Below are 119,036 nucleotides of genomic sequence, written 5' to 3'. Positions count from 1 at the left end.
CTCCTAATAGTTGGATATGTGAAATTTAACAATGTCTACAGCTTCACAGAAGGGATCTTTGAAAACATCCCACCAAATTATTATTGGACACTTCATAATGCTTGGAAGGAGAGATACCCCCCCCCCCCCCTTTTTCTTTCTCTCTCTTTCTTGAATTACCTTATTTATTTTTGCTATAGGCTATAGCTTTCACTCTATTTGGTTTCATTGTACCTTATTTATCTACATACTGTATGTTATATGTTGTACAGTTATTTACTTGGTTACTGTGACCATGTCTGACATGGGTCTTCGGGAGGGATATTGGGATTTACGTTGGTTTTGTTTCTGTTTCTTCTCTTTAAGGCAGATGCATTGACACACTGTACAACTGTTGCACTTCTTAGATCCTCTTCAAAATTCACTAAAAAAATGTGTTTAAAAAACCCGGTGCATTTATCCGTCTCAATGTTGTGCACCTTTAAATGTTTTGAGAGGCTGCTTGTGTCTCCTTACATGAAATAAAGCCTCACTTTAGACCGCTTAGTTCTCTCCGCCATCTCCATGTGAGAGAGTGACAGACAGGCAGTGAGTGAGTGACACCCCGGCCCGACCCTGCACAGGAGGACAGGCTCTGAGGCTCTAACAAAGAGTCTGTTCAGGAGGAATGCGAGGAGTGTTAAGCAGAAACAATAATATCAGAGCCTGTCGGTACTACGATTGGTATTTCAAAATCTTTCCCCGGGGGAAATTTAGAACCGGTTTTGGTACCCATCCCTAGTAACAAGGCTATTTTTAAAATGTAAGGAGTAGAAAGTAAAGATAATTGCGTGAAAATGTAATGAGTCATAAAAAGTCGTTTGAAATAGAACGTACTCCAGTAAAGTATAGACAGATACCGATACATAGATACCCAAAATGTCTACTTGTGTAAGGTAACAAAGTATTTGTACTTCATTACTTGACCCCCCCCCCCCTGATTAACACACAGGTCTTATTATTTGTATTAAGTAGATATAAATACAGTGGCGATCAAAATTAGAGAACAACTAATACATACTTGATTTATTCTGATTTTGCTTTGCCTTACAACTTTCCAGTGAAATCTTTTTTTTTCATCATTTCTGAAAATGAATAAAAAGATGAAAAACTAGAATAGCAGGGTTGGAAAATAAACAAGTCCCCAGATTGAATATTTTGTGGAGGCACCTTTTGCTTTAATTACAGCCATCAGTCTGTTTGGATTTGTCTCTACCGGCATCGTGCACCTAGACTGGGAAATATTTCCACATTCTTCCTGCAGAACTGTTTGAGTTCGGTCAAATCGTGTGGCGAGATGGACTCCACTCTTCAAGTCCATCCACAGATGTTCTGCAGGATTCAGGTAAGGGCTCCGACTGGCCCACTCTAGGACATACACCATCCTGTCCTTTAGCCACTGTGTTGTTTTTAAGGAGGTGTGTTTTGGGTCATTGTCATGCTGGAAGGTGAACCACCACCTTTTTAAGTGTCTAACCCGAGGAATTTGGGTGGACTGGCAGCATCCATTTTCCCTTAAATCGTGACCAACTGCCCAGTGTCTGCTGAAGAGAAACAAGCCCACAACATGATGCCACCACCAGGCTTCACTGTAGGGATGCTGTGTTTTGGGTGGTGTGCTGCGTTTGGTTTCCACCAAAGAAAGCTCTTGGAGTTCAGCCCAAAAAGGTAAATTTTAGTCTCATCTGAATGTGAGGCAAAATGCGTCAATCGGGCTGGAAAAATAGGTATTTTTTTATGTATTATCATTTCAGGCTGTATAATACAAAAAAGTGACTTTTTCAAAAGGGTATCGTGACTTTCTAAAGTATAGGCACTGTATTTAGATTAACTGGAACAGGCAGAAGCAGTCAATCACACTGAACCTGCCCATGAATTCAACTTATTGAACTCCTTTCTCATCGCTCTGTGCCAAAATATTTTGGCACTGAGCGATGAGAAAGAAGGTGCAATGGTTGTTATTCTCTCATTTATCTCTTCATGCCAGGCCATCAAGGCTTTTTGTCCTTCTTGTTTTGCCACATACCTCTGGTGCAGAGGAAAATACCTTCTGCAGAAAAATAATCAAACATGAGCATCAATGAAACCTCAATGATGTCGAACTGAAAAGTCATAAATAAAGAGTGTACAGTCTACTTCAAATATACAAGAAGCTGCAGCATATAGAGGGAAATAATGTATTTGGTGACTACACCAAAGTGGTTGTGCTTACATAAGACAAACTGCATGTTAAGTCTATAAAAACATGTCGCTTCAGTATTGACCCTGGATATGTGGGTCATGACCTTGATGTGTCATATTAAGTTGAGTGATGGTCGCTCATCTGGAGGTAGAGGCAGATTAATAGTCAGGGAGCCAAAGTCTCAAAAATGGGTTGAACCTGACATGGTCTGCCATACTTTGTGTTTTTTCTGATAACTTTGACCCTAAGAATTAATAATTGGAGGGTCTGCTCTGCTGGAATTGTGGCCATTTTATTGCATGCATCCTTTAATTTTTATCAGACAAATGTGAAAAAATAGCAAACAGGATTTCCATTGTTGAAATCTAAGCTAGACAAAACATTAATGTTCAATGTTACTCTCCTCTTAGGCATTACTGCTGCTGTCACTGCAGCCGTCTACCTACCTACCTCTCTATACCAGAGATGTAGCTTGGTAGGGGAGGCCTGAACATCACATTTGCCTGTAATGATAAAGCTTAACCTATTAGCCTCCATGCTCTACAGCTTATTCCACATGATACTGCTCCTATCCACGCTTCATCCTGCCTGAGTTGTTCTATTTACTTTGAGTCTCTGAGTTCTGCGCTATACCATTTTGATAGGCTTCTCCAGAACTGATGGTATTGGCTCTTGTTGACGTAGAACCTCAAAAAGGCCTTGATGGCCTGTCATGCAGAGACAAATGAGAGAATAACAACCATTGCACCCTCAGAGGAGTTCAAATGGTTGCATTCATGGGCAGGTTCAGTGTGATTGACTGCTTCCGCCTGTTCCAGTTCATCTAAAAGCAGTGCCTATACTGTGGAAAGTCATGATACCCTTTTGAAAAAGTCGCTTTTTTGTTTTACAGCCTGAAATGATAATACATAAAAAAATACATATTTTTCCAGCGTGATTGACACATTTTGCCTCACAACAGTCAAGATATTTATTTTTTTAAATTTCTGAAAATATGTAAAAAATGAAAAACTAGAATACCAGCGTTGGAAAAGTAATGAGTCCCTCTAGAATAACCATTATAAACATATAACCGTATAACCAATCACCTTCCAGATTACACACCAAGTTAATTGGCCTCCACCTGACATCAGTTGTGATGACTTTGATTGATTGATAACTTTCAGGTTTTGGTAAAGGGTTTTCCTTTAAGTTTCCAGGCAATGATATTTTCAGATTCAGCTATAACGTGACTTTAAAGGTCGCTAAACGTTCATTATGGCAGCTTGATTTTGAAATGGTGACCGGAATTTGTGTTTTTGTCATAACTTGTGGGAATAGTTAATTGCCAATGAAGTAAAGATGAAATATTGGAGAAAAAGTGAGGAGATGCCTAATTTTTTTTGCATTAAATTGATGGAAAATCATGTAGAAATGTGTTTTGTCAGTGAATGTTGTCAGCACATGTGTTCTCTGTATCTGGAGTGTGGTTATTGACAGCCTACCCAACCCACAGACGATTTCTTTCACATTTGTCTGAGACATTTTTGAGACTTTGGCTCCCCGACTATTAATCTACCTCTACCTCCAGATGAGCGACCATCACTCAACTTAATATGACACATCAAGGTCATGACCCACATATCCAGGGTCAATACTGAAGCGGCATGTTTTTATAGACTTAACATGCAGTTTGTCTTATGTAAGCACAACCACTTTGGTGTAGTCACCAAATACATTATTTCCCTCTATATGAGGCAGCTTCTTGTATATTTGAAGTAGACTGTACACTCTTTATTTATGACTTTTCAGTTCGACATCATTGAGGTTTCATTGATGCTCATGTTTGATTATTTTTCTGCAGAAGGTATTTTTCCTCTGCACCAGAGGTATGTGGCAAAACAAGAAGGACAAAAAGCCTTGATGGCCTGGCATTCAGAGATAAATGAGAGAATAACAACCATTGCACCCTCTTTCTCATCGCTCTGTGCCAAAATATTTTGGCAGAGCGATCAGAAAGGAGTTCAATAAGTTCAATCATGGGCAGGTTCAGTGTGATTGACTGCTTCTGCCTGTTCCAGTTCATTTAAATACAGTTCCTATACTGTAGAAAGTCATGATACCCTTTTGAAAAAGTCTCCACCTGACATCAGTTGTGGTGACTTTGATTTTACTTCAGAATAAAATCAGCTGTTCCTTGAGGATTTCCCTCCTAGTAGTGCATGGTAACACAAATAATTCACCATGGTTGGAAAGATGCTTTCAAAAGAGCTCTGGGATAAAGTTGTGGATAGGCACAAGTTAGGAGATGGATATAAAAAGATTTCAAAGGCTCCAAGTATCCCTCTGAGCACCGTTCAGAGTATTGTCCAGAAGTGGAAGGCATATGGCTCCACCCAAACCTCGCCTAGATCGGGCCGCCCCTCCAAACTGGATGACCGAGCCAGGAAAAGATTGATCAGGGAAGCTACCAAGAGGCCCATGGTGACCTTGAAGGAGTTACAAGTCTTAATGGCAGAGATTAGTCGATCTGTAACCAAACACAGCACACCACCCAAAACACACCATCCCTACAGTGAAGCCTGGTGGTGGCAGCATTGTGTTGTGGGCTTGTTTCTCTTCAGCAGGGACTGAGCAGTTGTTCAGGATTGAAGAGCAAATGGATGATGCAAAGTACACCACATTTTTGAGGAAAACCCTTGTCCCTCTGTTAGACACTTGAAAATGTGAAAAACACACCACCACAAAAGCAACACAGTGGCTAAAGGACAGAAAGGTGGATGTCCTAGAGTGGCCCAGTCAGAGCCCTGACCTGAATCCTGCAGAACATCTGTGGATGGACTTGAAGAGTGGAGTCCATCTCGCCACAGGAGGTGCACAAAACCGGTAGAGACAGATCACTTGAATGTTGTAAGGCAAAACATGTAAATTACGCTGGAAACATAAACATGTACTATCACTCCAGGCTGTAAACCACAAAAAGTGACTATTTCAAAAGGCAATCATGACTTTCTATAGGCACTGTCAGTCCTCCCTGCTGACCTGACATCAAGACATGCACCCACCACAGCTGTCATACGTTATATTAACGTACCCAAATCACAGGTGTTATATTAACACCCCCCCCCCCCCCCCCCCCCTTTTCACTGGACACTTTAACTTGCACACTACCACCTGCACTGGTCATACAAATACACTCACTTATATTTCAATTATATAATTCAATGCCATATGTTTAGTTTGCTTGTGTTCATGGTTATATTTATGTAGGCACTGTCAAATCAAGTCAAATTCCTTGCAATAAAAATTGCCTGGCAATAAACCTGATTCAGATTCTGTTACTTAAAATATTTAGGTTCATTTGCAACACTGTAGCACAGCAGCAGGCTTAATGTCCATTTATAAAAAGGAAACTGGTGGCAGCATGTTGTTTATTTCACTCAAATGCAGACTTTTATTTAACTTTTAAATTCACAAACACAAAGACCATTCATCATTTACCCTAGAACTATGTGTTTTGTTTGAACTGTTCCTTCACACTACTATATAAGTTTGATTTTGCATTAGCCCAGTCTAGTGTCAGAATATGCATACATGATATTTTCTGTATTTACAAGAACAGGATTCAGTTTGTGGGTTTCAGCAGTTTTGTTGAATATGAATGTATGAATGAATTTCTATTTTCGTGTCTGGTCATGTCACCATGACCCATCCCATACAGGATTATACACACACCTAAATATATACAACAAAAACAAAGTCTTCCGGTTCTAATATGTGTATTTTTTACCGTCCTGGATCATTTACAAAAAGATTTTTTTCAGTTCACGCTCACAGAAGGACTCATTTCCAGTCCATCAAAGATAATTCATCAAATATATAAACATAGAAATGCATCATATGGAAGCATTAACATGGTCCTTTTCCAGTGTCCGTGCCTACAGCGATGTTGCTTTAAAGTGAAAGAAATCACAACAAACACATTTAGATTGAGCAGAAGCCCTTTTCAAAAAAGTATCACAGCTGAACAGTATGTCCACACGTGTACTAACTAACACAAGCAAGCTTCACTCTGCGTCTGCCAGAGCCTGAAAACAGCCTGAAAAGTAAAAGAAGTAACTGTCTGCTTGAAGTTGCTCCTGAAACCTGATTCACAATATCAGAACAGACAGGTTTGTTGGTTCAGTATCACACTTCTTCACCAGTTGACTTCATTCTTCTTTACTTGTCTTTCTATAAGTGGAAAAGGGGGAGAGTTATTATTGAGAGGAAAGCAGCAAAGCACCCAGGAGCAGCTCCAGGGTTAAGTAAAGACCTCCTTAATTATACATTATAGTAGTATAGTAAAAAGTAACATTACCTTGTCTTGTTGGCGAGCCTCATCTGAGCCTGTGTGCAGCAAAAAGACGATTGAAAATGAAATATCTTTATGTAACCAGAGGCATTCAGCATTCATCCGTTACATTTGAAACCCTTTTTTGTCAAACATGTTATGAAATGTATCTAAGTATGTTTTTTATCTTATATCCAAATGGTGAGATAGTATCAATCATTCATGGAGTTTAAAATGATTAAATGGGTGCACACAATGATTAAATGTAATCATTATCAGCATTTAAGACATTTTCTTCTGGATTGTTTGTTACCTGAGCCGGTGAAGGTCCAAGAGACGAACTTAATAAGACCGTAGAGCACAAGCGCCACACCGACCATCGCCATTGAGTCCTCAAATGAGGGAGTACTGAACCCTGAAAAGACAAAGCACAGAATTTAAGTTTTCATTGATCTGACTTGCATCTTTGTTGTCAAGCTTGAAGAAAATAAATTATTTAACCTTTAACATTAAGACTGAAAAGGTCCCACATTGTAAAAAGTGAAATTCCTGGTCTTTTAATTATAAAGCTGGTCAAGGTGCTATATAAACTCTGTGAAAGTATCAAAACAATAAATCCACAGAGAAATACACACAACCCGTACTCAGAAACTCCAAAGGGTTATCTTATTATCTTACCTTATGGAAAAGTTCACACACACATAGTCGCCACGAGAGCTTACTGAATGTCTTAAACAATAAACTTCTTCCACATTACCAATGACATTGAGAGTTGCGCTGGCCCGTCGTGTGCCTCCAAGATGGACAGCCACGCAGGTGACCTCCCCTCCTCTGCCCAGGTCCATCTTAGTTGTGTCAAGCTCCAGCCGGGTGCTCTGGCTAAAGGTCCCATCCCAGGCCTGCTTGTGTCCCGTTACGCTGCCTGATCCCAGAGGCCTGGACTTCCCTTCGGCGTCTTTAAACTCCCAGCTCAGTTCCAGGGAGAGGGGTGCAAAGCCGGACGCCTCGCACTGGACGGTCAAAGTCTGTCCAGGAACAGCGAGGGGCAGAGAGGACGGGTGGATGGAGAGGGACGGAGGTTCTGGGAATATGAAGCAAAGAGTGGAGGAGCAAAGAAAAGACAGTTGGAGCAAGTTCATCATTTCTACCGGAAGAATTTTTTTGTTTCAGTGTCGTTTGACAGACTTAATGTAATGCTTCAGAGAGCAAACGTGAGTTCCAGGGTTAAAACAACATAATGCTTTCCCTCACCAACAATCTCAAGCTCCACTGCCACCTGAGCCACAAGGTACGGCAGATACACTGTACAAATGTACATCCCGGAGTGACGCACTTTAGCCTCCTGCAGGATCAGTGATGCATTTCCTTTCTCGTGCAAACCCTTAAAATCCAGCGTGGCACCTTCCTCTTGTGTATCGGCCAAGCGATCCGTCTTGCCGTCGTAGCCCAGAACTAGCCGTCCGTTGCCTCTGAACTGGTAGCGCCATTCTACGGCAAAACCTGATCCGGAGAGAGGCGAGGAGGGGTCAACCCAGAAGCCGCAATCCAGCAGCACAGGTTCCCCGAGTCTGGATTGCACTGAGACAGTTTTACTGGTCACACTGAGGATGACTGAGGAGACACACAGTGAGGAGGAGAGTCAATCTATCACGTGTGCTTAAGGAAAGTATAACTTAAACATCTTAAATATGGATTTGTGTGTATTTCTAAGAGGTGAACCTTAGTGACAGTCATCATTTGGTCACAATAAACCATTACCATTGTGCTCTTTGGTTGCCGTGGGGGCACGCATGATAGTGGAAATGGCAATCTCTCTGTTGAGGCCTTGATGGGCAGTTGAAAACCAATCAGCCTGCAGGTATATGGGGCTTAAGGCGGAGTCTGTGAGTGGAGCGACCCATTTGAGGGTGGAGGGCTGCGGCAGGAAGGGGTTAATCTCACACTGGGGCTTATTGACCGAGCCCCTGGGAGGGTTCAGAGAGCGGTGGCAGAGCGTGGCAGCTGGGTCTGAGAAAAGAGGGGAAACAGAAACACACACACAATAGCTATTTTAAGGGTATCCTCATCCTGGGATCAGCCCAAGAAGTTTGTGAATGCATTTAATTCAGAGACATGATGAAAGAGTGCAGGGGAGCTCAGGTTTAATAACACTTATAAATGTATTATAGGACTGCTGACTCTAATGTAATGCGGTTCCTAAACTGCTAACTACACATAATGAACAGCAGACAGTATGGACCAACACATGCACACAAAATGATACCTTACATAGAGAATGCACTCACTCCTACACCACACATCCTGTTCAGTGTTTCATTTTGAACTAACCAGTAATGAAGTAAACTCTGTCGGGGTTGATGTCGGGTGGAGCCTGTTGGATCTCTGCTCTGTGGGTGTGTGCATCTGTTATGATGTGAAGTAGGGACTTTTCCTGGCTCGTAGATGCAGTTAAACCTCCGCCTCGACCTGTTTTCTCCTGCACAAACCAGCACTCCAACACTGGACATCTGCCGCTGCAGGCTTTGGACAAATTCAACAAGGAATGAACCATTGAGCATTGAGCATAATAGCACAATTACACTATATTCTGATATTGTAGTCCATAGCTGTTTGTACACCTCATTGGCAACCTGCTAACATCCTTAATATTTACCCATGAATCCTAACTGTGTGTCTTCAAAACACCAAAACAAGATGAATCTACCATAGTTACATTAAACACAGCATGTTGCAGCACTAAATGCCATAGGGAATACAAAATATACAAGGAATGAAAAGCATTGAGTGTAACATTGTACACACTGTACAGCCTTGCAGGAATTAAACCCCCCTGACAGATAAAAAAAAAAAACAGAACAAAAGTAAAACTGTTATTGTCTTTAGGGAGCAAAAGGTGTTTCTTGCTTTCATTTTTAGTTTCCTGCTCTTTCATGTCAGTGTTTGACAAGAATTCTGACAAAATTGTAAATGATACCACGAGGGAGTTCTGTTCCCATTTAGTTCTCTCTATGTTTTGTCATGCGTATGTTTCTTAGTTGTGTTAATTTCATTTATTAACCGGTAATTAACTGAAGAAGAGAGAAGAAGACATGCTGCTGGTGTGATAGTTTGGGCCATGAGAGTGCGCTGCTGCACTGAACGGTCCAAACCAAACCCCCTCAAGAAAATAGGCAATTCATCACAATACATGTTAGAATTAAAAGTTTACGATGAATACGGAATAACTTTTGACATTAAATGACGTAACTGGGTATTCTGTTAAATTCGGCACGGGTTTCACATTACAATAGCCTTGAGAAAGTTAATGTTAGACTCGTTTTGTACACTGATCCTCTAAAGGAGAATTATGATGCAGACAGCTGTTTTCATTAATCACTCTAAAATAGGCTTCATACAAAGTGCATTCATGTATACTCTAAAATCTGAGGAGTTTGGGTTTACTACTTAATCAAAGGAGGAAAAGACACAGCATATAAGTAATTAACGCCAGCTTACATTTAATTAAGCAGAAGACAGCAACCAGGGACAGTTTGTAGATTGTAGAGAAGTCAGTCATCTTCGGGTTGCTGTCGGGTACAGGTGCGTTTTGCTGCTATATCACGAACAAACTAGAGTTTAGGTCGTTGGTTTTCCCCTTCGTCTCCGGGTTCATTTTACTTTCACTTTCACCACGAAGAGAAAAAAAACACAAATTCCGGTCACCGTTTCAAAATAAAGCTGCCATAATGAACGTTAAGCGACCTCTAAAGCCACGTTATAGCTAAATCTAAGGATATCATTGCCTGGAAACTTAAAGGAAATTCTTTACCAAAACCTGAAAGTTATCATGACCTGAAATATTTAAAGTCTACACACTGAGAAGTCCTGCAGCTCCACCGGTAGATGGCGCACACCGCGACTCAATCCCCCAGCAGGACTGGGTCTGACCGTGACCTTCGTGAATCATTTCCTTGCTTCTTTTTCGGGCACTATTCTGCAAAAACATGACCTGCAACTGAGATTTAGCAAACACTATTGAATCTGTGTGAATTTGTGACTTCAAAGGGTGGATTTGTGAGAAACAAGTGGACTGCAAACTTCCTGGAGTTGAACCCAGTCTGTGAGAACAGAGGGCAGATAATGACCAGAGAAACAGAAACAGTCTTGGAAACACTCACACATAAACACATGCAACCTTATAGTCGGGAGCCAATGTCTCAAAAGTTCGATAAAATGGGCTGAACCTGACATATTTCTAATTTGTGTTTTATTTTCTGATAACTTTGACCCTAGGAACCAATAGTTGGAGGGTCTGCTCTGACGGAAATGTTGCAAAACAAAAGAGTTTTAGTTTATGCATCCAGATACACAGAACACGTGCCGACAACATCACTGAAAAATGTTCTCTTAAAACACACTTCTACATGATTTTGCATCAATTTAATGCTAAACAAATCTGGCGTTTTCTCACTTTTTTCCAATATTTTCATCTTTACTAAACTGGCAGTCAACTATTCCCACAAGTTATGAATTCAGTCAATATGCCATTCGTTTCAGCAAACAGTAAACTCATTACACAGGAAAGAACATAAAAAGGGAAGGTGTGGTAAATGGACTTGTACTTATAAAGCGCCTTTCTAGTCTTCTGTCTACTCAATGCGCTTTCACAGTGTTTGTCACATTCACACAGACATTCACACTGATGGCAGTGGACATCTACAGACCATCTAATCTAACCATTCACACACCCATGCAGCACGAGGAGCAATTTGGTGTTCAGTGTCTTGCCCAAGGACACTTCGACATGTGGACCAGGGGAGCTGGGGATTGAACCGCCTATCTCGAATAAAATACTACACCAAACGAAATAATAATAATAATAATAATAATACATATAATAATATTAATGAGATTATTGTTACCATATTTGACTGAAATTGCTTTGTGGAGAACGATGATCTGGACAAATGAGAACATTCACAGGCTTATTATTTTCTTTATTAGTTTATACATTTACACAAATGCATAATTTATCAGCATTTATTTATGATTTTATTTGGGTATTTATTCTCTTCACATGTATACATTTAATTGAGATGTTTGAAATGTTTTTAGTCCTCCATATTTCCCAGGAAGTAGTTTTATGATCTACTGGTCAGAAATCCATGAAAACAGGCGGCCGCCACAGGAAACTCCATATTTTCTTATTGTTTAGAGACAAAGAGACTTGGGAACCAAACATATTACAGTCACTGTAATGTTTTAATGTCAGAAATCAGTTGATAAATACACAATTTACACACTTGTTGATAGTTGGCGAGCATAGACTGGCAAGGAGCAACGTAATCCAGTCTGTTCACTGCCCTCTGGTGGTCACAGTGCGGTACTACAGCACACATGGTGTAGTACCGCACTGTGACCACCGGGGGGCACTGTTTTACACGGGATTGTATTATATAGATTATATAAACGCTGCTTTAACCATAAACTCTACCAAGCGCCAACACAATAGCACATTAAGACTTTCTGTGAACACTTTTCTTTCATTATTCAGTTTATGTTGCATTTACAGTACATTAGTTTATTATAATATGAATAAAATAATAAATGCATAAATACATTAATAAATAAATATTTGAATAATACATTCAAATCAAATCAAACTTTATTTATACGGCGCTTTTCATACAGGAAAGTATCGCAAAGTGCCTCACAGAGATGTACAGAAAAAGAGAAACATCAAATAAAATCAGGAGAAGAAAGTTAAAAGAACCCAACCCTCCCACAGTCAAGCACAGAAACACACACAAATGTATACGTTCATACACACATTCACATAAACACACACAGCCATGCAGGCACACAGATACACAGACTCGCACCTACACCAACGCTAGCTGTCACTACAGAGACATGGCCGGGCAGCGAGACCTGAGGTAGACCTGAGAATAAAATAATAAATGCATAAATACATTAATAAATAAATATTTGAACAAATACATTGATAAATATATAATGAAATCATTTATTCATGGATTGGTTTATTTATGCATTTATGCATTTATCTATTATATTTATTGAGACTTAAGTTATGTTCAGTCATATATATATATATATATATATAAGAGTACTGTATTCACAAAGAAACACACATTGGTTGACAAACCTCACAGCCGTTTCCCCTTTGCTGCGGAGTGTTAGATTCCTGAAATCCTTAATATCCTATAAAAATATAATTTACAAAGTTCAAATGTGTTCACCGTAATTCTTAATATGCGTTTGCTTTAGCAGCTTTGGCGCTTGGTGGAGTTCCTGGTTAACGGCAGCGTTTATAACACTATGTGATTAAAAACCACGTGGAAACACCGCCCTCCGGTGGACATGGTGCGTAACTACATCTTGACAGCAGTGTTGTAGTAACGCGCTGTGACCACCAGAGGGCAGTGTACAGCCAGGATCACGTGATTACAGCAAAAAGACATATTCAAGATGATACAAATTATTATTTACAATATAAACAACCGAGCGAGTGACAACAGAAACAGATAAATAAAATAATAATAAATAAAATACTAGACAAAACGAAATAATAATAATAATACTTATAATAATAATAATAATAATAATAACGATAATAATAAAAAATAATAATGATAAATATAATAAAAAACAAGTACATTTAAATAAAAATACAGGAGGTCAGTCAGGTCAAATGTACTTTAATATTCATAAAAATTTGGGTTTTTGCAACATTTTACATATTTCTCATTCATAAATACATAACAATAGGAATAGGTTTTTAAGAAACGACATTTGTGTATAAAGTATTTTGCCAAAATAAGGAGATTATTGTTACCATGTTTCACTGAAATTGCTTTGGGGAGAACGATGACCTGGACAAATGAGAACATTCACAGGCTTATTCTTTTCTTTATTATTTTATACATCTATTCATGCGTTAACTAATTTATTTCAGCACTTATTCATTCATTTATTTGTGTATTTATTAATTTAACAATTATACATTTAATTGAGACGTTTGAAATGTTTTTAGTCCTCCATATTTCCCAGGAAGTAGTTTTATGATCTACTGGTCAGAAATCCATGAAAACAGGCGGACGCCACTGGAAACCCCATATTTTCTTATTGTTTAGAGACAAAGAGACTTGAGAACCAAACATATTACAATGACTGTAATGATTTAATGTCAGAAATCAGTTGATAAATACACAATTTACACACTTGTTGATAGTTGGCGAGCATAGACTGGCAAGGAGCAACGTAATCCTGTCTGTTCACTGCCCTCTGGTGGTCACAGTGCGGTACTACAGCACACCTGATGTAGTACCGCACTGTGACCACCGGGGGGCAGTGTTTTACACGGGATTGTATTATATAGGGTTATAAACGCTGCTTTAACCATAAACTCTACCAAGCGCTAACACAATAGCACATTAAGACTTTCGGTGAACACTTTTCTTTCATTATTCAGTTTATGATGCATTTACAGTACATTAGTTTATTATAATATGAATAAAATAATAAATGCATAAATACTGTAGTGAGGGAGTGGAATGGGGCGGAGGAACTCCCCAGAGAGGGGGGCAATCAAGGGCTGATGCAGTTCACCTGGGAGGGGGAGGAGGGACCGGGTTCAGCAGCTGGGAAGAAAACAGGCGGGGGAGAGAGCGAGGGTGGCAGAGACGGGAGAGCTGTCGGCCTGAGCTTTTTGGGAGCCAGTGGTACTGTGGGTGCTGTTCGCAGCTTATAGTGCTGCCGGCAGTGAAGACAGCTGAGTAGGAGAGTTCGTCGTGTTGATCAGCCCTGTATCAAGAGGGGAGGCCAGACACCTCCTTTAGGTAGCGAGGGACTGGGGAGTAGTCGTGCCTTACCTGTGCTCTCATGCAGCAGCCTCATCAGTGACGCCGACCACGCTGAACGACTCCACGCCTGCCAGCTGAGCAGCCTGTTCTCCGGTGCACAGCCCCGCCCCATTGCCTCGGCCCCACGGGGGGGTCTTGTCACCAGACCGGGGCAGGATAAGTCCTCTGTTTTAATGATTCTCATATAAACTTACTTGTAGTCTCGTCAGTTGAAGAAAGGTTTTTAATTAACTGACGTCAGTGTGCCAGGTGTGCCAGAGGCCCGTTAGGGGCGGCTCAGCGCTCATCTCTCCCTAGTGTTGGGAGTGGGTTTCGGCCCTGTGTGTTGTAGTGGTCCCTAAGGAGCCCGTGTGATTTTGAGCTCCCATTGTGGGTAGTGTGATACCGGTCTTAGTTGCTGTGAAGTTATTTGTGTGAGGTGTCCCTTTCTGGCTGTGTTCTCTCTCGTGTGCAGTGTTGGTGTCGCCGGACGGTGGAGTTACCTGCCTGACCTGCTGGAGCTGCCCTCATTGGCCTGCTGAGTGCAAAACGTCCCTAAATTAACTGGAAATAAAGATTTTCTATTTTAATACATATCTGTCTGTGGTGGGTGCTCTCTGACCTCTAAATACCGGACCAGACCGGGTTAACAAAGGTGGTGGCAGCTGGACGCTACTCTAAACATCCTAAACAACAAAATTCATTACAATACATTAATAAATAAATATTTGAATAAATACATTGATACATTGATACATTGAAACATATATAATTACATCATTTATTCATGGATTTATTTATGAATTTATTATATTATTAAGACTTAACTTATGTTCAGTCATATATATATATATATATAAGAGTGCTGTATTCACAATGAAACACACATTGGTTGATAAACCTCACAGCCGTTTCCCCTTTGCTGCGGAGTGTTAGATTCCTGAAATCCATAATATCCTATAAAAATATCATTTACAAAGTTCAAATGTGTTCACCGTAATTCTTAATATGCGTTTGCTTTAGCAGCTTAAGCAGCTTTGGCGCTTGGTGGAGTTCCTGGTTAAAGGCAGCGTTTATAACACTGTGATAAAAACCGCGTGGAAACACCGCCCTCCGGTGGACATGGTGCGTAACTACACCTTGACAGCAGTGTTGTAGTAACGCGCTGTGACCACCAGAGGGCAGTGTACAGCCAGGATCACGTGATTACAGCAAAAAGACATATTCAAGATGATACAAATTATTTACTATATAAACAACCGAGCGAGTGACAACAAAAACAGATGAATAAAATAAAAATAAATAAAATACTAGACAAAACGAAATAATTATAATAATAAATATAATAAAAACAAGTACATTTAAATAAAAATCAGTCAAAAATAAAAGAGGTCAGTCAGTTAAAATGAAATTTGATATTCTTAAAAATTTGTATGAAGTATTTTGCCAAAATAAGGAGATTATTGTTTCCATGTTTGACTGAAATTGCTTTGGGGAGAACGATGACCTGGACAAATGAGAACATTCACATTCTTATTCTATAAAGCGCCTTTCTAGTCTTCTGACTACTCAAGGCGCTTTCACAGTGTTTGTCACATTCACCCGTTCACACAGACATTCACACTGATGGCAGTGGACATCTACAGACCATCTAATCTAATCTAATCTAATCATTCACACCACATTCACACACCCATGCGCAGCACGAGGAGCAATTTGGGGTTCAGTGTCTTGCCCAAGGACACTTTGACATGTGGACCGGGGGAGCTGGGGGTCAAACCGCCTATCTCGAATGGAGGACAACCCTCCCCACCACTGAGCCACAGTCGCCCCTGTGTGTTTTGGTTGGTGTGCTGCGTTTGGTTTCCACCAAAGATAGCTCTTGGAGTTCAGCCCAAAAAGTTTAATTTTAGTCTCATCTGACCCCAGACATAATATTTTTTTTGCAGAATCACGCATTACGATACATTTTTATGCAAAATTATGTTTTTTAATCAAATAATCGATTGCAAAAAGATTCGATACTGCAGCCCTAAACTGCAGATAGAGGACTGTGATATCTCTAAACAGAATGAAAGATCACAGACAACAACTGGGGTTTGGGGGATTTACTACAAAAATATGAATACATACATACATAATAGGTTACGGGATGAAATGACACACGTGAAAGGTCAAAGGATCAATGGAGGGGGCCAGTTCGTAGCTGGGCCAAGGAGAGGGTGTAGTTAACTATTTAACTACATTGCTAATGTGGTAAATGACTATTCTAGATGCAAATGTCTGTTTTTTGGTGCAATATCTACATAGGTGTATAGAGGCCCATTTCCAGCAACTATCACTCCAGTGTTCTAATGGTACAATGTGTTTGCTCATTGGGTCAGAAGGCTAATGGATGATTAGAAAACCCTTGTGCAATTATGTTAGCACAGCTGAAAACAGTTTAGCTGGTTAGAGAAGCTATAAAACTGACCTTCCTTTGGGCTAGTTGAGTATCTGGAGCATCACATTTGTGGGGACGATTAAACGCTCAAAATGGCCAGAAAAAGAGAACTTTCATGTGAAACTCGACAATCTATTCTTGTTCTTAGAAATGAAGGCTATTCCATGCGAGAAATTGCCAAGAAACTGAAGATTTCCTACAACGGTGTGTACTACTCCCTTCAGAGAACCGCACAAACAGGCTCTAACCAGAGTAGAAAGAGAAGTGGGAGGCCCCGCTGCACAACTCAGCAAGAAGAAAAGTACATTAGAGTCTCTAGTTTGAGAAATAGACGCCTCACAGGTCCTCAACTGGCAGCTTCATTAAATAGTACCTGCAAAACGCCAGTGTCAACATCTACAGTGAAGAGGCGACTCCGGGATGCTGGCCTTCAGGGCAGAGTGGCAAAGAAAAAGCCATATCTGAGACTGGCAAATAAAAGAAAAAGATTAATATGGGCAAAAGAACACAGACATTGGACAGAGGAAGATTGGAAAAAAGTGTTATGGACGGACAAATCGAAGTTTGAGGTGTTTGGATCACACAGAAGAACATTTGTGAGACGCAGAACAACTGAAAAGATGCTGGAAGAGTGCCTGACGCCATCTGTCAAGCATGGTGAGGGTGACGTGATGGTCTGGGGTTGCTTTGGTGCTGGTAAGGTGGGAGATTTGTTCAGGGTTAAAGGGATTCTGAATTAGGAAGGCTATCACTCCATTTTGCAACGCCATGCCAAACTCTGTGGACAGCGCTTGATTGGAGCCAATTTCATCCTGCAACAGGACAATGACCCAAAGCACACCTCCAAGTTGTGCAAGAACTATTTAGAGAAGAAGCAGGCAGCTGGTATTCTATCTGTAATGGAGTGGCCAGCGCAGTCACCAGATCTAAACCCCATTGAGCTGTTGTGGGAGCAGCTTGACCGTATGGTACGCAAGAAGTGCCCATCCAGCCAATCCAGCTTGTGGGAGGGGCTTCTAGAAGCATGGGGTGAAATTTCTCCTGATTACCTCAACAAATGAACAGCGAGAATGCCCGAGGTCTGCAATGCTGTAATTGCTGCGAAAGCAAAGTTTGAAGGAAAAAAAAAATTATTTCAAATAAAAATCATTATTTCTAACCTTGTCAATGTCTTGACTATATTTTCTATTCATTTTACAACTAATGGTGGTAAATAAGTGTGACTTTTCATGGAAAACACAACATTTTCTGGGTGACCCCAAACTTTTGAACGGTAGTGTATATATATTTTTTTATTATTAACTATTTTATTTCTATATATTTTTGTATATTTTATTCCTTAATACCGTCCCGTATCCGTTTGTTTCTGATTGTTTGAACACTGATGCTCTGTACTTTCCAATTGTGGAATAAAGATTAAAAAAAAGAAATATAGGGTATTTGTATGGGGGGGTGGGGCAATTTATGTATTTCAGAAATAGGGGGGGGGGGGGGGTGTCCTTTCATCTGCGGACACAGTTGATGAAGCAGAATAAAGCCCCGCGTGTCTCCCCATCCTCTGACACAGGCTCAAATAACAGCAGTTAACTTTCACTTTTGGTTCATAACCTCAGTGGGTCACTTTGACCGAGTTACAGGTGACGTCAGAGCTCATTCTGAATTCCTATTGGCTGAGACAAGCAGCGCCACTTCTCCTCTCCTCCTCATTTCAGCCCTGGTGCTCGAGCTGGAAGGACGGTGTCCGAGTACCGGAGCTTCAGGTGCGACACATCACCATGGAGACGGTTCTGGTTCTGCTCCTGGGCCTACATGGCGCCACGGCAGGTGGGTTAACTCTGTGTTTGTTTGCTTTTAAAGTTGGTTAATTGTTGAATTAAAAAAATCCACTCGTCTTTATAAACTTTAATGAGGAGTTGAAGCTTCCTGTGATCGACTTTGATGAAGGACAGCTCACAGTGAGTTTGTGAAAATCGTGTAAGTGTGTTTCCCTGTAACTTTCCTGTCTTTTATTTGAGACATTCGTTCATAAAATCAGGAGCATGAACCGATACTGTCCGATCGATGTGGATGTTAAAATGGCAGCATGACTCCGCAGCTCACAACAGCCCAACACACACTCACACAACGACATTAAATATGAAATATTAACATAAGTCGTTAAATCAAAGCGATTCTTGTCCTAAACTTTATTTAGTGCTTTTTTTCAGTTGTGTGCATTGCTATTAATCATGAGTGAGAGTATGTAAATATTTCTATGAGTTGTTTTCATGCATTAGACATAATTAAGACATTTCCACAGTCTGTAAACATGTCACTATAGTTCATCTCAGCACCTACAGGCTGCTGTTTAGGTTTGACTGTTTTATTTTGAACCAACAAGTCAACAAGTGTCGTTGTTTTCCTGCTGAAGACAAACAACTTCCTGCTTTGTTGGAACAATATTTAATATTTTTAACTAAAGTATGTAAACTACATTACTGACAGGTTAACATGAAACATTATTCATTAATGATCTTCTCTGAAATAAAACACAAACTATAAACTGTAGTCTGTGACAAAGAAGCCTAATATTTAATGATATATTTTAAATTTAAATTCACAAATATAAATCTCATGATCGACTTCAAAAATCAACTCACATAAGTAAAGTATTTGATCTTTTAACAGGTAATTAGATTTGTGGTGTGACAGCTTCACACAGGAATATATTCACATTCAGACAGCAGAGACTTTTTACACACAATATATTTCATTATCAGAAATATCAGTTCAATATTAAATATTGTTCTTATGGGCCCAGACTTAACGCTTTTTGATTTGATTGCTTTTATGTTCTAGTTCATGTTTTTAGCCTCTGTGCTTTTATGCTTTTATGTTTTAGTCCCTCGTGTTTTAGGCCTCCGTATTTGAACTCTTTACTGTTTTAGGCAACAGTTTTTTGTCTCCAGTGTTTCCTCATGGGGCCTCCCAGTTTGGGAGTTGTCTCTGGTCTGGCCGCGGAGGGTGCTGTCCCGTGGACAGTTCCGGCCCGGGCGACCAGAGGGCTCTGCACCTTGGTGCGGAGCCTCCTGTCTGCCCGGGTTGGGGTGGTCTCTGTGGCGGTGCTCCCTGTGACCTTGGACTGGGACCTCTCCCAGTGTGGTTGGCCCCCCAAAGGTAGCTTCCTCTAGCCTCCTCTGTACCTCAGGTCTCGTTGCCCGGCCATGTCTCTGTAGTGAAAGTATGTGGGTGTGTGTGTCTGTGTGTCAGCGTGGCTGTGTGTGTTTGTGTGAATGTGTGTATGAACGCGCGACTGTGGGGATGGGGGATTGGGTTCTTTTAACTTTCTTCTCCTGATTTTATTTGATGTTTCTCTTTTTCTGTACATCTCTTTGAGGCACTTTGCGATACTTTTCTGAATGAAAAGCGGCATATCAATGAAGGTTGATTTGATTTGAATATAATTCTTCAGTTTATATAAATCAACATATATGAAAGTGAGGTACACGAGGAACTGGCTCGGATTATTTTTGTCTTGTTGGTTTTATTTTATTTTAAACATTTAAAATCCACAAACCGACAACAACATAAAACACGAAATCAATTATGACTCGAGTATGAAAAATGAAATGTTCAAATGTGTTTTTCTGCTCAGAGAGAAGAAACGTACGTCGTCACTGGTCACGATTTAGGCCGTGTGTGAAATAAAGACCATAAGAGAGTTTATATAATCAATATAAACAGTTTTAATGTGTTGAATATTGTAAATGCAAGTTTATATTTTGGTCAAACTCATCTGATTATGAGGAGTGTAAACTAAAATACATTATTCAAGACAAGATTCAAGATTCAAGAAGCTTTATTTATCCCGAGGGAAATTATTTTGCAACAGTTTCAATACAAAGGTGGAAAAGGGTCAGAGTAACAATAAGCATAAAAACATAAATCAAATCAAAACAAAGCTAACATCAGACAAATCAAGCAATGAACTAAGTGTGACAGAGTGCAACAGACATCGTGGTTAAGCGCAGGTATATACAATATACAACAGTACGCACTGTTCAGTTTAGCAGCAGATTGAAATGAAATAAGTACAAACTAGATAAGTGAGAAGGAGCGATAAGTTATAAGTGTTAAAAATGTTACAGTGTCTCCACTGTTCCTTACCTGACCAGGGGGAGATGAATTATAAAGTTTGATGGCCGCCGAAAGAAAAGACTTCCTCCGGCGTTCAGTATTACACCGTGGGAGAATGAGTCTGTGGCTGAAGGTGCTTCTGCTGGAGGTCAGCAGCTGGTGGAGAGGGTGAGAGTTGTTGTCCAGGATGCTGTGCAGTTTAGACAGCATCCGCCTCTCAGACACCGCCACCAAAGAGTCCAGTTTGACCCCCAGGACGGAGCCAGCCTTCCTGATGATCTTACTGATCCTCTTTGCGTCTGCTGCCCTTAGTCTGCTGCCCCAGCACACAACAGCAAAGAAGATGGCACTGGCTGCCACTGACTGATAGAACATCCTCAGCATGGTGTTACAAACATTGAATGACCGGAGCCTCCTCAGGAAATAGTGACGACTCTGGCCCTTCTTGTAGACAGCCTCAGTGTTCTTGGACCAGTCCAGTTTGTTGTCCAGGTATACTCCAAGATATTTGTAATCCTGGACAACATCCACAGTCACGCCGTTGATGGAGATGGGTGTGGGGGCAGATTTACTCCTGCGGAAATCCACCACTAGCTCCTTAGTCTTGGTGGCGTTTAGAATCAGGTGATTAGCTGCACACCAGTCGACAAAGAAGTCCACATGCCCCTGTATTCCTCCTCCTTCCCCTCACTGACACAGCCAACAATTGCAGAATCGTCAGCAAACTTCTGCAGGTGGCAGGACTCAGAGAGGAGCTGAAAGTCTGAGGTGTACAGGGTGAACAGAAATGGGGAAAGAACAGTACCCTGTGGAGCTCCAGTGCTGCTGACCACAGTGTCAGACACTCCGTCCTGCAGTCTGACATACTGTGGTCAACCCGTCAAGTAATCCGTAATCCAGGAAACCAGGGGAGGGTCCGTTGTCAGCTTCCGTCCCAGCAGAGCAGGCCGGGTGGTGTTGAACGCACTGGAGAAGTCCATGAACAAGATTCTCACTGTGGTCCCCACTCTGTCCAGGTGGGCGCAGGCACGGTTGAGCAGGAAGATGATAGCGTCCTCCACACCTAGTCTCGGCTGGTAGGCAAACTGTAGAGGGTCCTCTGATGAACTGACCAGGGGCCGAAGAAGTGAAAGAACCAGCCTCTCCAGTGACTTCATCAGGTGCGACGTCAGCGCCACCGGTCTGTAGTCCTCGGAGGTGCTGGGACGCACCTTCTTTGGTAATGGTACCAGGCAGGATGTCTTCCACAGCACAGGGACCTTCTCGAGACTCAGGCTGAGGTTATAGATGTACTGCAGGACTCCACACAGCTGGATCGCACATGTTTTGAGGACCCTCGGGCTGACACCGTCGGGACCTGCTGCCTTGCCTGGGCGGAGTCTGCACAGCTCCTTCCTCACCTGCTCTGCAGTGAAGGTCTGTCTGCTGTGTGTGTTGGTGGGGGTGGAGAGAGGTGATGGCGGGGGGGAGGGAACAGGTAGGGCAAAATCAGGAAGGAATTGAGGGGGAGGTGTCAGCAGGGTTGGAGGTTTGGAGGTGGGTGGTTGTGGAGGAGCCATGGGGGGGTGGTCCAGAGCCCTTTCATCAAATCTGTTGAAGAACAGATTTAGCTCATTGGCACGTTCAGTACCACCTCCTACTGTCTGGCTACCAGATGGTTTGTAGCCAGTGATGCTCCTCATGCCGCTCCACACGTCCTTTAAGTTGTTCTGCTGGAGTTTGTGCTCCAGCTTCCTCCTGTAGCTGTCTTTGCCCTGTTGGATCCTCTCCTTCAGCTCCCTCTGGACCTGCCTCATCTGCTCTCTGTCCCCTTCTCTGAAGGCCCTCTTCTTCTCATTCAGCAGGACCTTGATGTCTCTGGTGACCCACGGCTTGTTATTTAGGAAACAGCGTACAGTCACTGTAGGAACAACGCTGTCCACACAGAAATTGATGTATCCTGTTATGCAGTCCGTGAGATCATCAAGGTCCTCCCCATGTGAATTACAGAGCAAATCCCAGTCTGTGAGTTCAAAGCAGCCCTGTAGAGCTTCATCAGTCTCCTGTGACCATCTCCTTACAGTCCTGGTGGTCACAGGAAGCCGCTGGACTTGGGGCTTATACAGGGGCTGCAGGTGGATGAGGTTGTGGTCTGATATTCCAAGAGGAGGAAGGGCAGTGGAGCTGTAAGCCTCCTTAACATTAGCACACAGCAGGTCCAGTGTCTTGTTTTCCCTGGTGGGACAGTCCACAAACTGCTTGAAAGTGGGCAGTGTTGCAGCCAGAGTGATGTGGTTGAAGTCCCCAGATATTGCAACGAATTCGTCTGGGTGCCGTGTGCCGCGACGACGGTGTGGATGACGTCACTCGCGCGTGCCGCGTTTGCAGTCGGAGGAATGTAAACAACCTGCCTCATCTGCTCTCTGCATCAGCAACAAATGCATCAGAAATATTAAAGGTTACATTTTTCGGTATTATTGATCACACAACAGATGTTATTAGGATGTGTGTGTTTTTGATTCTGTGTGCAGTGATTTATAAAACTGTGAAATAAAAACTGAAGTTATTTCTTGTTTTTCTCACAGCGACTCACTCTCTGAAGTATTTCTACACTGCGTCTTCTGGAGTCCCAAACTTCCCAGAGTTTGTGTCTGTTGGTTTGGTTGATGACGTTCAGATAGATCACTACGACAGTAACACCAGGAGAGCAGAATCCAAACAGGACTGGATGAGCAAAGTCACAGCAGATGATCCTCAGTACTGGCAGTGGCAGACTGAGGTGTCTGTGGGTGAACAGCAGGACTTCAAAAACAACATTGAAATTGTAAAGCAGCGCTTCAACCAAACTGGAGGTTTGTTTATGTTTCACGTTCTACTGATGAAATGTTGTTTATATTTTCATCCTGTATTTTAGTAAACACATGTTCACACACACACACACACACACACACACACACACACACACACACACACACACACACACACAGGTGAAAGTGTTTCTTGTCTGAAACACAGTAAAGTCAACAGGAACATCAGTGAGACTGAGACGACTGGATGCTGCTCCGCTGACACAGTGTTCGTGTCCATCCCATAATAACCAGCAGAGGTTATTAACACTTTATCTGCACTAGATTAGATCAGAGTCACTCTACTGAACTGCCCTCAGTGAGTTGCTCCATAACAACTCTACTGCAGTTTCACAACACACAGGTGATAGAGGAACATTACTGCCTGGTTTCTCAAACTACGGAGCAGGACTGTGAACGGGACACAGGCTGCTTCTGCTGGGTCCCCATCTGAGAGGAGGAGCAGTGTGTTTTAATAAAGCTGCTGACAGGACGACACGCTGAATGTCTCCTTCAGATCACACGTTTCAAATGTTTTACAGCAGCGCTCCACTGACCCCAGTGTGGCCATCCCATAACAAACAGACTGGATATAGTGCTGAAACCATTAGTCACTTAATCCATCGACAGAAGATGAATTGACCGAATGTTGATAATCAAATAATTATGAGTCTTTTATTCAGCAGAAATATCAAACAGTTTCTGCTTCCAGATTCTCAAACATGAGGATTTTCTGTTTTATATCATTTTATATTAAATACAGTTCAGTGTTGGTCGGACAGAAGAAGCTGTTTGAAGATTTCACTTTAGCCTCTCACAACTTGTGATGGACATTTTTCTTTATTTGTTAATATTTTACAGTGTAAACAATAAATTGATGAATCAATAAATAATCATTAAATAAACAGTAAAGACAAGAAAAATTAGTTTAAAACCTAAATTTGTAAAACTACAGATTGGATTATTTTAACTTTACTTGACCCCAGTGTGTCTAAGCCATAATAAATATATAAAGTGCTGAAACAGTTAGTCACTTAATAGATTAGATGATCGACAGGAAATTAATTGACAACAATTTTGATTATTTAATAATCATTTAAATCTTTTATTATACAAAAATACCATGTAAATATGAGAATGTCCTGCTTTTCTTTGTTTAATATAATTTTAGATAGAGTAAAGAGTTCATTAATTAATAACTAAATATTAATAATAATAATAATAAGAAACTAAAGAATAATAAGTTCCAGCACTAAATATAGAGCAGAAGTTCAGATTGTATCAGATGAACTCTACTGTACTGACCGCAGTGTGTTGGCCCATCAGGCCAACATCTGCAGGGGAAACAGCTGTTGGTCGTATTGATTGATGCACGCACAGACTTCCTCCCAGTCTCCATAATGGTCCTGATGGTCTCTGCCTTAATGTGACCAGTTGTAGTAACACAGTGCTGAACAGGACACACTGTCCTGGCTGAGCAGGTGGAGTCTGGAGACGAATCGTGGACTGAAAGTCTCCTTCAGTGGAAGCTTCTAGAGCAGCCTCAGGACAGTTAATTCTGTAGTCTCTCACAGGAAGACTCTGTTGTTGGACTGGACCACTGGCTGCAGGGTCTCAGTGGGTGTCATGTTCAGTCCAGGATCAGCTCTGTGGAGGTTTAAAGAAAGAGGGGATGAAGTGTGTTGGGACGTCTCTCTGTTTCCCAGCAGTCTCTGTCTCTTTGTTTCCATCTGAGACGTCCACACCGTACAGATGATGATTGGCTGTAAGTGTCTTTCATCGAGCCAATGACAGCAGGAGCTGCAGATCCTCTGTTTATGTCTCTGTGGTTAACATGTGATATCAACTGTGATTTCTCTCTCTCTCTCTCTCTCTCTCTCTCTCTCTCTCTCTCTCTCTCTCTTTCTTTCTCTCTCTCTCCCTCTCTCTCTCTCTTTCTCTCTCTCTCTCTCAGGTGTCCACAAGTTCCAGAAGATGTACGGCTGTGAGTGGGATGATGAGACTGATGAGGTCAATGGATTTGATCAAGATGGTTATGATGGAGAAGACTTCATAGTGTTTGACCTGAAGACAGGGACATGGATCGCTCCAACACCACAGGCTGTCATCACCAAACACAAGTTGGATAATGACAAAGCTTTCATAGCACAGAAAAAACACTACCTCACCCAGGAGTGTCCTGAGTGGCTGAAGAAGTATGTGGCCTATGGGAGCAGCTCTCTGCAGAGAACAGGTAGAATCACATGACCTGGTGGAGTTTAATGGACACAACAATGTTAATTTACCTCCATGTGTTTCTAACCAACAGCAACATTACAATAAATATGAACCAACATACAGAGCCACTGTGTCTCAGTGTCCACACTTTTCTCTTTCTCTCATGTTCTCACCTGTATTCATCTCTCTACATCCCTCTGTTTTTTATTTCCTCTGTCACGCTCTCCCACATATTCATCTCTGCTCTTTCCCTCCATTTTCTCTTCCTTTCTGTCTCTTTTCTGTCTTTCTCACACTCACTGTCCTCCCTCCTTTTTAATATCTCCCACCTCCTTTTCTCTGCTTCACTTCAGTGAGAATTATTTACATTTCATAGATATAATAGTGTATTTAAAATCCATTACATCAAATGTGGATGCTAATATTAATCTATAAAACTGTAAACTGTCTCTCTCTCTCTCTGTCTGCAGTCCCTCCCTCAGTGTCTCTCCTCCAGAAGTCTCCCTCCTCTCCAGTCAGCTGCCACGCTACAGGTTTCTACCCTGACAGAGCCATGATGTTCTGGAGGAAAGATGGACAGGAGCTTCATGAGGACGTGGACCTCGGAGAGATCCTCCCCAACCACGATGGATCCTTCCAGATGACTGCTGACCTGAAACTTTCATCAGTCGCACCTGAAGACTGGAGGAGGTACGACTGTGTGTTTCAGCTCTCTGGGGTGAACAATCACATCGTCACCCGACTGGACAAAGATGTGATCAGGACCAATGAAAGTAAGTCTTCTGTCAGAAGTGATGAAGGTGGGAAACACACATTAAGTTTACTGTAACGTGTTGGATGGAACGTTCTGTTATTAGTTATTTTAAGTTTTATTTTAAGTCTTAAGTGTTTAAAACAATGTCCCCCACTGGACCCTGGCGAGGGTTTCAGGAAGTCTTCTCATCGTCACCTTTAATGTAAAGTCAAAGTTTCCTTTGAGGGAATGATCGTCCACTGCAGTGTTTTTGTGCTGCCTGTCTATCGTTCACTTCGCTCTGATTCAATGAAAAAGAAAATATGTCAATAATGAAAAATACAATTAAACACAATTTTAGTTAGTTTTATAGTTTTGAAATAACCTTTTTTCACCACCTGTGTGAATGTGTTTACATTTTTAAATTGTTAAATCACCTGCCAAATGACTGATGAAGGTTCACATTTCACCAGACACCAATAGATCACCATTGTTTGTTTTTTGTCTGATGAATGAAGCAAATCCACCACTTTCACATTTTACCTTTAGATAATCGAGAGGGTTCATTTTGTGCCCTGACTCTTCAGTTTTAGAAGACGAGAAGATGGATTCATTAAGTACCTGGATAAATGTATTTAAACATTAGTTAATCAGTCAGAAGAATCCACATTTATTGTCCAAGTATGCTGACGCTGTCATTGTGCCAAAGCCAACATTCAAAACAAAGACAACAAAGTTACCAAGTTACAGACATTCAAACAGTAATTATGTACAGACAAGGAGGGAGACGACTTAAAGTTATGATGTTCTTCTCTTCTAACCGGCTTCATCTGTTCATGTTGTCACCTTTTTGTTGTTTTCTGCTCAACAGAGAAGCCCATTGACGTGACCACCATCTTCATCGTTGCCATGGCCGTTCTCGCTCTCGCCCTCGCCGCTGCCGTTGGATTCATGGTTTACAAAAGGAAAAAATGTGAGATTTTCTAATTTGTTTCATTCAGTATTTAATTTGTTGCCCACTGAGAAGAAGGTGTTAGAAGATATTTGACAGTTTTGAGAACTTAAATGACTTGTCTTTACTTTGTCGTTCAGACAAATGCCCTCCATCTGAAAACAGCTCTGAACTGGAGCAGAAACTGAATCCACAGTCATAAACTCACCACCCTGCACACAGTGAGTTGCTTCAACTATTCACAGCTGCGATTGTTTCTTTATCCACTGTAAAACTTCTGTAAAACCTTTGAGCTGCACAGAAAATATTTGACTTTGAAGTGAGATTATTAAGAGAAGCACACAGATGCTTTCAGAAACATCAGCAGGTCAGAAAAGGTGTGATATTAAAAACTCACATTTATTATTATGTTTTCTATTTCATGTGATGTTCTTTTCTTTTCTGTCTCTTCAGGTTTATGGATACATTTTGCACTGGATCGAGGAGTCGTTCCACGTTCTCCTGTAAACTGGGAAACCATCGTTATTCATCATCACATCATAAACTGGTGAATCAGGGCTGGGAATCTGGTTGTAGATGCTCATTTATTGGAAAACAGAGAAAATAAATGTGGAAAATGAGTCTTTAGATATTTTACAAATCATCAGATCATTAAGTTTCAAATAAAAAAAAAGTGACTCTGAAGAAATATTTGTTTGAATGTTGGTAAATGAAATGAGGATTATTATTTTGTAAAAAAAACTAAATGTAAAACTATGAAAGCATCACAGCGCTCTTCACACAAACATAATAAAGGTGTTTGTGTTCATCTATAATAAACTCACCATAGTTACAGTTTAATTCTTCTGCTGTGGGGTTTTCTGGTTAAATCAATATTGTGACAACACAAATGTTCATGTACACACACACACACACACTCACACACTCCTAGGGTCCGGTGATACGATGATATAAACCTTGAGATAACACATTAGTTGAGAGAAGAAGAGGAAATGGACGGACTTTTGCACCGTGGTGGTGAATTATTTACACCACAACATGAAATTAAACAAACAATAATAGGTTGTATCAATGTCACCCGTCCCTATGCACACATACATAAAATATAAGCATTTTCTTCCAGTTGTGTAAATAATTTGTTGGTATTTTGCTTTAAAACAGACAAAAAATTAAAGAGCGTGTTTTGATTCCAGGCAGGAGTAAATAATGATTCATGTTTTGGGTTTTTTTCTTTATCACAAATATGTTGCTGTTTTTTTTTTAATATCTATTTTGAAACATATTTTATTGAGATTTAAAGGATTGTTGGATGTTTTCAGCTTCTCTGCACACTGATAGAAGTATTTTCTGCTATTGTTTAGGGTCAAGGGACGATTTCTCTTTAGTTTTGTAAACATTTAAATTGAACAGTGACTCTTAAAATCACTAAGGTTACCTTTCTATTTCATTAATTGGTGTTTTGCTTTTCAATAAAGTACCCTGTGTTCCAAATGTCTGTCTCTTTGTGATTTCATCTGCACATCTGTGACTGTAGCTGTAATTATGTGGATATTAACTACTGTCACAGCGACTTGATAAATGTGTCTCCAACCGGTAGATGTTAAATTAGAGAGCCAGAACGACAAAATGATTTGGGATTGTAATGATGGTTTTGTTAGTTTGAGATATTTCTTTGTGAAACTAATTAGCATTGTCTCGTACGTCTGTTTTCTCTAATAAGAAAGTTTTCCATAGGAGGCAAATGGGCTTAATCATGAAACATGGAGGAAAAAATAATGTTTGAAATTCCATATTCATGTTATTTCTCCCTCTCCGGTAACCTTCACCTTATCATGGTGGAGAGGTTTGTGTGTTCCTGTGAACCTGAGGGCTGTGTTGTCTGGAGCCTAGTGCTCCTGGTAGGGTCTCCCATGGCAAAGTGGTCTCAGGCGCCTCCCTCCTCTCCATCCTGTGGGCCCACCACTCGCAGGAGGAACCACTTGGGTCGGGTGCGTTGCTGCACGGGTGGCAGTGAAGATGAGGGGCCTCGACGGACCAGACACGGGCAGCAGAAGCTCTGGGGACGTGGAGCGTCTCCTCTCTGCTGAGGAAGGAGCCGAAGCTTGTGCGGGAGGTGGAGCGCTACCAGTTTGATCTGTTGGGGCTTACCTCCACACACAGTCTCGGTTCTGGAACCGTACTCCTGGATAGGGGTTGGATCCTATACTTCTCTGGAGTTGCCCAGGGTGTGAGGCGCCGTGCGGGTGTGGGGATACTCACAAACCCCGGATGAGCGCAGTGGTGTTGGAGTTCACCCCGGTGGACGAGAGGGTCGCCTCCTTACGCCTGCGGGTGGTAGGGGGGAAAACTCTGACTGTTGTTTGTGCATATGCACCGAACAGCAGTTCAGAGTATTTGGCCTTCTTGGAGACCCTGAATGGAGTCCTGCATGGGGCTCCAGTAGGGGACTCCATAGTTCTGCTGGGAGACTTCAACGCCCAGATGGGCAATGATGGAGACACCTGGAGTGGTCGCTAGGTATTAGACTTCTGTGCTAGTCACGGATTGTCTATAACTAACACCATGTTCGAACATAAGGATGCTCATGAGTGTACGTAGTACCAGAGCACCCTAGGCCAAAGGTCGATGATCGGTTTTGTGATCGTATCATCTGATCTGAGGCCGTATGTTTTAGAAACTCGAGTGAAGAGAGGGGCAGAGCTGTCAACTGAACACCATCTGGTGATGAGTTGGGTCAGAGGATGGGGGAAGATTCTGGACAGACCAGGTAAACCCAAACGAGTAGTGCGGGTGAACTGGGAACGTCTGTAGGAGGCCCCTGTCCGAGAGATCTTCAACTTCCAGGTGCTTCTGGAAAACCATTCGACATCTCAGGAGGGGGAAACGGGGAACCGTCCAAGCTGTTTACAGTAAGGACGGGACTCTGGTGACCCCAGCTGATGAGGTAGTCGGGCGGTGGAAGGAGCACTTTGAGGAACTCCGTAATCGGACTAACACGCCCCCTTTTGTAGAGGCAGAGCTGGAGGCTGATGGGGAATCCTTGTCAATATCCCTGACGGAAGTCACTGAGGTAGTCAAACAACTCCACAGTGGCAAAGCCCCAGGGGTTGATGAGATTCGTCCAGAAATGCTGAAAGCTTTGGGTTTGGAGGGGCTGTGTTGGTTGACACGTCTCTTCAACATTGCGTGGAAGTCTGGGACAGTGCCAAGGGAGTGGCAGACTGGGATGGTGGTTCCTCTGTTTAAAAAAGGGGACCACCACAACTTTATCCCGGAGTTCTTTTGAAAGCATCTTTCCAACCATGGTGAATTATTTGTGTTACTGTGCACTACTAGGAGGGGAATCATCAAGGAACAGATGATTTTATTCTGAAGTAAAATCAAAGGCACCACAACTGATGTCAGGTGGAGGCAATTAACTTGGTGTGTAATCTGGAAGGTTTTTGGTTATACCTGAGAATGTTTATAATGGTTATTATAAAGGGACTCATAATTTGTCCAACCCTGCTATTCTAGTTTTTAATTATTTTTAAATTATTTTCATAAATTTAGAAAAAATCACTTGAATGTTTTAGGGCAAAATGTGTAAATCACGCTGGAAAATATTTATTTTTTACGTATTATCATTTCAGGCTGCAAAACCAAAAAAGTGACTCTTTCAAAGGGGTATTATGACTTTCTTTAGGCACTGTAAGATAAGATAAGAAGATTTGTTGTCCAGTTGCATGGAAATTTGTCTTGCAACACAAGCTCCAACAAGTATACATGAAGACACGAGACAACATAAACAAAAAACATAAACAACTATGACTAATAAATATGATGTGGCTCAAGCCCTGCAAGAGTGGTCATAAATACACTGGGGGTCACTTCCTGTTTTGATTCAGGAGTGATATTGACAAATAAATGTTTGTATTTGTTTCTCAATAAAATCCTTCTAAAGGTTAAAAATGTTTCTGGTTTTGTGCATTTATTTTATTTGTTCAGTCCTTCATACAATTGGTGGCGGTAGTCGCCAATATAACATATGGTTGCACCCATAGACCGTATACCGCCATAAAAGTAAAATAACACGAAGCAGCTGCTCAGCCAATGGCGAACCACATTACTGCCCGTACACCAACCGTCGACCAATCAGAAGACGCGTTGGAGCTGATATGACTTTAGCGGGTTCACTTTCGACAAAGAGCTTTCGATGTGCGACAGGATAGCGAAGTTTACGAGCGTTGTTTTGGTAAACAGGTGTTGTTTTCAAATGTGTGAGATTAAGTAGCACCGCGGGTTCGTTTTGTTTAGTAAATAATGTCCTAAAAAAGACAAAATGCGGCGTTTTCTTCTGGCTCGTTGTTTTCTTACTTCCTTCACTTTTTTGGTCTCAGTGCTAACTAGCTAGCTAATGCTAACGTACGCTAACTAAACATTTTTAATGGTCCATCGCGGAGAAACATCCTGTTGTTTCGTCAAAGAGCTCATAAACAAGAGGTATGTATGTGTGTGATCGTGTCACCGTGCACATCTTTATTTCCTAACGATAGCTTTCGTCTCATTTATCAACATGTTTGTGATGTTACTGTGTTGTTCAGTTCCACTTATTGTTGCCCGGCTGTTGGTTTCATTTCTTAAACCCAGCTGGGGAAGAAGTGCTCTTTACTTAAGTAACATAAATAATATCACGCTGTAGGAAGACTGCTGCATTCAAAATGTGTGTCAAGTAAAAGTACAAAACTATCAGCAGCAGTGTTTGTAAAAGACCTCCTCAAAGATGTAAACAGTCTAAATGTAAGCTAGTTTATTTCCTGTTGCAGTGAATGCGAACTGCATCAACTGACAGGAAGCTAACAAGGACCAAGGCTGTTGCCTAGCAATGGAATTCCGTTGAAAAGGTCTATAGCGGTAATAATAATATGATGACATATAGTTATACCAGTGGTACTAATTTTTTACTTTTTGTACTTTAAGTACATATATTTTAGGGATCGACCGATTCCGATTGTTTTTGCAGCCTTAGCCGATGACCGATACAGACTGCCGATTTTCTTGAGCTGATAATACTTTTGCTCTGTCAATTTACATCATAAAAATTTCACAATGATGATAACAAATGTTACAAGTCTCAGTTTAAATAAAAGGAACATTTATTGAACTTAAAAAGGCGTCTCCAGCAACACGGAGCTGCCTGTGGACGCCTGTCTCTACATAGTGCCGGGGAAAATCGGCAGCCTGCATCAGCCAGTACGATGCACCTAAAAAATGCATATATCTGACCGATGTATCGGTCTATCACTACTATACGGTATAACATTTAGTTTAATATTAAACAAAATATACATCAGTCATCACAACTGTTACTAAACCCACCCTCAACCCTCGTGCTCCACCAGAACGTTTTTTTTTCTTATATATTTTCTTGAACATTGTAGTCCTTTGCTTTCTCTTTAACTTCCTCGTACTATGTTTGGAAATAATACCCATTCAGATTCGGAGCATTGCAAAATGTATTGTTTGCCCTTTAACTTCGTACTGTTTCTTTAACATCTTGTACTTTCAGTTTCCCTGATCAACATTCTCCCTGTTTGTATTTTCTGAAAGCAGAAATCCACAACATTTTGGATGGCGGTGGTTCCTGCCTGGATGACGGATAAGATCATAATCCTTGATGATGACGACGATGATGAAGAGGGGAGTTCTCAACCCTCCTGCTCTGCCTCCACTTTGTCCTCTCAGCGTAAAGCCAAATATGCCAGAGCTCAGTCGCCGGGACCTACTCACATAACAGAGTCTCCTTTTGCCTCAGCGAAGAAGCAAACGCACGTTCTGCAGGCAGAGAATCAGAAGTTGTTCACTGAGGTGAGCTCATAATGAGTGTTATCCAATGTGTCTGGTCATTTCTATCAGTGTTGTTGTGCTGTTCCACAAAAAGATGATTTCAAAATATGAAAAAATGATGGTTGCTTAAATAAGAGCAGTAAAACTCTAGACAAATGCACATGTCTAGTCCAACATATATCAGCCTTTGGATGGTAGCTGTGATCATTTCTCACCCCGATGACTATGTTGATATCGTATGTAATACAATGCTTTAAGTAAAAGCTCCCTTTGAGGAAGTCCTGAAGCCTATTTCAGTACGTTGAAAAGATAAGATCAACTTTTTTTTGATCCGACACAGCTTATCACAGCAGCTCAATGGAAATAAGTGATTAAAATGAAACAAGATACCTTTCGCTTTTCATTGCACTGATCTTTGAACACAGTACTTGACCCCATGATAGTCATAATACGACAGAGTCGTAAAGTGATTGAAGCTGCAACGACCAGCAGAAAATAATTACTATCTATTTTGATAATCTATTCATTGTGAAAATAAGTTTTTAATAATGTTTTCAGCCTCTCAGAGGGATCGCCGCCTTTTCACTGAGAAACTGTGATGGGCATTTCTACCAAACCATTAATCGAAAAAAAATAATCGTCAGGTTAATTAATGAAAATAACCGTCAGATTAATTAATTAATGAAAATAATCCTCGGTTGCAGTCCTTAAATGTGGTGTGAACTGGAAAAACCAGAATCACAATGTTTCATACTATTTTTTGTCTCTCCATGTCCCTCTTGTCACCTTCTCCTCCATGTCTCTTTTCTCTTTACTCCTAGTTTGTGGAGCACTGCTCAGCTCACACCCAGGATTGCCCCGAGGTCTTGACCTTCCTCCAAACCAAGCATGGCAAGGCCTCCCCCGACTATCTGTCATCCGTGGAGTTCAGGAACACTTTGGGACGATGTTTGACTCACGCTCAGGCCAGCAGCTCCAAAACCTTTGTCTACATCAGTGAACTGTGCACTGCACTCAAGCAGCATTCAGCCAAGAAGAGGCTGACCCTCACCAAGGTTGAACCTGGGCCTTCTACCTCAACATCAAGTTCTGACCCATTTACTTCAGTTATGCACAAAAGCAGACATAAGTCTAAAGAGGAGAAGGAAGTTTTGAAATCGACAGAAGAGGATAAACAACCTTCCACCTCAGGGCTGCAGGAGGGCACTAATGAGGAGGGGCAGGAAGCCGAGAAAAAGGCAAAGAGGGCATCCAGGAAACAGGTTAGTGTCGAACACTACCAGGTGTAATTAGTATTGTTTTTAGCTGATAACAACCTTTTAAACAATTCAGCTGTTAATTCTATTATTTATTAGGGCTGTCACAATTTCAATTCTTATTTAAAAAGTGATTGAAATTAAATTTACATGATCTAAATCTACAGCAGGATCGGCAATTTAAATAAATTATCTGTAATTGTTACTTGACTAGAAGCTGTCAACCAATCACGACTTATTCGGTTTCCTTTCATCCGAGACAAACAACTTTAGTCAGCAAACACAAACAACCAGCTTTACGTGCCTATAAGTATGACCAGAAGGTGTGTATGCAATCACGCCTGACCCTGTATATCTTTTCTCATTTTCTCTCAGATAGCGTACCTGGAGAACCTTCTGAAAGTGTACAACGATGAGATCTACCGCCTGCAGCAGGCCGACCTGAGTTTAGAGGAGATGGGAGCTGAGGACTCTTTGTACATCCAGGAACATAAGCTCAAACGCAAGGTCAGGATGGTTACAAACACCTCTGAAAGCTTTAAAAAGAGCCATCACACCAGGTTGTGTGACAGCTATTTGCATGTGTTTTTCTTCCCTTTCAGATGATGAAGATTTATGAAAAGCTGTGTGAACTAAAGAGCTGCAACACACTAACTGGCCGAGTCATTGAGCAGAGGATTCGCTACAGTGGCACTCGTTATCCTGAGATCAACAGGAAGGTGAGCTGGTTGTTGTTGGTTTAAGCGGCTCAACGCCAGTTTCACATATGAACCCCAGACAATGGTCTCTTGTTGTTCTTGGGCTTTGTCTTTTCATTTTGGTGGCAAAAATGACACCAGGCTGTCTGTACCATCTACCATGTTGGATCTTGAGCTAACCTTGATCTTACATGAACAGGATTATTAACATCAGCAGAATTGTATCACTATAAATCTTTTCAGAAACCTCTAGAGCACAACATAAAACTGATAATTACAGAATCTAAAAATGATTTTATATCAATTAGTACTATCAAGAAATGTTTAATTTTGATAGTTTTGAACCAGGACCTTCAGTATTTGGATCAATAGTGAGTGAATTAGCAGATGTCTGATATATACTGTGGTCATGTTATGCTTCATTTGGTATGACGGTCTTTATATGTGGGTGATTTGATACGGTCCTGATTCCTTACTTTACTCCCCTTCCTCTGGTCAGATCGAGCGTTTCATCAACAGTGCTGAGGCGCTGAGGAACCCTCCCGATTACCCTGACATCCTTCAGCAGGTTCTGCGCGCCAATGAACGCCACAACCTGAACCTCAGCCGAAAACATCTGAACCAGATGGCCCAGGAGGCTTTCAGAGATATCGCTAACCGCATCCAGGAGAGACGTCACCAGGACCTGGTATACAACTTCGGCTCTCGCCTCACTGACCCCTACAAGCCTGGTAAGGCTTCAGGCTGAGATATGAATTCTTCTGTCTGCTGTTGAGAATGACAATGGAAGGTTATCAACACAAATACATAGTTAATAACCAAAAAGGAAGCCTTTATTTTCTTGTTTGGACAAATAGGAACTAAGCTTTTTAAGGGCAGTTTCACATTCATCAGTGTGTCCCATGCAGTATGCAAGTATGAAAATAAATGTGTCTAAAAGTGTTCAGAAGTGTTCATAGTTGACACTTACTTTGGTCTGTCAGTAAATACTAAAACATAAATAAAATGCATTAAAATGGAAATTATTTCTGACAGTACAGCAGAAGACCATATAACAGAGAATCACAACAAAGAGTTTCTAAAAACAGAAATGACTTTGATAAGAAATGTAACCACCACTTTTCTCTCCTCTCTTTTCTCTACCACCCTCTGAAGCCAAAGACCCGGCTCTCTCAGACCCCTCGCTGCTGCGGAAGCTTCGGTCAAACAGAGAAGTGGCTCTGTCCCGTCTGGAAGATGTCATCTCCAAGTACGCTGTCAAACAAGAGGACACGGAGGAGCAGGAGAGGACCAAACGACTGGAGAAAGACAGCAAGGAGAAAGGGGTATGTGAGCATCTGGGGAAGGAGGGAAATCATCACAGGCATCTTCTGCTTTCAGTGATTCACATGCTTTTTTGTCTTGGTAAAGTCTTAGATGATAGATCTCCCTATTGACACATGAATGCACTGTAGTGGCAGAATGGGGGGAAAAATGAACAATTTCTGATATCGTGGCTGGTAATTATAGGCTTTTGTGGTTTTTGCACAGATAAGTGTCTTTAAATGTATAAGAAAAGTGCTTTACTACACAATTAACTTTATTAAATAATATTTCACATTATTATACATTCACAGTATGTATTATATTGTCATCCAATTATTGAATTGAATACTGAGAAAATAATATAATAAAATAACCATTATGTCTGTATCAATTGCTGTACACTATTAGTTATTATATTAGTTATATTGCTGGTTTCTTTAATGTATAAATTATACAAAAATTAACTGCAACATTATATTTGCCTGATGGCGGATGACCTACCTCACAGAAAGTCTGCCTTGAATTCTGGGTAATGTAACAACGACTTGTAGTAAATGGGATTAAACTCGATAACTTGATCTTAACTTACGGGACCAACGTCAGATCCTGCCTCTTCCACTTCCCTTTTCTTTCTTGTTTGAATAATCACACGGCCTTCCTCTTTATTCCAGTCTGACGATCACATGTCTTGTTTTCAGGCCCACAAATCAGAAAATGGAGAAGCAAATGAAGAGGTGAATGGAGTGGCAGGGGAGGAGGAAGAGGAAGAAGAAGAAGAAGAAGAAGAAGAAGAAGAGGATGATGATGATGACGAAGACGACGACGATGAATCATCAGACCCAGACATTGAGGAAGAGATCCAGGCCAGCACTCAGCAGGATGGAGCAGGTTAGAGAGGAGATTAGGAATGCTAATAATTAACTGTTAACCGACAATACAAATTTTTGAGTGATTAATAATTAATAAACTCTACGGGGGAATTGTTGGGTCTATGTAAATCATAAATAAGTTAAAGTGTGGTCTTTACCTAGTTTGTAAAGTGTCCTGAGATAACTTTTGTTATGATTTGGCACTATAAATAAAATTGAATTGAATTGAATTGAATTAGCACTATCAAACAGTTAAAACAGTTAAATTAAAATGGGCGATGCCAGCATGCACAAGCAATATCCATTTTAAGCTCCTAAGCTCTATGTGACACATGTCTCTATATCACCTGGCTGGGTAATTGGCCATTCTGAGCAGAGAGCAGCCAAGGCAGGCAGACCAGTTCCACGAGAATGTCAACGGTAATTCATGCAACATGGGCTGGGTGTCCTGTACAAGTCAGCAGGTGTCCGAGCCGCTATTAATCATTCTGTTCACAGTTAATTCAGTGTTGGTTTTCTGGCCTCTGGTAAACAATGTCAACATATTTCTAAAAACATATTTTGGTTTAAATAAGTAATTCTCTCTCAGATTGAATCCATTGCATTGCATTAATTTCCATTGCATCATTTCCAGATGATGAGAACGAGGAAGACAACGGTAACGAGGCGGAACCAGTACGTGACGATACCAACAAGGAGGATCAGACGGATCAGTTGTCAGGAAGCGTTTCTGCAGGGGAAGAAGGGAGCGTGAAAGATGAGGATGAAGAGCCAGTCACAAGTGGTCCTCTTTCCAATGAAAGCACGTCCCTAATCTCTCCGATGTCTGACCTCCCCTCCCCTAAGCAGAGCCCCAGTCAATCAGAGCCAGTGGAGACGGAGGACCAGCCGCTGTTATCTAACGGTAAAGTTGCAGAATTAGAGGAGCCTATGGATTCCTCCGATCACGTTTCAGTCACTCAGGACTCTGCAGCAGCCAATGGAGTGTCTCTGCCCCTGTCACCAACAATCATCGTAGAAAATTGCGTCACACAAACTACCAACGGCACGTCACCGCCGCCCAGCCCGAGAACCACGAGGAGCAGGAAGAGGAAGAGGGAGGATATTGCATCAGGGACCCCCCAAAATACAAAGCACACAGTCATCAATGACAGGTACTGTAAGGCTTTGTTGTTGATGGCTCAGGACATGGAAAATATGTGACGTACATTTATTAGTGTATTGGTTAATATTAGTAATGTAAGTAAATAAACTTACTTATTTATAAATCTATTTTAAAACACTTTACATGTATTTATCGTTGGCTAGGTTTGAAAATGTTTTAGTTTCATAGGTTTGATAAAACATACAAATCTGTAAACGGGAGTGGATGAATCACAGATTCTTTCAAGGACTGTTACAATGTAACGAATATATTATAGCAGCAAAATGTTTGATATCGCGAAACGGAGGAAATTTGGATGTGTTGCTGCTAAATGTCGTAAAAACAGTATTTACTCAGGACATAGTTTGAATTGATCTGAGGTTCAAACATCTTCAGGCTAAAACTAGCTGCTAACTTGCTGATTTAGGATTAACTCTTAAAATTTGCATGGTCAGTTCTAATTTTAGGGCTCCTAAGATTTTGGTCTCAGAGCGTTTCAGAAAGTGTTTCAGTGATAAAAGTAAGTCCTAAATTTTTGAAAAGATAGAAATACTCGAGGAAAAAGGTGACTGAAAGTTGTTTGATCGTTCTTTATATATTCTTTTTACATTGATTTTATATTCTCTCCCCAATTCTCTCTCCCTCCGTCCCACTCTACATCGCTCCATTGTTCCCTCCTCAGTGAGGTAGACATCCCTCTGGATATGGGCGTTTTCAGCTGCAGTTCTCCGCGGCGGGCAGAGTCCACCCGAGCAGACACTCCGACCCAGGAAATAGTCAGCAGCTCGCAGTCGACGCCGCCTCCCAAGAAGAACAAGGTGGGGCTACGTAGAGAGATGAGAATTGAGAGAAGATCTATGCTCGTGTTTGAAACCTAGACCCCAGTCTCATCTCAGGCGTTCACATCATTAAAATCTGACATCTCGGGTTGTTCATACAGTATGTTAAACAGGTGTTTCTCATCAACTACATAAGAATATGTTCATTGGATTTGATGTTCCCCTCAACCCCCAAATTGTAGACAAGGTAGATTTTGTTCAGCACAGTTTACAGCAAACAAAGTACTTTCCCATCCAGGACAGCTCAGAATATACTTCCAAAAATAAAAAGTTCAAACAAGAGAATAACAGACAAAATAGATGGGGAACAGACGTGCAACATACGTAGGCGGGTGTTGTTTTGCTACACAGACTCCTGTCAGTAGTGTGTAGCTGCTGCCGGCTTCACTGTTTGCATATTGAGTTTTGCAAAGTGATAATGGAGCTGGTTATGCAGGTTTGGAAGTGCTGCTTCACATTGCCCTCTGGTTCAACAATCTTAATCATACTTGTGTACTTGTTTTTACAGTTCAATGTAGTTTGTAAGAGTTGGAGGGCCCACAGACGCATGAAAACAAACAAAAGAGTTGAGGTCCACGTAGCAGCTTCAATTGGATGCAATGGGCATGCTGCGATAGCCATGTTGCTACACATACACCCCATGTATTTTGGCCATCAGACAGAAAATGTGCCCCAGATTGCCTCAAATTTAAATTTTAATAGTATGTTTCATAGATATGTTTGATGAATGTTAAAACAGATTTTTCTTTTTGAGAGATTTTTTTTATCCAGTGTTTGATATTCAAATGATATGGTGATAAATTCAGATTTTCTTGATACAATTAAATAATCCTGACTTTGTACTAACTGTGCATGTTTGTGTTTCCAGGTCAACGTGGCCACACAGTGTGACCCAGATGAGATCATCGTCCTGTCAGACTCAGAATGAACTTTGACCTCTCACAGTACAGCCAAGATTCTTCCACATCTCACCAGGATGCATTTCTACGGACCGTCTTGTCTGCTGGCTCATAAGAAGAGGAAAAAGCTCAGTTTTTCAGCCTTATTTTCCCCCCAAAGTTCTAAAAATTGTGAAATTTTTATTATAAATATGATCTGAACCATCACTATCAAGTTTTTTCAAGACACATAAAAGCCGTTTGTAGCTGTGGAAGGCATGGAAAACTATGAATTTAGTACTTCATGTCATTTGGTTACATATTACCAAAAGAAGACGTGTTTCTGTAAAAGACAAATATAATATTTGTAAAATAATGACATCTAGAAAAAGGCTGTTTAAACTTTTATTTTTCTTTTGGGGAAAATCAAGGCGTCCTCTTCTTTGCACCAGAGAATACAGCTGTCTTTACCTCTAAGCAGAAAAACACTGGCTCATGTCGACCTCGGCTGTCGTCAGGCAGACTCATCAGAATCTGTTGGGTGCAGCCGAACTTCTGTCACTGTGTTTCCTTACCTTCAGGCTGCGTTCACACCAAATCAGGCGCTGCGTGGATTAGCGCATGGTTCTGCTGTGTTGCAGGAGTCACTTTAACTAGTCTGGTTGTTAGTTGGTTACATGATCGGCCACCGCAGCTAGCGTTGGGTTGCCTTTCTCCAAAAGATGATTCTGTTTCCACTTTTAGCCGCAGCCTAAACACACTACCCACAGTTACCACCTACTTTGGTGTGAATGCAGCACAACGCTTGAGTTGGTAATAACATTGATAATAGTTTTGTGCCGCTCTGAACGCAAAGCATAAAGATACTTCTCTAAGGATGATTGTTCCTCAACTTGAACTTTCTTTAGTGTGGTTCAGGTAAGAAACCAGTGCCTGAAAGCATGAACTGTGCAGCCGGACACGTGGCCCAGACGGGGAAGTTTTGTTTTCACAGACACTCGACTGGCGAGAGCTTGGTCAGCTCACCCGCCAGTTTGTTTACATTTTTATATTTTAATCAGATTTCTTTCATAAAGGAGAGCGGGGAGGTAATGGTCTGTATAAAAGAAATTTTGAGATGACTTTGTTTTATTTGCTATTTATGATGTGCTTTGAATCACTGAGCTGTGTGATGCTGAATGCTCTACTGTTAGCGACACGTGGACTGCAACAGTGGTCATTTTTACATTTTTCTTTTTAGGTTTCCCTCTCCAGACATATTTCTATTTTCATGTCAAATAAAGTAAGATTTTATTCAGACGTATGTCTGCTGTAGGATAGCTGAATAGTCTCCAGATAGCTATTTGTTAAAACACTGACAAGGCTAGTGCACAAGTGTTTGACCCGCGATACTCTATATTTTCTTTATGGTCAACAAATCCTATGAAAAGACAAAACTATTGATTAAATATTACTTAACTCTGTTTCCAAAGCTTGATAGATCTAGTCCCTCTGTGCCATAGAGGTCCATTGTTGTCCAAATATGAGAAACACTGTTAACAGATACTCATTATAATATAACTTCATTATAATGTAATGTAGTTTTAAGCCAGTCCCACTTACACCGTCCTGCAGCTGCTGAAAATACTCACTAGAGCGTCGTCTGTGTATTAATCCAGAGTCCCCAACAAATGCACTGCTTACTCCTTAAACTACAGTATCAAGCTGTTTTAGGGAATAAGTAAGGAAGTGAGGTAGTAGTGAGAGACGGACTAACACATTGTGAGTTTTGGCCTTCACATGGGATTTGTTGACATTAAAACTTTTAAGTAGCGATCACACAAAAAAAAACTTTCCTTATGATTCTGACAAAACAGAAGAAGGGAAGTTGGGATAGAAGTGTCTCCCCCTAATGCTTCTCAAACAGAGTGGAGTCTCACCGGGCCCCTGCCCAGTCCTGATACCTATATTTATTGGGTCCATAGTCCCAAAACACCTTCCGGCTAAAAGTAGCTCCTAACCTGCTGATTCAGGAGGGACTCATTTTAGGACTCCTACATGTTTTGGTCTAAGAGTGTTTCAGAAAGTGCAGCTCCTAAATCCACCTCATAATCATGTCAACACTGGCTTTTTCAGTTTTCCTGACTTTGAAATTTCCTTTAATAAAATTTCCATGCACAAGTTGGGCAAGAAGTAAAAGCTGTTCTTGCTTGGTTTTGGTTTACACTTCTCACCATCCGCGTGGTTATTGTAGTCTGATAATTAAGAGGCTTACATGGACACCTGCTAACTGATAACGAGCTGCCTGACTTGTAAGAGGCTGATAATTAGCTGCACATCTACCTGACTAGTCAGTAGCTCATGTTACTCTTTGAATTGTGTTAAATCAGTGACGTTCAGCCTTCATTTGACTTTATAAATCTTTATTTGGATGTGGAGACGAACGTCCTACAGTATTTCTATCAAGAATTCACTGACGGACCCAAAACAGACAAATATTTAGTAAAAGTTGATCTCCAGCTTTGTGGAGAGGTTATAAGAACACACTTTAAGTGCTTTTTAGTCTTCGCAGTAGTCTGAAGATCACATGTTTTGGGAATATGGGCCCTGGTCCTCTCCTCGCAGTTTAGGCATTTTAACTAGAATTTTATTTTTGATAAATCTCGTCCCAGTTAAGGATCCTAAACATGAGTCTAATGACCTGAGGGACATTTTATCCTAACTCATGCATTTGTCTCCCTCCATTTTTCATTAAAGTTGGCATTTCTACATCCCTGCTGTAGAATAAAGTTTTTCCTTTTTTGTTAAACACAGTGTTGCATTTAAGACATGCAGGGTTTGATTCATGAGATTTGTTTTGTGTGTGACCAGTGTGTAATGCTTATCTAACTAGTCGCCTGTCCTGTGGCTGTGTGGTAGAGCTCTGTTACTGTCAGGAGTCTCTTGGTGAGGGGACGACGGGGGTGTTCTCAACTTTTTAATCCCTGCATTTCTCTTTTTTTCCCCCCCTAATTCCCCGTTTTACTACATTTGTCCACACAGGTTGAAACAATCTTTTGGAGTGAAAAAAGTCTTTTCAAAGTCACTGAAATGTCGACCTGCAATGTAGTCACTGTAGCTACGATCTACCCGGCCTCATTTTTGCAGAGGAGTGATCCACCATCAACTGTGAATAATTTCTTTTTCAATTTTGATAAATAAAAACAATACTTTTCTATATATACATATGCAGCCTCTGTATAATTCAGGTCCTGGAGAGCCACTGTCATGCATGTTCTAGGTTTCTCTCTGCTCCAACACACCTGACTCTAATGATTTGCTCGTTATCAAGCAGCTGATGCTCGTCACAGTTTGATTAGTGATAGACTCAGGAATTGCCCGCCCCTGCTCTAATCTAACAGCAGTGACCCTGAGTCGTGGTATCGGGAGAGGAAATGTTGGATTGTTGCATCCATAGCAGTAGCTTCTTCGGTGTATTGCAAAATCAGCGTACAATGAATGATTAAGATAAGACACACCTTTACTGATCAAGGGGTACAAACATTAAAATATTAACTTTACATACATAGATGCATAATAACATGTACGTATGAGTGACAGTGTTGTGAGTAGCAGTGGGGTTAACAGGTCTAAACACTGTACACCAGATAAGATATATTAATATATATATATATACAGTGCAACAGTCAATGTAACATCTTAAAGCTGGGGTGGACAGTCTATTTTTGGTGATGTTTCATAAAAAAAAGATCCATTAGAGTCTTTCATCATATTGTAATTCAAGTGTTCTGAGAGAAAACTAGACTTCTGCACCTCCTCTTGGCTGATTTCAGGCGTTACAAAATCCTGTGACCAAGCAGGAACACACCTGACTCGACTTACTCAATCACCTGAACTGCCTTCACTCAGTTGATTTGTTGGACCAGGTGTGTTTTTGCTGGGTTGGAATGAAAACCTGCAGCCACAGCGGCTCTTTACTGGATCTGTTTGACACCCCTCAAGATTTTGATTTTGCCATAATATGGTACATTATGATATAGAGGGAAATGAGACGGTAAGAGGCAAAAGTATAGTACAGGGGTGCCCAATCCTGGTCCTGGAGGGCCACTGTCATGCATGTTTTAGGTTTCTCCCTGATCTAACACACTTGAGTCTAACAACTTTCAAACCTGTGACGAGCTTCAGCTGCTTGATAACGAGCAAATCATTAGATTCAGGTGTGTTGGAGCAGAGAGAAACCTAAAACATGCAGGATAGTGGCTCTCCAGGACCAGGATTGGGCACCCCTGCTATAGTTTAACAGTATATTGCTGTATATCTTTAGTGTTAGTGTTGCTGCAGTTTTCTCTGAGTATTTCAATTTTGAATAAAAAATTAGCTTTTAATCAAAAGTCAAAATCAGGATCAGTGTTTCCTCCATTTATACAAATAATATACAATATACAAATTCAGTGTGACCATATGTTCACAGTGTGGTACATTCCCAAAAACATGGCGGTCACATCTCACACTGGCTATGTTTTGGAGAATCATGACTTCCCCACTACACAACAGAGGCAGTTAGACCCCGCAGATGCACTTTCACCTGTGCAGAGCATTAAAATACAGTCCAAGATTATTTACATATATATTTTTTTGAGACTTTAACATACATTAAAGACAGACAAAGTCCATGATTTGCACCAAATCATTTATTAACCCATTATTTTGATACAGGGCAGAGGTGAATAGTGATGTACTGCAGTTCATTACATTATTAGTACCACTCAGGATTTACATAAAATGTCTTTTGACAGCTGTCTTTGTCCTTTTCTGTTCAACAATCCACTGGTCAGTCACAAGACATGTAAGAAGTGGAGTTTGTGAAATGTACAAAAATAATTAAAATGCCTCCGTCTTTGCAGCAGCAACTTTCCGCTCTCTACGCGGATCCTTCCATCTTTACTTTCCCTCGACACATGAACATTCAGCTCCTCTATCACTCGTTCAGATAAAAAGGGACAAAGAGAAACCATGTGGTCGGGGTTTAGCGTGTTTAAATTGTCTGTTGTTCGTCAGAAGCTGTTTAATGTGCTGGTGCAGCTGCAGATGAAGCTGAAATTACACATCCATCATATTAATTCATTAATTAAGAGGACACCAAAGCGAAGTGTGATGGTTTTGGGTCTATTTTGTTGCTTTTTCGGTCATAATTTAATTATTCTCTTTCTGATTCGGTACATTTCAAAAGATGAGGATGCCAAATTTAAAGATGTGGAGGCGATGCAAAAATTTTCTTAATAATTACAGCCTTTTATGTATTTATAGTTTTTCTATTTTGAGGGCTGAGAACCCGAGAAGTGTAAGTGATATTTGAGCCTAAATAAAGAATGATCAGACTCTGTCCTGACTTTATCAAATTCAGTTCAGATAATTACTTAAAAATATGCTTTCTCTCTTTTCTAAGTGCACTTATGCCTTATGAGTGTGTTCAGTGTTAGATCCTCTGGTTTTTGAGTAATAACTCTGAATTGAATGTTTCCTTTTGACAGTAGAAAGACTTTATCAAAGACTTTCATTTGATGACTCGTCATTGGCCAAAATGTCACCTGCACCCTGTGGTTCTCATCCCTCCATTTGCACTTTCCATAAAACGTTGTTGAGGTTTCATTGATTATTTAAAGGATCGATCATCACAAAGTTAACAGAGATATAAACGTCTCGTCTTCCACTTAAATCCACCTTGTGCCGAAAAAGTTGCTTGAACATTACAGAATCTAACATCAGGGATGACAGGAGGTGAAAAAGTCGTCTTCCTTTGCTCAGAAGTTCTCATATTTCTGACGGAGCCTTCTGTGAACACCAAACACCTCCGTCTCTTTGTGTTTGTTCAGGAATAGAAACATACAAAATAAATGTGCTCATCTTCTTCACCTACATTCACTCACAGTGAAAGTGACCCACTTGCATGTCGGCACACTGCAACACTTAACAGAAGCACGTCTCTCACACGCTCTGCTTTTACGCTCATCCAGTGTTTCCTCCCCGACTGTTCAGCAGAGGAGTCAACGAACAGGGATAAATGTGGAACCCAACTTGGCCACAAACACGACTGAAGCAGTCAGAGAGGAAACACTGGAGGTCACAGATCACTGCACAGAAACAAAATCAGTCCTGTCATTCAGTCAGTGCTCCAAACCTGCATATAAAAATATCTAAACCTTCACAGAAGGTCAAACATTCAGATCCTTCATCTCTCTGTAACTGGAAACGTAAAACATCTCTGAAGGCATGTGAGATGTTCAAGAGTTCACGAGTCATGTTTCTGTCCGCTGCTGTAGCTACACTGAAGTATGATGTGGTTAAAGTGTGTTTGACAATAAAACAGCTACATGTCTTCACTATCACACATCCTGGTTGTCACATTGCTGCAGGTTTACATTAGCTTAATCTGTTCATCACAGTACCAGCTGAGGCCACAAGGGGCACACCTTTCTGAAAGTGATTTATCCCAAACAATGACGCACCTCTCTCCTATATGCAACCATGTTCTTCCATACGTTTAAATTACAGCTTGTTCTTTTGAAATTAAATTTTACGTTAATGTTACATCTGAATGAGACGCACACCACATCGTTAAAAACTGATATTATCAAAAATATTGAAATACTTCACCTTATTCATATCAACACGACAGCCTGTGCAAATGTGAGACTGTTTATGCAAAAGTGTTTTAAATGGTACGTTTTTTGGGAAGTACTGAACATACGACTGGATGAATGACATTTGGATCATACTGCGTGACTTGTGTGACGCCTAATTCACACCAAGTAGCAGCGAAATGTTGCCGGCGGCGAGCTGCCATGCTATGTCGGCGAGCTGCAGTCCGTGGAAAAGTGTGGCCAGTTAATACCTGCAGCCAATCAGAAGCAGAGTCCAGTGAATCCTGTGACACATTGACAATTTCTTTCCGCGTGAAACACATGAACACGCCTGCTGGTCACAGAAACATGTAATTATTCCGCTGCCTTGTGTGTTTTGAGCACAACGGGTTAGTAATGGATATGAAAATAATATATTTGGGGTGGTGAGGTATTCCTTTACATATGCAATATTGCATTTTCGTTTCCTGGTCTGACAACGCGTGAAGAGCTCCCCCTTGTGGAGAAACTGCAGCTCGCTGACTGTTAAAAAAGTTCTGAGCGTCTCCATGAGCTGATTTGACAATTTAAAATAACAAACAAGGTGAAGGTGTTTCCTCTCTTCTAACGAGTCGGTACCTTTCTATAAATGCACGTTTGAATATATTTACGTGGTTTTAGTTTCACCAGTTGAGGGTGATGGAGTGTACGTTCACCTCCAGTTTAACATATGTGCACTAATAGATAACGATGGTTAGACTGCTGAATATGATTAAGGTGAACTAATGAACCCTATGCACACCCAACAATGTGTATATATAAACCATGTGACGACTACACGTTTTGTTTACATTGTAAGATTAGATTAGATAACAAATGGAAATAATAATATTACTGAAAGAGTAACTCAACGTGTTGGTAAGGCACCTGAACATATGTGGCAGCAATGTTGGCACCTGTACAAACGTGACCTACTCCACTTCCAGACCCCAAACAGGGGTCACCAAAGCTTCACAGGCCGGCAACAGAGGTCACAACTTTAAACCAAATAAAATAATACACACTTGGCCTATTTTCAGCATTGCATTCATTTCTGTAAAGAAAACTAAATGAAATTATGTTGTAAAGTTTAGATTCTTATCATTTTATTATCAACTTAAAAAACCTGCACGCTGCATTATAAATATGTAGTTAAGACAACCAGAGCTCATAGAACAAAGGCCACGCATAAAAAGAGGCCTATTAAGTACGTATGGTTGTTAAAAATAATATGAAATGTATTAAAAAAGTAAACTCATCTCTGATGCAACATTGACAGAAAAGAACCTACTCAGTCACACAAACTGCAGTATTTCATTCACAATTTGTGTTACACATACAGTTTAACAGTTGTTCTGTTGTTATGCATTAAATATGAAATTAAATATCCATACAATGTCACTTGGACCTGGACTGGTCACTTTTTGAAATGAAGAAAAGGAAAGCGGTCCTTTAAGGAAGGAAGGATGAGAACCACTGACGACGGCGTTTTAATGGTAAAGAATAAAGATCTATTGTGTGCATGTGTCGGTGTGTTTTATCAGTAGTTGTATCGCTTCATGTTCAGTACGGTCCCAGTATAAAAACAGCACAGATCTAATATAATAACCACAGCAGGGCCCAGAAACAATGTGTGCACAGAGGAGAAACTATGAGGTTACTTTTCTGTGAGGTTAAACTAATCCACCTGCGTTTGAGCGAGTTCACTAAACCAAACGAGTCACGAGTGACATCCCACTGAGATCAAGGAAAGTTCCCTTCAGGTGGACCTAAAAAGGTGAAATCAAAACATTGCAGAACTTCTCTCGACCCCAAATCTTCATTCATTGAACTGGACTTCTCTGTGAACTTTGGTTTTGTTTGAGCCAAACAAATCTTTAAGTCATGTTTCAAACTAAAGCACCTGGACTATTCACACATTCACACCAGGACCAGAACAGGAACCGGTGTGAATCCAGAACCCCTGCTGATAAATACAAACACTGCTTACCTTTAATATCCATAAAGAACATTTCGGGAGGTCCGGACCTGGATGACTCTACTGTGCACCGGTGGAAAATACAAATATCTAAAGACAAATCATAGCACACAGAAAAGAAAATTAAATGTGTATCACTCTTCGCAACCAAGTGCTGTAATGTAAAAAGAATAAAACAAACACTTGACTTCTTTGTGTGCACGGGTACTGAGAAATGATTTTATGGGTCCATAACTTTTACTTTGCCAACCATTCAAAGGAAGTAAGCACACTATACACTGTATAGCTTAGATAAGACCACCATCTGCCAGTTTAATGCTCTTCACTGAATCATCAAAGATGTTAACAGAAATGGGGCAGTGCAGAAAACTTTTAAATACTTTCTCTACAACTGATTTACTCCTTCCAGAACAGACCAGACGGCAGCGGACGTATCAGTATTACAAGTTAGGTCTGATGAGTAAACGACATATATTTCTATATATTTACAGTAATAATATACTTCTCAAAGCACGAGAACTCTGTGAACAACAAGAAAGTGAAAGCAGGTAACAGCAGCAAAACCGAAAGCATCGGGGGGGATTTCTACTGCGGAGTAGATGACCCGCCTCTGCCTTTTAAAGCTCCAGAGGAAAGGAAGTTGGGAGCTTATGAGTTTCAGGTAGTGTGTGTGTTTGTGTGGGGCTGGACCACGATGGAGAAGAGATTTTAGCTTTTGCTACTTCAACAACATGAGGCTCGAGCTCTGCGGCTGTGCAGGTCGGACCATACGTGGCCAGTCTGGGAAATATCTGTTGTGATGAGGAGAAGTTATTGTGCCTTTACTGTAGTCCAGCTTGCTTTAAGCCAAGCAGCTCCGCAGTATCAACTCAAACAACATGGCAGTGCTGACAGTTAGTTTGTTACATGGGACACTGAGGAGAAGATGGAGCACTGCTGCTGTGAGGACAAATAAAACACACAAATCTGCAGTGGGAATAATAAATCTCTTGCAGATTTGTGTTGTTTTTTACTCATGTGATCGTGATACGTTACAATACAATACTGCAGAAAATCACACCGATTTAAAACAGCCTTTTTTTTTAAAACTCCATTGATACTATAATGTTGCCACAGTAAGAAACAGTTAGTGAAGCACTGTCTCTTCCATTTTGGTTCCTCTGTCGACACGCAAAGCATTCTCCCACAAAAAAATAAACTCTTACTCACTGAGACAAAGGGTCCGTTTTTAATGAGTCCACTTTTCGGAGGCAAGTTTCCAAAAGAATTACGGATAATTTGAGATCGGCACGACCACGAGTCTGTTTCAGGGACTTCACGGCACAACAGTCGACTGGAATCTCAAAGTCCCATTTTTCTATGAACAGGTTCTTCGGCTTGTGTGTCCAACGGCAGCTTCGTCTTTGTTCTCACTCTTGAAAAAGAACGCACTTCCTGCTTGAAATGCTAAGTGTTGGCAGTTAAAAGTGTTTCAGAAGAGCTTTTTCCAAGTTTACTTTATCATAAAAACAGCAGCAGGAATGAGAAACACGGCTGTTTTGTTCAGAAACAGGCACCTGCTGGACAGAACAAACGTCTGCTTTAAGTCACGCTACTATCATTGGCACTGACTTCACACACATCTTCATCACACACACTTCGACCCAGCCCTAGACCAGCAAACAGCCCTGATCCCTGACCGGGACCCTGCGAGACGACCCCTAGAAGCGCCCCTGCGGCGGTCATGTTGTTGCTCAGAGCAGCATTGCTGCTGTTACTCACATTGCTGTTACTGCTGCTACTTTCTGTGGCTGAGACGCCGGTGTGCTGCGGCGACAGAACAGTGCCGGAAAGATGTGCAGAAGAAACAGACACTGCTCCTCTTCCTCCTCCTCCCAAAATAACGCCATGTCCTCCCTCACCTGCAGACAGGAGAAGGTGATGGGAGGACATCAAATCTGGCCCATCCTCTCCTCCACCTCCTCCTCTTCTCCCTCCCTCGCCGCTGCTCCCGCCTTCGTTGCTCTCTCCTAGCCCGCTGCGCCTCTCGCAGTGCGAGCGGTGCCTCATGAAGCTGTCGCGCCACATGAACTTCTTGCCGCAGCCGAGGCAGTCGTACGGCTTGAGGCCTGTGTGCGTCTTCATGTGCTCTGTGAGGTGATGCTTCATCTTGAACTTCTTGGCACAGACGGGGCAGTGGAAGGGCCTCAGGTCCAGGTGCATGTTAATGTGGCGGTCCCTCATGCTCTTGTGGGTGAAGGTCTTACCACAGTGGCACATAAACACTTTCCCTGAACCCCCGGCACTGTTACTGCCACCACTCCCACCTCCAATTCCCCCACTGTCCATGCCATCAGCTCCCAAACCGCCCTGCACCGACAGGTGGACCGCCCCGTGCTCCAGACTGGGACCTTTGAAAGAAGCTCCTCCGAGCATACTACCTGCCATCCCCAGAGGAGGGGCAGCAGCATCCAGAGAGAGTCCGGAGGCCTGACTGTAGAGCATGATCTGGTTCCCCTGCATGTCCAGAGGGAAGAGCTGGGCCCGGGCTGAGGCTGAAGACTGAACCTGGCCCAGCAGCGCTGAAACAGCACGGTTAGCACTCTGGCTCTGACTTGCTGCACTGTCATGAAGGTGCTGAGCTAAAGTGTGGTCCATTAAACTGCCTTCAAACTTGAGGTAGTCTTCTGAAGACTGGCAGTAGTCCACCTGGAGAGGGACAGAGAGAAGGGGGTTTAGATCTGTGATGAAAATGCATCACTACAAAATTTCAAACTCATGACTTAGAAATACTCTCGAGTGAATTAACACACACTTCTGCATGCTGGACAGATGATGTGCAATGCAAGTCTCATACGCTACATGAAACTCAGTTTACCAATACACATCACTCTGTCTCATTTTTTAATAAACAAAAACCTCTGCTATCAGAATAATTGAAAAGATGCTATAATCACATGAAAGGAGGTTTCAGCTCACCTGGGAGTCCATGTCGTTCTCAGCTCGGCCTCCCAGATCAGCTGAAAGGCTCCTGACGTTGGAGATGTTGAAGTTGCTTCTCTCTCTCACTCTGGCCAGCTCCATCTCCCTCTCGTCCTCATCCTCCTCGTCTTCTCCTCCTTCCTCCCCTGACACGACGATGAGGTCGTCGTCCTCCATGCGTTCGGTTTTCACCACCACCCACTGTTTACGCGGCATGATGCTGGGCTGGCTGTAGGTGGGACGCTTCTGCAGCGGCAACGCTGAGTCCTCGCCATCCTTTCAATTGACACAGTTAATGAGGGACATCCAGTCTTTGTTGTCAGTGAAAACTTCCTTGTGTTTATATTATATTATGTGCATTATTTGCATTCATATTTCTATCCATATTTTGTAACATTTGTGAGATCAAAATATTAAATGACCACTGTCTGAATAATACAGTCTCCTTTTATATTTATAATCTGGAGCTTTTTTATTTTGCCAATTGGAAACAAAAATAAAAAATGACCTGAGTTTACAACAACTTTCCTCTTTAGAAGTCACTTTATGATGTTGGACAGAAAATGAATTATTGATTGACACAAATGTAGAAACAAAGTTGATTTTAAAAACAGCTTCATGTAAATAAAAAGGTTTGCAGATGGTTTTAAAGATGCATTATTGTCGTCTGCTCACACTGACAGACCCTCACCTGATAGGACGACACGCCAAAGCTGTCGCTGACCCCGACTTCCTGCTCTGACACTGAGCTCATTTTCTTCCTCCTCCCACTGCCTCCTCCTCTTCCTCTCTTCCTTTGGTGGAATAACACCTCCTCCTCTTCTTCCTCTACTTCCTCCTCCTCTTCCTCGATAAGGAAGGCTTCCTCTCCTCCCGACGGGGTGCAGTAGCTGGGGGTGCTGCTTGCCCCGCCACCGTCCACTGAAGCCCCAGCTGCGGCTGCACCGATTCCTCCAAAGCCGCTGCCGTCCCTGGGGCTGAAGTAGTTGGTGCTGCTGGGAGACTGGCTCTCACTCACTGACGGGCGGCTGGGAGGCTGGGAGGCACGCTCGGGCTCGTTGGACCCCACGACCTGGGCTTGACCACCGCCGACACCCCCATTGCTACCAGCTTCATCAGCACCGCCTGCACCTCTATTGCTGCTGCTGCACCCGAGGTTAGCTGACCCTCCACCTCCTCCGACACCGCTTCCATCCTGCACGCCGCCTCCTCCACTGCTCCCTCCTCCTGCTGCGGCCCGGCCCTCCTTAAGCAGCTCCGTGCATTTGTCCACGATGTGCCACATCTGCAGGACGCTGCCCACCGTGAGGTAGTTGACGATGTCCTCGCGCAGCATCCGGAGCTGGCCGGTGTAAGCGCAGCTCAGCACGCTCTCAAACGCCAGCGGGTCCATTACCGCCGGGATGGACACTGTAGACATGTTCTTCAGTAGTACCTGAAGGTGAATTCATCAAGTTATCAATCCCTGCCTCTCACACTCTCTCCATGCCACTGTCTATTATTTCTCAGAAACACTTATCACTGTGGAAAACACTGTTCACCACCCACATCCTTGTTCATTTATGCTCTCAACAGCCGGCAAATGTCTGCCAGCCCCTCAGACAGGTAACCGAGGTCAGATACAGCCTCCCACCATGTCTCAGTCACACTGGTATTTGGCAGATGACTAACACTTGGAACAGAATTAATAAAGCATAAAAAACTGGAACTACAGACACATAATTCAGGTGTCTGTGTAGGAATTGATAAGATTTTACTGATACCAGCGCTGATGTCGATTCTGATTACAAGTCTGCGTTTCCAGTTCTGAATCCGATTCACTGCAGGTCTTTATTCTCACTTCTAAATTTGTGCTTATATCTGATTAATCTGAATGACCCCACATGAATATCCTACCATGCTCAGTCGTTTGGGAGTTTTAAATCCATTTTCCAACAGATTTTCTCTCTGGCACGTCCAAAACACACAATAAAGCACTGATGACCATACATTTCAGGATGTGAAGTCCTCTGTTGACGAGACGGACAACTAAGATCTTATTGTCCTTATAATGGCGATTGTCGACTGAAGTGTGTTGTATTTAAAGACTAATCAAGCCAACTACCTCCCTTTGAACCCAGCGCCAGACCCATAATTGTGTCCCAGTATCTTCTATGCTCAGTCTGGTCAAATATAAGTTGAATGAACATGAACAGAAACTCTGAATCTGAGTTTGAGGCCCATTTTCTCTACGGTTCAGATCAGAAATGGATGACATTTATTTGTTCATACATACTGACTGGAAAATTACAGAAGAACAACAGTCCACACACCTGGTCATGGAAGTAGGGCGAGGAGGCGGCCAGGACGCAGCGGTGGGCTTTGAACACTTGTCCCTGGACGTGGATGGACAGGTCACAGAGCCTGCCGTCTTCTCTCTGCCGGTTCAGGCTGTCCAGCACCGAGGTCTGAGCGCTGGGGAAGCACACCTGCACATCCGGACCAGATGTGTCGCCAGGAGCTGAGCTGCTGCTTCCCACTTCCATGGGCAGGGACTGCATCTGGGTGGTAGAAACACTTTCATGGCTCATTTGTTCGCAGTTAAATTACATTTTTAGATGTTCCTGGTTTCAACGTATCTGTTTAGGGAATGGAAAAATCATATGTTTAAATGTCACTTGACTGCCATTCTCAACTAATTAATATATGAAACTGAAGTTTCATTTATTATATTAAAGTTTGAAAACACAGGGTACAGCAGCATAATTAAAGCCTTTGAACAAGCACGCAGGTGTTTTCAGTTAATGTCTGATTAGACCTCCTCCCAGGAAGACTGGGATTGATTGACATCTAGCTCGTTGCACCTGTTGAGTAGACACAAATAGAGCTCAACAGTGACCGACCACTTTTCAAACGGCTCCAGTTCCAGAAGTGAGTTCCCCCATTAGTTTTCTTTATTGTGATTCAGAAAATTCTTATATAAAGAGTTTAAATGAAGCCTGGAACAAAGTCAACCAACTACTAGACCTGTGGGTAGTGAGGTGCTTCTCTGTGACACCACAAATAAAACATGCTTTTATTGCAAAAAAGGTTGATATCAGACGGACCTGAGGCTTTTACGGGAGCATAGACCAAAGTGTCACAATCTCGCAGCTCGCCTTAAGTCGACCTCTGATGGTTGAGACATTTAATAATCAAAATCCTGATGCAGAATGTGAAAGGCATTTTGCCTTCACTGAAACACACCGCTGAGCTCTATTAAGTCTTTATCTCATCTCATCTTCAGCCTCTTATCCGGGGTCGGGTCTCGGGGGCAGCAGCTTTAGCAGGGGACCCCAAACTTCCCTTTCCCGGGGCCACATTAACCAGCTCTAACTGGGGGATTCTGAGGCATTCCCAGGCCAGTGTGGAGATATAATCTCTCCACCTGGTCCTGGGTCTTCCCCGAGGCCTCCTCCCAGCTGGACGTGCCTGGAACACCTCCCTAGGGAGGCGCCCAGGGTTCATCCTTACCAGATGATCCTGAACCACCTCAACTGGCTCCTTTCAACACAATGGCTCTACTCCGAGTTCCTCACGGATGCTGAACTTCTCACGCTCTCTCTAAGGGAGAATCCAGCCCCCCTCCATTTCGGCCGTTGTACCCGCAACCTCGTTCTTTTGGTCATGACCCAGCTTTCATAAGTTTTGTGACCTTATAAAATCCCAGTAGTCAACATCTTAGGCAGTATGAAGTTAAGAGCATAAATCCTGGACATTAGGTAATTTAAGACAATTCAAAACTATAAAAGAGCGCGGGGAATAAAAAAAAAGGTGATATAAAAGAATTTTACAAGTCAATTCACACAATAAATTTGATGAAATCAAGGTATTCTTAAAAAAAATCCCAAAATACTCTAAACGAGATCTGACAATGTATCAAGTAATGTCTGTGATTTGCATGTGTGACTATCAAGTGGCCAATTAAGGAAACAGTTGACTTGATTGGCCATATTGTCACCTATGAAATACTATTAATTTACCCAGAATCCACTGCAATGAGTCGCACTCCAGGCACAAGACCTCAAGTGTCTGATTGAAGTCTCTCTTTTGGATCTCAGTCACAGTGTGTCTTTGTGCAGTCAGTCTGCTGCAAGCACAGGCTGCACGTTAGGTCTATTTTGTAGCTTCATTATATGCATTTAATACGCATTGTACGCCATGCACCGTGTGTTACATCAGCATGGGCACTCATCATGGCAGATTTGAACTGATTGCACTTTGACAAATGTCAGTCAGCTCAACAGTGTCATTTTGTACTTTACATAAAACAAAACAAAAATAAACATAATTGAATTAAGTGATGATCAGAGCATGCCCACATCACATGCATGCCCCCCCCCCCCCTCCCCCCTCCACACACACACTTTGTTGCTGTGTTATTTTTTTTAAGTGCATGAAAAAAATCAACAGCTGTATCATAAAAAAAACACACTTTCAGTCGATAATGCACGAAAGCAAAGTGTCTGTGCCATGAGCGTGGAAGCCGGCGCTGATGTGACCGTGTTGGTGCTCTCTCTGCTTCCAGACACAGGAACTGTTGCAGGAACCTTCATGCTGTTACAGATGTGACGTTAGCCTGGGAGCTAGCTGCAGACGGCTAGCTACAGAATAAAGAAATACAAACACACACGAGCCGCTGCAGGGGCGACACTCACCCTCTTAGTTGACACCGCAGCCTTCGGGAGTACGGTGTCTGTCCGAGCGCACGGCGGCGGGTCCTGCCGGTTCATCCAGGCCCTGAAGTTTGGGGACCATTTTCATCCAATGTTGTTCCCGTTGATCTCCTCTGCAGCGGCAGACAGAGACGCGTCGCCTTTAAGCGGAGCCAGACAGACGAGCCAGACTTCGGCCGACACAAAATAAATAAAACAAACAACGGGACAAACACGTTTAAACGCCGCGTCAGTGTTTATTATATTAATACCAGTGTTTGTACAACACTGGAGACTCATTAAGAAACAGTGAGCAGTTATTTAATACATGTGTTTTTTTATATTCATCTCCATGTATGGAAGCTCATTCCTGCCAATGTGATCAAAATAATAATATAAATACAAGTATCCTGAAACTTTCTCCAAATAATCACTTAGTATCTCTAAGTAATGATAATTATGCAGTTACTATGGAAATACTAATAACATGACTTCTGCACAATTTCAGCCCTGAAAGTATAAAGGTCAGGTTTCATTTGGATAAAAAATAATAAAATGGCAAACTATTAAACCATAATCCATCATCAATCAGCCAGAATAACTGAAAACACGTGTGTGTGTGTGTGTGTGTGTGTGTGTGTGTTCGGGGGTTAAATAGTGAATCCTGAAATGTGTCAAAATTAAGTTGTGAACATGTTAAGCAGCACGAAGTTAAGAGCATCAAACCTAAATACGATTTAATTTAGGCAAGGCAACTTTATTTGTATCGCACTTTGACTCAAAGTGCTTCACAGCTCAACGTGTCGTGAATTCAAATGCATTACAGAAAGACAAAGAGAATAAAAACATAGAGAATAATAAAAACAGTGCGGACGTTAAAAGTGCAAAGATTTAGCAGAAAGCTGAGGTGAACATTAAAGTGTTCAGTCTAGTTGTAAAAGTGGTCAGAGTGGGTGAAAGTCTCACATCTTCAGGAAGTTTATTCCAGCTGTTTGTTGCATAATGACTGAAAGATGCTGTCCCTTGATTTGAGTTTACTCTGCGATTTAGAGAATGTTTCTGATTTTGAGAGTGAATAATAGAAAATATGCATCATTTAATTCCCTTAATTTGCTTTCATGTCATCTTTAAACACTAAAAACACATTAAATACTGTAAAGAATATTAAATGATTATGATGCTGATGAGCAAAGTGCTTCATCTTCTCATGTGCACAACCTGAGACTGAACCAGACATTGAATAGTGAGCCTGCCATGCTGGTTAAGCAACGAGCTTCCGTCCTTTAACACTTTAACACAAAGAACCAGGTTGCGGGTACAAGCAGCCGAAATGGGTTTTCTCAGGAGGGGGGCTGGAGTCTCCCTTAGAGAGAGGGGGAGAAGTTCAGCCAATAACAATTAAGGCCTTAGATTAATAAATTCAATGGTTTTTGAGACTTTTTAAGGCTCTGCAGGAACCGTATGTGAAATCATAAGCAGCCCATTTACTGATGAAAGGTTAAGAACAACAAAAATGACAGCATCATTTTGTTTGCATTTATTGTGCAAGTTATAGAAAACACACCATAAATATATACACACTTAATAAAAATGATGTGTAATGAAGGTAAATGTCTAAGAGAAAGAATTTCCACATCAGCCAAGTCCCATAAAGAGATATGAAGCTGACTCGTAGCATGCGTATGTTCACATCCATTTGATTTCCACAGAAGCATAAAAACGTTTAAAGGCCTTTAAAAGTTTACGGATCAATAATCAATCAAGCAGAAAGGTTTTTAGTTTTTGGTTCTTACCGACTGGCATCGCTGTACCAGGAGTCAAAAGTCACTGGGAAACAACTACACTGAACATTTAATGGTGTGACCACAGAGATGAGACCTTTTATTATTCTCAGTGAGGGAACCTGCAGAAAATAGTAAAATATATAGAAGATTTCTACAAATCTTAAGAACAACAGTCGAGCACAGGGTCGGACAATGTGGCCAAAAGCTCTGATCCATATAAGGTCAAGTTCATATCTTAATAACCATATAGCATGTTTTTGGTAATTAATGATAATTTCATAAATGTGTATTTTTGTATGCTCCTGTGTGAATTTAATATCTGACAGGTGAAAAGTCCTGAGTTATTTCTCTTTTTACTTAGAATTTTTAGAGCAAACTGAGGAGGTTTCAAATGAGATTTTCCCCACAGCTTTACAGTCAGAAGTGATCTCATCACGTATTTTTGTGATGAAATCATATCATTGAGATATGACTTACAATAACACCATCTAAATTGATAACAAGCACATTTTAACTAATTTCTCAAAAAAGGGCGATTTTATTTTATTTTGCACTAAAATTCTTCATAGAATTATAAATAACGGAGTACTTTTGAGCTGCCTAAGTATTTAAATCACACAGGAGTCAACAAAAAAACTTTAATGAAAATATCCGAAAATGTGATATTGAGATATCAGTATTGAGATCTGAAATGAAACATGAGGATATTAGATGTCCATATCGCTCAGCACTAGTTCCCTTGAACGATGATTCATTATCATGAATCGTGGCCCAACCCTCGTTGAGCAACATCTATTTTTTATTGGCACTCGCGGTGCCAATGACACAGTCGTTCACCTGTAAAGAGAGAGAACACAAATTTCAAATTACACAAACTGTTAACGTTAAGATAATCAGAGTGTGAAAAACATTCCAGGAGTCATTTTGATAAAACTAAAACTACGTTTCTTTAAAAAAGGCGGAAAACAAAGTTATGAGTCAAGGAGATGGGTCATTTGTCAAAGTCTTCCTGGAGCTACTGTTTTTACCTCTAAGAGCTTTCTCTTGTACTTTCCCGGCTAATAATTCAAACGCAACTTTATGTGATCATTGCACTCACGTCCTCTTATACCAGCATTCATATTAAGAAACAAACGATGTCACTGACCTTGCTGGCAAACCTCAGAGAGTTCAGGGTCTCCCCAAAGCTGTCTGGCTCTGGGGCGATGTTCACAAACATCAGGCTGGGACGAGAAAAACAGAAATACGACAAAAAAATGACTTATTAGAATAAAATAACTCAGTGTCACCCTCAGTAAGAATTTAAAATGTAAAGTTGGTCTGGGCCTTTAATGTGGACAGATGACTGAGCTCAAGTGACACGACGTTGCGCAGCATCTGTAGACACTGACGTCATGAAGCTGTTGATGAAGAACTCACGTTTTGCTGTTTCCTCCCAGGCAGCCCTGGAGGAGGTAGGTGAGTTTGGAGTTCCTGTAGGGAACGTAGCTCTCCTGGAACAGACACAAAATCAGAATTTGAGTCTTTTGCATGGTGTAAATATCAATAAATAACCATATGTCTAATGCGTTCACACTATGAGCGACAAAAGTGTGAAATGGCAGAGTCGCGGTTGAAAGCTGAGGACAGCTCAACTGTGGTTTGTCGTGTGTCATGCAGCGACAGGAGTCGGGAATCTGTTAGCTTCACGTCACTGGCTTCCATTAAAATTGACTTGCAGCTTGTTTCTGATGCTAGTAGTGTGAACGCAGCTTAAATCTTCACAGGCTCAGAAGCGTCAGGCTCTCTGAACTCATTGCATTGTTGTCGTTTTTCGGCCAGGCTCCTGCTTACACACCTTGTTGGCCAGCGCGGTGATGACGATGCCCAGGTTGGACAGGGAGCCGTTGATGGCTGTCATTTCTTTGAAACGCTCGCCCTGAGATTGACTTTTGAGCATTCGCTCGCTGCCAGCCAAGTCCACCAGGCACAGAGTGGCTGAACACACACGCACAAAAATGCAGTTTTAACAAAAATAAACATACAGTTAAACCAGATTATAAAAAGAGCACATACACACGTTTCTAATACAGGCATAATGAGTGGGATTATACTCACACTTGCATTTGACATCCCTTCCAACGTTCACGCCCTCGATGTCCAGTTGGAAGACCGAGTGGGATCGAGAAGAGCGGTCATTCTGGGCCGTCTGGGCTGTGGAGCGATTCTGATTGGCCAACATAATAAGGCCGAGAACCTGGTTGGCGGAGGGGAATCATATGGATTATTTACTATGAAGTTACAAATGTTCAAAATGTATTAGACTACAATGTTTACATTTTCTGACTTGCACTTGTGTTCCGTACCTGATCCTCGTTGTTGACCTTTTCGTAGGTAAGGTTGGTGATTGTCACCTCACCGCTTGTTGACTTTCGGATGTCATGCTCGGGCCTCTTGTTGGCCTTGCCGGTGTAGAGGAGGTCTCTCAGGGTCTCATTATAAATTTCAACAAAGCTGGCTGTGAAGGTAAACTGAGACAAAACAGAAATGGTTATGAAATGATAATAATGTGGTTCTGTAACGACTGAATCTGTAAATCACTAACAAACTATTTCCTGAAGTTTGGCGTATCAACTTAAAAAGGTGATGATATGTCCATGTTGTTTAAGATCAAATCTGTTATTGCAGATTTAAAATGCTTTAAAAAACTTTTACAACCTTCTTCCCTGTATGGGCTTACACAGATTACACCACACACTGACCTCCCAGCCTTGTGCTGCCAGTTTCTCCGATGCTCTGAAGATTTGCTTCACAGCTCTGGGAATGACACCTCTGGTCTCGTCGAACTCGTCTCCCTCCATGGTGTAGGTCTTCCCGCTCCCTGTCTGACCATAGGCGAAGCAGCAGACGTTGTAGCCATCCAATGCTGACTGCACCAGCAGTGAGATCTCTTCAAAGACCTGAAAAATTAACAGCCATAAAAATATTCACGTTTTGCATTTTAAAAACAGTCGGCAACCTAAAGACCTTTTCATATATTGTAAGTTGCAATATGTGGGTTTTTTTTACCTCCTGTTGTGAAACCTGGGGACCAAACACCCGATCAAAACTGAAGTTGTAATTCTTCTGAGTGTCGGAAGTCTTGCCTGTGTGAGACTAAGAGAATAAGAATAAGTTGTTTAGTTCAAGAAGCAAAACATGGTTTAAAAGGTGAGTTTGATGCAGCACTGCTCATCGCTTTGACACTGGCGACCGTGACATCCAACTCCTTCAGATTTTGCCATTTTTCTTTTCAACAATTGAATTGGATGGTAAGACAGGGAATGCATCACGAAAACACATTAATTTACTCATCTATAGATCTTGTATGCTGTCAGGGTTCTCACCTCCTCTGTTTTGGCCAGCGTTATCATCTTGATGTCACTTGTCGGGAGCTGAATGTGCTTGCTGAGACCCCCCTCCTCCAGTGGGCGCACTCTGCAAAATACCCTGATATTGCCCTGAATGAAAAAGGTGAAATTAGTCCCATTAGTCAGAGACAAGAGTAATATTTGCAAACAACACAACAAAGTACAATGATACTTTAATTAAAATAAGAAAAGAATCAAATGTTTCCAGTTTTTTCCTCAGTAGAGTTAGAATAAAACTATAGGCAAGGTTCCCCATCACACGGATGAGCTAAAAGGGTCTTTGAGGGTGCCGTCACGGGCTGTGTTGAGCTGTTACACCACATTGTAACTTGCCTTGAGCTCCTGGATGGTGTTGTGGAGCCGCCTGCGCTCCATCTCCCCGGCATAAAGGTCGTTTTTCTGCTGGAGAACTGTGTCTTTGAGAGAGCGGACCTCTTCCTCTGTGTCTCTGAGGGTCACCTGAAGGCGGGCCAGAGTTGACTCCTGTACTGAAAGCTTCATCTGGACAGGAGAAAGAACAAACAGCATACAATTAAATCGTGTCTTTTCATAAATCTGACCAATGTGTAATCTGTAACAGGGGTTTTCTGGGTTAGAACAATGAGTTGTCCTGTACTTGTGTAACGATACCACAAAGCCAAAGTAACCAGTAGAGGCTGCTGTTCTGGCAGCAGATTTTTTACCTTGAGGGTTTGCAGCTCTGTGTCTTGGGTGTCTCGAAGAGTCTCCATGACTTTATATTTGCCCTCTAAGTTAGAGAGCTCCTTTTCAAGAGTGCTCTTAGCACTTGACACTTGAACCAACTCATCACGGACTCCAGACAATGCCCTTAGCTCCTCCTCATACCCACTGCAATCACAGAAAAGAAGGGACATTTAACACTGTCCAGACAAAGTAAGACAGCAATAAGACAACAGTAAAGCATTTAATTAATTGATTTTATCCAGATGCAATGGTCCTTATACCTGATCTGGCTCTTTTGCCTCTGAAGATTTTTCTCCATTTCAATCACTTTTGTTTGGCTGTCGTTCACCGTGCTTCTCAACATCTCATTTTCCTCGTTGACAGATTTGTACTTGGTCTGGTAGTTTCGCACCTTGCCCTCCATGTCGCTGACCTTGCCCTTCAGGTCCCACGCTTGACGCTTGGTGCCCCCACCTGCACACAACAGCATCACCATGAGGTGTTACAGTTCTTCTTCCAGGTCAATACAGAAGCCTTTCATAAATACACTTTTTTACCATAAGACATTTTCTACATGTCACAGGTGCATTTCATCATGCACTTAGACAACATCTAACTCTATCTAAGATATTAATTCAAAAAAGGGATGACTAAACCTTTCCCCCTTATCTTAAATAAACACAGCCAATAACGCAGCACCAAACACGATTCACTCAATTTGACATAATTCACTAAGATACAAGAGAAATATCAAGTGGGATGGATTTCTCACCTGTTTTTGTGACAGTGGGTGCAACATTTTGTTTCATGTTGCCCTTTGCTGCAGTTGAAGCGACAGATTGTTTCAGGACTCCTGACAGAACAAGAACACAGTTAAAACAATGCTTAAGAAATCCTTCATGTAATGCAAAGCACTGCATTTTCTTGCTACCAGTTGGTAAACTATACGACTTGTGAAATATTGTCTATACTGAAATATTATACCCTACATAATAAACTAAAACAGTAAGGTTTTGTAAACACTGACATTAACACTGCAATCCTGACATAAAAGAACATTTCTCAGCTTATGCACTTTCTTCCATCACCGAGCAGGCAGCTCATCTTACCTCTGGAAGGAGCATCAGCCACAGTGGAAGCTCCCACACCTCTGACTGGCCTCGCTGCTGGGGAACAAAGTCAGACAGAGAAGTATATGTTTTGTATGTGTAAAACACACACGCTTGAAACAAAAGAGCCTCAAATTTGTTTGATTACACTTTGAAGACATAAATCCCTAAAACCTTGCCTCAAATTATTTCACGCAGTCTTGGTTAGGGGTGAAAATCACAGAGTAACTCATGATGCGATCATGATATATAACCCCTGAGATAACTATGAAATCACGATACAGCGATAAATTGCAAGACAATAATCTATGACACCTCCAGAAAAAAAAGCAAAAGGCCAGAATGATGTATTTATTCGCTGCAGCATTGTGGTGTCAGTTTCACAGAATTTGACAACTAGTATGAAACAATGTACAGAAACTTACAAATAGCCACCCTGGCTGCTGCAAGAGGCCTCCTCCCACCAATGACTGTGGCTGCTGCACGGGGTTTGACGGGCTCCGGGTCCTTTCGAATCTTCTTCTGCAAACACAAATAACCCCACCAGCATTAAGCAAAAATTTTTTGGGCAATAACAATCAAAATTTGGTTGGACATTTATCATGAATATCTATTTTCTGACAGAAATGTTTACAATATGGGCTCAATAGTGTCTCCTATTATAGATGTAACTATTCACGCTTAACAGCAGAATGCAATCAGATACAGAGCTATGCAACAGCCATGGTACAACATTACAATCGGCTTCATGGTCAAGAGAAGACCCCCTCCTGAGAGGTGCCAGTTCATCTCATGGGCACTTTCGAGGTGCTGTTGAGCAAGGCACTGAACCCCCAACTGCTCTGGGCTCCGATCCATTGGCAGCCCCCTCGCTCTGACATCTCTCCATTAATTGCATGTATATAGGTTCTGTTTGTGCATGTGTATTTCAGGCCTGTGTGTGTGTGTAACGTGAATAATAAAATAACAGAGTGAAAAAATGCAATTTCCCCTTTCAGGATTAATTAGTTCTTCTGCTTCTTCTATTTCACTGTTAAGCTCTTATGTGGAAAAAGTGTTAGGCCAACATCTGGGTGCTGGGATTGGTGAGCTCTGAGGTTTCTCTACAGTGCTACATGCAGAGCAGCATGATGTGCAGCAGCAGTGCAGACAGAGAATAACTGGCAGAGTCAATGAAATAAAAGATGCAGGCTACATGATTTCAGCACAAACCTGAGCAGGTGCATGGTCGGACCCATTCTCTGAGCTGCTGCTGCTGCTGGTCAGGACCCTCTTGTTTGAAATGACTGGCAGGCGGGACATGATCTGTTGAGGGTTAAAAAGTTACATTATGATCAAAACAGACTATCATAGAAAGGAAAAATCAAGCATCACTTCTGTCACACTTGAAAAGACAGGTGCCTGTTTAATGGACCGTGTGTCACAGCCACAAAGCAGGAACAGGAACCAGATTTGCCCCCAGTGTTAGTATTTAACAAACTTTGCACAGGGAAAGATTAAGTGGAGCAGGATTTATGCAGAGGATGGACTGCTGAAAATATGTTTATTAGGGAGTAGGCAGAAACACCCCTCATTCTCATGTTTAATTAACATTTTTCTGTGTTTTTGTAGGTACTTCCTTATTTGTTTATAGGTTTAATTCGTCTGTATTCAAATGTCCGTTTGAGTCAGTGTCTTTTGGGAGCTGTCTTTGTTTTATGTTTACATGTAGAATTCATGATTATGATGTATACATGTACAAAGTGTGTCTCAAACCAAAAAAACGTGCGGTTTTAAAATAAATAAATTAAGAAACCGTAAAACCAACTAACCAACGTCCATCATAGCATCACCAACGTTAACGTTAGCTGTTGCCATTAGCTTTAGCATAAAAAGTAATTAGCTAGAGGTTAACGTTACGTTTGATTACAGGAACAATCGTTTTTCTACCGTTTCTAGGTACAGTAATGCACAGCCCTTTCTAAAAAGAGGTAAAATATATAATTATCTTTAAGTTTTTAAGACATTTACCTTAACTAAAGTCCAGCTTTGTCCACACGACGAGTACAAATCCACCGTCTCCAGCCGTTATGAGTTTCAAATCGAATTGTTTTGGTGGGCGCTTCGAACACGCTGCCCTGATTGGTTGAGCCAGTGTAGGCCCCGCCTCCTTTTTCCTGTGCGCCTGGTTTGTTGTACGGAGTGTCCCGCTCGGGCGGGATACGCTGTTCGTACACTACAGACTACTCTGGTCTAAAATTTAAAGACTAATCAAACAAACTTCATTGTAGCTACGTCACTGATGAATTTTGAACCACTAGTTATTCATTAAAACAAATCCAATAATAACACTGTTCTCACTTATCACTCCTTATTACTTATTTAGTTTGTACTTATTTTATTTCAACATGATGCTAAACTGCACGGTGCGTATTGTTGTATATTGTATTAACCTACGTTTAACCACAATGTCTGTTGCACTCTGTCACATTTAGTTATTGTTTCGTTTATTCTATGTTTGTTTTATGTTTTTATGCTTATTGTTACTCTGATCCTTTCCCATCTTTGTACTGAAACTGTTGCACAATAATTTCCCTCGGGATAAAGAATTTCCCTCGGGATAAAGAATAATCTGCTCTACACGCACACACACACACACACACACTGTTGACATAAGGTGACCAGATTTCTGAGACAAAATCCAGGGACATTTTTGCATCTGTTGATGCTTTTGTCATTTGCATATCCTGTTTTGCTGCTGTAACACTGCACATTTCTCCACTGCGGGACTAATAAACGATGAGCTTATCTCTTACCTTCACCGTCTTTCAAATAAATATCTGCATAAATAATTGATGCAATGTAATAGTTACTGTAGTACTGTAGTATTTAACCACATCAACCACAAACAAGTGAGTTTTTATAATTGTATAGTAATTATAGGCTGTCCTGCAATGATACAAGCTGACATGGTTGCACCTTTTTGCACACTAACTTGTTTTAGTTGCTCGGCTGGTTGATGATGTTCAGATGTTTGAGTGTAATCACAGCAGATGATCTACAGTACTGATAAAACACAACCACACAAACCAGCTAAAATGTTGTTTTCTGACACAAAATCACAATGTTTGCTGCTAAACGGAGACACGTGTACTGCATCACCTCTTCCCTGACTTACCTGGTGGTTCGCTATGTTTTCCTAGACTATTCAAATATATATATATATCTTTCTCTCTTACAGCACTATTGTATTAGTCCAAACCATGCAGTCTGTGGTCTGACACTAACTGTAGTTGTGGGAGCTGTCTGACACTCTTCCCTTCTCATGTCGATCCCTTGAACACATTAACAGCTTCCCAAACAGTTGTACTACCATGTACCATACTACGATTCATCTCTGATTCTGGTTTCTGAACACACCATTGTACTCTGTATGAGAAAGTTGGACTGTCTTCATCACACACCCGTAGAATGGAGCATTGGTGTTTCTTTAATGAGGCTATTTTACATCAACTCCCATCCTGTCTGTGTTCTCTACTTGCTCCTAGAGACACCAGAACCTGCAGCATCCGCTCCAGCAGCCTGATTATGTTCAATGTTTCTCCAGCCAAAACTGTGTTTGGTGAAAGTGCTGTTAAATATTCAGCACCCTTATCTTGGAATAAACTACAGGATCATTTCAAACTGGGATCCCTCATCAGCACGGAGCATTTCAAAAGCAGGATTAAGGACTTTTGAATACAATTTGCACATGCACTGTCTCTGAGCACTGATCTGCTTCTTTATTTTAAATGTTGTTTTATCTTCTTGTTTTTATCATGTTTAGTTGTGTGTTGTTTTGGTTTTAAATGTGAAACTTGTGTGTTTATGCTGCTGTCTTGGCCAGGACTCCCTTGGAAAAGAGATTTTAAATCTCAATGGGAATATTCCTGGTTAAATAAAGGGCTAATAAAAAATGAAAATGAAATGAAACAAAGATATTCCACTGACTCACTGATTTTTACATTTACCAGACCACACGGCTGTAACCTGCTCAGAAAAAAAGCAATAATCTGTAAATGTGTCTCACCTGGCATGTCAGTTAAACAGGGCGTTTGCAATTTTAACTCAACAAACACACACACACACACACACACACAACTTTGGCCTCAGGTTGGACACAACACATTGCATGATCATACATTATTTTCAGTTTAGCACAGTCTAGATTTGATTTTAATAAATGAGACAATTCTTTTTTTTTCATCATAAACTGTTTTATTCTCCTTAAGGGAAGACACAGTCTGTTCAGATGAGCGAGAGGTGTAACTGTGCATACAGTATGCAAGAGTGTAGCATAAAAGGGCAGTTAATAACTGTACTATTATGAGGAACATCAGTAATAACATTAACAAGAATACTGAGAATTTGTTATTTGTCATAAAAACATAATGAAATACAAGGAGGAGTATACATGAAGACAAACAGCCAGTTGTTACAGGCTGTTTGAACATTTGGATTGGGTAGAGATCAACATGGCAGCAGTGTCCCAGGTCGCTGCGCCTTTCTTTATGTCGTTCATTAATTTGGATATACTCGCAGATCATATCTTGAAAGTCTTAATGTAGGATTTCTCATGGCTGATCAATGCTAAAAAATTGCAGTAGTTCACTTTTGCAGTGCCACAGCAATCCTGTCTAACAAGCCTAATAACAGTCCCTGTTAATGTGTCTACAAATCAAAACTGACAAATATCTTAGTGAAACCATTTCAGCTTAAATTTAGAACGAATATCACCACGTACAATGGGTGCGGTTTAGTGTGGTTCAAACTGCAGAAATGTTGCGTCTTCATGCATTACAGCAATAACAACAAATACTCTCCCATAGCTTAACCTTTTGGGGCAATTCCCAAACTTCTCAGCCTGAACTGTATCTTTATCAGTATCCATCAGTAACCTGGGACACAGCAAATGATTTGGTTCTGGTTCATTTGAGTTCCTTTAGATCCATATACGCGTTACACAGGACAGACTTCCCTTTGACAGATGAAAACATCTCTTCTATCTATTTTATGTACAGCATACTGCGATACAATAATGCCTCAGATTGATAATAATGTGGATAACATTTGCAGTCGTTATAATGAAAGTAGTAATAATATGTATGAAAAGTTCTTTAAAAAAAGATTGATAACAGTACCAGTCAGCCATTTTTTATCACGCAATCATTATTTCCCCAACCACAGACTATGACGAGCTGAGCTGTCTCCACCACTACTGGAGAATAGTTAACCGTCTTTCTTTGAACGGTAACAAACGAAAAAGAAAATGGGACAAAAACGCTGTTAGGACTTTTCTCTGTTCGCTTCACATTCATGCATCACTTTGCTTTCTCTCCGAGTTTGTTCGCACGTTTCTCTGTTGGTAGAAAAATACATACATATGATATATTAAAAAAAAAGTACAATAATGACAAACATAGACATGAAGTTACAAGCTTCATCAAGTGCTTTTTTTATGACCCCTCCCACCCCACCAACCCCGTTTTCGCGTGTGTTTTCATCTCGCTCTGCTGCAGATTCTCCATATTAAGTGCATTCTTGATCTGGTCCGTCTCTTTTGTTGAACACGTTGGGCTCTGACAAACATGTGTTTCCTCAGCTCTTCGCTGTCTGAGGAGAGGTAAGTGTAAATAAGGACCTCACGATTTGTGGACACTTAAATATTCATCCCCAGGATTTCAGCCAAGTCCAGAAATGCACCTCATAATTTTCTTTATCCGGCCCTTCTTCTTTCGCCGTCCTTTCCCGTTTTCAATCCAGCCGTTCTGATCCAACCTCTGTTGTCAAAGGTGTCATTCAAAAGCCATTTCAAAATATTCAAACATCAAACACATCCCTGGTCTTGTTTCTCTCCCGTGTTTTGGCTTGAACTAAATAATGGAGGATGTTCAGATTAATGTGATCTGAATGTGTTTAAAATTACACCATTCTCTGGACCATAAATGTGCAGAGAGTAGTGTATTTTTTAATTTACACATATTTTACATCTTCATTCTCCGATGGTGCCCATTGCAAACAATGCAATAACGAAAGGAGAAGGGACACCAGTGAGACTCTTTTATGAAGATGCTCAGCAGAGAAATGCTGGTTTTTGGATCAGTGTATTACGTGTGTTTTAAAAAGCAAGTAAGTTGATTCCGGGTCCATTGACTTATAGTTGAAACGAGGTGAGATTAGACAGGTCTGGATTTAATCAACATCTCATTGATAATGATATTAAAGCCAAAAGAGATCGCAAATTAGGTTTTGCTCAAGCCTTTCACAAACTGGAGGAATGTGGCTCCAGACTGAAGGATAAACTACTCACACCAGTGACCGAGACCAGCGTTTCTACGGAGAGATACTTGGCACAAGTGGGCTCAGGAATCGAGAAGCACACTGTAAAATATCTGTGCTCTAACAAGTAATTTAATGTCGTACTCAGCATTCACACTTCTTAAAATGAAGGGAAAAAATGGCATCGGATGAATTAAAGTTTTTTTTCTACCCCATGAGCCATTTTTTCTTGCTTAAGAAGAGCATAATACTAAATACAATTAAATGACTTGTTTATATGGACCTTTTTACACTGCAGACATTATTCGTAATTCCTCAAAAAGAGTGGGAAGACGCAGCCTAGGAGTTCATGTGCTCCACCTGTATGGCTGATGTGGAGACGGTGAGGCAGAGGTCTTTATGGGTCACTGGGAGGTCCGCCACAGTGACTGGTTTGTACTGGATCTCGCTGGCTGACACTGTCTTGTACTGGTGCAGGTCAAATGGACACTGAACCACAGCTTCTGTGGGCTGCTGGGTTGGCTGATAGCTGCCTGGTGGTCCAGGGTTAGGGTTCTGGGTGTTGTTGTTAGGGTTGCTCTGGCTTTGAAGCTGGTTCGCTCTTCCTGCGCCTCCTCCACCAGCACCTCTTCCCCGGCCACGGCCTCGGCCCCTGCCTCCGCCTGGCGTAAGGCCCTGGGCATGCTGAGCAGCTACTGTTGCTGCCACTGTTAGCGGGTCAGGGTTGTGCTTCCTCATGTGTTTCATTAGATACGTCTCCTAGAGTTGGGGAGAGAGAGAAGTAGATGGCAGATCTGATACAAAAAGAACTACATACATTCTTGAAGCCTGTAATTCCTGTCAAAGAGATTAAAAGGACTTTGTACAAGGGAGCTGGGAGGGTTAACTCTGTCTGATATCCGGTCAAACTGACTGCGCTCTCACATACACCTCCACTGGGTAATGTCTGGATTATTTCCGGTTTGCAGTTCATGTGTGAAAGGAGCTATGGTAAGACCAGAGTCTGGGCACTGTGCGAAAACTACGTCTGATGTTTAACTGACACATCTGAGAGCTTACCGAGGTATAGGATCGGTTACAGAGGCCACAGGAGAACAGCTTGGCATGTTTGACGGTATGCGTGGACAGGTGCACCTCCAGGCTGGCAGCATCTGTGTAACCACGGTTACAGTTGTGGCACTTGAACGGCTTGTCTTTGTTGTGCTGCCGACGGTGAGACTGTGGGCAGGGAATAAACATTAGCAAAATCAAAAAGAGCTGTTTTCCAAAAACACAGGGCTGAGTATCACAGAAACGTCTCAAAGAACCACCAATAGAGTCAAACCATCATCCATCCAACTAATTCCAGGTCCAATTAGAAATTCTTCAGTTCAAGTTCATGTTGCCAAAAAAGACAAAGAACAGGAAGGCAAATCAAAGTATAACTATCATGTCAGTAGCAAGGATGTAACCTGTAAATGAATGTACCTGAAGGTTGGACAACTGAGTGAAAGCTTTTTCACAGCCAGGGTGGTTACACTTGTACGGTCGGTCACCGGTGTGAATCCTGAAAAATCACAGTCAGAAGCACCGTTAGTTAATTGCAACATAATTTATACTTTACTGCTGCACTTGCAAAAGAAAAAGGAACCGAGAGTGAATATTTAGTACAGTATGTTTTCTCTTTTCCGAAGCAACTTGTTGTTCATCATTATTTTAATGGCATTGAGATTGTAGCTTCGTAACGGCTTCCACAAGAGGCAATTCTCTTTTGTACGTGGTTTTATTAACATCATCATGTCTGATGACTCGTGAAAACTCTTCAATGGCTTCAGACATACTTTGGTCTTCCTTTGGATCATTTTTTGATTAGTCAAGAAGCTGAGGAACACGGCTTTGGACTGTGGCATCAATAAACAATGTACAGTATAAAGCCCCCAAGGCGGGAAATCACCATAAGCCATGTGGCTGATAGACTGTAGTAGTAGTTTGACAACTCGGATTTGAATGATTTAAAAAAAGATATTCTGACAAACATCTTTGACAACACAGCGTGCCTCAAGTTTGAAAGATGCTACAAAGACACAGAAACTAAAGTGCAAACAGATATAAACAACCACAATGCCACTACTCCCATACATCCAGCCATTCAAACCCACCCAGCCCGAACCAGTACCGTGTGTGCTGCTGTAGGTGACTGAGCTGCCTGAATGTTTTCTGGCAGTAGGAGCAGGCGTAGGGCTTGGCCCCGGTGTGGATGCGGATGTGCTGGGACAGGTAGCTGGAGTTGGCAAAGGACTTGGAGCAGTGGGGACACTTGTGGGGCTTGGCCTCCGTGTGGTTTCTAACACGGGTAACCGGGATTGGAGGGGTGAGGAGGTTGGAGAGAGAGAAACAGAGAGAAACAGCGAGAGATTTTTTAAAGCTACAGCATGACCAAACTTCACGATGAACTTAAGACCAAATCATGCGTTGATCATGGATTATTAAGTTTGAAAGTGTGCTCTTAGTGCTGTGTCTGAGTTGTGAAAACACAGAACAAAAACATACAGCAAGCACAGTCATGCTTCTCTCTCTCTCTCTCTCTCTCTCTCTCTCTCTCTCTCTCTCTCTCTCTCTCTCTCTCTCTCTCAGTCTCTCTCTCCATTGGTGTGCCCTGCTTTGAGTGGAGTGTGTCTGTGAATGTCTGGCTCTGCTGCGGCCAAACTGACATGTTAATTCAAGACCAGTGGCAGGCTAGTGGAGCGCGTCTTCCTGTTTAAAATGAACGGCCTTAAAGCACAAATAAAACCTAATGCATGGCAATAAGGGAAACATGAAGAAGGTGAATCGTCAAATTAAAACATTTATCAGAGTCATGACGGCATGAATGGGAGACAGGTGCTTTCATCTCCGACATCCTCACAAATAGTGACATGCAATACAAGTTAAACCATTCTAAATGTCAGATAAGCAGCTTTATCGTTTTTTCCAATATGATCCTGAGGATGTGTACAACCTGTAGGCGGACTGTATGCGTGTATTGTTTTAAGGGGGTAATGATCTTCAACAAACTAGTGTACTCACATTTTGTGTGATTAAAATAACACTTTCACTATGTGAGAATCAATTTTGTCATGTAATGTCAAATGTAATCCGTGCCATTATCTCCTCAATGTTATTTTAGTCAAGTTATATATTCACAGTTTTTTTTTTTTGGATGTTTTCACATTACAAGTGGCTTCAATTTGGGAAATTCTCCACATGGTGCCTCTAACAAAAGAGAGGATGTTTGTAGGAGTTGTGTGGAATCAGATTTAGAGAACATTTAATTACTAAGATAAGGTAACATGCATGCAGTGCCCAGCCAAGCTTGTGAGAGTATCAGCAGGATGAGAAAGTTAACACCAAGCACCTGCTTAATGAGGGGATATTTTGGTGGTGTCTGGTACTGTAACTGCACTTCTCCTACCAAACACTGTAGCGTGCATCCACTCTCTTAATATGTGTTCAGTGAAGATCTTAGCTTCAAAGTGATCAAAGCAACTGTAAAGCATAAAGAGCATTTTGGCTTGGTTGACACTTAGCTTAATTAAATTTAATGTGTTGCACTTTTAAAGGGGGTGCTTACACTGAGCAAAAAGAGCTTTGTGAACTGTAAACACTCCCAAAAGACCCTGGCACATCCCCAACTCACATCCCCTTCCTCCCTGTGATCAGTCACACACACACACACGCACACACACACACACACACACGCACGCACACGCACACACACACTTTAACAACAGAAACCACATTCACAAGCTCGACCTCACACAGGACCTCACACACACCACTCAGTCCAGTACCGTGTGTGCTGCTGTAGGTGGCTGAGCTGCCTGAATGTTTTCTGGCAGTAGGTGCAGGTGTAGGGCTTGGCCCCGCTGTGGATGCGGATGTGCTGGGACAGGTAGCTGGAGTTGGCAAAGGACTTGGAGCAGTGGGGACATTTGTGGGGCTTGGCCTCCGTGTGGGACTTGGCATGGATCTGCATGTCTGACTTGCTGAAGAACGTCACTGCGCACATCCGACACCTTGGCAAGTGAGGAGTAAGAGAGAGAAGAAAACCTTTATGGGGATTTAATGTAGGGTTAAATGTAGGCTTTAAAGTAGAGCCTACATATAAAAATCTGTGATGCCGCAAAAAATAGTGCTTTTCTCTAATCTAAATCTGTTTCAAGTACCTATAGGATTTGGGACCATCTTTGTTGGTGTGATCATCCTCATCATTTGACAGGTCATATGGGTCAGCAGTGTGGTGCTAACACAATAACAGCATATTAGTCATCATCAAAGACAGAAACACTGACAATCCATGCTGTCACAGCTAAAGACAAAAGACCAAGAATACAAGAGGACCTCACCTGTCCACCAGCTGCGAGGTGTGCCAATATTAATGCATCACTGCCTGGAGGGAGGACCCCGCCCATTCCAGTCAGTCTGCCCATCATCTGTTTGCTCTTCCTGCCCCGCTTTGATGGCGTCGGCATGACAACTGCAGGAGGGAGAGAAATGTCCTCCTTTTTGTCTGGATCAAATGAAAAGTAAAAAGAAAGTGAGTGAGTTAGTGAGTGTGAAGACAGCATTTATTACATGGAAAAATATGACACAATCGGCCCCACACATCACATACATGAGTTGCTATGTAGGTGGGTACTATCTCGGTCAGTAAAAATACCATATTTTACAAAAGAGTATAGACATACACTAGTGTGTGCATGCTTGTATGATCATCTGAATGGATGTCACAACACAAAAAAACCCCGGAATCAATAAATGGTGGGTCAAAAAAAGGAATCGCCATGACGCAATGTCAGCCTCATGCCGGGTCGACAGTGTTCAGTTACACTGAAGTGCCTGAAGTGTCGATACTAGTCAAGACTGGTTCACAACTTTCCAAGTGTTCAGCAACAGGGTAGACAGTGAAAATGTCAGTAAATGTAGAGCGTAGATTACAGTTTGTCCATGAATAAATATTGCAGCTCTGTGTCTTGCCTCCCAGCTGCTGTGCAAAAGTGACCTGAGAGTCTATGGGATTAAACCGGAGCAGAGTGTGCTGCCCTCTTGTCCCACCCACAACATGATCTACACCGCCCAGGTTGCAAAATATAAATAAATACATCTATTCAGCCTTTTTATTGAGCATCAACCTCAAATTTACACGAGCATTGTCTCAAAAAAGACTTTAAGTGTGAATAAACGCTTCAGTTCGTGTTTACACCCATGAGACGCAAGCCCGACAGAGCTGCAGGAGAAAAGCTGAATATATTAAAATGAGAGTGGATCTGTTGTGGGAGACATGCGATTGAAAACGCATCTGAAAATGACCCCGGGTTAATTTGCTTTGATCTCATCTCAGGAGAACGGAGGAAAAAGGGTTCTTATTACATCAAACTAATAACAAATGCTCTTCTCAGTTTGTCATGCTGCCCTTGAATGAAGTGCTCAGTTCCACCTGCTCCACTAGAGCGGCTCCATGTGGGAAGATTTCATCGGTGAGTTTTAATAAGCAAATTGTAATGCAAGACATTGCTGAAAAAGCTTATATATTCCTCAAACAAATACAAGTTAAAATGATTATCATAAACTTTGACAATACTTCTACCTTTATTCGACAAAATGTAGTGTAATGTAACATGCTGAAATGACTAAAGTGACGGTGGACTGCGGCTGTGCGTTACCTGTATTTGAGGGGTGCAGTGCAGAAACTATCATGGTGGTGGCAGTGGGGTGTCCTGCTACAAATGACTGAGTGGAGGCGGTGGGGACCAGAGTGCCTTGAGGGGTGGTGATCACTAACCCCGCTAAGAGGAAAAGAGAAACTGTTACAATGGGCTACCATTCTTACCAAGAGTAACTCACAATAGGTGCACTGTCCAGATAACCTTCATTACAGACCCTGTCAATATTTAAAGCCACAAAAACACACAGACTAGGCATCATGCTTAACTGTTTACAAATAATTCAGATTTATATTCTTTAACAACCTTAAAACTGCTGCTCACACACTGTTAATATAAATTCATACATAATCACGTTATAATCCTGATTTGTAGCAGCTGCAGTTGAATATTTATAGTGTCCCAGACTCACATGCACCCATCTTAAAGTGATACCACCAAACAATTATGATAAGATGATATAGAAATATCAAATTAAGTGGTGGATGCCGTGGTTAGGCAGTAAAGGAGACATAGCAGCCCACTCACCTGCAGTCATGATACCTGTAGAGGGAACAGGCACAACAGTGATGTTCTGGGTGGTGTGTGATTGGTGCAGGTGTCCCCCGAGCGCACTCATGCCACCGCCGCCACCTCCACCGGCTGTACCCCCACCTCCTTCCTGTTTGGGGACCAATCGCACTCCGGACCCTGCGTCCACTGAGCCGGGAATGGCGAGCACAGCCGTGGGGTAGTGGGGGGAGGAGGTGGAAGACGTAGAGGAGTGAGGGAAGGAGGATGCATTGGCTTTCTCTTGACCCAGCTGCTCCTTTGCCTTGTTCAGGAACATGGCGTTCTCAATCTAGATAGGGATGAGAAGGGGGAGGGGTTTGTGGTAAGAGGAAGGATGAAGTAATAAAGAGGAGGGTGAAACATTGGGAGGTGTAGGATTGAAGGACGTGAGAACAGGGAAGGAAGATGATGGATGAAATGCATGTGGAAGGAGGCCATGAGAGATGAGGAAGACAGGTGAGGTGTCAAGAGAGGTGAGGAAAAGGAGGCATGGCATGATGATAAACAAGGTGAGCAATGCATGAAGAAGGAAGGCAAGGCAGATGTGAAGAAGATGGACACAAAAGAGGAGCAAAGTTTTGTACATGGAGAAAAGGCACAGGGGCATATGGAGGTGATGTCCGTGGCAAGACAATAAAAGTTGCAGAACATGTGTGGGATGAAGGGATAAAGAAAGGAAGAAGAGAAAGGGGAAGCCGAGGGATAAGGAGGAAAGATGTTGGTGGTAAAAGACGTATAAGTTAGCAGCAGGATGGGGAGAGTGAAGGGTGGGAGTTGATAATGCGGAGAAGAAGACAACGGGTGAGAAGAGAAAATGAAGGCAATGTGAGATGCAAAAAGTTAATGATAAAAGGAACAGAGGGGTTGAAGAGATGAGAGAGGAGAGGGACAGAAATGGTCATAAGATCAAGCCACTTCTCCCCATGTCAAGAAGTCATATAATATAATAACTTTATGTGAGATTAAGCCAACTTCACAGACTAAGCGAGCATTGTTCGATAGTGTTATTAACTACAAGTTCAGGGTCATATATGTCATGTATTGTTTAACGTATATCCATAAACAGTCAATGTTATAATCGCTCCCGAGTGTATTTTGACAGCACACATCACTACACCATGTGTATTTCAAGAGGATTCCAACAATAAGGTTCTCTCTACCTGTCCTTGTACAGTGGGGACGGGAGACCAAAAGTATGACGAGTTGAAATGGGAATCGTCCATTATTTCTGTAATTAAAAAGCAACACACTTAGAAAACACCTGTCCTCCTCCTCTCCCTCCTTCTTACTATGCTTTGGGGTTTTGTTTACTTTCATGTGAAACGACACCATGCATGGCTGCGTTTCAACCATCTTAGTTTGTTTCCTTTCCACGATCCTCTCCTCCGTTGGCTGACACAGTGTACAAGTTTCAGGATCAGTTTGCTTAATTTTATTTGTGGGTGGTCAACATATCTTCTAAATCAGATGCTGTTCTGAAGAATCCCAATCCAGATGTGTAAGACAGCCGTTACACAACTGACTGGTTAAAGTGAAACCCTTTTAGTTGTGTGTTGTTAGGATGTTTTTAAAAAATAATAATACTTGACCAGATTGAAAGAGAAGAGGATGTGAAAGGAATCAGGCATAGATGTTTAATCCTGGGGCGAAGGGATATAAAAAATAAAATCTACAGGAGGATAGAAGAGACAAGAGTTGAGAAAACACTGATGATAATCAGCCTTGGAGGCTGTTCATGTTTTGTAACACAGCCCATGCACGTCCTCACTAGTCTCTTATACAGTTTGCATTGCTATGAACAAATTACACAATCTTAGTGGTTGCTATATCAGTGCTACTTTTTGCGTGCAACCCAATGCTGTGTCAAAATGTCAAAACAAGTTTTTGCCTGGAAAAGTATCAGAGGCATGTTCTTCCAAACTAGACGCTAGTACGATGTGTTCGAATTTATATCCTTCCTAAGAATGCATTTGGTTTGTTGGATGACAACACTCACTGTTTAAAAGACTACTGTCTATCTTTTCATTATCAAACCTCTGATCTTCTGTTTCCCGACCATCTCCCACTGACACATAGGCAACATGTTTTCTGTAGCACAAAGAAGGAAGTTTCATAGTTTCATTGTTCTATTTTCTTTGCATGCATTTGCACTTTATTTCCACATACTTTGCTACAATTACAGACCAATATATTAAAAGAAGTTTTGAAGTTTCTGTATGAACGTGAAGATTGTGAAAGCCATGCACTGCAATATTGCTCACATACCAAGAAAAGCCAGCATCTGATTACATGTTAGTAAACTTGAACTGACATTAAATACGCTTTGGGGGAGTTAAGCCCATGAAAAATGAACGTAAACATTACAATAATCAAATAAACTCTGAAACAATCAAGGTAACGATGAATTGCATGCAAACATTCGCAGCGCGTAATTCAAGGGACATTGTTTACACCTCTCCTCTCTGCAGTTACACCTTTAAATGAATGCTGGGGGCATGCTTTTAATTCTAACGAATTAATTTCCCACATGCTGCACTGCCTTACAAAGCCTAAGTGCAGTAACTACGTCGAAATGTAAGCAAAAATGGCTTTAAAGTTAGTTTACTGTCCCAACAAATGAATATTTTGCACCTTGATGATGGATTGTGGTTTACAAGTTTCCCATTTCATGTTATTATGCAAATCAATCCTAACATCCATACTTTCAGGCTCCAAATTGTGCAGAAATCATGATTTAATAGTTACTACAATCAGGCTTTGTAAGGCTGCAGCCATCAGGGAAATTTAGGCACCGTTGTTACAATACAAAGTCAATGTTTCAGTGCTCTGAGAGCCATGTTTGACACAAGGGCAGGATCCAAAACAGTGGCACTGCTAGCTAATGAAATCTTGTAAATACGAATGTGTCGTTAAAATCAGAGATCACTGTTGCAGAGGCACTCAGCATAAATGTGTCACACTGCACACACGCAGCTGCCAGCAGCTTACTGAGATATGTGGTTTATAAACAAACATGGCTAACGCTAGCTGCTTACTGCAACCAGACGAGGGGAGCTGGCTAACTTGCCTCCATTAATGTTCTCCTTTTGTTCGCTGCCTTTGCTGCTAGCTACACACGGAGGCCCGTACATAAGCATGAGCTGCGACATATCAACAAACACCCTTTGACTCCCTACGCCTCCATTCCTGACTCCCTGCTCATCATCGCTGAGAGAAAAATAAAAAAAGAGAAAAAAAAAGTGTCGAATAAAAAAAAAAACCAAGTCAGAAAAAAAAACGACGTCGTCTCTTTTTCGCGGAGACGCAGCTTCATGCAGACTTCCGGCGGTTGGGACGACGGTTGCTCTCGGACACACTGTAAAATAACAGTTCGTTAATAACGGGCTCGTAACTCCTGAGTTCATTACCGGTGAAGTCGAGTCCCCGTCGACCCCCACGGAGCCTCCGCGGGTCGGGACAGTTGGGAAACTTTGTCCAAAATCCCTCAAACCCTCAGATATGGCTTTTTTTCTTCTTCGTTTCCCCCCCCCAGCTCCCCTCAGCAGTACCCGGCTGCGTTTCCGGTCACATCTTTCAAAATAAAAGTTTGTTGACATTTTATCTTCATATTTATTTGTGTTAATTGTGCTAAACCTGCATATTTATTGCTATATTTTTGTATTTACTGTGCTACCTTTTATTGTACTATGGAACTTCCATAATGTCCTGAATAAAAGTCACTATTATTATTATTATATTATATTTTACTGTACTTTACAGTAACTTAGTTCTGTCAGAAATGCTGCCACACTTTTAACACTGTTATCACTTATCGCTGCTTATCACTTATTTAGTTTGTACTTATTTTATTTCAGTATGCTGCTAAACTGCACGCTGCGTATTGTTGTATATTGTATAAACCTACGTTTAACCACAATGTCCGTTGCACTCTGTCACATTTAGTTAATTTTTTGGATTTATTGTATGTTAGCTTTATTTTCATTTGATTATGTTTTTACGCTTATTGTCACTCTGATCCTTTCCCATCTTTGTATTGAAACTGTTGCATAATCATTTCCCTCTTGATAATTAAAGCTTCTTGAATCTTGAATCTTGTATTATTGTTATTATTATTATTATTATTATTATTATTATTATTATTATTATTAATATAGTTGTTTTTGTTGGTGTTATTATTATTATAATAACTATAATATCCATTGCGCTTTAATACAAATTTAAATAATGCATATAGTTAAACACAATCAAATCATAAATCGAGATATCGTCATGATACACCACTGTGTCATCAACAAACACATACTAACTCAGATTAGTCAGATGTGAAATATTTTGAGTTTTTATTTTTCCACTAAAGTTCTTAAAAAATCGAAAACAATATTACCAGAAAACCAACTTTTTCGTGATACATATTGTGATCGAGATATGAAATGATCTATATTGGCATAGAATCTTTGAGCCGTATCGTCCAGCCCTGCTTTATTTTAAAATACCTTTGGTCACCGTTTTGAAAATGAATTAAATATATTTTCAATACCATAAATTATCAAATGGTCCATTGTCTTACTTTGTAACTATACCTGTATAAATACCATTGCAGTCCTTTCTATTTGGCAGTATTCGATGCTCTCTGTATGTAATGCAACTGTGTTTTGAGTTTTTATTTTAATTTTGAAGACAGAATCATCACACTTCCTGCACTAGTTGGGGTATTTTTAACCAACTTGACACAGCTGCTAACATCCACACTGCCTCCCGGGGTATCAGTTATCCCCTGAGTGTGTGGGGTTGAGTGCATTACTCTGACATTTTGGTCTGAGAGTGGACGCTTTGGCTTTATTAATGTCAACAGCCACACATCCTATTTAAAAAGTCACAAATGCTGCAGTGACCATCACTATTGTTATGTTATAGTTCCAACAAACACTTATCCTTGCTTTAGCAGTAGAGCTGTGCTAACATGGTGGCTAGTTTGAATCCCAGAGATGTGTAAGTGTGAATGACACTTAAAATGAGCATCAACACTCAACACGCAACAGATCAATGACAGAAAAACCTTAAAAACGTTCAGGAAACAAGTTTATTAGGACTCCACCATGCAACACAGTAGGTCTGGGTGATAATTCAACATCATAATTTATCATCCTTCAATGGAATCGTATTGTTATGAAATGATATATCGAGATATCATGATACACAATTACGCTGACTAAATTTATAATAAAGTAAGATTAAATGAGTATTATATAGTACTTTTCCTTTGTTAAGTATTTAATTCACACATGGATATACAAAAATAGGCTTTACCTTGTGATTTCTTTCATGTAGACTATTTATTACTTTCCAGAAAACATACTTTATTGTAAGAATATCATAATTAAAGCGATATCAAATTACATATATCACTATAGAAGATTGTGGCCATATCGCCCAGCCCTACAACACAGCTGGTCCATTGATGCAAAGAAATAAACTGGAACAAAAATATGCAAACCTAAGAGAGATCAGAGGAACAAACAGAAATAAAAAACGAGAAAATAATAAGAAAAAAAACATATAAAAGTTGAATATAATGATTCTGTTTTCAGAAATAGTAAAGACACAAGTGTTTTCCCTTCAGATTTTTATTGTGTACAGGTTTAAACAATAACATTTTCCTGAAAAAGCAACAAAGTGGTGTCTTCCTTGGTAGAATTTCAGCGTTCAGAGTTAAAATAACACAGAAATCTCCACCAAACTGATTTTAGCCAAATACATTTATATGTGAAACACTGCTGTTAGTAACAGTTAGCAGAGTTGTGAAGCAAACAGTGATACTGTATTACATATCAAATATATAGCCAACTCTATAAATACATCTATATAACACTTCAGAGTATCATTACACATAAAACACCCCAGTACAGATCACGTATCCATTTCTAAAGCTAACCAATAAATCTCCTCCTACTTTGGTGATTCCACAGTAAAATAGCAGAAAGCGTCCCGAGTGAAAACACGTGAAAGATTAAATTACAGTCAAAGTGTGACAGGTATGGGCATGCATGCATAATAACAGTAGTGTTCACCTTCAAACAAAAATAAATTAATCTTCAGAACGCCATTACAATACTTGGTGGCTGTAAAACGGCAGTGCAGAGAACAAAGTCACAGAGGGACAAACCATGCGGTGTTGAGGCTAAATGAAGTGCTGTCATACAGCTCAAACCATGCAAGTCCTTTTCTAAATCCAAACAAAAGCAAACGTGGTTTCAATGGAAGGTTCTTAAATGTTTAAGTGCCGTCTGATGCCTTTAAATGAACGCCAATACTCAAAAAGATAAAACGCTTTGAATACCCAGCCCCAGAGCTGATGGGTGAAGGTGATTCTGGTGTAAGGCAAGTTGCGACTTCAGAGCTATAGCTCATAAAACGACACTTTTATCTCACTCTGGGTGACGGATGCATTGACTTTAACACGAGAAATCACTAATATACAAGTTTATAAATGGATGGTTCGGTATTAACGTTATTCTGCATCATGTAGAAATAAGTTTACAATACGTCCAGTACACAATAAAGCAAGATTGACTCGAGTAAAGTGAAGAAATAAAATAAGAAACTTCAAATGTTCTCTGTTTCTGACTGTCGATATATCATTCCTGGTCAAAGCTGTCACATCTTAAAGATCCCTTTCTTTGAAATACAAGCTGACATCATTTGACAATCAGTAAGTGACTTTTTAGCATCTTTTGTCTTTCTCTTCACATTAGGAAAAAAAAAAAATATTTATATATACAGTCGTTCAGCATTTCAATACAGTTATCTCGTAATGACACTGTGGTATTCCCATTGCTACAATAGAAGGAAAAGCTACTTTATACCACATTTACCTTTAGTTTCACAAGCTACACTTTTATGAGAGCTGCTACATTAACTGGCCATAGTAATAATAACACCACTTAAGGCCGGGGTGGGCAATTCCAGTCCTGGAGGGCCACTGTCCTGCATGTTTTAGGGTTCTCCCTGCTCCAACACACCTGCTCTGCTCATTATCAAGAAGCTGATGCTCGTCACAGTTTGATCATTGTTAGACTCAGGTGTATTAGGGTAGGGAGAAACCTAAAGCATGCAGGACAGTGGCCCTCCAGGACCGGAATTGCCCACCCCTGACTTAAGGTGTGCGTCTGGTACAGTGTCTGTGTAACTGGCCTGCAGGGTAGCAAAGACTCAAGGGAACCTGAACCATAAGATCCAGGTGCAAGCTCCTGTTTTGGACTAGATATGTTTTGTTTATGTGTCCTCAGACACAGACAGAATCTGTGACCCCACTGTGGGTCAGAGAGAGGATTTTACCGACGATGTCCTCAGAGCATCAGATCATGATGAAAACATAACAGTTTTTCATCCATTGTAGATTTCTATTTTGCTCGACCATGAACTTTCATCATAAACGATATGCAATCATGACTTATAAATTGAGATCTTTCACATTCTCTTGTGACATACAATTTTATATTTACAGTGTACGTACTGTAGGCTGTTGTCTAGATAGACGTACAGTGAGGTTAACAGTGAATTGAATTCCCTGGACCACCAACACACGTAAGAGTCCAGTGGAAAGTGACCATTGCAGTGCTCTGATGATAGATATAAAAATATAAAATAGATAACAAACATGTTTAATACAGAAGTACTCAAAGTAGAACCTGAAGACAGGGAAGTGGAACTAAAGGTGGTTAGTTAGTGAACATGCAAAGCCTTTTCTAGTACGTCTGCATAAAGTCACAGAGGAGAGTACGGTTTGTGCCTGTGTTACAGGTTCTTAATGTCTGATACTATATTATACTGGTATGCCTCAAGCAAATGATCCTCCCAATACAACCTCCTCAAAATATTAACACTGATTCAGCAGGACAAGACTAGAAGACGTCAGTGCACATGGAGAACATGCAAATATAAAACAGAAAACAATGAAAATAAATCACAATCACCGTTACAATTTTGATTACCTGTAGTTTGCAACAGCTTTAAATACTTAAGATGGGAATGATTTCCCTAATATTCCTTGATAAATGAAATCCCATGATGAGAAATGAGTGATTGCTAAAATCGCAGGCTGTGGTTTTAGTCTGGCATTAGACTATGCAGTGTTAGTAGCATTAGCAGATGAAGGTGTGTTTGTGTTAAACCTTCATGTTAAGATGCACTTAAGGCTTGGCAGCAAGGCAGTGGACAGGCAGTTATGGAGGAGACATTAAAAGGTAAACACAGGCGGCGGGGAGAGACTCAAGACGCGTAAAATGTGACGACATAAAGTGCAGAGAGAAGAAGATAGGAAAAGACTTTTAAGACAAAGTGACATTTTTAAAAGAACAGGACGCAGAAAGGCTACGGTTACATTTGTTGCTTGCTTCAGTGTATTAATAACTCTGGTAAAGTCAATGTAAATAAAGTCACAGGCCTGAATTTTGAAAGGTAAATGGCAATTTGAATGAATTGTGTTTATGCTGAGTGTGATGCAGCTAACACCAGTGGACTGTATAAAAACCAATAACTGAAGTAACAAGTGTAACTGTAGCCGGACGAGGACAATACTTGAGCACAGATAGACTTGGATGTCTCTGGCTAAAAAAAAACAAAGAACATGTTTGCCACTTTCACGACACAGAGACATCACAGCAACATGTCGACAGAGCTTAATGGGAGTAGAGGAGAGACTCGTGCAAAGAGTCCAGGCAGCTGATGAGACAGAGGGGAGAGTGGATCTGCCTGGTCACCGCACAGTTGACTCTCTTTAGCCTGTACGAGAGGTCACCTGCAGAACAGAGGGAGAGAGAGAGGTCTTTCTTAAAGTTCAAAGTTTTACATTAATGAATGGTGACATCTTAGGGCTGGCTAATATGGCCCAAAAGATCATTTCATGTCCTGATAATGATATACATCCCAGTATAGCATGTTTACTTTATGGTCTTTACGGAATAACCAAATGGTAAAGCCTATTTTGTACAGAAATGACAAAAGAAAAATACTATTTCCTAATTTAATCAAGAACTTTAGTGCAAGTTTAACAGTTTCAAGTTAAATTACAGAGAAAAGATCAGTACTTTCCCCAGCTATACACTGACTATGTTTACATGCACACAAGTCGTGTGATGTAAAAACAAAACTGCAATCTTCAAATGAAGAGCCCCCAAAATACTTAAAACAGAGTTTCTGAAAAATCAATAATGTGAGTAAATTAGTTTGTGTTTGTTATTATAAATTTAGAAGACGTAATTGTGTATTACGATAACTCGATATGATTTCATCACAATCCGACTACATTGAAAGACGATAAATGATTACAGCCCTAAGACAACTCTCAAAGCATTATAACTTTATAACTTAGCAGCTCTAATGAGTTTAATGCTGATGTACGGTGAGGTTCAGTCTCACTGCTCTGAGCGACCCTATTTCCAACTCAACAGCAAATAAGTGATGTCAAAACATAAGGGTAACTTTTGAAGAATCTCTTTAAAAGTAAATCAAAAAAACAACTGCTGGTCCCTTCGAATGGGAAGAGAAGGCCAACATATGAATACATTGATAAATGAGTCAGTGTGTTTTTGAGCTCTTCTGCCCCCTATTAGAAAAAAAAGCTTTCATGTTCAGTTTTGCATCCTGCATGATGCACGTGACATATGTCAGCAGACCAGAGTCAGCAAGTCCAGTGAAATGCAGTATGACATATAAATGCGTTACCTGGGAGATGTTGACTCCCGTCAGTTTCTCCACCGCTGCAGGGAGGCGGACCATGATGTCCAGCACCTCTCCTGACAGTTTGGCCGGGCCCACCTCCCCGCCTCCACTGGACACCATGGTAACCTTGCTGGCTCCACACAGAGGCTTGCTGATCGCTTCTGCCATCTGGTGGAAGACAGATATTACCAAAATGTTAAAAACCTTTACAAAGTCCTTCCTAACATAACACAACAGTCTTTGTAAAGGGTGAACTAAACAGAGAAAACCGTTAGCTGTATTAGGAACCCAGGGATGGACTTCATACAGCAGGGAAACATACAATAACAGTAGATGATATACAAGGTGTGAAAAGTGTAAAAGTACAGTAAAGTATTGTAGTGTAAAGTATAAAAGTGTTCATGATGTTGTTCCTCACCAGAGGCAGTTTCTCCAGCAGCATGTCCACCATGGCTCCATCCTTGTACTGCTCAAAGGCCTCTGCCTTCTTGGCCATCTGCTCGGCCTCAGCGCGGCCCTTGGCCTCCACTGCAAACGCCTCAGCCTCACCTTTAATCTGGAGGAGACGAGAGGACGGGCTTACTTTACCAGAAAACTCTGCGATACTTCGCGAATTAGACTCTCACACACATAATAAGACACACGTTCTCAACAAGCAACGTGATTTCCATTTGAAATTATTCAGGAAACTAAAGACAGCCAAGTCACATCTCTGGTGATCTGGGACTCACCCTGATGGACTCGGCTTCGGCCTCCGCCTCCATGATCAACTTAAGACTGGACAGCGAGAGAGAAAGGAAAGCAGAGTCCGACAGAGAACCACAGATGGTTCATTCATAAACATTATCATAAACAATACTGATACATGACGCAGGGCTGGTGTCTAATCTTCATTATCTCTTTATCATCAAATGAAGTACAGCATTATGTTTAATACTTTCACACTCTGCCAGAAGGATATGTTGGGTTTATTTCCTTAAAATCAATTTGTCGATGGATGTAAAAAGTTGCCCAATTTTCCACCTCAGCTTTAATCAGTGGGTGTAAAATAAGTACTAGAGTACTACAGTACAATTCAAGGTACTTTACTTGTTATAGTATCTTGTCTCACTTCACTACATTAATTTGATGACTTTAGTCACAATTACTTTGCAGATCCAGATCAATAATACTTGTTATTATAGATTGTGATAAGGTCAAACTTAAGGATATAAAGTAATTCAAATCAGCACCTTTACCAGCTGCAACGTTGAAGTGGTGTACACAATGTTCTGCATCTGTGTTTTTATTCACGTAAAATTCTGAATTCTCTAACAAAAAGAGGAATCAGTATCTTGCTCAGGGACACGTCAAACACAGGGGCCTTAAACTTTGCTGCTGAAACTGAAAGACTACCTTCCTACTCACAACACCACCCTGCAGCTATGAGACAACAAGCATCTGCAACTCACCGCTGAGCCTCAGCCAGTTTCTCCAGGCGGTACCTCTCCGCATCCGCAGGCTTCTTCACCTTGGCCTCCAGCTCCTTCTCCTTGCGGGTGATTTCCTGCTCCTGCAGCATGATTTGCTGGGTCCGCTCGACCACCTGCACCTGCATCCTCTCCTCCTCTATACGCTGCTTCGTCTTTGCTACCTGGAAGATACAGTACATGCATACCATATATCATCATTCATTATAAAATACTACATCTAGTCAGTACATTTGTCTTATTCCCTCTCGTGCACCTGCAGCTGGTAGGCCATCTCTGACTCGGCCTTCTTAGTGTTGACCTCAATGTCATAGGCTGCCTTCTTCAGCTCATAGTCCCTCTGGGCCTTTGCCATGTCGATCTCATTCTTGTACTGAGCCGAGACTTTCTCCTGCATCGCATGGGCCTCCTGCAGAACAGAGGGAAACAGGAACAGAGAAAGGAGGGGGAATTAGGAATCCATGGGAATAACTCTTCAAAATAGGGTAAACAGGATGAAGATGAAGCTAAAAATATGGACAAGAGTTTACAGAAATGTCACTGGTGACTGATTAAAACAGACTGAAAGAAAGATAAGTGACTGCCTACTCTTAAAACCAGATGATCTTCGCACACCCTGTTGCTGTCTGATGTGTGTGTTGAAATGAGACACGTTCAACAACAACACAGTTCAAGAGGATGGAGACAACGTGATATATCTCACCCTGATCACAGCATCTCTCTTGTTCTTGGCCTCTCCGATGCGAGCGTCTTTCTGAACCTGGGCTGTTCGAGCCTTCCCCAGTGAATGCAGATAATCCTGAACACCAGAAAGAGATGTTGAGGTTAAATTTGCATTCTTCATTCAAGAGAAAATTAGACTGCGTTCACACCAAATTTGCCATTCCACAGCAGCGTGGGGGTATAACTTAATTGCATGTTTATGTTTTGTCGTTGTTGACCTGTTGGGAACCTTAACCTGCCAAGTAGACTTTATTTTTTACAACTGTTTTTCACAATTATTTAACTGTTACAGCTTTCTTATGACAACTGCTCTTGAATGCAGCTTCACTTCAGAGAGAGAGGGGATGACATGCATCAAAGGGTTGGACTCGACGTCCAGGCTGCTGCAAAGGACTCAGTAATAACTCATTGCAGCATATGTGGTCACCTGGTCGTCGTGGACGTCTTTGAGCGTGTAGCTGACCACGCTGATGCCCATGTTGACCAGATCAGAGGAAGCCACCTTAAAAACCTGCTCTGAGAACTTCTTTCTGTCCTTGTAGATCTCCTGTAAGAGAAACACGGTCATGACTGAATCAGAACGATACAAAAAGTGTCTAAAGCGAGCGGCCATCACATGTTTACCTCAACAGTCAGGTGGGCGATGATGGCCCGCTGGTGTCCTTCCAGCGTCTCCAAGGCGATATGAGCGATCTCGGCCTCTGACTTCCCCATGAACATTTGGCAGGCTGCAGCCAGCATCTGTTTATTCTGACCCTGGATCTTCATCTGTAGGAAACAGCAACTGATTTATCAGGAAGACGATCGCTGGGTAGAGCTGGAAGATTTGGTCAAAACCTTCTATCCAGATATAAGTTTTATTTCATATCTTGATAACCATATGTATCCCGATATAGCATGCTTTATGGTAATTCAATAAATAGATAAAGCCTGTTTTTATACTCATGTATATAATTCAGTGAAAAATGAACACAACATGCAAGGATCAAACTGTAAATCATCTCATCTTCAGCCTCTTATCCGGGGTCGGGTCGTGGGGGCAGCAGCTTTAGCAGGGGACCCCAAACTTCCCTTTCCAGGGCCACATTAACCAGCTCTAACTGGGGGATCCTGAGGCGTTCCCAGGCCAGTGTGGAGATATAATCTCTCCACCTGGTCCTGGGTCTTCCCCGAGGCCTCCTCCCAGCTGGACGTGCCTGGAACACCTCCCTAGGGAGGCGCCCAGGGTTCATCCTTACCAGATGATCCTGAACCACCTCAACTGGCTCCTTTCAACGCAAAGGAGCAGCGGCTCTACTCCGAGTTCCTCACGGATGGCTGAACTTCTCCCCCTCTCTCTAAGGGAGACTCCAGCCCCCCTCCTGAGGAAACACATTTCGGCCGCTTGTACCCGCGACCTTGTTCTTTCGGTCATGGTCACACTGTAAATCATCACCCAAATTACGTAAATATTGCCTTAAGTGAAGAGTCCAGCAGAGCCACAGCTGGTTTTGTAAGTAAACGAATATATGCGATTTGATATTTAAAAAAAAAAATCAGAGGATTATTAATCTGTTGTCAAAGGTGGCTGAAACGATATCTGCATCCTGTAGGAATAGGTAGCACACTCACCTCTGATGATGAGATTTGATACTCTACAACAGGCTGTCTGATTCCCTACAGTACATACATGCAAGGATATGTGAAGGGGACGTTACTATGAGTTATTTTCGTTACAGGACACACCCTGTGTAGCATTAAAGCGCTACACCCATCATCCAGGCTTCCAGGTGTTTCTGTGTTATCCACTGACCAACGGGATCTCCTGCCCCTTACAACAAAAGGTCAATGCCTCACCTCAACCATCTACCTAACCATGCAGCAGCCACTACGAAGGTCTGGCCAAGAAAAGCAATGGGATGCATAACATGTAAAGGGCTGAAATGCCACATTTACTTATCTACGCCAACTCTGCCTTGTCTGGTAAATGTCACACACTCAATGGGCAACCGGCCTTAGGAGATACACAAACCTTCCGGCTACATATTTATTGAACAGTTCAGCTGTTTTTAGACCTGTCCAATAGTTTAGACCTATCCCCCTGAGCAAATCCTCCTCCTCCTGCTTCAGCAGTGGTGTAGCCTGCTGCTCCCTCTGCAGCGGCGCACACTGACCTGTGCTATCCCGGTGACAGAGATGGGCACGCCGTGACGGGTGTAGACTTTATCGCTCTTCACATTCAGAGTCAGAGTGTTCAGGGAAATCCTGTAGAAAGGCAGGGGAAGACATACAGAAGGAGAATATGATGATTGATCGATTATCCACTGCTCTAATGGTGTACATTAAAGTGTAGTCTTTTCCGCTTTGTACTTGTGTTGAGTTGCAAGCGCTGAGTGCAGATTTTACAGGTACAGGATCAAGGTCAGCTACAACACTCAGACAAACAAAACATTAAGTCTGGTGCCACGTGATTAACTGATATTAATGTAGGAGGAGCAGCGTGTATATTGGCAGAGGTGGTGAGGAGGAAGATGACCACTGTTTTGAATATGTGTCCATCAACATAGTTGATACCCCCCTATCTGAGCTGTACAGTCGTTCAGTGATCAGGATAGCCAACCTGATCACAGAGGACCACTCTCAGCCCCCTCCAGCTACTACCATCGGGCAGGCGTTTCAATGTACCACTGGCCCGGAAGAACATTTACAAGAAATCCTTCATCCCTTCTGCAAAAGCCATACTGAACAAGACAAAATGACTACCACAGCTGATACCTCAACACCCCATGTCTTGTCCTTATATGTCTGTGTGAATGTTTCTTGTGATTGGAGCCTTGTCTAAGAACATTTTCTGTAACCCTTGTGTAACAGACGATAAAGTATTATCTTATCTTATCTTATCTAATCTTATCAGTCTTTCTGGCACTATAAACACAAATGTGTTAATCATTTATTACCTTTTTATTAAAACATCATTTGCTCTGCTATATGTTGCTGCAGTGCCTTTTTCCATCGTATCATGTTTGCCATCTGTTGTTACACATCTGGTGATAACGCCAGATAAAAAGCAAAATCAGGATTTACAGATTGGCAGACAACAGTGGACGTTCACATTTGCCGACCTCTGCAACTGCTGGATGCACGGGATGACGAACACTCGGCCTCCAGGGATCATCAGCGGAGGAGAACGACAAAACCCTGCGAGAGACGAGACACAGGGCAGAGCCTCAAATCAGACTCCAGACATGACTCAGGTCGAGTGAATGTTGAACAGACTGTGTCGTAGCATGTTTCACTTCAGGATTATAGATTCAACCAAAAACTGATTAAGAAGTATGACTTTTTAATTTATAACCTTTGCTTACAAAACTGTGACATTTTAAAAGATGTTCTCATCTAGATGTTTTTAAATATGCAGAAAGTATTATTATCAAACGAAATCGATTCATCTGCCGATTACTTCCTAGATTCATTGTTTGGTCTATTCCAGTTTCAAGGTGATGCCTTTAAATGTCTTGTTTTGTCCAAAACCCAAAAATATTCAGTTTAAATGACACAAAACAGAGAACAGTAGAAAATCTCCATATTTGAGATGGTAAAAACATAATTTTCTGAGATTTTTGCATTAGAAATTACTTTAATTTACTGTCAATCGAACTGTTTCATGACGAACTGGGCGGCAGTAGTAGGGAACCGGAGGGTCGCTGGTTAGAGTCCCTGTGTGGACCATGAATGGAGCTTGGACTGTTGGCTGGAGAGGTGCCAGTTCATCTCCTGGGCACCTCCGAGGTGCTGTGGAGCAAGGCACCGAACCCCCAACTGCTCGGGGCGCCGGTCACTGGCAGCCCCCTCGCTCTGACATCCCTCCATTGGTTGCATGTATACAGGTCCTGTCTGTGCATGTGTGTGTATTTCGGGCCTGTGTGTGTGTAACATGAAGATTCTGCAACTCTACTTGCAATGCATGTAAACAAATAAAAAACAAACAACAACAGCAAACAAAAATTATACATAGGAATAAACACAGAACATGGTTTTACCTGACACCACCATAGCCTCATTGGGACCACAGGTGTAGAACATGTTTGCTGATTCTGCTTCCGACTAAAAACCAAAGAAAGAATAAAACATAAGAGCAGACATTATAATTAGTCAACCGCTCTGCTTCTACCATATAAACACATTTACTTTAGTATCTTATTTTAAACAGCGGCATGATAAGGTGTGTGTTATAACTCCCATCACTGAAGAGGAGGGGGGAGGCTGTGACGGTGATGGGTCCCAGATCACAGACCAGCAGGGCTCAAATCTAATTCATACAAAATGTTGCGCAGTAAAATACGCAAGAAATGCTTTAATAATAATTATAATAATAATAATAATCCAAAACACACTTCAGAGCCGCTTATTAAGGACGGAAACAAAAATAGTCTCTATGTTAAACGTCAGCCTACTCGTGGCGTGGAGTCTATGCATTAACCAGATCCATTTGGCACCCGCGTTTTGTGGTTACAGAGATAAGGATGTGGATGTAGAGCCGCACACTTACCGGTTAGTGTATAAACGGTGTGCTGTAGGGGAATGGAGGGGTATGCAGTGGTCCGTCGTGGTTCAAATGGATGTAATTTTGTCCCAGCTGACGGTTATTCCCGTTACGCACGAGCCGAGCTGACGCGGTCTCTAATAACACAACAGACTGCAGCTCCAAGCCTGTCATCCACGGTGTGTGCGTCCGCCATCTGGTGATGTGGTGGGGAACTGCCGTGGACGGGCCTCGGGTTATTCTAGGAAACAGGTTGTTGGTTCAGTGCCTGGACAAGAAAAAAGAAAAACGCGTCCTCAGTTTGCTTCTCTGCTCATCACAGTGGTGACAGATGTACTCACGTGTGTGTGTGTGTGTGTGTGTGTGTGTGTGTGTGTGTGTGTGTGTGTGTAAAAGACAAATCTGAACATAGGGGCATGCAGGTAGCTTTATTGGACTCTGTGTCATGTTCAGTATGTGTGTGTATGTGTGTGTGTGTGTGTGTCATCTTCAGTGTGTGTGTTTGTGTGTGTGTGTGTGTGTGTGTGTTTGTGTGTGTGTGTGTATGTGTGTCTGTGTCTGTCTATAATATTTTATTAAGATTAATATCTTTGTCATATAATTACGCTTTGTTAGATATAGAACAAGGATAATTGAAGAATGACAAATCGAAGTTATTATTATTGTTATTATTACTTTATAGATATAAATATTTCAGTAATATTTATTAAAAACTTTTCGAATATGTATATACATAAATATATATATATATATTATATTTATATTCACATTTGTGCTCTACACATTAAATAAGTAGCACACTGTAGGTCTATGACTGCACTTAGAAAATATAAAACCGTATTCATCTCGAGGGAAACTGATGTGCAAGATCACAATAAGCTACCTATTCTATTCTATTTTGTCTTATTGTATTCGATTCTATTGTGTTATATTCTATTTGATTCTGTTCTAGTCTATTCTATTTTGTTCCATTCTATTTCATTTTGTTATATTCTATTTTATTATGTACTATCTTATTCTATTTTGTTCTGTTCTATTCTTCGCTGCTCTTTTGTATTTGGTTCTATTCATTTCTATTTTGTTCTATCATATTGTTTTCTGTTCTATTATATTTTGTTCTATTCTATCCTTTCGGTTCTATTCTAGTCTATTCGTTCTTTTCTATTATACTCTGTTCTGTTATTTTCTATTTGGTTCTGTTCTATTTTGTTCTATTCTATTGTATTTGTTTCTTTTCTATTGTATTTGGTTCTTTCCTCTCCTCTCCTGTTCTACTCTTTTCTATTGTATTTGGTTCTTTCCTCTCCTCTCCTGTTCTGTTCTTTTCTACATTATTCGGTTCTAGACACAGGTGCTACATTGTCTCATTCAGGTAAGTGGAGCTCCAACAGGGCACTGATGACACCACACGGCACTCCTTCTTCCCTTCCGGTCCTTGACTTTGAGACAAGGAAACCCCTTTCTAAAAAAAGTCCCTCTCTCAGCCAATCCGCGCCAGGGCTCCAGAGACAGCAGCCAATCACGAGCGAGAACGGTGTGACGGCCGCGCCCCGACACTTCAGCCCCGCCTGCAGGACTCCCAGCAGTGCACCCTCTCTGCAGACTGCCTGTGTGTCACTCTGTGCTCAGTCAGTGGGTCAGCTGCACTCCTTCATCTCTGCAAACACTTCACTTTCATCACTAACATCCATCATGAGGGAAATCGTGCACATCCAGGCCGGCCAGTGCGGGAACCAGATCGGTGCAAAGGTAAGAGAAGAAGTAGTTACAACAAATGAACTCTTTTATTGTCGTGAATTAAAAGTTTATTCTAGTTTTCATTCCAGTTATGAAGCATTTCATTCTCAATTAGGTTTTTTTGAAGAGGCTTTTCTTTTGTTGTGTGTTTTTACAGTTTCAGAAAATAATTTAATTTAATTACAAACATAAAATCACTTGCTTCACTTTTCTTTCTTACAAATCAAACCATAGAAAACACATAAACATAAATCTGTGCTAAACTATGCAGCCCTATTGTTTACAACACCTCCATCTTTCAGACAAAGTAAATGGTTCATGGTAAAGTTGAACAAGAGAGCATTGAGCCTTTATAACTCAACATAAACTTGTGTTTTAAAGATGTAATTTTGTGTTTTTTCTTGCGTTTCTTGCTACAAATTGATTTGTTTTCAGTGCAAGCTGCCCCTCACCCAAAAAAGCATACATAAGTACTTTTTTATAACACATTTTACAAGTTTATGATCACAAACTACGGAATAAATATCGATCCCCAAGTCAGAATATAAATTATAATAAAGTCCTGAAGATGAGAAAATGCTGTAAGAAGCATAATATTGATGCAAAGCAGCAGACAGAAACATCTCAGTGATGTGATCGGTCGTAAAAGTACAGTAAGGTCGACTCAAACACGAGTCCAACAAGCATTCTGTGTCAGCAGGTTCACATTTAAGTGTTATATTATAGTGGGTGATACAATATCATTATTATAGCTGCTGTCTTTGCCAGGGCTCGGTTGGAAAACACATTTTGTAACTCATTGGATTTACCTAAAGTTTAATAAAAAATAAGATTAAATTAAGAGTAAAACTACAAAGTTCCTCTTTAACCAGCACATTAGAACATTTCTGTGATATGAACTAATCATATCTCACATATTCACACATTTAGACATGTTGACTAAAAAAGTGTCTCAAGTCACTGATCCATGATTAATGACGCCGGGCAGACTGGAGCAGATGCACAGGGCCAGCTGCTGCGTCGGCCTCCTGTTGAGCCGCACCCTTTGTCACCGAGAGAAGAGCAAAGAAGAAAACAAGAGGGTCCAAAGAAAGGAGAAGTTTGCTGAGGCAGAGCGGAGGAACGCAGCGAGCAGGGAGGGGGGGAGACAACAAGTGGTCCAGTGTGTCTGCCCTGAAAACACAGATGAGGCTGTTTTGAATATTCAGTGCATCACGTGCGCACCCAAACCACCGGTGACCCCGAAAAACCTGGTTTAAACACAGACTTATTTATAAAGGGGTCATGTTTTAGGGTGCACTTGTGCTGCAGGGGTTTAAATTTACTGCAGTGTCTCTGAGATCAAGTCGGTCGAATAACAATTAGACTAACAAAAGAAAACTAATCTGCACCCATTTTGATAATTCATTATTGTGTCCATCAAAAATGCCAAACCTTTTGTTTGTTTAAGCTTCTCAAATGTGGATTTTACAGTTTCTTTTATATGTTAAAACGTGTTTGACACTGATGGCAACCAAATGCCAAGAATTGGCTGCCAATTTCTCATTGATGGCAACTGTTGCTGTTGAGCCCTGCTGTATTATGGCCCATTACTCATCCAGCAGACCTGCCCTAGGAGGGGGTTCATGGTGGGGCAATGAGAGGCGTGGCAGCAGCATATGGGGTGACCCAAACTCCACCGCTCACTGGCCCTGATCAGTGGAGACATGTGTATTTACAGAGGACTTAGTGAGGCTGAGGTCATCCTCATTTCAAAATGGATTAACTGTGAGAATTCACTCGCTCACTCAAGTGCCAACAGAAATGTGCTCAGGTCGGCCGTGTTGCTGGTTAACGTCGTATAGATACGATGAAACATTAGACAGATGTCAGGTTCGGTGACTCTCACCTTTTTCCTGTTATTTTCCTGTATTTGTTGCATATAAAGTCTGTTTGAATTGTGTGCTATTGTCACACTAGGGCTGCTCCACCATGGCTCTTATTTAACTTGATTACTGGTTGACTTTGGACACATCGTGCTTATGTTGAATAAGAAAAAGTTCAAAAGTGCATTTTCTTGAACTGTATTTATGATTAAACTGACAAAACAGATAAGCAGTTTAAAAATGACAAGTTTAAAAAAATAGATAATTAAAAAATGTAGAATATACTGTATAAATATTATAAAAAATAATAAAAACAAATGAAAACTACTAAAAATATATTCAACATATTCAGTAACTCAGCAAAAACGCACATGGGTTCATAACACAACAAAACGAGAGGATCATTGTGATAATGAAGCACAATAATCGTTTTCCTTTGATAATATTTTGTATTTTAATCGCTGGAGGCCACATTTGTAACTGAAAAGCTAAAAAATGCCAAAGATGATGAGGAGGTGACAGTGGTGAAGAATAAAAAGTGAGATTTTCTTGCCCACCATCTCTCACACACTCACATATATAGCTTCATAGACGTGCCAACCTCCCTCTGCTTATCTCCCCCTCTTCCTCTTAAACTTACTTACTTACTTACACACACACACACACACACACACACACACACACACACACACACACACACACACACACACACACACACACACACACACACACACACACACACACACACACACACACACACACACACACACACACACGCGCACACACACAGGATCAAAGATTAGGGTCAACTGACTGACTGGCATTAATGCCTCAGCGTGCAGGAACGAGGCCGCCTGTATCCTGAATCCTCTGAGAAAGCTCTGCTCTCACTGACCCTCCACTGCCGGTGGAACAAGGAGAGTCCGAGTACTTGCAGTGTATGACCAACGTTTGTGTTCGTTGTGTTTGATTCCCTTAAAAATTCAAGTGGGGATAATGATCATCCCTTAAAGCTACATAAATTATATTTTATCTCAGCTAAAATCCTCCTAAAGATAAGAACATCCTGTGACCTTTTTAATTTAGAAAGCAGATTTTAAACCCTGATGATTTTCTGAATCTGAGACTTCTCTGCCCACATGAAGTGGCACGTTGAAGCTCAAGTGTAAATGACCGTCTTCTAAACTGCAGTGCTAAGCTGGACTCTGTTCTTTTTTCATATTTGTTCCTTTGCTGTAAAAACCTGATTGACTTTGCTGTCTTAAAATAACATGACATACTTTATAACATGTCTGGAGGAGGACTGGCACTGCGGCTGAGCTTGTGATGGGCATTTTCCATCATTTTTATACCAAATGATTAAACTGTTAATTTATTTTTAGGATAGAAATGGGGTGAGAGAGAGGGGGGGGGACATGCAGCAAAGGGCCACAGGTTGGAGTCAAACCCGCGGCCGCTGCCTAGAGGACCTTCAGCCTCTTTACATGGGCCGACTGCTCTAACCACTGTGCCACCGGGCGCCCCGATTAATCTATTAATTGAGAATTAAATTGCCAAATGGACCCATAGTGAAAATAATGGTTAGTTGTAGCCCTAGTACGTCTTTTTTGCACCTTTTATGACACATTTACCCCGTTTCTCTTTCTGCCTCCAGTACTTCCTCCTTTTGTCGCCTTGTCCCGGTCTCAAAGCTTTGAAAATCTCTTTGTTTTGCTCCTTTATGGTCAGAGCTGTGTTATGTATGCATTTTGGTTATTATGGTTAATTTGTAAATCCTGCAGATGATTTACATCATATGCGGAAAGTTGTTTGTGAGCTGTTTTTCGGCTGCCTGTGATCTGGACAAAGCTACTGTTACTTCAGGTCCGCTGCATGCTTGTACGTGCTTGTATGTGCTTGCTGCTTAAACATGTTTAAATGTACATGTCACAATGAGTGTGTATCCATGAAATGCTGCATGACGATTGGAGAATACTGACAGAGAGATTGGAGTTCATCACAAGGTGACTGTCGACTGCAGAAAACCTTATTTAATTAGATTCGGTGTAACCAGATAACCAGTGTTACAGGACATGCTGCTGCTGTTTTTAGGGGATCTTGTGACTGCAAAAGGTAATGAGATGACACATGTCTTTGGGGAGCACAGAGAACAGAAGAGTGGTTGTATGTTGCCATGTTTCCAGAGCTGTGACTGAATAACTTCACTAACACATCATTTTATCACAATTTAATCTGCAGATAGATGTTTCAGGTTTCAAGCCCAGTCAAGGATTGTGTTCAAGTTTTAAGATGCATTAGGTGAAATTAATACAAACATGTAGTGTCTGACAAATTAACATTTATCTGTGTGACTGGTTTTCTGCACGACTTGACTTCAACACAAGGTTACACACATTTGTAAATAGCAATACCACCATCATCTCATCTACATGGCTTCTTTACTGATGCTGTATTGACCTGTGTGTTTTAGTTCTGGGAGGTGATCAGCGATGAGCACGGCATCGACCCAACAGGAACCTACCATGGAGACAGCGACCTGCAGCTGGACAGGATCAGTGTGTATTACAACGAGGCCACTGGTGAGTACATCCTGACAGACACTGAGGTCTGTGTTCGATTAAGAGAGGTGAGACGTCCCCCGTGTGGGGACACTGGCTCACTGCAGCTGCGAGGACTAGGCTGTTGAAAGTAGCGATGCACCGATCAGATACCCAGATCAGATACCGGCTCCGATATTGCCTAATTAGCGGGATCAGATTCGGATAAATGAGGCAGATCCAGCTTTCCGATTTCTTCTTTTATTAATATCAGTTCTGCTGCAACACAAATAGATTTAAATGTAGTAAACACTGATACTGTGCTGCTAAAAAAATTGTTACATTTACAGACCTGATGTGCAAACATACTTCATACATTCACTGGTTCACATTATGAGGGTCTTCCTTAAAGAGCCACTAACATTAAAAACATCTTTTTTGATGAAGATTGGGCTGCAACAATTCTCTCTAAAGGTGTACAAATGCATGGTGCATTGAGCTGAGCTGTGTGTGTGTGTGTGTGTGTGTGTGTTCAGGTGGGAAGTATGTGCCCAGAGCCATCCTTGTCGACCTGGAACCAGGCACCATGGACTCTGTGCGCTCTGGACCTTTTGGACAAATCTTCCGGCCCGACAACTTTGTCTTTGGTAAGAACACATCCTGCATGAGAAGAGCTCGAGTCTGTGATGTGGTCCTTTTTTCCACAGGAGGTCAGAGGTCAGGGTAGGATACAAAACAGCAGTCATGGAGCTTGTAAAGTTTAACATCTTACCCAAGGACACTTGGAAGCTTGCTGCCATGAGGGTTTGGACTCCGGTTGACAGTTGAACTCTGGCGGCCATATTTTGTGGTTTCAGTTGCGTCCAATTGGCGACTTCAAGGGCTGAACAATGAGGAGTTCCTCGAATGACCACATTGTTGACTTTTGTTTATTCTTCTTCCACTTCAATCATCAAAATGAAAAAAAAACTCTGATTTAAGTTGAGGAATTGCATTTGGTTCTTGAGAAAAGATACTATCTTCTTTTCTTTTTTCTCCAGGTCAAAGTGGAGCCGGGAACAACTGGGCCAAAGGTCACTACACGGAGGGGGCAGAGTTGGTGGATTCGGTCCTGGATGTGGTGAGAAAGGAGGCAGAAAGCTGTGAGTGTCTGCAGGGTTTCCAGCTCACTCACTCCCTGGGAGGAGGCACCGGCTCCGGCATGGGCACCCTGCTCATCAGCAAGATCAGAGAGGAGTACCCGGACCGCATCATGAATACCTTCAGTGTGGTGCCCTCTCCCAAGGTAAGAATAAGTAAAAAAGATTGTACTATTGTCTGCTGTAAAAACTACATTTAGTTTCCTTTAAGGTCATACTTTAATTTGGCAAAAATCAAATATTAATACCTACTTCCTTTATCGCTGCTCTGATGGTGACATAATAAAAAGTAGTGACTGTTTGTCTTCAGGTATCGGACACAGTGGTTGAGCCGTACAACGCCACGCTGTCAGTGCACCAGCTGGTAGAAAACACAGATGAGACCTACTGCATTGACAACGAAGCCCTTTATGACATTTGCTTCCGCACTCTCAAACTCACCACGCCCACCTACGGCGACCTCAACCACCTGGTCTCGGCCACAATGAGCGGCGTGACCACCTGCCTGCGTTTCCCGGGCCAGCTTAACGCTGATCTGAGGAAACTAGCTGTCAACATGGTGCCCTTCCCCCGTCTCCACTTCTTCATGCCTGGCTTTGCCCCTCTGACCAGCAGGGGGAGCCAGCAGTACCGCGCCCTGACGGTGCCCGAGCTCACCCAGCAGGTGTTTGACGCCAAAAACATGATGGCTGCTTGCGACCCCCGCCACGGACGCTACCTGACGGTGGCTGCTGTGTTCCGCGGCCGCATGTCCATGAAGGAGGTGGATGAGCAGATGCTGAACGTCCAAAACAAGAACAGCAGCTACTTCGTGGAGTGGATCCCTAACAATGTCAAGACGGCCGTGTGCGACATCCCGCCACGTGGCCTCAAGATGGCCGTCACCTTCATCGGCAACAGCACAGCCATCCAGGAGCTGTTCAAACGCATCTCCGAGCAGTTCACCGCCATGTTCCGCCGCAAGGCCTTCCTCCACTGGTACACCGGCGAGGGCATGGACGAGATGGAGTTCACAGAGGCAGAGAGCAACATGAACGACCTGGTGTCCGAGTACCAGCAGTACCAGGACGCCACGGCCGAGGAGGAGGGAGAGTTTGAGGAAGACGTGGAAGAGGATGCCTAAAAAAGTAACAAAAAATTATGAAACATGAGCTGAAGAAACAGATGAAGTTAAGAACCACAATGAAAAAAATCCAGAAAAAATAAAAAACATGTCAAATGAAATGAAGGAAATTCAGCAGAATGGCCTTGAAGGCGACAATGAGTTAATGTGTTTATGGAAACAAGGATGAAAGATGGATGTAGACGGAGAGGTGAAAAAAAAGCGGGAACTTGAAGTGACAAAATTAAAGTGCCATGGTTTACAGTTTATTGTGACGCCATGTTGGGAGGTTTTACCGAGACGAGCCTCACAAAGGATTATGTTGAACTGTTTTCTGGAAAAAGCAGAAACTAAAACTTCAATGAGGAAAAAATTAAACAAAGTTTGGCTTAATAATGTAAAGTTCATTCCACCTTGAACAGAGGTGTTGTAGTTACGTATGGGTGTGTGAGGTACTGATCCATAGTCAGTGTGTTACCCACAGTTAGTCGTGGCAGCTGCTGATGAATGCCGCAACACTCTAAACTTTATATTTTACCACCTAAAAAAAACCCTTTTTAATTGTATGTATATATTTTGAATATTCCCGCTGATTTACCTTGGTGTCAGACCGCGCTTTCCTCCAGTTCCCACAGAAGTGTCGCCCCCTCTCTCTCTCTCTCTCTCTCTCTTAAAATGTAGTGCTGAAGGAAAGGGCCGTCTGATGACGAGGTGAAGTGTCAGTGGAGATATTGTAAATACAGCGTAAATACACTTACGGACTTTTAAGTGGAGCTTTTTTAAAGGCGACTAAGGGATGTTTTTCTGCAGCTGCTGCCCACGTCCACAGCAGCTTCTGTGTCTTAGCTTCTCCAAACTAGCGGCGTGCTAACCATAACACACTGACTATGGGTGAGAACCTCATACAACCGCACTTTTAAAAAAGCTAAAACTATCACTTTAAAATGCAATATTACACTTACATGCAAACAAGCATGTACAATTGGCCAAATGTTTTGCATGAGAAACAGTAATTTGCAGTCATTGGAAAAATTCAATCTACTTCTCAGTTAGCAGATCTAAAGACCCCACTGATTTTTTTTTTATTTTACTCCAGTGTTACGCATTTGAAGGCAGAAGGAGTAGGATTTGTCCGGGGAGTGACAGCCTGAGGCCGGGGCCGAGCGAGGGCCAGAGAAAGGAAATGAAGAGAAAAGAGCAAATCCAGGCAGAGGAGAGGGTCTCTGCAGATACACCGCAGCACTTTTAGGGGGTCCGTACCTTGTTTGTTCTTTTTAAAGAAGGTGAAGTCAAACAATGTTGAGTGTTAGAATCACTTTAACTGTGGCTTAGGTCGTTTTGGAGAAATGTGATATCATGCCATTATCAGTGTTTATTGATCTTACGAGTGTTCAATGTACTTTTGTCATTATTCGACTTTGAAGATCCACTCTCAAAGATGAATGTGAAGTATGTTAGTAGGTGGGACTGTCAGTGTTTTTAATTAAATTGATCACAAATGCATTTCAACTGCCTTTGTCACGTCCTTTCTTCAGACTGTGGGGGTGATAAGAGAGATCATTCTGGTGGGACTCAGTCTTCTGCTGGCAGAGTAATTTCATTCAGAGATCAGGGTTTTTATAAGATGCCTCTCTTCATTCATGTTAAACACAAGGATAGGGTTTCCTTTCTCTCATGCTGTAGTAACATCTACTGTGATGAAAAGTTCAGCTGAAGGCGCCCATTACCATCTGTTCACCAAACAAATTCACATAATCAGGGAATCGTTTTGTCACATGAAACAAACCTAAGCTGAAGGGAGAGGTAAACGCGCTCCAGAAGAGGTTTCACACTCGTCCAGTGCTCTCGAAGCAGGGCACTCTTGTTCCAGGAGAGATCCAAAGTATAATGGAGCACACGGTTAGCAGACCAAAAACTTTATTATCTAATGTTTTCAGGCCAAGGGGAGTCTTCATCAGAGTCAACATTTGGACACTTAGTTTTGTTCTTAATATGAGACTTAGGAGATAGGATCCAGAGTGTAACGGAGCTCGCTTGGCGTGAAAAAGTTAGTCAGACCTTAACTTTTTTTGTGTGCTGTCCACGTGCCCCATTATACTTTGGATCTTATCTCTGAAGTCTCTCCTGAAGCACAAAACTAAGTGTCACAGATCTTATAAACACAGCTTACATGTTTTTATTTGTTGCAGAGCCTGCAGCCAATTCAACACATTACTTAGACTTAGACTTCTCTTTATTGATCCTTTGGGATGAACTCCGGCAAGGAAATTGAGTTTCCAGCAGCTTACAAAAACACAAGGGGGGTATAAAAAAATACAGTATAGGATAACCAATAAACTCTCAGCTAAATAGATACAGGAAGTATAAAAAACAGTAAACAGTAAGCAACAACTTAGTCAAATATATATGAGGTAGGATGTAAGAGTACAGGTCATGACATTAAATTCAAATTCTGCAACGTTGTCACTCAGAACAAAGGTGCGTTTCTAAGTTTTCAAGATGCATTTCTACAGTTTTACGCAGCAACAGCAGCAGAAACAGGTTTATTCTCAGACCAGCCAACGTCCCGAGGAGCCTCACACACTGCAGATGTGCTGAACTCAAGTCTGGTTATGGAAAGCATGTTAAACTTCGCCTCATCTCTTTTTCTTTGCTGCCACTCTCAGATATGTTGGACTAAAACAGACCGGAGCTCATCTTAACTGTCGTTGGATGATTCAGGTTTTAGTTACAGTCCATCTCTCTTAGTCCCCAGATACGCTCAGTTGCAGAGCTCACCTTCTGGTTCCTTTGCATAACGACACCACACTTTTAAACATTTAAATTATTAAGGCTACTTGAAACACATCTCTCAAATATAACGCAAAGTGAACAGTTTAACATGCTGATAACGGTTTACACTTTGAGCCACGACAGTCATTGTGCCACTGATCATTTGTGTTCGGTTTGTGATCCTCAGCCGTGTTGTCTTTACGTCTGCGGGTGCTGTGTTTGTTTGTCGGTCCCTTTTTTTAATTCCTGTGGGATCCCAGTGACTGGGAAACATTTTGGAGCAATAAAAAGGCATTTGTAGGAGAAAAAAACACTTGTACTGTTAATGATAAATGTATTTCAGTGTGTAAGTTGTTACACTTCTTTACATAACGACAAATGGTATGGTAAGTGCATTGTGCTGCACTTCTGTAAGGTACTTTGTCGTGCATTTTGTAATGTATTTATAATGTATTTTTACTTTTAAATGGTTGGACTGTACTGAGGTTTGTCTGCTGGGATGTGGACCCCAGGAAGACTGGCGAACTGCTATGGCATAAGCTAACGGGGATCCTTCAATAAAACTAAATCTATAATAGTCCATAAAGCACCATAAGTTATCACTGATATGATGCATCCTTTATCCTGATGTTCTGCTGCTGGTGGTAAAGTGTTATTTATTTTGCATGCAAGTCCTTCTTACAGCTGAGCTTGTGGAGGTGTGTATAGGTGAGTGTATAAAGCATCATAATTCATTATAAGTGACCTCTGTAATGTTTTACGTCTGTTGATATGGTGCAGCAGAAAGCATTGTGTGTGTCAGTGAGTGTAGTCATGAATTATTATGAATGCAATATAATTCACTGAATGCCTTTATGATGATTTAAAGGATGTGAGCAGAGTTCTCTCTCCAGGAGGGGGCACTAAAGGGACGTTTAAAGAACTGGACCAATTTGCCTCCTCATGGTTAAAAAACGAGCAGTTATTTATATGTTTCATTTCCCTTTTGGCAATAAAAACGCATAAGAGGGTTAGGGTAGGCTCATAGAAAGTCATTTTCAAACACAAGTGATGCTGAAACAAACCTCCTGACTGAACAAACTGAAGTGTGAGAGTCTAGAGAAGGACTCTCATCACATTAGGGAATCCGTGCATGTGTGTGTGCGTGTGTGCGTGCGTGTGTGTGTGTGTGTGCGTGTGTGTGTGTGTGTGTGTTATGGTCTGAACTGCAGAGCGGCTGCTTGTGTCTCCGAGTCGGAATTGACGGTTCTGACCGGAGCTTCCCGAGCGCCGCCGATCTCAAATGGTCCACGCACCCGACATTAACCGAAACTCTCCATCTCCTCCCGATCCGGCCCCATTGAAGTCTGTTGTTGTTGGGCTGGGGGTGATGGGGTGGACGAGATTAATGAAATAAAGAAGAAGGGGAGAAAAAAAAAGGCTTTCACTCCTGAGCCCCTCCCAGTCCAGGGATTTTCGGATTCGAGGCTTGACAAAGGTAATTATCATCATCCAATTATAATTGTATATTACAGCAAACGGTGTTTATTCCAGTATTTTATCCAAACGGGCAGGCAGTGGGTTAAATTCTGCAGCTTTTTCTTGGCTGTTTGGACTATTTCCTTGTGTTGGGAGTCCCATACGGCAGGGACGGTTAATTTAGGGCGTGTAACCAACAGCAACACAGCGAAAGCGTGCAGGATGGCAGCAATCACGCGAGAAAGAAACAATTAACGGGTTACAGACAAACAGCAGAGAGGTAAACTTTCCTAACTGGTCGGGTAAAACGCTGAAATTCGCAGTATTCAGACAGGAGCCCAAGCATTCCTCTGACGAGACATTATTTCATTACGCGTCTGTGCGCCGAGTGGCCTCGTTCCTTCTGCGTTAAATCCCTAAACTCACTCCTCTTTCTGCACATGAACACTGCATGTATGGGTTAATGTCTCGCAGGATGCTGCCCAGACTGTGGTGCAGTATCACGTCCTGTGTGCGGGACATACCGTCTGAATTGAGGGGCATTTTCTGGTCCATCCCGGTGGAAATGGTTACGCAATGTACCTGGGGGCTCCACGGCACACATTAGAGCTGCTGACTAAGAAATGGTCACACAGAGGAGTCCTTAGAGTGGTGCTGAGATCTTGTGAGGAAGAAAGGAGGACATGTAAGACAGGATGTAACAAATCCACTCAGATATCTGCTTCCCTTTGCTTTACCTTCAGCTAAAACGTCATATTGTAGGCTCACTGATGGTATGTATGTATGGTGTGTGTGTGTGTGTGTGTGTGTTTGTGTGTATGGCAAGTGTTCAAACCCTCACTGCAGATGTGTGTGAAGAGAAACAGAGAATGATTTATTCTTAAACATAAAAGCGAATTATATTTTGTCCTCCTGACACCAGAGTGATGAATCCAACCCCCCCTCTCTTCTTCTCCCTCATTCTTCATTCATTCCCTTTCGTTTCCTCCATCTTCCATCCGGACTTTCCCCGTGAACGGGACAGCCCCCATTCATGCCGGTCGTGACACACCCTTGGCTGCACCAGCAGCTGCTTCTGGCTTTAAGGGATGCGTAAAGGATAAGGAGGGGGAGTGGGGGTGGGGGTGCAGAAGAGGAAAGTGCAGGTGACCCACTTTTTAAGGTGGTTTTCTTCTCAGTGTGTTCTCACACAAGAGAGATCTGCATCAGCATTTTGAACATACGTAAAGAGACTGAGGCTCAAACCTAAACTGAGGAAATTAGCAGTTAGCAGCATAGAGAGAAACCATCATGTGACATTTTATTAGGGAGATCGCAGCCCAGCCAGTGACGTGCAGTCAGGGGAGGCAGGTGAGGCTGCGCCTCCCCTGTCATCATGAGAGAATAAAGAAAACGAAATAATAAAATAACAAGTATTAATATTTGTCCTCTGGACTATGATTTTGGTGTGGTTCTTAATGTATTTTGACCGTTTTTATAGTAAAAAAAAAAAAATTCTGTATTTCCTATTTAAATAAGCGGAGTCGCTTCGGATGCGAGAGGTGAGGCACGGACAGCCGTGCCTCCCTCCAGATTGCGCAATCACTCACAAACTGTATTGAGCGCGTGCCCTCTGCGCGTGCTTGTTCCCATTTCTGTGTATGTTTCCAATATGATGGTTGAGGACACTTTTATGTAATAAAAGCATACGTCTTCTTTTCCATGGTGTTCAGTAATGTATTTTACGTATGTGTGTAATATTTACATCTTATTGATGTGACATAAATCCACAGGGAAAATGCTTGGCTTGAGGCAGGCAGTACCTCTGCCTCAAGTTAGGCGGCGATAGTGAGCAGCCTATTAGCCAGCAGGTCACGGTGAACTCTGACCTGTGTGCAAAAAGTAAACACAAGAAGTGTGCTGTGCGATGCTGTAGAGCTTAGCGACAAGCTGTCATTTCTCGCCCTGAAAATGGAGGATTTGATTTCTAAACTAAGAAATTTTTCAAAGCTGGACTTTCAGTCAAAGCGAGAAGTCATGTACAAGTAAAGGTAAGATTTACTGCAATATACAGTGGCTCTGGTGTTTTAAAATGGTTTTCAGCATCCTATTTGCTCCTATTCTCTCATCCTATCCTATTGGCATCCAACTGTATGTTTGTAAATCTGACTTGTGAGTCAGTGCCTCCCCAACCCCAACCCTCACTGCACGTCACTGAGCCCAGCATATCAGCAAACCAGAGTATGAGCCTGACGGACTCCAGGAGGATAATGAAAGAAATAAGACAAGAACAACAAACAAGGCAGCGCAGGACAGAAGTGTTTCAAGGGACAGAGAGGAGCATAAAGATGAGGGAGACCTGTACTGTAACAAGAGGAGGATGCTACTGCCCTCCTGGCTTGTGTGGGAGAGCAGAGATGAGGGGGAAAAGGCTCTTAAGTCCGACAGTCAGGAGATGGATGTCTGGTTGATGAGATTAGCCTGATGCTGTAACCTCCCCGCCTCTCACCACGGGGAGGCTGCTGGATGTGTCACGCTCACTTCGGTAAATGCTGTGCCTCCTACAGCTCGATTGATCCAAATGGTCCTAACAGGAGACAGGAGAGCAGTGACCCCCATTTAGAGTCAGACTTTTAAAATGGACATCAGCCAAAGGACAGTGGTGCTTATCTCGGGCTTCTTATCTGATGCTTCAATTACAGGACCCTCTGATGCAGCCTGTGTAATGTTGATAAATGTGAAAACAGGGAAATGCATCATCATGCCTCCAGTTTTAAATCCAAACCAGGGGGTTCATGTCTTAATTTGTGTCGTGTGCATTCATAGTGCTCCCCTGTTAGGACAGCTGAACTTTTTTAGGGGGTTGTAAAGTGTAAAGTTTCTCACATAGGCCTCTCCTTGGCTTTTCTTCACATGCATAACCATTACACTGACTTCCCTACACTCAATACATTTTCCCGTCTGCGTCTTGTCAACGACCTGCGCTCTGACCTTTATACAATCAAGTGCAACCTCTAATTTTCTTGTTGTACAGTCGAATGAACGAATCAAACCTGTGATTTGTTTCTTTGCAGCAGCCCGACAGAAGCACTCACATATGCAATAAGCTTAATGGCTCTGTAGAAAATGGTTCAAACCAGCTTCACAGAGTGCCGATTAGAAAATGTGATGTGATTACTGTGTTCTGCCGAGGGACTGAAAGCCTCTCGAGGAGTTTTCCACCCGTTTTCGTGCTCGGGCGTCATTTGGAAGTGACTTTACGTCTCTCTCGATGTGCACATTTAGAGTCGATGGGCTTTATTCGTTTTTTTCTCTTCTTTAAATAGCACTCTAATCCCTCATCTGAGGAAGCTGGCAGAAATTCAACGGCTTTTGATTGTTCCCTCTTTCAGTCTAAAGATGCAGTGATTCACTCTATTTCATAATGGTGCAGTGGATACAAACAGGAAAACAACTCAAACTGAAACCCCTGGAACCTGCTTCACGTTTAATAACTTTTTTGCAGGATGACATCTGTAAAATAGCACATATTCAAGTTGAACGTCGCTGTGTTTTAACCCTCACCATATTGTCACATGTTTATGTGTCTGAGTGACTAATGGGGACAACAATTTTGGAAATTGTTCCAGTATTGAGCAAGAGTGCTTCAGTTGGTAGCCTCAAAAGTGGCTTCATTGTCATCACACAGCGCATAAACGACTGCCAACGCTAAAAGTGCTCGTTTTTGCCACAGACAGAGAAGTTGTTGTTATCTTGCCATGCTTTCTGATTCCAGGTCGACCCAGTGACTAAAGTTAAAAACTTTACCTCCCCTCTGTCTGCAGAAAGCCTCTCCACTCCGGGAACATTTCTCTTTAGGAGAGTTTGTTTTGTATTTCTTCTCTTCTTCGGCTGGCTGTGGTCTTCCTGGTCAAAATGTCTCTTCAGTGTTAAGAGAAAACAAACGATTTGATGTGAATGCAGCATCTGAGATTATTTTCTCATTTGCACACTGTTCAGTCAGCTCACCATAATACTATAATACTCGCATGCCATCGTGCTCTCTCATTGCCACCACTGAGGTGCCCTTGAGCAAGGCCTTCAACCCCAACTGCTCCAGTGGAGCTGCTCCGTGGAAGCAGGTCAGACTGTGGACGTACTGGTCCAGGTGTGATTTTGTAACTGTGTGAATGTGATCGGAGCATTCTGGAAAAACACACACTTACACTTCAAGGGTCAAATGTGCTGATATGCAGAGGCCAATATGAGACTTTGGACAAATTAAGTAGGTGTCTTTGTCCTGGCAGTCGTGTGTGTTACATGTGACTTCAAGGATGTATTCCCCCCCTGTGGTTTAATAAGGAAAAGGTAACTTTGGAAGAGACAGTAAATTTGCTAATATATGATCAAATGTACTGTCTATATGTATATTTACATGAAAACAGGCGTTGTGGCAGAGAAAAGTCTCTCTTCTTTTAAGATGAAACAGAGGAAATGTCATTCTTTGTTGTGGTCTTGTATCTACACTGCACTTCCTGTCATTTCTGTTCAATTCAATTAGATTTTATTCATAGTCAAATCATACTTTTTGTAATTATCTCAGGACACTTTTCCATATAGAGTTGGTCTAGAGCACATTGTTTGCTTAATAGAGACCCAACAACTGCCCCAAACAGAGCAAACAGAGGGGCGTACCGGTTGTACACTCTGTCAGAACTAGTTGACAGGCTTGGAGTTGATGCTTACTGTTCAAATCTTTCCAGCTGCTCTTTCTGTCCCTCCCACTATCTATCCATCTAATTATCCCACCTTAATAACTCTGTGCTACTACTGCTTAGTCTAATCCAGTGCAGTAGTCGTGAAAGGTCAGAGTCATCTCATGCCAGCTGGCTGCTGTCCATCTCATCGTCTCACTGGGACGATCATGTACCGATGCATATCTCTCCGTCTCTCTCTCTGCTGTACCCTCTCTTCCTCCGCTGTTTCTCGTTCCTTCCTCCCTCTCTTTTTACTGCGTTTCTTCCTGCCTTATGTCTCTCTGGTATGTGGTCATGTGTCGTGAGTGGAGAGCTGATTGACTCGCGGCACCGCAGCAGAGGTGGAGAGCTGCTCTCCAGCTCACCACACAGCGCCACGTCTTTGACTCACTCTCTGCTTTGAAGGCACTTTATCTGTAAAACTTGGCGTTGTCGTGTATTCTACTGTACAGCAGCAATATAGATTTTCTTGTCAAGCAGTGTTGGCAGTGCTCTCCCTGAAATGCTGTTTAGTGTAGCAGGCTTGTGCAGAGCTGGAGGGATTTAAAATTGGCATTATTTGCAGAGCTGTTTTTCAATTAAACACCCAAATTAGCAACACACCTTTACCTTACGTTAATTAACCTATGTCAACTAAAAGGATCCTATATGGATCTAATTATGGCAGATATCTCTTGTTAGAAAGTCATGATTTGATTCTTTTGGAGCATGCTATAAAAAGCTTGTTTGAATGTGTTGTGTATTGTGTGTGTGTGTGTGTGTTTCTTTTTTCCAGAGAGAGACCATTCAAGATGAAAGTAATCAGCGCTGCCGTGCTAAGCGTCCTGTTCTGCACCGGTAAGCACGAGCATAATCAGTCACTTGGGAGCAGGTTTGGATAAATGAGCGGCTGAAACAGACTTCCTGCAAACCTGAATCTGTTTCAACTGAACGATTAGTGTTTATTCTGCGAAAACAACAAGAAATGCAGATATTTTGTGATCTGTTTAATTTTCTAACTAATTTGCTTCCCTTTCATTTTCCTATGAGGAAGTCAGATCGTATTTACATCTGGTGTATTTATAGCTGTCATTATGTGAGGCATTTGCATTTCAAACACTTTTTTGTGGTTTTTCAATGAGATCAAAAGAACTCTAAATCTGTGACTCGGGCTTATTTAAAGATCTTAATCAGCAGACCCCTAAAAAAAGATGTCTTTGAAAATAAACTCTGCTCTATCTTTTCTTTCACAGTTGTGTCAGCATCTTTGAAAGGTAAAATTGCATGCTTGTTTGGATTGCAATGCATGAATGAGAATGCATGAAAGATACAGTGATAATGTGACAAAGTTCAATCTGGGCAGAGGAAGTAGATGTGACATAGGAGGCTATTCATCATATCTAATAAAAACATTTCTACCAGTGAAAGAGGAACACAGGACAGCCTTCTTCGGGGAGGACATTCACATCAATGTCCCGCCTGGGAACCTCGGAGAGGTCGTGTTCAGACCCAGGACCAATCGCTCCGCTGAACGGGTTCTGCTGCGAGATGGCAAGGAGATGAATATACGGGGCCGCCTCAACACTCTGGGCCACCTGGTGCTGGAGGACGTGCAGGAGGAGGACGAGGGGATGTACATCATCAAGAACACCAACAGCCCCAACGCAGCCAAGCACCTCATCCTGGTTGTCAGGGGTAAGCTGTCGGCTGCACTCTTACCCAGAGGTGGGGATGGGTGTTAGAAAGTGTTTCCCAGCTTGAGGCAGAGCTAGACTGGGATGAAATATCAGCCCTGGCATTTTGAGCCAGATCAGCTCCCTCAGCTCACCGCATAAATGTAAGTCATGTTTTTTTTCAATATTTGGGACAGATATTAAGCGGCGGTCAAACACTTCCTTTCCTTCATACGGGTTTTTCTGCACCAGTTTACTATGTGGTGTTGAATGAAGGTGATGAGCTCAAAGCTGGAGGTGTTTAAAGATATCACGGGGCCAGCCCAGTGTCAATTAAGAACATTACAAACAAACAAACTAACAAACAAACAAACAATAGGCTGATCTACGTGTTTTATGGGCGGGTCAGACAAAAAGAAGAAGGGGGGAAAAGACAAAAGGTGTGTTGGCCCAGCAGGAAAGATATAAATGATACATTAAGGATTTTTTTTATCAAATAAATACAAAAAAATAATAATATTACAAATACTTTATTTTACTTTACTCAGACTGCGCTGTGGAGCAAGTGGTGAAGTACGGAGAAACGTATTACATCCATCTGAACCACGTGGAAGGCCCCATCACCCTGGAGTTCAGGTACCGTTGGTTAAAGAGCAACAGAAAAGTCATCTGTATTCAACGTAGAGTCATGTTTCAGGGTCTTAAAAGTATAAAGAAATCATCAAAATAAGACCTGAAAAGGGTTTTTTCTTGTCCTTTTATAGGATTAAATAAATACAATGACATTTTTACAAAAGCACATCTAAAGGATGAATAGGTGGTAGTATATTTATTAAATTAGCACCATAGAAATACTCATACTCTTCTTCAGCGTGCGGACTCTATTTCTCCTTCTTTTATAGATTTCTTTTGGACTTTAATAGCTTTATTTTGGCGGTACAGCCGGTGGTTGACAGGAAATGGGAGCGTGAGAGAAAGTGAGAGAGAGAGAGAGAGAGAGAGAGAGAGAGAGAGAGAGAGAGAGAGAGACATTTCTCTTTCTTTCTAAAAACTACCATTACGCCATAAATAACTGAAATGTATTACATGTTTTGTGTGTGTGCAACGTTACAGTTTACTGTATTTGGTGTGCCCTGGATGATTTATGACAGTCAGGGGGGCGGGGGAATGAAATCGATTTCCAGATGGATTGCAATTCTCTCTTGAAAGATTATGTCTGGGCGCAGAAAAGTCAATAGTCATGAATTTATTTCAATTATATCCTTCATACTTCTGCCAGTATTCTGTGCCGTTTGCATTAAATGTTGTTCTAAGTGGTATTAAAAAGTCTTAAATTTAATCTGCAGGACACTGGGGGTACCACTATAACAGCCAAGCCACCTTATATACATTACATCTGCTGCATTGTATTGTAACAATGTTTACATGCTACAACATTTAGCATCTTCAGGAGAGAAGTTTACACTCAGGTTTAATGTACATTTACACAGAGGACACTTCTCATAGATGGAGCAACCATGACAGTCAAACATATCACATTATATGCGCTGGTCTCAGATCTCAGTTAGCAGTACATGGATTTTGACTGATGAACGGCCTTTTGTGTCTAAATGGGGGGACTCTGAATCCACTCTGAATCCACTCTGAATCTGGCTTCCTGGATGTACAGTGGGGAGCAAAAGCCGGTGTGGCTGGATGTCGGGGCACGGTCTAGCTCCGCCCAATGATTGTGATGATTGTGATTGGTTTAAAGAAATAAGCCAGAGCGTTTTTCTCCCCCTATCCCAGAATGATAAACTGGTGAAGCAATATGTGACTTGTATTAATGTTTCTACTACTACTGTTGAATAAGACCCCAAAATGATCAATAGGACAGAAACATTAAAAATATCTCCTTCCTCCAGGATCTTGACACAGGCCAGGAGACACCATTTACAAAATTGACACCAATCCTTGTCCTCACAGTGGCTACATGTTGGTTTTATAATTGATTTTAACATTTAATTAATGACTACCAAAGCCCAAAGAGGCCTCGCCCCAAGTTATTTATCGGACCTCTTATTGCCTTATGTCCCTTCATGCACCCTGAGATCCTCGAATGCATCATTTCTGGTTGTTCCAAGGTCCAGGTTCATACTGAAAGGAGAGTCAGGGCACCTAGACTTTGGAACGATCTGCTCCAGGAGATCAGGGTCCGAAACTTTGACTCATCTTTTTAAATCCATTTAAAAACCCACTTTTTAAAAAATTGCCTTTCTGTGATTTTATTTTTGTTTTATTCTGTGTTTTATCTCTGCTCTGTTGATGAAGCACTTTGTAGCTGTGTTTTGAAAGCTGCTATATACATAAAAAATAATATATTATTATTATTATTATTAGCCACACGTCACAACAGGTGTTTTCAATCCGCTTTTAGAGGTAAAGCGCCTGCTGCGAAGTCACTGATTGGGTTGAACAGGATATACACTCATTGCTCGTGTGTCGGTAACGTGTATTCTCTTGTCTTCTAAGGCCCAGTCTTGTACAGGCCAATCATACTGACATACATCACACAACAGAGCCTCCACCCCTGACGCTGTACAATCAGACGGCAGTGCTGGCAGAAGAATATGTGGGGCGCCTCAGCGTGTCGGAGAAACGGGTGACGCTGCAGTCGGTCAGGATGACGGATGAAGGGAGCTTCACAGTGCTGGACCGCGAGGGCAAAGTCCGGAGGAGGAACTGTCTGAACGTCAGAGGTGAGGAGAGATTTGTGCTCTGCTGCATCCTCTCAACTCTAATTGACTCATGTATCGATCTCATTTGTCTCTATTCTGTACATGCTGGTGCATCTGAGAGTCTGATCTGAGTGCAGTGCTGAGGTCTTTCATATACACTGTTTTGACTAAGACTTAGTTGTTATACCTTTTTTGTGTCATGCTTTTTGTGTTTCTCACATTACTGTCACTGTCTCTATTGTCTTATTCTTGAATGTGTTACCTTTTAAAAATCCCAATGCCTTACTGTAAGCTCAGAGAAGGTCATAAGTCAATTCTATGTATTCAAAATGAGGTTAAACCCGCCTGCGGATGTAGATAAAACATATCAGGAGCACATTTACTTTAATAAGAGACAGGGAACACAGTATTAGAATTGATGAATGAGATACAATAGCTTCTTTAAGATGAACAACTGTCTGTATACAAAAACGTGAGGGCATAGGTTTATAAAGGAGTATAATTATAAATTATAGGTGGCTGATTTCAACATATTGACCCGGGGAAGCCCAAACTGAACATTTGACCAAGGGAACAACATCTCTGAGAAACCGTTTGAAAGGTTACTGTAACAGCTACAGACAAAACAACACACGCCACACTCTAAGAAGCATCTGCCTTTGGTTCTCCACAGAACACCAGAACTTCGTGCACCTCTCCAATGGAGGAAACCTGAAGATGAAACTCTACCTGCACCATTCCAATGTTAACGTTGTCTACAGGCCCAAATCAGACAATCAGGACCGGGTCATCGTGGACCAGGGGGTTCTGGTGATGCCGCTGGACTCTCTGCTGGAAGGCAGGTTGACTGTGGAGGGATCAGAGCTCGTCATAAAGAAGGCCCATGTGACCGACACGGGTGTCTTCAAAGTGACAGACCTGGCTGGATTCCCTGTGGCTCATATCTACTTAGAGGTAGACGGTAAGAGGACGCGTTTAAACACAGTTTGTAATTTTCTGACACTAAAGGGACAAACGACAAAAGACAGAGTTTGGTGATGTCATGAAGAAGCTCGGGATCATGGGAGTTGTTGTCTTCATTGCAGTCAGCTTCTCCCAGTTTTCATCGTCATGCATAGTCTAACCTGCAAAAGTCTCCTCCTCTACAAACACAAACGGACCCTGTGTCCAGGCTCGTCCCAGAGGGGCTGTGAGCCGTGCTGTCACTAACGTTTGCTCAGCTTGTTTCCCCGATAACGTATGATCCAGACATCCGATAAAATCCCATCTTCTGGTTTTAAAACGACCCAGATCTAAAAAGTGTATCAGAAAAATGTGGCTTAAAAACTGGATAAAAATCTATGATAGCTTCCGTCGGATTACAACGCTGACGCATGCACAAAGGGGACATGGCACCATTGTCAAATGTTGTCTGTTGTTTGGGATGATGTAAGAACACAAATAATAAAAAAAAACATAGATCTTGTCATTTTAATGCAGGAAAGTTACTTATTATACAGTTAAAATAGCATAATGTATTTAGTTCTGAATGGCTTTTTTATCATGACGTAGTGCCAGTCAGAGTAGGCAAGTTTAATAAAGTACATGGAGGCTGTACATCGTGTGTGTGTGTGTGTGTGTGTGTGTGTGTGTGTGTGTGTGTGTGTGTGTGTGTGTGTGTGTGTGTGTGTGTGTGTGTGTGTGTGTGTGTGTGTGTGTGTGTGTGTGTGTGTGTGTGTGGTGTGTGTGTGTGTGTGTGTGTGTGTGTGTGTGTGTGTGTGTGTGTGTGTGTGTGTGTGTGTGTGTGTGTGTGTGTATGTGTGTGTGTGTGTGTGTGTGTTTGTGCGTGTTCGTGTGCCTGAGTGTAAATGGGTGTGTGCGGGAATGTGTGCGCCAGCCAAAGCTTATGCACATTTAGGGCCTTTCTGAGGCGACTGAAATTATGAGTGTGAGTGAACAAAGAAACAGAAAAAATAGCATTACACTCATGAGATTGTTGGACGGTAGACGGCATCAAAATGAATGCAATCTTTTAACCTTTAACTCCACCCCTCACCATACAACCCAGTGGCAGTTACTTTATATAATATGTAAGAAAGGATGGAGCAATATTGAGCAACATTTCGATGCAAGTTATCGTGCTGATTAAAACGAGTCTTAACAGGAAACAAAGATGGAAGATGAGCAGCTGCACAGCAAAGTCGATTTGCGGCAACATTTGTGCAGTCACAGAGGGCTTATTGTTTTTTTTCTCTGTTTGTTGTCTGTCTCCTTCTCAGCCTATAAGCTGCCTCCCCTGACGGTAGCCATCCTCGCCCTTCTGAGCGTCATTGCCTTCATGCTGCTGGTGTGCCTGCTGTCCTGTATCTATAGGATGCACAAGAGGAATGAGAAGAACAAGAAGTTGATGATCCTTGCTCAGCAGGCCGGCAAGGGAGACGGCGATGCTTTCAGACAGGTAACATCCACCTTGTGCATTATAATCATTCTTTATTTTTCTGTGATGGAGGAATATTGTAAGGGCCTGCAGACAACAGCCATAGTTGTCATGTGATAAGAGTGAGGTGTGTTTTTGTGTGTTGGCTGGAATTAAAAGGTTGAGGAGGTTCTGTTCCTGCTGTGGGAGTCAGGACGGTCAGCTGGTCCACGTCCTCCCCTACAGTGCTGGACCACATGGTTACAGCCAAATTAAAGTCATCAACATAGTGGAGGACAACTCATGGAAACAGTATTACCGTTCACGGGCCTCTTTTCTTTTACCATTACCTTACATGGCCGCTGAATTCTTACAATAACACGAGAATTGCGTTCCCATGTCACACGAAAACCAATCTTTCCAGGCTCCAAGTAATGTGTTTATGTTTTCTGGCTAGAAGTCAACCAGCCAATCAGCGACCTGTGAGGAGCTACTTGCAGATAAGGAGGGAGGGGGGGTGCGGTGGCTGGAGGCGACACGAGAGGCGCCCACTCATTCACAAGTCTTTAATTTTTAACGACTTTGCTAATGATGTAAATATTTTAGATATCCCGCCTGCTCGGGTCAGTGTGTAAATCACATTGGATAGGAGCAGCACCTAAATGCCTAAAAAGTCAAATGTTTTGAAGCAACATATCTTCATCCAATGATATCTTACTAAAAAGTTAGGCACAATTATTTCCATGCATTATCCCGCAAATGCCCAGCAACACGAGGGATCAGTGTGCCTGTGGAAGCCCCTGCAGTGCAGAACCTGTTGAGGCAACAAGAATACTTGGTAGAAAGATATTGAAAAAGTATGGCTAAGAACGAGGTCGCGGGTACAAGCGGCCGAAATGCGTTTTCTCAGGAGGGGGGCTGGAGTCTCCCTTAGAGAGAGGGGGAGAAGTTCAGCATCCGTGAGGATCTCGGAGTAGAGCCGCTGCTCCTTTGCGTTGAAAGGAGCCAGTTGAGGTGGTTCAGGATCATCTGGTAAGGATGGACCCTGGGCGCCTCCCTAGGGGGGTGTTCCAGGCACGTCCAGCTGGGAGGAGGCCTCGGGGAAGACCCAGGACCAGGTGGAGAGATTATATCTCCACGCTGGCCTGGGAACGCCTCAGGATCCCCCAGTTAGAGCTGGTTAATGTGGCCCGGGAAAGGGAAGTTTGGGGTCCCCTGCTAAAGCTGCTGCCCCCACGACCCGACCCCGGATAAGAAGATGAGATGAGATGGGATGAGATTAGATGCATGAGGTCTTTATCCAGAGCTGGTGTATTATCTACAGTAGCTGGCAGGTGGCATGTCCCTAGTTTGGTAAGGCAGGCAGGAGCACTGACACAGAAGCTGTAATGTTCTGCTGTGGAGGGCAGTAGCTAAGCACACACGTCTAAAAAAAGGCACACCTAAAATAAAATAAAATCCATATCAGTTTAAGTGTGTGCTATATTTAGAATATTTTGGTTACTTTACTTTGCTTTTAGACACCGTTTTCCCTCTCTCTCTTTTTAGCCGTTTAGAAAATGTAGTCCCAAAGGAAAAAGGTTGTCTGGCGGCAAAGTAGAGCATTGGAAATATTCTTAATATAGCAAACACTTAAAGTGATAGTGATTATTTTAGGTAGGTCTTTTTTTAAGGTGATGAAAATACATTTTGCACTAGCTGCTTCCTACCCCCGTCTATAGCAGCTTTTGTTTCCTGTCTGCTTCTCCAGACTGGTGGCGTGCTAACCGTCACACACAGTAGGTTAACACACTGACTGTGGATAAGAACCTCAGGACTCAGAAAGTCCAGTTGCTTTGGACTGAAATTGCTTTGAGGAGAACGACGACCTGGACAAATGAGAACACTCACTCATTCACAGGCCCTCAGGACTCAGTACGACATGGTTGTTTACAGTAATGTTGGGCTAATAATCAAATTTTAGGGTTGATGTCAGCTCTATTACCATTTTCTGATTCTTAAAATGTCAAAAGGACAAAAATAAAACAAACTTAAAACCGCTGATTGTTTTCTAATTTGCAGTTTAAAGTCTGTGCACTCCTCCTCTTCACCTGCTCCATACTGGCCGATTAACTGAGCGACTGGATGATTTATCCGAGCGGACAGTTAACCCTTCCCTCAGCGTCCCCAGTTAGGTATTAGTTAACCAACTGAATTTATGGACTAATTAAAAAGCCATTACAAAGAGATGACTCATCCTATAGAAAACACCTAAACATCAGGCTCGAGGCGGATCGCTTCACTGAGGGATAGTAGTTCAATCAAAGGGGGTGT

General features: G+C 41.8%; 8 protein-coding genes across 17 annotated transcripts; 3 read left to right on the top strand and 5 right to left on the bottom strand.

The window, feature by feature from the left end:
* Positions 1-5,630: 5,630 nt before the first annotated feature.
* Positions 5,631-10,168, bottom strand: LOC310955832 (tapasin-like). The gene is made up of 8 exons (XM_083925890.1): positions 10,008-10,168; positions 8,841-9,032; positions 8,271-8,519; positions 7,764-8,123; positions 7,270-7,593; positions 6,826-6,927; positions 6,540-6,568; positions 5,631-6,412 (listed from the first exon to the last, which is right to left on the bottom strand). The coding sequence occupies exons 1-8, from the start codon at positions 10,066-10,068 to the stop codon at positions 6,401-6,403; spliced, it is 1,329 nt and encodes a 442-aa protein (XP_083782016.1). The 5' UTR covers positions 10,069-10,168; the 3' UTR covers positions 5,631-6,400.
* An 8,340-nt stretch (positions 10,169-18,508) lies between these two features.
* Positions 18,509-29,124, top strand: LOC310955834 (major histocompatibility complex class I-related gene protein-like). Its single transcript, XM_083925892.1, has 7 exons — positions 18,509-18,620; positions 23,477-23,743; positions 25,692-25,970; positions 26,425-26,727; positions 27,559-27,660; positions 27,780-27,860; positions 28,093-29,124. The coding sequence occupies exons 1-6, from the start codon at positions 18,572-18,574 to the stop codon at positions 27,839-27,841; spliced, it is 1,062 nt and encodes a 353-aa protein (XP_083782018.1). The 5' UTR covers positions 18,509-18,571; the 3' UTR covers positions 27,842-27,860; positions 28,093-29,124.
* A 2,720-nt stretch (positions 29,125-31,844) lies between these two features.
* On the top strand, positions 31,845-43,589 carry daxx (death-domain associated protein). The gene is made up of 11 exons (XM_083926275.1): positions 31,845-32,121; positions 33,232-33,486; positions 34,287-34,727; positions 35,097-35,228; positions 35,324-35,440; positions 35,919-36,150; positions 36,575-36,744; positions 37,423-37,612; positions 38,228-38,747; positions 39,420-39,555; positions 40,445-43,589. Exons 2-11 carry the CDS (start codon positions 33,250-33,252, stop codon positions 40,502-40,504), a joined length of 2,235 nt encoding a protein of 744 aa, XP_083782401.1. The 5' UTR covers positions 31,845-32,121; positions 33,232-33,249; the 3' UTR covers positions 40,505-43,589.
* A 5,912-nt stretch (positions 43,590-49,501) lies between these two features.
* zbtb22b (zinc finger and BTB domain containing 22b) lies at positions 49,502-56,829 on the bottom strand. Its single transcript, XM_083925947.1, has 5 exons — positions 56,708-56,829; positions 54,344-54,571; positions 52,723-53,466; positions 52,029-52,307; positions 49,502-51,758 (listed from the first exon to the last, which is right to left on the bottom strand). The coding sequence occupies exons 1-5, from the start codon at positions 56,780-56,782 to the stop codon at positions 50,652-50,654; spliced, it is 2,433 nt and encodes an 810-aa protein (XP_083782073.1). The 5' UTR covers positions 56,783-56,829; the 3' UTR covers positions 49,502-50,651.
* A 2,339-nt stretch (positions 56,830-59,168) lies between these two features.
* On the bottom strand, positions 59,169-65,719 carry kifc1 (kinesin family member C1). The gene is made up of 17 exons (XM_083925045.1): positions 65,681-65,719; positions 64,883-64,975; positions 64,096-64,192; positions 63,671-63,727; positions 63,334-63,414; positions 62,843-63,035; positions 62,561-62,726; positions 62,211-62,378; positions 61,854-61,967; positions 61,537-61,623; positions 61,230-61,427; positions 60,834-60,998; positions 60,586-60,724; positions 60,326-60,465; positions 59,908-59,981; positions 59,636-59,711; positions 59,169-59,325 (listed from the first exon to the last, which is right to left on the bottom strand). The coding sequence occupies exons 2-17, from the start codon at positions 64,970-64,972 to the stop codon at positions 59,281-59,283; spliced, it is 1,890 nt and encodes a 629-aa protein (XP_083781171.1). The 5' UTR covers positions 64,973-64,975; positions 65,681-65,719; the 3' UTR covers positions 59,169-59,280.
* A 2,190-nt stretch (positions 65,720-67,909) lies between these two features.
* znf384a (zinc finger protein 384 a) lies at positions 67,910-79,737 on the bottom strand. Of its 6 annotated transcripts, none has more exons than XM_083926134.1 (12): positions 79,608-79,737; positions 78,235-78,288; positions 77,361-77,428; positions 76,177-76,489; positions 75,649-75,771; positions 74,332-74,495; positions 74,152-74,228; positions 73,777-74,001; positions 72,123-72,290; positions 71,435-71,513; positions 71,027-71,185; positions 67,910-70,726 (listed from the first exon to the last, which is right to left on the bottom strand). In XM_083926134.1, exons 2-12 carry the CDS (start codon positions 78,281-78,283, stop codon positions 70,307-70,309), a joined length of 1,845 nt encoding a protein of 614 aa, XP_083782260.1. In that variant the 5' UTR covers positions 78,284-78,288; positions 79,608-79,737; the 3' UTR covers positions 67,910-70,306. The 6 variants fall into 6 exon arrangements, with proteins under 6 accessions (XP_083782260.1, XP_083782259.1, XP_083782261.1 ...); XM_083926133.1 differs by lacking the exon at positions 79,608-79,737 and adding an exon at positions 79,268-79,563; XM_083926135.1 differs by lacking the exon at positions 78,235-78,288 and having other exon boundaries at positions 79,608-79,734.
* A 4,822-nt stretch (positions 79,738-84,559) lies between these two features.
* flot1a (flotillin 1a) lies at positions 84,560-92,174 on the bottom strand (the record flags this gene model as incomplete). Its single annotated transcript, XM_083926205.1, has 12 exons — positions 84,560-84,997; positions 85,924-86,088; positions 86,339-86,476; positions 86,652-86,697; positions 87,372-87,553; positions 87,646-87,798; positions 88,093-88,188; positions 88,540-88,659; positions 88,737-88,880; positions 90,266-90,356; positions 91,214-91,289; positions 92,132-92,174. 12 exons carry the CDS (start codon positions 92,172-92,174, stop codon positions 84,977-84,979), a joined length of 1,275 nt encoding a protein of 424 aa, XP_083782331.1. The 3' UTR covers positions 84,560-84,976.
* A 2,104-nt stretch (positions 92,175-94,278) lies between these two features.
* LOC310956009 (tubulin beta chain-like) lies at positions 94,279-101,140 on the top strand (the record flags this gene model as incomplete). 5 transcript variants are annotated; one of them, XM_083926095.1, is made up of 5 exons in its annotated part: positions 94,279-94,383; positions 98,707-98,815; positions 99,310-99,420; positions 99,814-100,058; positions 100,223-101,140. In XM_083926095.1, 5 exons carry the CDS (start codon positions 94,327-94,329, stop codon positions 101,033-101,035), a joined length of 1,335 nt encoding a protein of 444 aa, XP_083782221.1. In that variant the 3' UTR covers positions 101,036-101,140. The 5 variants fall into 5 exon arrangements, with proteins under 5 accessions (XP_083782221.1, XP_083782220.1, XP_083782219.1 ...); XM_083926094.1 differs by having other exon boundaries at positions 98,707-98,819; positions 99,278-99,420; XM_083926093.1 differs by having other exon boundaries at positions 98,707-98,876; positions 99,278-99,420.
* Positions 101,141-119,036: the final 17,896 nt, after the last annotated feature.

The sequence above is a fragment of the Echiichthys vipera genome, assembly GCF_963691815.1.
Source record: "Echiichthys vipera genome assembly, chromosome: 13".
Taxonomy (NCBI): Eukaryota; Metazoa; Chordata; class Actinopteri; order Perciformes; family Trachinidae; genus Echiichthys; species Echiichthys vipera.
This window is presented reverse-complemented; position numbering and strand designations above follow the sequence as displayed.

Bases quoted from the DNA above. Each gene is read 5' to 3' on its own strand.
- LOC310955832 (XM_083925890.1), bottom strand. From the start codon at position 10,068: ATGACTGACTTCTCTACAATCTACAAACTGTCCCTGGTTGCTGTCTTC. The intron at 9,033-10,007 runs GTAAGCTGGCGT...ATTTGTCCAAAG, and splicing joins TGTCTTCTGCTTAATTAAAT to CCTGCAGCGGCAGATGTCCA. The intron at 6,569-6,825 runs GTAACAAACAAT...TGCTGCACACAG, and splicing joins TTGGACCTTCACCGGCTCAG to GCTCAGATGAGGCTCGCCAA.
- LOC310955834 (XM_083925892.1), top strand. From the start codon at position 18,572: ATGGAGACGGTTCTGGTTCTGCTCCTGGGCCTACATGGCGCCACGGCA. The intron at 23,744-25,691 runs GTTTGTTTATGT...TCTCTCTCTCAG, and splicing joins GCGCTTCAACCAAACTGGAG to GTGTCCACAAGTTCCAGAAG. The intron at 25,971-26,424 runs GTAGAATCACAT...CTCTGTCTGCAG, and splicing joins CAGCTCTCTGCAGAGAACAG to TCCCTCCCTCAGTGTCTCTC.
- daxx (XM_083926275.1), top strand. From the start codon at position 33,250: ATGGCGGTGGTTCCTGCCTGGATGACGGATAAGATCATAATCCTTGAT. The intron at 35,229-35,323 runs GTCAGGATGGTT...CTTCCCTTTCAG, and splicing joins AACATAAGCTCAAACGCAAG to ATGATGAAGATTTATGAAAA. The intron at 36,151-36,574 runs GTAAGGCTTCAG...CACCCTCTGAAG, and splicing joins CACTGACCCCTACAAGCCTG to CCAAAGACCCGGCTCTCTCA.
- zbtb22b (XM_083925947.1), bottom strand. From the start codon at position 56,782: ATGAACCGGCAGGACCCGCCGCCGTGCGCTCGGACAGACACCGTACTC. The intron at 54,572-56,707 runs GTGAGTGTCGCC...TCTACCACCCAG, and splicing joins CTGCGGTGTCAACTAAGAGG to ATGCAGTCCCTGCCCATGGA. The intron at 52,308-52,722 runs GTGAGGGTCTGT...GTCAATTGAAAG, and splicing joins TTGGCGTGTCGTCCTATCAG to GATGGCGAGGACTCAGCGTT.
- kifc1 (XM_083925045.1), bottom strand. From the start codon at position 64,972: ATGTCCCGCCTGCCAGTCATTTCAAACAAGAGGGTCCTGACCAGCAGC. The intron at 62,379-62,560 runs GTAAAAAATCTG...TCTCCTGTCCAG, and splicing joins CAGAGCTGCAAACCCTCAAG to ATGAAGCTTTCAGTACAGGA. The intron at 60,725-60,833 runs GTACGGAACACA...TCCGCCAACCAG, and splicing joins AGGTCAACAACGAGGATCAG to GTTCTCGGCCTTATTATGTT.
- znf384a (XM_083926133.1), bottom strand. From the start codon at position 79,349: ATGTCGCAGCTCATGCTTATGTACGGGCCTCCGTGTGTAGCTAGCAGC. The intron at 77,429-78,234 runs GTTTGATAATGA...TTTTAATTACAG, and splicing joins CGGGAAACAGAAGATCAGAG to AAATAATGGACGATTCCCAT. The intron at 71,186-71,434 runs GTACATTCATTT...CCCTGCCCACAG, and splicing joins CTCAGTTGTCCAACCTTCAG to TCTCACCGTCGGCAGCACAA.